Source organism: Poecile atricapillus, chromosome 14, assembly GCF_030490865.1.
Source record: "Poecile atricapillus isolate bPoeAtr1 chromosome 14, bPoeAtr1.hap1, whole genome shotgun sequence".
In the NCBI taxonomy this organism is placed as follows: Eukaryota; Metazoa; Chordata; class Aves; order Passeriformes; family Paridae; genus Poecile; species Poecile atricapillus.
Genome location: NC_081262.1, coordinates 16,298,649 through 16,412,804, shown reverse-complemented (window position 1 = coordinate 16,412,804; position 114,156 = coordinate 16,298,649). Strand labels below are relative to the sequence as shown.

Genomic DNA, 114,156 nt, shown 5'->3' with positions numbered 1-114,156 from the left:
AGGAGTGTTTCCAACATGCTGGGAACGGGCACAGCCGTGGGGAGGGGCTCAGCCAGGCACCCCAAATCCCTGTCCTGGGCTGGGGGGGTCTTCCAGGCATGGCTGGGGGCAGAGGGAAGAAGCAGGGGCTGGGGTTTGGGGAGGGGGCACGGCTGGGCTGCCCGGGCTGGAGGAGCTGCTGGGCTGTGCCAGGGCTGTTCCCCCAGCCCCAGGAGAGTTGAGGTGCTGCTGGTCACCATCAGCCACACGAGCTGGGACAGACGAGGATATTCTGCTGCAAGTTTAGCTAAAGGCAAAGGCAGGAGGAGAAGCCCTTCCCAACACACTCACTCTGTTTCACACGGGCACTTCCTAAACCATCAGAGTTCCTCGATGGAGAAAGGCAGGGATGTGCCAGGCAGCTCTGGGGCTGGAGCAGAGCCTGCCAGAGCACCCAGGACCCCCAAAGCCCCCGGAGCACCTGCAGGGTCCCAGGGGGTCCCGACCCCCTGCCCAGTGCCTCGTTCCCACAGCCCTCACCACTTCCAGAGACCTGAGCTGCTGCTCTTGGCTGCTGGGGAGAGCCTCCCCTCGTTAATGAGCAATTAACCGAGAGGCTGAGCCCCCTCCCTCGCCCCCCGTGTGCACCTTGCAGTGATGCTGCAGTCTCCTCCGTGCCCCACACTGGGGCAGCTCCATCCACTGCCCATCCCCAGCTGCACAGCTGCAGCTTCTGACCAAAACCCTGAAACCTCCCAGCGTTTCCTGCTGCTCCAGGGGACCCCAGCCCCACAGAACCCCCCCATGCCCAGCCCCTGGCTCGTCCCCAGAGTCTCGTGGGCAAAGGAAGCCAAGCCCTCAGGGTTTCTTTAAAATTAAATATTTTATTTTTTCATACATGCAGCAAATTGAATCAAGAGTATATGCCCATCTAAAAGGAGGTCTTCATGAGAACCGTTTGACGACACACAGCAGGTAGTCTAGGATGTAGAAAAGTCATCAAATACTTGCAGGTGAAATCAAATTCACAAACACAAACTGTTCAACAATAAACATTTTATCTTTTTTTTTTATCTTTTTTTTTTTTTTTTTTTTCCCTCCTGGTTTTAATTGCCACTTTGAATGTGATCAGAAATAAACAGCTCAGGTGACACTTCCATGCATGGAGCCAGAGGCGTGTGACCACGCAGCCTCACCTGCTCCTGCCACAGCAGAGAAGCCACAGCAGCACTTGGCAGTGTGAGCAGGTTGAACCCTCCAGGTGCAATCCCAGCCTTTGGGAACATTGGGATCATTGTGTCCTGTGCTGGAATCCCCTGGGGTTACAGCTCTGGGTCTCACAAGCAGCGAAGCACATCGACTGCCCTGTGCCCGCTCATCTTCCATCTGTCTGCATGGGCTGGCCACTGCACAAACTCACACTTATTTATGAAATGGATTAAATCCATCGATAGCTCCTTTGGTGATGGGTCTTGTCAGGAGAGGGCTGCTCTGAGCCCCAGCCAGGGGACACAGGCACAGCAGCAGCTCCCAGCCAGGAACGAGCGGAGTCACACTGGGAGCAGGGCAGGTTCTGCAGCTGCCCCGGACCAGCAGCCCCAGGGGGAACTGTCTGCTCCACCCTGTCCCAGGGGAAACCAGCTGAGAGCCTGAAGCCACTTACCTGTAGGCCTGGGATGTAATCCAGCCAGGATTGTCAGGATGTGCCATCCTGTGCCTGTCCTGTCTCCTCCTCTGCCCTGCCCCGGGGCTCTGGGTCCCCCTCTGCCAGTCCCACTGAATCCAGCTGGGACCGGAGGCTGCCCTGCCCCTGCATCCCCAGCAGCTCCAGGTATGGATCTCTTGGGCTTTCTCCACACATCTGTGGAGCACCAGGGACTGAGGAGCAGGGCTCTCCTGAGGCTCTCAGCTCTGAGCATCCTCCCGAAGCTCTGCCTTCCCCATCCAACAGTGAAGATTAAATCATCAAATGACAGTAAATGGTGACTCAAGCCCTGTCACTCTGCCCTTCCTTGGAGGAGTCCACACAGATCTGAGCATCTGTGCAGGGCCAGGCACATCCCACTGTATGTTCCTCCAGAAGAAACAGGCCATCTGGAAATAAGCCTTGGAATAAGAGTTTGGCAAGCAGCAGAACGGACAGTGTCAGGAACACTCAAAGTATGAGTCCTGAGAAGAGGAGCCGGCATTTGCCGTGGATCTCGGTCCCAAAGCTGCCTCCAAAGCTGCCTGGTGCCACGTCCCTGCTCCCCTGCAGCCCCCTCCAAGGACACCCGGTCTGCTCAGTGTGCTCCATGCACAAGTGTCACCCCAACACAGACACAGAAGTTCCAAACAGAAAAGATGTGACTCCCCCCGCAGCAGCTCCTGCATTGTGCCCACGGCCCCGGGGTGCCCCTGAGCCCCGGAGACCTTCCAGCAGCATCCTGGACAGACCTGGGAGCGCCTTCAGAGCCAAAGATATGGAAATTAAAAACATTCACCACTGAAGTAATACTAATTCTGCAGCAAGGGGTTTGAAGGTCACAGTAACGCACATGCTCTGACATCAGCTGTGGTCTGCAGAGGATGGCGCGATGTCTTCGGGATGTGCCGGGCTCGGGGGAGCCCTCACCAGCCCCCCGAGCCCTGGGCCTCAGCTGGTGCAGAGCCCCTCGTAACCCCCTCCTCCATCTGGCACAATTTGCAGTTTTTCTGGGTTTGGTTTGGGTTCCTCCAGCCCAGGGCAGGACCCAAGGCTCAGCTCTCAGGCTGGCACAGGACAGTGCCCGTGGCCGGGTGCCAGGGACGGGACCCTCACCCTGCCCCCAGCACTGGGACAGCGCCTTCGCTGCTGGCAGCCTTTAGTTCTCAAGGAATCAGTAAAAGAAGAAAATAATTTCCAAAGGTAGAGTTTCATGTTCATAAAAGATCTACAGCCTAGAATTTCCTCTGTAGAATTCCTCATGATGGATAAAATCCCACCCATTTCCCTGGGGCCTGGAGGAATGGCTGCATCCAGCAGAACCAGTGCTGGCTCAGAAAACACACCCTGGTCTGCAAACCAGCCAGACTGGGCTGTGACGGGAGCAGGGTGACAGGGACTGGGGGATGCTCACCTGGGGCTCAGCCTCTCAGCCAGGGCCACCAGCCGGCCACCGAAGGGCAGTGCCTGCCCTTTCCTGCCCTTCTCTGCCTGTTCCTGCCCTTCTCTGCATTTCTCTGCATTTCTCTGACTGCTCCTGCCCTCCTCTGCCTGCTCCTGCCCTTCTCTGCATTTCTCTGCCTGTTCCTGCCCTTCTCTGCATTTCTCTGCCTGCTCCTGCCCTTCTCTGCATTTCTCTGCCTGCTCCTGCCCTTCTCTGCATTTCTCTGCCTGTTCCTGCCCTTCTCTGCATTTCTCTGCCTGCTCCTGCCCTTCTCTGCATTTCTCTGCCCTCCTCTGCCTGCTCCTGCCTTTCTCTGACCTCCTTTGCCTGTTCCTCCCCTTCTCTGCATTTCTCTGCCCTCCTCTGCCCTTCTCTGCCTGCTCCTGCCCATCTCTGCCTGTTCCTGCCCTTCTCTGCCCTTCTCTGCCCTCCTCTGCCTGCTCCTGCCCTTCTCTGCATTTCTCTGCCTGTTCCTGCCCTTCTTTGCATTTCTCTGCCTGTTCCTGCCCTTCTCTGCCTGCTCCTGCCCTCACCTGCCCACCCATCTTCTCCTTCCCGTCCTTGCTCCCTCCTGCCTGTTCCTGCCTGCCCCTGCCTGCCCGCACGCCACGGCTCTGCCTCACAAACAGCTGCTGGAATTGTCTCTTCTCATTCAGGTTTGTTTTTTTAATGATGCAGAAGGTCCTGGATTACTGACTAAAACCCCCAGGAATTTGGTGGAAATCAGGGAAATCAAGATGTCTGTGAAATCCATGGGTTTGGAGCCTGGAAGAGAATAGCAGAGGGTGGAAAGTAGAAAAGTTTCCATTACAAATAGCCCTCAGTGCAGCCCTTTGGTCTTGGGCGTGTTTTCAGTTGGTAAATTGTAAACCAAGAATATAAATGTGTTTTGTTTTGGTAGAATATTAATATCCTTTACAGAGCTGTTACATCTCGACAGTGTCTGTGAAAGATTTATGCGAGTGCTGACAGAGCGTATCAAAACTGCAAACTGTTCCAGATGTTACAAAAAACCCCCACCTCTCACTTAGAAAAAGGTTTGCTGTGATTTACAGGACCTGGCACGGGAGCGGTTTGGAGTGGCGATGCCAGAGCGCGGGGAAGGCGGGTGGTGGGGGATGCTCCGGAGAGCCGGGCTGACCCTACGGACAATGCATTGGAAAAGTGAGGTCTATAAGCAGATTTTTCCACACTGATCAAATATATCCATGTCTTGAACAAAAGGCTCCTCTAAGACAAGCTCACACTCATCGCAAGCTTCAGCACAACGCTTTAAGCGATCGACCATGCTTAGCATTCCACAGCAACGCTTTGGGAGTAGCTGGGTCACTGGGATCTCAGCGTCCCACTGCAAAAATTACAGAGACCGTAGCAATTTGGTATATTTCTGTTTAAAAACTCTATTAGTCACCACCAACTATAGTTCCTAGAAGTATCACTGACCGTAACTGGCACCCCGGACAGCTCCGGCTAGGGAAACCAAGCTAGCGAGTGGCACGGACATGGAGCGGCTCGGAGGAGCGGTCGGTTTGGGAGGGGATGTGTGTCTGCACTGCTAATCCCGGAAGACGAGTGTCCTATGTACAGGGCGACCTGGCGTGGGACAGCGAGGACAGGGCTGCGCCGCGACTACACGTTAATGACAAACTCGGGGTTGGTGTAGGAGAATCCAGCAAACTCGTTCTGGTCCAAGTTCATGATGAAGAGTTTGTCCGTGGGCGTGAGCTCCACCGGCTGCCGGGTGAACTCTTTGTCGAAGTTGGAAGTGTCGCGCTTGTCCTTCTGTTAAACGGAAAGCACAGAGTTAAACTGGGGAAGGAGTGAGGCAGCGAGAGGTGACAGCACCTGAGAGGTGACAGCACCTGAGAGGTGACAGCACCGGGGAGGTGACAGCACTGGGGAGGTGACAGCACTGAGTGGCTGGGGAGCCGTGCTGTCCCCAGGGGAGCCGGGCTGTCCCCAGGGGAGCCAGGCTGTCCCCAGGAGAGTCAGGCTGTCCCCAGGGGAGTCAGGCTGTCCCCAGGAGAGTCAGGCTGTCCCCAGGGGAGTCAGGCTGTCCCCAGGGGAGTCAGGCTGTCCCCAGGAGAGCCAGGCTGTCCCCAGGAGAGTCAGGCTGTCCCCAGGAGAGCCGTGCTGTCCCCAGGAGAGTCAGGCTGTCCCCAGGGGAGCCACGCTGTCCCAGCACTCCACACTCCACGCAGGTTTCCAAGCCACCACCGAGCAGGAGCTCACAGCCCTGTACAAGAGAAGCAGCCCCGTGCCAGCAGCAAGAAGAGAAGAACAGTTTAACACGCCTGAAACACAGGAGCAGGACACAGAGGGACAGGGGAGAGCCGGGGGTGTTGGGAAGGGAAGGGAAGGGAGCATCCCTCCTCTCCTGTTGGCTGTGGGAGAGACACGGAGCAGCCCTCAGCATGCAGAACCCTCACTGCAACCAGAGCTCGGCACTGCACAGGAGGAAGGAGCCTGGAGGAAGCAACATGCCTCGAAATGGCAGCAACAGTCACTACCATGTCAAAATTAGCACAAAATAATCAGCTGTAAGAGCTCTTTCTGCTTTAAGCTTGACTTTTGAATGATGGCGTGATAGGGTGTTAACCAACACTGGTTCATTGATGGAGGATGTGATTTGCTCCAGGGTTCTACAGAGAAAACACACAGCACTTCAAAACCTCAGAGAAGGAAAATTCCACATATGCAACATTTTCTCCTTGCAATTTCTTAAGAAGAACAACTTTGCAGCTACACCCGAGCCAAAAAAGGGAGGGAAAGGACATTAGTGTCAGGATTAGCGCCGGGAACCTGCAATCAGCAGTGCGGAGCCAGCGCTGGGAGTGCGTGGGCTGCTCCTCCAAACCCTGCAGATCAGAGAGCGCCTGGCTCAGGGCTGTCCGGCTGTGGGAGGTGACAGAGCCGTGGCTGGAGGGGTGACAGCACTGAAGGTACAGCACGAGCACCCCAGGTCCTTCATCCACAGCCACGGCAGTGGAGGGACATTGGCAGCCGGGAACTGGCTCTGCTCTGCCTCCTTGCTAAAGCCAACAGGGACAAAACTCTTTTCATGTCCCCACACAGGAGAGACCCCAACTCCCTGCTGAGGTGACCTTCCCCTGCCGTGACACAGGTGGGACCCTGTCACAAATTTAACGCCTCGCAGAAACCTGTATTTGTTTTCCATTTTTCCCAGTGTGGCCCCACCAGGCCAAGTCCTCGCTGTGTTCTGCTGCACCAGGATCTCCAGCTCTGGATTAATCTGCCAGTTTGAACTGAGGAAAGGAACCCTGGGGGTCCTGCAGCTCCTGCACCCCACCCCTCATGGCTGACCTCCCACTGCTGTCCTGGTGAAGGAGATGCTGTGTCCTCCCTGCCAGGTCCCTCTTGGCCCAATGGGACACGGGGGCACCTTCACGCCTCAAGCAGGAGCATGGCCAGGACACAGAGCCAGGGCTTCCTGGAGCACCACACCTCAGCTGGACTGAGCCCTGGGAGATGAGCCAGCAATGCTTCAGGACCCCCGGGGATGCTTGGAGATTCCACTTGCCACAGGAGACATCCCATCAGGATGGCTTTAGCCTCGGGGAGGAAGATCAGGAAAAGCCAAGGATGATGGAGAAGAGACGAGGTGGGAAGAGAAGCAGGTCTGGATGGAAGTCAAGGAGCCGAGAGAGGAAAGGCAGGAGAAGAGCCAGGACGAGGCTGTGCTGCAGGGCCTCGAGCGCACGGCGATGCTCCGGAGGACAGCGGTGTCCACGGCTCCCAGCCCGGCCCTGAGCGCTGAGTCCCTCCGGGGCTCCTCTCTCCAGCACAGAGAAGGAAGGAGATGTGGATTTGGGAGCACGGAGCAGGAGCAGGGGAGGGCAGACAGGGTGAAGGGGTGAACTTGAGGTGCAGAGTTCTGCAGGCAAAGGGTGGAGCAGTCGGGATGTGAGGACGAGCCCACCTCGATGGCAGAGGGTCCCCCAGGGCCGGGGGCCGGGTGGTCCCTGGCAGAGCGGCCGTGGCTGTGCTCGGGGTCTCTCTGAGAAGTGGAGCCAGGCTCCTGGAGGGTTCTGAGCTCACCACATGGCTCCTGAAGGCCACATCCATCCAAACCAACCTGGGCCAGGACAGCACTGTCCTACCAAGCCAGGAGCTTCTGCTGAGCAGGAATGCTGTGGGATGCTGCAAAGAGGAATGACACATCCACATGTGACGGGTGCACCATGGTCCCCAGCCCTCGGGAGTGCTCAGCCTGGGAGCCCTGGAGTGGGAAAACCTCCTGCCACTGCTTCTTGGCAGCAGAAAGCTCTGGGAGAGGCTGTGATGTGCCCAGGAGGGGGCTTGGGGCAGCCCACTCCCCTGCACTGCCCTCTCCAGCAGCCCCCCACTCCCTGGGGCCTTGGCTGGGAGCTGAGCACAGCAAAGTGCAGGCTGCTGGTGGCTTACCTTGAATTCTGCCTGAACTGGTGGCAATTTGGCCTCTGTCAGGATGATGAAGAGTCTGGGAGCAGGCAGGGAACAGCTGCATGGATCTCATGGAGAGAGGGGAGCGCAGGGGACACTCAGGGCTCAAAGTGCCTCCAGCACCAGGAGAATTGACTCTGAGAGGTGTCGAGTATCACGGTGAGGAGCATGGTGAGGAGCATGGTGAGGAACATGGTGAGGATCACGGCGAGGATCACAGTGAGGATCACAGTGAGGATCACATTGAGGATCACAGTGAGGATCACAGTGAGGATCACAGTGAGGATCACATTGAGGATCACAGTGAGGATCACATTGAGGATCTCAGCGAGGATCACAGTGAGGATCACAGTGAGGATCACGGTGAGGATCACATTGAGGATCACAGCGAGGATCACAGCGAGGATCACAACGAGGATCACAGTGAGGATCACAGTGAGGATCACATTGAGGATCACGGTGAGGATCACATTGAGGATCACAGTGAGGATCACAGCGAGGATCACATTGAGGATCACGGTGAGGATCACATTGAGGATCACAGCGAGGATCACAGCGAGGATCACAGTGAGGATCACATTGAGGATCACAGCGAGGATCACATTGAGGATCACGGTGAGGATCACAGTGAGGATCACGGTGAGGATCACAGTGAGGATCACAGTGAGGATCACAGTGAGGATCACATTGAGGATCACGGTGAGGATCACAGCGAGGATCACATTGAGGATCACGGTGAGGATCACAGTGAGGATCACAGTGAGGATCACAGTGAGGATCACAGCGAGGATCACATTGAGGATCACGGTGAGGATCACAGTGAGGATCACGGTGAGGATCACAGTGAGGATCACAGTGAGGATCACAGTGAGGATCACGGTGAGGAGCATGGTGAGGATCACAGTGAGGATCACATTGAGGATCACGGTGAGGATCACAGCGAGGATCACGGTGAGGATCACATTGAGGATCACAGTGAGGATCACAGCGAGGATCATGGTGAGGATCACAGCAAGGATCACAGTGAGGATCACAGTGAGGATCACAGCGAGGATCACGGTGAGGATCACAGCGAGGATCACAGCAGGATGGCGTGGTGGTGGCACGGCGTGGCAGACAGTCGGCGTCCCACTGCCCACAGCTCCAGGTACGGCTGTCCTGAGCAGCATTTCTGCCTGGCCCACAGGGATGGGGTCCTCCCTGAGCATTGCCAAGGAGCCTCCAGCCCATGGCAGAGCTCCAGGGATCAGCTCCCACCGATGTTCGGGACGTCTGGGAAGAACCTTGCAGCATCCAGAGCACAGAGGCTGGCAGAAGTGGAGTCCCAAAGCAGGAGGGAGGCTGACAGGAACCTGTAATCCTTCTTTAGCTGCCCACAGACACTCCTGGGAGAGCGGGCAGGGACAGACAGACGGACAGATGGATGCATGGATGGATGGATGAGTCACCGGCGCTCGCTGCAGTCTCGGGGAGCACGAGGCGATGCCGCAGTGGGCTCTGCTCAAGGAGCTCCCCTCGATCCCTGAGCGGCCACACAAACTCCTTCCCAGCCGTGGCTGCCGCGGGAGGCTGTGGGAAATCACTCCCTCCTGGATTCCCACCTCGGAGTTTGGGGATGAAGGCAGAGGAAGAACGATCCGCGGCTCCAGCATCCCCCAGCAGCCGGGGCAGCTCCCAGCCCCGGCGGCCGGAAGGAGCGGCCTCGCTGCGCTGCAGAAACTCAGCATTGCCAATCACATGCAGCTTTCTGGGGCGTGTTTTCTCACTTTTTATTTTATCATCGGTATCAGAAAAAAATAAATTGGCACATTACAAATCAAGCAGATTGATACAGTGACAGCCCACGAACATCTGCAAGGGTATAAAAGGAAGCAGCGTGATTGTTGTCCTTTCAAGAGGAATTCACCGTTCCTGAAATGTTTCCTTTGATGCCAGAAACAAAACTCGGGCCATTTAAACACCTAGCTGCAATTGTTATGGATAGAAATATGGGTTGAAAGTTTCTCTACACGCTTCCTATCAGAATTCACAATACTGGTCAGAGTTAAGTATCTCCCGTTCGGGTCAATACCATTTTTGACACATTTAAAGCACAGGTAACAAACTCCATCAATGACTTTGGCATTTGAAAAGAAGAAAAAGCTTCGCTAGGGAACGGATGTTGGTGGTGTTCACTAGGGTGACCACGGATTCAAAAGCAGCTCCTCCAGATTTCCCATTTACCACTGGATGTTTGCTTTGATTTTAAAAAAATGCTACTTAGAAACTGCACAATCAGGAGAAGTCTTTGCCAATGGCAGCTCTGCCTTCCTGAATAACTTATCCCACTGCTGGGGACCCGGCCCAAAGGATCTGTGCAGGGAAGGGGAGCTCTGGTGGGGCTGGACACAGCCAGAAAAGAGCCAGAACCAGCATCTTGGCTCTGCAGAGCTTTAGGGAGGACAGAAACTCCCAATGGTTTCATTAAAAACACTGACTTGCCACTAAGGCTAAATATTAAAATTTCCTGATTATATTACAACACTAGGAAAATGAGAGAGCAGGAATTAAAGCACATGATGAAGGGATTTCTCCCGGTTGTCACCGTGTCTCTGTTTTCATTCTGTCACCCACTGAGCTGTTCCCATTTTCTACAAACAGAATGTTACAAACACCCATTTGCAGCAGTTCTTGCACATCACTCCCCTCCAGTGATGCCCCAAATAACAGGAAGACACTTGGAACACGGTCACTCTAGCAGGGAACTAAAGAAGACCCACGGATGAAGTTTTGCAATGGAATGTGTCACCACAACAGCAGCTGGAGCCGGATGACAGATGCAGGGATGAGATCTGCACAGCAACTTAGCTCTTGGCTTGAGGCTTAAAAAACTCAGAGTTAACAAAGGAAAATCCTTCGAATTCTGACTGGTCAATGTTCCCGACGACTTCCTGGTCGGGAGGAGTGAGCACGGGTGGATGGCGAGTGAAAAACCGGTCGAAGTTTTCAGCATTGCGTCCGCACTATGAGAGGGGAGAAAAAACGTGGTGGGTGGGGCAGGAAGCGTGGGATGAGCTGGGAAAAGGTGCAAAAAGCACTTTATGGGTCAGGAGGGCATGGGATGGGATGGGATGGGATGGGATGGGATGGGATGGGATGGGATGGGATGGGATGGGATGGGATGGGATGGGATGGGATGGGATGGGATGGGATGGGATGGGATGGGATGGGATGGGATGGGATGGGATGGCATAGAATGGAATGGCATGGAATGGAATGGAATGGAATGGAATGGAATGGAATGGAATGGAATGGAATGGAATGGAATGGCATGGAATGGCACAGCATGGCATGGAATGGAATAGAACAGCATGTAATGGCACGGCATGGCATGGAATGGAATAGAATGGCATGGAATGGCACAGGATGGCACGGGATGGCACGGAATGGAATGGAATGGAATGGAATGGAATGGCACAACATGGCACAACATGGCACGGAATGACATGGAATGACATGGAATGGCAGGGAATGGCACAGAATGGCAGGGAATGGCATGGAATGGAATGGCATGGCATGGAATGGCATGGAATGGCACAGAATGGCATGGAATGGCGTGGAATGGCACAGCATGGCACAGAATGACATGGCATGGAATGCCATGGAATGGCACGGAATGGCACAGAATGGCATGGAATGGCACAGCATGGCACAGAATGACATGGCACGGAATGGCATGGCATGGCATGGAATGGCACAGCCAGGGACTGGCACAGCCCGGCTATGCCACGGGAAGCAGCAGCAGTGAGATGAGTTGTGGTGGTTCACACCTGGTACCTGCTCCCAGGGCAGTGCCCACCTGGTGTCCCCCCTTCCCCATTCCATCACGTCTGGGCTGCTCAGAGCTCTCCTCCTGCTCGGGGAGAGGAGCCAGCCCTGGCAGTGGCCCAGGCCAGGCTGGACAGGGCTCGGGGGGACAGGGGGAGGTGGCACTGGGTGGGCTTTAAGGTCCCTCCAGCCCAAAGCCCTTCTGTGATTCCACGGTTCTGATTCCCTACAGTGCAGTCAGAGCACCATGGTCTGCAGCCTCACCATCCCCAGCAGTGCCAAGGACTCCATTTCATTCTCTTAGCAATCAAATCCAGGCTCCTGTCGCTGCACACCCTGATTTGCTGGAGTAGCAACAGCAGCAGCTGGGATCAGGTGGATGCCAGGTCACTGCACAGGCACAGAGCAGGCTCCATCCCTGCCTGCCACCCCCGTGTCACATCCCCACGGGGACTCTGCTCCCAGGACTGTCCCTCCTGTCACACACAGCCAGCTCTCCCCAGGCTCTGTCTCCTCCCAGTCCCTCAGGACTCTCTCCCGTGCCCCAGGGAGAGCACTCGCTCCAAGCCCTGCCACAATTTTTCCTGGGCGTTTAACTTTCATTTGTTAAGTAAACAGATTTGCATTTTTAATAAACATCAGACTCAATATAATAAAATATTAATGACAAATGCATGCAGAAGTCAATGTTTCCCAGCTCCTTCCTCTGCTCACACATTTCAGGGCAGACAACATGAATATCCATCAGCCTCTGATGGGCTGTTCCTTTGGCAGCTCTGTCTGTCCTTATAGCGCCAAGTCAGACACTTGCTCTCCTCCAACCTCTAAACAAAGCTCAAGGGGCAATGTTTGAGTCAATCCAAGTCCAGCTCCAGCCCCTCCAGCATTGGTAAGGCCACATCTTTACATTTCTGCTCTGGCTTGGTGAAACTTCTGCTCCCCAGGGCATCCCCTGCCCGTGTCCCTGGGCTCCAGCACCTTCCCCAAGCCATCAAATCAACATCCAAACAGCAATTAACTCCTGCAAATGGGATCTGCCAGCTGCACAGAGCCCAGGAGCCAAAGGCAGGGCCCGAGGAGCCAGGCTGGGCTGGCCAGGGCCACTGGGACAGCACAGACTGGGAGCACTGGGAGAGCCGTGGTGCCCCAGCAGGGCTCACCTGCTGAGCCCAGCAGCTCCCAGCACAGGGCCAGAGCCCCCCAGAGCCCCCCAGAGCCCCCCAGAGCCCCCCAGAGCCCCCCAGAGCCCCTCCAGAGCCCCCAGAGCCCCCCCAGAGCCCCCCAGAGCCCCCCCAGAGCCCCCCAGAGCCCCCAGCCCCACTGTCACTCCCCGTTAGCTCCAGGAAACCTCAGTGCAGCCCACCAGCAGCGTCTGCCAGCTCTGCCCGCCTTTGGCTACAAAGAAATCTGCTGCCTCAGAAAAGAAATAAAAATAAAAAAATCAAACCAGCAACCCCCTCAGAAAGATTGGAAAAATAATCCTGATGAGAGGCTGGCAGTTATTGGAATAGGAAGCACAAATGTATTTTAATATGCACATTGGCAAGCGAGAATTTCTCACTATCACCCAATGAGGTAAGAAAATGTGGATGGAAAATCTGAAAAGTTGCGTCTACCCATGGTATTTCCTGCCCTGCTGTGTGGAATTTATGGACTTTCTGTTTGGATGCAGATAAAATGGATGGGTAAAATCAATACTTTAAAGCTGAAAACTGAGTTTGGAGAAGGCACAGCCCCGAGGCCTGGAGGAGAGGAGTTCCAGGCTGCAGGTTTGGCCCAGCCCTGGAGGATTCTGCTGCTCCAGGCTCCAGAGCTCACTGTGTGCACCAGCACCTTCCTCACAGCTTCCCCAGCTGCAGCTCCTGGTTAGTGGACACAGATGCCACATGAATTTTTACATTTATCTAAAGCCATCTAGTGAAAAATTGTCCTCATTTTAGTCTGATATTAATGTACAGGCATCACTCCATCCTGACTGGAGAAAGGGGGAGGGTGGGAATTTATCTTACATAAATCCCGGTGTGTCCTGTCTAATATTTATAGCCAGCACAGAATGGCTTTTCCTCCTGAGCTGCAGAAATAAACCTGTCAGCTCCAGAGATGGCCTTGTATTTAATCACTCCCCTGCTTGATTTCAAATAGAGACAAAAGGCACAATAAAATATTTTCTATTGATCCCTGGGATGCAATCAAGGGCCATAAGAAACCGAGGATGCTGCTGCCACCCACCCTCATTCCCAGAGCCAAGGGGAGGTGCTGGACACCCTCCATTTCCCAGGGTTTTGTCCCAAACCAGTGGCACAGCCACAATCCCTCACTCCAGGCATCTCCTGGGCAAGTCTGACCTTCCTGGTGCTGCCCTGGGCCAGGGAATTGGCTCCTTGCTCCCTGGGGAGGATCAGGGCTCTTCTGGCAATCGCATTTAGGGGAATTTGGGTCACAGCACGAACTTGGGGCCACGCTGAGGGTCCCTGTGATGGTCAGGGGGGACAGTGGTGCCTTTCTTTGTGTCTGGCATCCAGTCTGGGATGCTCCAGCACATCCCTTTATCCCTGCTGCTGCCAAAGGGAGCATCCCCTGCAAGGGCTCCTGGTGTCGGACCATCCCTCCCCGAGGGAAAAAACCAAATTTCTGCTCCTAACACACTGAAAACAGAGGCTGAATAGTCCGGGAAATCCCAGGGAAAGTCTTTACAGGGCCCTGGGTCTCCCAGAGCAAATCCTGACTGGATTATCAGAGATGTTTGGCCCCAGCACATGCACCTGCCCAATGTCAGCCCCTCAATCCTTAAATCCCATCTAATTAGGAAATTACTTAAGCAAATATTAGAACTCACCCTGCACAGGCTGAACTAAGGCTACAAAAGCCTCTATGCAGGGAACTGGTGTTTATACACATCCAGGTCTGTAAGTGGCATTTCAATATTAATTAACTCCAAGCAGTTAGGGGGAAATTAATTTATGCAATTAAAAATTATTAGATTAAAAGCCATTTTTTTTAACCCCCCATGCTGTTGTGAATAATCCTGGGCTCTGCCGTGTGATTTCAGTGCTTTCAAAATGAGACTTTTCAAATCACTAGGCTTTATGTAAAGTAAAAGAGTAATTAGATACCAAAAACAGTAATTATCTCAACGAGAGACAGGGAGAGCAGGGAAGTGTAAATACACTCCCAGGGTAACTGCAGACCCAGGAAAGGAATTGTTATGCACCAGCCAGAGCAGGGAGCAGCCAAGCAGAGCCCCACGTCAGAGCCACCAAAGACAGCCCAGCCCCTGATCTGTCTTGTTCCTGACTCTGTGATAAAGGTTAATCAAGCACAAAGCAACACAGCAGCTCCTGGGAATTGCACAGCCCGGGCTGCAGCCTCTGTTCACTGCTGGTGGGAAACGAGGGAGGTTTGGGGAGGGATGGGGAGGTTTGGGGAGGGATGGGATTCCCTCCCCAGCACCCCCTGTGCCCCCTCCCCAAGCTGCAGGGAGGCTACAGATGACAGAAATCACTGAGGATTGTTTGGTGTGTGCTGCAGCAGAGACCCCGAGCAAAGGTGGGGACTGGAGGGGCTGAGCCACCAGCCCAAATCAAACCTGAGCTGATGGTTTGAGGATGAGCATTTGGATGGGGCTCTGCTCCCCTTGGCTGGTGTTCCCATGGACTGCAGAAGGGGAAGGTTTGGGACAGGTAGGGGATGACTCCCAGCCCTCATTTGCATCTTATTCCTTATTTTGAAGCTCTGGATACAGACAATTCCTGCAGCCTGACCTTTATAGATGCTAATTATAAAAAAATACACGGAAAACAGGCTTGAAGCAAGGTGAAGAGCCAGGCCAGCACCACTGCAGCAGCACTGGGCCCTGGTGTGGCCACATGAAGGTGACAAACCCTCGGCCACATCTCCCCTCATCACCCCCAAACGCTCTGTGCAGGGTCTGAGCCCCATTCCCATCCCTGCTGCTCACGGCTGACACCAAAGAAACAGCTTTTTCCAGCACTGAGGCACTGCTGGAGAAATATCAGCTATCAGCAGGTACCTGAGTTGTCTTAATCCTCCCTAAATCCCAAGTCAGCTGCTGCTAATCTCCCTGTCCTATCAAACAGGGAATTTTCCGGGCGCTGGGTGAAGCGACAGCCGGCAGTGCCCCTCCCCAGGGCCGGTGTCAGAGGGATTTTTAAAGGAAGGAGACATTTAAAACAGGACAAAATTTGCACACTTTAAAGCAGCAGAGCAGTAAGAAAGTGCTTTTGATGGAATTCAGTTGTTTTTCAGGGTAAAGCACCCAGGGCAGGCAGTGACACTGGGGACCTGCTCAGGAAGAGAGAGGTGGCTGCAGGGGACACAGCAGCAGCAGCTTCGTTGGAAAATGGACACAGAGGTGGGAAATGGCAGAAGGTGTGGATTCAGGAGACAGGGACTTGTGCAGAATAACCCCAGGAAGCCCTGGTGCCCCTTCAGTGAATCCAGGTGTGGATCAGGATCCCTCCACAGCTGCAGCTCCCACTTGTACCTGAGCATCCCTGGCATAAAGGTGGGACCCCACCCCAGACAGCAAACCATGGGGTGCACAAACAGCCCCAAACCCTTCCACACCGCTGCACTTCGATACCAGAGCTACAGCTTTCCCTGTAATGCTGTTCCTACACGGTGCAGGGCCCTGAGATTCCCTTCCCTGCCTGGGAAAGGCAATGCAGCGATGCAGAGCCCAGTGCTGCCCAGCTGTGTCTCCTGCTCCTGTGCAGGGGGCAGAGCAGGCTGGCCCTCGGTGCTGTGGGCTGGGAGCAGCCAAGGACAGCACCCCTGGAGCTCCCTGCAAAGGCACAGGAGTGAAAAACACCTGGCTGAAACCTGCAGCCCCAAACACAGGCACCCACCCCTGTGCTGGTATCACCCACCCCTGTGCTGGTGTCACCCACCCCTGTGCTGGTGTCACCCACCCCTGTGCTGGTGTCACCCACCCCTGTGCTGGTGTCACCCACCCCTGTGCTGGTGTCACCCCCCCCGTGCTGGTGTCACCCACCCCTGTGCTGGTGTCACCCCTGCACTGGTGTCACCCCTGCACTGGTGTCACCCACCCCTGCACTGGTGTCACCCCTGTGCTGGTGTCACCCCTGTGCTGGTGTCACCTCTGTGCTGGTGTCACCTCTGTGCTGGTGTCACCCCTGCACTGGTGTCACCCCTGTGCTGGTGTCACCCCTGTGCTGGTGTCACCGGAAATAAAGTTGGGATTAAAGAAAAGAAAGACCTGTTCAGCTTGAGAGAAAGGGAGGACACACCCAACAAGACAGACAGACCCAGGATGACAAAACAGACAGGCTGCAACACAGAGGGGCCCAGGAGCTGAATGTGTGGAGCTTCCAGCCCTGCAAGCCAGATTTGGGACCAGGAGCACGGACTCCTCCTGTCCCAGCAGAGCTGTGGCACTGCCAGGTCCCAGGGAATGTCACCTTCCATGGGGACAGAGGAGAGGCACCCCCAGGATGAGCTGCACCCACTCAGGGTGGGAGAGACCCCGGAGGCTCCCTGGCAGAGGGGGGACACAGCAGAGGGGCAGGGGGGACACAGCAGAGGGGACACAGCAGTGGGGACACAGCAGAGGGGACACAGCAGAGGGGCACAGGGGGGACACAGCAGAGGGGACACAGCAGAGGGGACACAGCAGTGGGGACACAGCAGTGGGGACACAGCAGTGGGGACACAGCAGAGGGGCACAGGGGGGACACAGCAGAGGGGACACAGCAGAGGGGACACAGCAGTGGGGACACAGCAGTGGGGACACAGCAGAGGGGCACAGGGGGGACACAGCAGTGGGGACACAGCAGTGGGGCAGAGGGGACACAGCAGAGGGGACACAGCAGGGGGGCACAGGGGACACAGCAGAGGGGACACAGCAGAGGGGCACAGAGGGGACACAGCAGAGGGGACACAGCAGTGGGGCACAGGGGACACAGCAGAGGGGACACAGCAGTGGGGCACAGGGGACACAGCAGAGGGGACACAGCAGAGGGGCACAGAGGGGACACAGCAGAGGGGACAGCAGAGGGGACACAGCAGAGGGGACACAGTAGAGGGGACACAGCAGTGGGGACAGCAGAGGGGACACAGCAGAGGGGACACAGTAGAGGGGACACAGCAGTGGGGACACAGCAGAGGGGACACAGCAGAGGGGCACAGGGGGGACACAGCAGAGGGGCACAGAGGGGACACAGCAGGGGGAACACAGCAGAGGGGACACAGCAGAGGGGACACAGCAGAGGGGCAGAGGGGACACAGCAGAGGGGACAGCAGAAGGGACACAACAGAGGGGACACAGCAGAGGGGACACAGCAGAGGGGACACAGCAGAGGAGGGGACACAGCAGTGGGGCACAGAGGGGACACAGCAGTGGGGACACAGCACAGGGGACAGCACAGGGGACACAGCACACTTACAGCCTTTGGCTTGAACGGGGGCTGGATCTCCTTGCGCTCCAGCTTGTCCCAGTCGATGTAGCGGAAGAACGCGTGCTCCTTGATGTCCCGCTCCCCCTCGGGGCCGCAGCCCAGGCGCTTGGCGGGGTGCTTGGTCATCAGCTGGGGACAGCAGGAGGAAACAGTCACGGGGTGTCCCGCTGCTCCCCAAAATGTCCCCTCTGAGGAGTCCCCAGGGAGCTGTTTTTCCCAGCTGGACATCCCAGGACAGCCCCATCAGGGCCCCATCTCCTCCAGACGCCTTTGGGGCTCCACGGGGAGGACACTGAGGAAGAAGCTGGAGTGACTCAGGCCCAGGGAAGGTTGACAATGGTTTATGGGAGCAGACTGTGCAGATGGCAGGTACACGAGCACTGCTGGGATGGACACATCCCCTTTCCCTCTGGGAATGGAGCTGCTTTGCCAAGGAGCAGCCCCGGGGTGCTGGCAGGGCTCCCTCAGCTGCTGCAGGGGAGCTGCCCCGCGCTCCCTTTGCTTGGCACAAACTTCTCATCATCCACAGACTTAACTCTAAAACCCACTGATCCTTTCAGATGGAATCTGCCCTCCAAAACCTTCATCAGCCCTGGAAGCAGAACCTCCTCACCTCCGGAGCTGTGGCAGCACAGACACGAGGTGGATTTCTAATGAGAGAGTCAATTTGGGGGAAAAATAGCACAAAGAGTCCATTAATGTTGTTTATCATCTAAACTTCTCCTCTTCACTGGCTCAAGAAGGGAAAGGGGCCTCAGGAATTACGGGCAGCTGTACAACATTAATATCCTGGGGCCGTGTTCAGAGATCAGATGGAGATTCCAGAGATTGACAAGGAGTTGATAAGGATGGAGAATATGAGCTTTACACCTGCAACAAAAGCACTGCTTTATTAAGAGCAGGGCAGTTCATCCTGGTGCCAGGGCTGTGCAGAGGCTGAGCAAGCCTGACCCCGTGTCCCAGGGAGGGACAGGAGCTGCCAGAGCTGGGGAGCTCAGACACCTCCCAGCCACTGGATCCAGGTCAGCCCCGCCACCCCAATGGCACAAAACAAACTCGCTCAGGAAAGCCGATCTCAAACAGCTGCAATGGGGCACTGGAAGCAAGGAAAACCCTGAGGAAAAAAACAAAACACAAACCTAAAACCCTGAAAACACACCAAAAAAAAACTCTAACAAATGCAAGGTGAGAGCAGAGCCACCAGCTGCTCTGTGAGCAAACAGCTCCACATCCCTGGCCTCCAGCTGTGACAGCATCTGCAGCTGGAAGAGTGATGGAGAGCAGCTCCTGTGAGGCAGCACCTCCCTGGAAAGCCCATCCACAAACAGCGAGGGCCTGGCAGGCTCTGCAGGCTGGGCCAGGGATTTTCCAGCCTCTGCTCAGGGTGAGGATGTGATTGGCATCAGCATCAGCCTTGCAGAGCCCATCCTCCAGCAGGGAGCCAGGCTGGAGCCAAGCTGGAGGGCCAGGGAGGGAGGGGCCAGAGGCCAGCAAAAACAAAAACAAGAATATTTTTCCAACTTGCTTTTGGTTAATAATTGAGTTTCCCTTGGTGTTGCAGCACAGGGCCCTTTATAAAATAAAAACCCAACAAGGAATCCCAGATTCCACCTGGGAAGGTGGCAGAGGTGACGTGTCCTGGCCTCTCGAACATGAAACAGGGCAGCATGGACTGGGGAAATGCCACCCAAAACACCTGTAAATATTTCCAAATACTGCAGAAAACATTCCATGCCTTTCGGAATGGGCAGAGGTTTCTCCAGTTCCCTGCTGGCAGCGCTGGCACAGCCAACACAGCTCCCTGCAGCTCACCAAGACCCACTTCACTGTGTTTTAGGGGAAAACGTAAACAGTTCCCAGCTTACTAAAAAGTTCTGGGATCCCACACAGAGTGGTAATTAAACTTTCCGGTGTGGCAGTTTGGTGGCGGCAAAAAACGTCCTGAGGTTTTGAAAGAACACAGAGGGAACCACCACAGCTACAAAAACCCACGGGAATGATGGAGAGCCAGCCCTCGGTACTGCCCCAGCATCCTCCCATCTCCAGAGCGAGAAGAGCCACGGCAGCAACACCCAGCAGCCGCTGCAGCCGCAGTCCCCGCTCTGATTTACAGCACCCACCTTGTGCCTGATGCAGCAGCAAACACAGCCAGAGCTGAGCCTGGCCCTGCTGCCCCGGGCTCAGGGGGTGCCCGGCAGCCCTGAGTGTCCCCCAGCCCCTGCCTGGCCAGGAGCACCCTGGATTTCCCCTTTACATCCCAAAAAAACGGCAGCAGGAGCATGGAGATGGTGCCAGCCTCTGTGGGAATCCCCCTCCAGCCGCCCGCGCGGTTTCTGAATTAAGGATTTGATTTTCCTGCGTCCTGCTGACTGTGGCAGGGCAGCCACCCCTCCCCATGCCCCATTCCAGGTGGGAGCACCAGCAGCAGCTTTTCCCCACGGGACAAGTGAATATTCCTCTTTAACACCAGCTCAGAATCCTGGCAACGCTGGGAAGAGGCTCTGAAATGCCGCAGTGGGAGCGTTAAGCGCAGGATGTGTCATTTGTAGATAGAAACACTATTTTGAGATAGAGAACATTCAGATATTTTCAATATTAACTATTATAAGCAAACATTTCTTAAATTCCTACACAAACACTTATTTATAGCAGCGTGTGGCACTGGGGGGTGAGATGAGGCTCAGTCCCAAGCACACACAACAACATCAGGACCTCGCCAGCCTTCATCCATCACATCCCAAATTAATTCAGGCCCAGGCCCAGGCCATGGAGAGCCCAGCTTGGGATGCTGGGCAAGGCAGAGCTTCACTGCAAATTAAGAGACAGGATAATGAGAATGCTGCCCTGAGCCCATGGAGACACCACCAGAGCTTCAGGCTGGGGCACCCGAAGGGCAACTCGTCACAGCTAAGTGGAAGGATGAAGGTTTTGTGTCTGATCTTAGGAAAGCTATTTGGGAATCACATCCATTTTCCCTGAGCATCATTTTTCACTTCAGGCAGAGGTTCACAGAGCTGTCCTGTCCTCACCTGCTGGGGCACAGGGTGTCTGGGCAGGAACCCTCCCATCCCACCTCCAGCCAACCCCCAGCTCTCTCCTGACCCCCAGGCCAGCCCCAGCTCCCGGCTGTATTTCTGCTCAGGGTAAGGGCACGGAGAGGATGCAGGTGCTGCTTTCACCTGCCTTTGGTACACACACACACAGCAGTGGTTTCAGGAGGGCACCAGAACCAGAACCCAGCAGTGTCAGACCCTGCTCGTGCTGGGCAGCAGAGGCTGAGCTGGGACCCCCAGGGCTGCAGGCTCCCATCCCCACACCCCCCAGCCCAGCAGAGCACCCAGCCCAGCCCTTACCCCTTTGCAGATCGCCACTGCCTCCTTGGACATGGACTTGGGGTAGGCGACGTTGTGCTCCATGATGGACTGGAAGAGCTCATCCTCATCTTCTCCCTCAAAGGGGGCCTAGAGCAGAGCAGCCACGGCTTCAGGGGCACTCCTGGGTCCCAAAGCTGCCGTGTGCTGCTGTGGGGCCAGCCCCAGGCACGGTGACACCAGCCTTGTCACTGCAGTCCCTGTGCCCCAGTGCCACCCCCAGCTCAGGGCTGTCCACATGGAGGGGCAATCCCAGGGCAGCCTGTGCTCACAGGGAACGTGACCCAGCCTGGAGGAATCCACTAAAACTCCATTACCTGGCCAGCCAGCATCTCGTAGAGCAGGACTCCAAACGCCCACCAGTCCACAGACTTCCCGTAGGGCTGGTAAGCGATGATCTGCAAAGAGCAACAGCAGCATTACCACCCCAGCCCTGTGGCACAGGGCAAAGCCATCCCCAGCTGGAGCTGGAGCTGGAGCTGGGGCTGGGGCTGTTCCCTGGGACACATTTCAGCACGGAATTCCCTCCCCTGAGCCCACCCCGAGTCCCTCCTCTCGCTCTTTACAGCACCCTGGGAAATTCGGCTGTGAGCAGGTCATGCCATGGAGGCCTTGAAAAGGAAAGAGCTCTTGAAAGAAATTCCCTGTCCTGTGCAGCCCCTGCTGCTGGTTCGGGAGGGTCACACCCAGCCCCAGGTGACACAGCCCAGGTGACACAGCTCAGGTGACACAGCCCCTGACACAGCCCCAGTGACACAGCCCCAGTGACACAGCCCCTGACACAGCCCCAGGTGACACAGCCCAGGTGACACAGCCCCTGACACAGCTCAGGTGACACAGCCCAGGTGACACAGCCCAGCAGGTGACACAGCCCAGGTGACACAGCCCCAGGTGACACAGCCCAGCAGGTGACACAGCCCCCAGTGACACAGACCCAGTGACACAGCCCAGGTGACACAGCCCAGCAGGTGACACAGCCCCTGACACAGCCCCAGTGACACAGCCCCAGTGACACAGCCCAGGTGACACAGCCCACAGGTGACACAGCCCCTGACACAGCCCCTGACACAGCCCCAGTGACACAGCCCCAGGTGACACAGCCCCAGGTGACACAGCCCAGGTGACACAGCCCCTGACACAGCCCCAGGTGACACAGCCCAGGTGACACAGCCCCAGTGACACAGCCCCAGGTGACACAGCCCCAGGTGACACAGCCCCAGGTGACACAGCCCAGGTGACACAGCCCAGGTAACACAGCCCCCAGTGACACAGCCCAGGTGACACAGCCCAGCAGGTGACACAGCCCCCAGTGACACAGCCCAGGTGACACAGCCCAGGTAACACAGCCCCTGACACAGCCCCAGGTGACACAGCCCAGGTGACACAGCCCAGCAGGTGACACAGCCCAGGTGACACAGCCCAGGTGACACAGCCCAGCAGGTGACACAGCCCCAGGTGACACAGCCCAGGTGACACAGCCCAGCAGGTGACACAGCCCAGGTGACACAGCCCCAGGTGACACAGCCCCAGGTGACACAGCCCAGCAGGTGACACAGCCCAGGTGACACAGCCCCTGACACAGCCCCCAGTGACACAGCCCCAGGTGACACAGCCCAGGTGACACAGCCCCAGGTGACACAGCCCAGCAGGTGACACAGCCCCCAGTGACACAGACCCAGTGACACAGCCCAGGTGACACAGCCCCTGACACAGCCCCCAGTGACACAGCCCCCAGTGACACAGCCCAGCAGGTGACACAGCCCAGGTGACACAGCCCCAGTGACACAGCCCCAGGTGACACAGCCCAGGTGACACAGCCCCCAGTGACACAGCCCAGGTGACACAGCCCAGGTGACACAGCCCAGGTGACACAGCCCAGGCTTTAATGCCTCTCCTGGGTGCCAAGGTGATTTGCATCCTAATTTCACATTTGCTGCTTTTCTTTTGGAAAAAGAAGAATTACAGCAAGGAGAAGAAAATAAGAGTTGAAGTGAAATCACTTGGGCAAACACACGGGGAACTGGTCATTTGTCCTGCTTTGAAGGAGCATTAATCACCCACAGTGAGAGGCTCTGCACCAGCAGCACCAGTGTTAATCCTGGTGGAATGAGGGATGGCACACATGGATGCAGAAATGGGAAACCTCACTGTAAACACGAGGTGGTTTAGCACACGAGTGCACTGATGTCCTATCAAAGAGAATCTCTCTGAAACATTTACATGAAGAAATATTAACTTCATCTTTGCAAATTCAGCAGAGACAAGAGTTCAGAGTGATACTTTGAAGTGAAGGGAACAGACATTTGAGAATAATTACTCCTCTGAATTTCACAAGTCTGGCACTAAAGCATGCCCATGCATCACCTCATGGAAGTGTCATGTGTGACTCTATCACATCAGGAATAACCAAATGAAAAGTCATTTTTGGGGGATCCAGAGCCATGGATGGGGAGTCTCTCCCCATCAGACACACGTCCCCTCACTGCACACAGTGAGCTGCAGAGATCTAAGGATCTCCACTCCACATGGAAATATTCCCCACTGATAATTCCCTGTTTCTTATGTGCTGGAAGCTTCTATCACACAGTGAGGGGCAGAGCTGAGCTCCTGGGTTTGTCATTTCCAGGAGCAAGGGAACACGTGAGGAGCAGCCTGCAGTGGGTCTGAGCATGCCAAGGACAGAAGAGGCACAGAGCTGGAGCAGGATGGACATGGGAAAAGCCCCCAGACGGGGAAAACACCCTGCAGGGAGAGCAGCACCAGGATCTGCTGCTCTCTGAGGTGGAAGCAGGACACAGCACAACAGGGAGGCACATTCCTGTTCCCTCAGGGGGATGGACAGTGCCCAGGGCATGAACTCTGCAGGCTGCTGGTGAATTGCTGAGTGTCCCTGTTTGGGCTGGAGAGCTGCCCCAAGCAAGGCCATGTGGCAGTGGCCTCAGGGGAGACAAAGAGTTAACATTGTCCCACCCCAAACCCCTTGTGAAGGGTGGCCCAGGTGTTCTGATTGAGTTTGAGTCCCTGGGGGTTCTCCCTTGGTGTGCTTCTGCTGGTCCCTGACCCTGAACTCCACCCTCAAGGGTGGAGACGCTCGGGGGTTCTGTCCCTCAAAAACCCCTGCTGTGCCTCTGTTTGGGGCTCTCTGTTCTGGATCTGACTTTGTTCCCATGCTGAATAAATGGTTTCATGAACGGGAGCCCGTCTCATTGGTGTTTGATGCTGGTCCCCAGAATCCTGCTGCTTCCCTGGCCGAGATCCTGAGGCTGCTGACTGCAACAAGGCCACCCCCGAGAGGGAGCAGCAGGGATCATCAGCCGCCGTCCCCGTCCCTACCTCGGGCGCGATGTAGTCCGGAGTGCCACAGAAGGTCTTGGTGGTCACCCCGTCCCAGATGTTCTCCTTGCACATGCCAAAGTCGGCGATCTTTATGTGCCCCTCGCTGTCCAGCATCACATTGTCCAGCTTCAGGTCCCTGCAGGGCGAGAGCAAACCCGTGACACAGCGCCAGGCTCCGCCTGCGTCTCACACCCACAGCCTCCGTAGGACACAGCTTGGGGAAACGAGCAAAAAGGAGGCAGAGATTTGTCAGGATGGAGTGCTGGTTTTGACTTTTAAGCCACGGGAATGCTGTGCTGGGCACACTGCTTTGAAGTGTGCGATGGAAAACGCTCCTCTGGCAGGAGACGGATTTAATTGATTTTTTTCTTTCGCTCCCGTGAAAATCAAAGCGCACTTAGAGCTCTTGTGATGGAGAAGCACCTACTCAGCACAAGTCCCTGCCTCACCCGTGCTCTGCTCCCCCTGAAACACAAACCAGCTGTGATTCCCTCTGATCCTCACCCCCAGAGTTCCTGTTGGGGGTACCCAACCTTTGCACAAACTGGAGATGGATCCAACCGCTGATCCCTGGATCCGAACCCCAGCCCTGAGCCACCACTCCAGAGCTGGATGCTCCAGCCTCAAGGACACTTTGGCAGCAAACACTGGGTATTTTGGTGCTCTTTATACATTCTTACTGGGTTTAAGGCTGTATTTTCTAATTATCATGTCAGTGCTCAGAACCCTGACAGGCCAAAGGCAGAGGGACACGAGCTGGGATTGGGACTGGGAGGAAGGAAGGAAGCGGAGCCACTGGGGACCAACAGACCTAGAATCTCTCCGTAGCAGCTGATGGCAAAAACCAGCCCTCACGTCAAGTTCGTTCCACTTCTTTCATCTTTAGCATCTCCTGACTCCAGCAGCACTGTTGGCATCTCCCTTTACACAGCACTTAATGGTATCTGACACTCATTAGGATGCTCTGCTCCACCCTGGGCTCTGGGAATTCTCCCAAGCAGGGAAGAGCAGTGAACACTGGTTTCAGAGCTGAACCAGCAGCCTGTGAGCCTGGTCCTGCACATGGCAGTGACCCAGCTAGCTCTGGGTGCTGGAATCAAACTGGGAATGGCAAAGAAGCCCCAGTGGCTGCAGCAGAAGTGACAGAGTGGCACCGCAGAGCTCGGAACAAGGCACTGGCAGCGCTGGCTCCGGTGCCAATGGTGAGAGAGCAGTGCCTGCAGCCAAACTCGGGGCTTGGAGCTGCTCCAGGCTGCCAGGGAGCACTGCTGGTGTGTGGAGAGGAACACATGGAGCAGGGGCAGGAGAGAACCAGAGCTGCCTTCCCATGAGCCGGGGAAAAGCAGGAACCTCCCCCAAAGCAGGGGCTCCTGGCTCCCTTTTGGGACACATCTCGTGCTGGTGGTTGGACTCAGCGATCCCACAGGACTTTTCCAACCTTAAATTTCCTGTCATTCCACCTGTGGGCAGCGCCCAGACCCCATCCAGGGCAGGGCAGGGCAGGGGGGCCGGGCTGGGGGCTCCTGCTGGAGCTCAGGGGGAGCCAGGGAGGGGGACAGGGGCAGGAACACGCTCACCTACCGATAAATGATGCCTTTGCTCTGCAGGAAGAAGAGCCCGATGGCTATTTCTGCTGCGTAGAATCTGAAAGAGGTTTGAAAGGAAGACTGATAATTAAAGGAGATAAATGAAAATCTTCCCAGCTGGGTGGCAGCGAAGGAAACGCGTCAGGCAGATGTGACCAAAGGACACGGCAGAGAAATTCCAGGGAAGGATGAGAGGAGGATGATCCGAGGCAGGCTGCACTCGCAGCAGGCAGTGATGCTGCTGGGGGCTGTCACTTCTGCTTACACAAGTGCAGCAAGAGCTGCCTCCTTCCCCCATGGCTGGCTCAGAACAGGGTCCCTGCTCCCAGAACCAGCAGGTACTGCCCCGCTGCTGCAGCCCAGCAGGCTCTGCTCAGTGTTTGTGGGGTTTATGTGAGCATCTGAAGGCTTTCAGGAACACATCCTGCTCTGTGCTCTGTCCAGCTCTCAAGAACAGGAGCCAAAAGCCCCCGGTTAGCACTTGGGTTGGCCCAAAACCCAACAATCCCTCTCATCCTCTGGGAAAGGGGATAGAGCAGAGGCCTGGTGTCTCCCAGAAAGCCTCCAAACCTCCCTGCCTTGTGCCTTTATTTACCTGAATTTATCTATTCAGTTCAATTACTACAAGTACAATGTACCCCAAGGGTGAGGTGGAGGCACCAACATCAGGCAAAGAGTTCTTCTGCATCTCCCCATTGCTGATTTCTGCCCAGGAGCTGCACAGCAGAGTCTGTGCCTCGAGCTCTGTTCCCAGCCCTGTGACCCAGGTACAGCCCACACCTGCCCAAAGGTGCCAAACCTCTGCACTCACACAGCGTGGGGCTCCTTGAACCTCCCAACCTGCTGGATCTGGTACATCAAGTCCCCACCGTTCACGTACTCCATCACAAAATACAAGCGATCCTGAAGGGAGGAAAAGCAAGGAATTATCAGCAGGATTATCAGAGCAGGGAATCTGCAGGGGTCACAAACACGGTGACAGTCACCAGGCCTGTCCTCCCCATGGGCTGCAGGGGCCACTGCTCACACAGAGCCCCTGAGTTCTAATTCCTTGGGAATGCTCAGGACTGGAGCTCTGCCCCTCTGCTGACAGATCCACTGAGAAGCCAAGCAGAGGAATCCCCAAACCAGAGCTTTTTCACCTCCCAGGAATACATTTGCTGTTCTTGACAGAAGCCATTTTCAGAGCGTTGCTCTGCAGGTCCTCGCTGGCATTTCCCCAGGCACTCCATGGCTTCAGTCAGGGATGCACAGGAGGCAGGAGCAGTTCCCACAGGGACCAAACCCCATCCACGAGCACGGGACCTGGCAGCAGGAGGGATGTGTGACACTGCCACCTCTGCCAGGGCAGCAGTGCTGGGGCTGCACAGGTCTGCAGGGGAGCCCTGGTCAGGCTGCACCCCTCTGCTCACTCCTTCCTGCCTGGCCTGAGGGGTCACTCGTGATGCTCACACGGGGTTAACACAGTCCAGAGGAACCCAGGGAGCTGCTCCAGGGCTGGAGCCCTCTGGAGCCAGGCTGGGAGAGCTGGAGATGTTCACCTGGACAAGAGAAGGCTCCAGGGAGAGCTCAGAGCCCCTTCCAGGGCCTGAAGGGGCTCCAGGAGAGCTGGGGACAAGGGCCTGCAGTGCCATGGGCCCTCAGTGCTTGAGAGCCCAGTGACAGCCCTGGACTGCCCCATCCCACCCAGGAAGGAAGGAAGGAAGGAAGGAAGGAAAGAAGGAAGGAAGGAAGGACACAGAGGCTGGAGCTCTGCAGGAGCTGCAGGTTGGCAGCATTACATAATAAATAAAAAAAATTCCCATTGCTCATTTCCTCCTTAAATAATCCTTGCCCTGCTTTTCAGACAGGAAGGACAGGGAGCCCACGAGAGATGCAGCTGGAGCACTGCCATAAGCAGGGCTGTGGGGAAACTGGGGTCAGCAGCCACAGGGCACTGCCCAGCCTGGCACTGCCCAGCCACGGAACTGGGGTTCAGAACCCATGGGGCACTGCCCAGCCATAGAACCGGGGTCAGAACCCATGGGGCACTGCCCAGCCTGGCACTGCCCAGCCACAGAACTGGATCAGAACCCATGGGGAACTGCCCAGCCATAGAACTGGGGTCAGAACCCATGGGACAGTGCCCAGTCTGGCACAGCCCAGCCACAGAACTGGGGTTCAGCATCCATGGGGCACTGCCCAGCCACAGAACTGGGGTTCAGAACCCATGGGGAACTGCCCAGCCACAGAACCAGGGTCAGAACCCATGGGACAGTGCCCAGCCACAGAACTGGGGTGAGCAGCTGCTCCCCCAGCACAGCCCCCGGCTGTGGGGCAGCCCCAGGGGATCAAGGACAGCAGCACAGGGGCAGCGGGGCTGTGTAAAACACGTGGCACTGATGGGATGGAGCCGGGAATTCGGCTTTTCCCAAGCCTGGGGCTTGGGGAGCGCCCCGTGTGTGAAGGACAGCCCCGGCAGGGCCGGCCAGCCACGTGTGGCAATGTCACCTTGAGAGCCACCGCCCCGGCAGTGCCCGTGACAGAGCCGAGCAGCGCCGGGCTCGGCTGCAGCTGCCTCCTAAATATATCGATCTGCTTCAAGGAGGAAGAATATTAAAAAGACAGGCTCTTGAAACAGCCAGCTGAGCTCTAAATGCAGGAGCTGAGCTGTCCTGGTGGGGTGGGGAAGGGAAGGCTCAGGGGAGCAGGCAGGTGCCCGGGATGAGGGGATAGAGGGATGCAGGGATACAGGGATTCAGGAGTGCAGGGATTCAGGGATAGAGGGATGCAGGGATAGAGGGATGCAGGGATACAGGAATGCAGGGATGCAGGGATAGAGGGATAGAGGGATACAGGGATACAGGGATGCAGGGATGCAGGGATGCAGGGATTCAGGGATGCAGGGATTCAGGGATTCAGGGATTCAGGGATGCAGGGATGCAGGGATACAGGGATGCAGGGATGCAGGGATGCAGGGATAGAGGGATACAGGGATGCAGGGATGCAGGAATGCAGGGATACAGGGATTCAGGGATGAAGGGATAGATGGATGCAGGGATACAGGGATTCAGGGATGCAGGGATACAGGGATGCAGGGATGCAGGGATGCAGGGATGCAGGGATAGAGGGATGCAGGGATGCAGGGATAGAGGGATGCAGGGATACAGGGATTCAGGGATGCAGGGATTCAGGGATGCAGGGATACAGGGATACAGGGATGCAGGGATAGATGGATGCAGGGATGCAGGGATACAGGGTTGCAGGGATGCAGGGATGCAGGGATGAAGGGATAGATGGATGCAGGGATAGAGGGATGCAGGGATGCAGGGATAGAGGGATGCAGTGATGCAGGGATAGAGGGATGCAGGGATACAGGGATGCAGGGATAGAGGGATGCAGGGATACAGGAATGCAGGGATGCAGGGATGGATGGGCACAGAGCACTGGCCGAGCTCCTGCCGCTGCCAAGGACAGCTCTGTCCAAGTCTGGAGCATCCAAACTCGTTGAGCAGCAGCAGCAGCACAGCTCGGAGATGTAAATGCACTGCAGAGCCTGGCATGGCGCTGGTGACACTCCCCCTTCCCTGGGCAGCCAAGGCGACTTCCCCAGGGCTCCTTCCAGTGCCCTTCCAACCAACTGCTCCACCCCTGCCTGGCTGCACACCGGGGCAGAGCCAGGACCACAGCCACACTCCCCATCCACACCTCACTAGAAACTGGGAGATATCCTTCCCTGGCAGGGTGGGCAGGCCCTGGCACAGGGTGCCCAGAGCAGCTGGGGCTGTCCCTGGATCCCTGGAAGTGTCCCAAGCCAGGCTGGATGGGGTTTGGAGCACCTGGCATAGTGGAAGGTGTCCCTGCCCATGGATGATCTTCAAGGTCCCTTCCAACCCAACCCATCCCAGGATTTTTCATGTGTGTTTATTCTGTGGTTTATCACGTCAGTGTGGCTGTGGCTGCCCCAGAGGTCACAGCAAGGGCACAGCTCACCTGGGGACACCCAGGGACCCCCAGCTCACCCCCATCCCAGAGCCCAGGCTCTGACCTGGGGCCTTTCAGGGCACCCCAGATCCCCCCAGCACAGGCACTTCTCACCCTCCAGCCCCAGGCAGGAGCTCTCCCCTTGTTCATCTTCCCTTTTCCATTAAAACGCAGATTTAGGGCTTTTCTCTCTCCCGAAGCCGCTGAGCCAACAGCCCCGGCGGAGAATTGTGCTCTGGACTGTGCTCCCAGAAATCAAAGTGCTTTGTGCCAGCGTTTGATAATACACCCTGCTATACATTTTGATTACATTACAAATACGATTACTATTAAGCTACTATAGGTCTGCCAGCAATAATCCCGCGCTGACTCACTTGAGATGCCAGGGAGATGCTGTGTGAAATAGCTGCTCCTGCCACATCCTGATTGCTGCGCTGCAAAGCCGGGCCGCAGGCTTTAAATACACTCAATGTGTTTGGTAAATGAAATTTCTGGGATAATATTAAAATGTAATCCTCCTGGAAAGCATTGTCGTCGTTCTAAAGGACTCTGCTGATTCCCACTGACGTGTACCTGGACATTCTCATTCACAGGCTGCTCGAGGGCCGGGCAGGGATTGTATTAAAAGTCCCCTGTCCCCCTCTCCACTCCTGACTCACACAAAGCCAATCACACACCCATGGAAAAGTGGATTTCCTGCAGTTTGGATTAGGTTTCTCCCTGTGCTCAGGGCTTTGATGAGAGGAATGAGTCCTGGGAAGAAGTGCAGCACTTTGCTATGGAGCCATAAGGGGTGCAGTGGTGGGCTGGGGGCACCTGGGGGGCTGGGGAATCACCTCCAGCGGCAGCAGCAGCTCCCTGATGAGCACATCTCAGGGTGCAGCTGCTGTGCATTACATTCCATGTCACACTCCCACGTTTGGGTCCTGGAGCCACTTTTGCCAGTGACCTGGAGAAGGTGTGAGGCTGCCAAGGCACAGAGTACACAATTGCTTTGGCAAGTGCAGTGATGTACAGAGAACATAAAATCCTGGAATGGTTTGGGTTGGAAGGGACCTTAAAGCTCATCCAGTGCCAGCCCTGCCATGGCAGGGACACCTCCCACTGTCCCAGGCTGCCCCAGCCCTGTCCAACCCAGCCTTGGATCCCAGCCCAATTTTCCAAAGTGTCAGGGCACCACGGCCCTGGTGGGAGCAGCTGTGGCAGCGGCCTTACCATGGTCTGGAAGCAGGAGTGGAGCTGGGTCAGGAACGGAGGCTTCCCCGAGAGAGCCAGGACGCGCTTTTCCACCATCGTGCACTCCACGTCATCGTCCTGGATCACCACATCCTTCTTCAGGATCTTCACGGCGTAGAGCTCGTCCGTGCCCTTCCTCTCGGCCAGCATCACCTGCACGAGGGACAGGAGGGGTGTGAACCATGGGGATGTGGATCCAGTGAGGGACAGGAGGGTTGTGCAGACCTGGGGATGTGGATTCAGTGAGGGACAGGAGATGTGTGAACCACGGGGATGTGGATCCAGTGAGGGACAGGAGGGTTGTGCAGACCTGGGGATGTGGATTCAGTGAGGGACAGGAGATGTGTGAACCACGGGGATGTGGATCCAGTGAGGGACAGGAGGGGTGTGCAGCCCTGGGGATGTGGATCCACAGAGGGACAGGAGATGTGTGCACCATGGGGATGTGGATCCAGCGAGGGACAGGAGGTGTGTGCAGACCTGGGGATGTGGATCCACTGAGGCAGACCTGGGGATGTGGATCCACTGAGGGACAGGAGGGGTGTGAACCACGGGGATGTGGATCCACTGAGGGACAGGAGATGTGTGCACCACGGGGGATGTGGATCCAGTGAGGGACAGGAGGGGTGTGCACCATGGGGATGTGGATCCAGCGAGGGACAGGAGATGTGTGCACCATGGGGATGTGGATCCAGCGAGGGACAGGAGGTGTGTGCACCATGGGGGATGTGGATCCAGTGAGGCAGACCTGGGGATGTGGATCCAGTGAGGGACAGGAGGTGTGTGCACCATGGGGATGTGGATCCACAGAGGGACAGGAGGGGTGTGAACCATGGGGATGTGGATCCACAGAGGGACAGGAGGGGTGTGAACCATGGGGATGTGGATCCAGTGAGGGACAGGAGATGTGTGCAGCCCTGGGGATGTGGATCCAGTGAGGGACAGGAGATGTGTGCACCATGGGGGATGTGGATCCAGTGAGGGACAGGAGATGTGTGCAGCCCTGGGGATGTGGATCCACAGAGGGACAGGAGGGGTGTGAACCATGGGGATGTGGATCCAGTGAGGGACAGGAGGTGTGTGCAGACCTGGGGATGTGGATCCACTGAGGGACAGGAGGGGTGTGAACCACAGGAGATGTGGATCCAGCGAGGGACAGGAGGGGTGTGCAGACCTGGGGATGTGGATCCAGTGAGGGACAGGAGGTGTGTGCACCACAGGAGATGTGGATCCACTGAGGCAGACCTGGGGATGTGGATCCAGTGAGGGACAGGAGGGGTGTGCACCATGGGGATGTGGATCCACTGAGGCAGACCTGGGGATGTGGATCCACTGAGGGACAGGAGGGGTGTGAACCACGGGGGATGTGGATTCAGTGAGGGACAGGAGATGTGTGCAGCCCTGGGGATGTGGATCCAGTGAGGGACAGGAGATGTGTGCAGCCCTGGGGATGTGGATCCAGTGAGGGACAGGAGATGTGTGAACCATGGGGGATGTGGATCCAGGGAGGGACAGGAGGTGTGTGCAGACCTGGGGATGTGGATCCACTGAGGGACAGGAGATGTGTGCACCACAGGAGATTTGGATCCAGTGAGGGACAGGAGGGGTGTGAACCACAGGAGATGTGGATCCACAGAGGGACAGGAGGTGTGTGCACCATGGGGATGTGGATCCAGTGAGGGACAGGAGATGTGTGAACCATGGGGGATGTGGATCCAGTGAGGGACAGGAGGTGTGTGCAGCCCTGGGGATGTGGATTCACCGTGCCCCGGGCTGGAACAGGCACAGCCCGTTGTCCCCTGAGGAGCTGCAGCTGCCAAACCACAGAAAGCTGCCAGGACTCGTCCCAAAAGCATTTAGGGACTCTAAGGAGTGACACTTCTCCCTCACCACCTCCTCTGGAGGAGCCCACCCGAGGGGTTTGATGATATCTGAGCTCACCCCCCAGCACCCCTCACCCCTGAGTCAGGGGCTGGGCCCTTGGGAGGGTGTCAAGAGGCTGAACACAGAGCCCATCAGATTCCAGGTGGTAAATATTTAAAGTGGAAAAGAGTTAGTCTCTAGTCTCACATGGTTGTCTCTGCCTGCCCCCCTCCCTCCACAGCAGAGAGCAAACCCCAGCACGTGCTGCTTCATCACCCAGCCAAGGCCCCTCTCAGCCAGGAGAATCCATCCAACCTCCCATTTCCAGCCAGTCCCACCCCTTGGCAGGTTTATTTATTGCAGCAAATGGGATTCACGGCTTCTGCTGGTGCAAATCCCTCGGGCTAATCCCATCAGCCCAGCCAGGGTGTCCTGCCCGACCCACCACGCTCCATCAGCCTAAGCTGCTCCTTGGGCTGCCAGCAAATAAACCCACTCTGAAACCTCACTTGGGTTCTGTTTTCCCTCTCGCACTCTCCCATCGCCTCAGACTGGAGTGCTGGGTGGAAATGAATTGCTTTTCATTTGAAGGAGTCGGCAGAAATCCTCCAGTCGCATCAGGAACGGCAGCCCGGGGGTTTGGGAAATGAATTACGGGAAGTCAACATCGATAGGGTGGAACTGAAATGTGCTTCAGGCTGGGGCAGACGGGCACAGACACAGGAACGGCTCTCAGGGTGACTTAGAGACACCAAGGAGAGCAGAATTAACCCTCTCGTGTTCCACAGGCTGCGGGGGCAGCGGGGCAGCCCCAGCCCGGAGGGGTTTAACAGAGGGACGTGTGGCACTTGGGGACAGGGGTGGCACTGGCACTGCTGGGGCTGCACTCAGTGCTCTCACAGGGCTCTTCCAAGCTCAGTGACTCTGATTCCATCCTGTGACACAGCCCGAGGATCAGGATGATGAGGCAGGGGACACAGCTTGAGGTGCCACCCACTTGTTTGGGTGCAGGTACCAGGGACAAGGCACAGGGCAGAGGGGACAGGGGACAGGGCAGAGGGCACAGGGCACAGGGGACAGGGGACAGGGCACAGGGGACAGGGGACAGGGCACAGGGGACAGGGGACAGGGGACAGGGCAGAGGGGACAGGGGACAGGGCACAGGGCAGAGGGGACAGGGGACAGGGGACAGGGCACAGGGCACAGGGGACAGGGCACAGGGCAGAGGGGATAGGGCACAGGGGACAGGGGACAGGGGACAGGGGACAGGGGACAGGGCAGAGGGGACAGGGCACAGGGCAGAGGGGACAGGGCACAGGGCACAGGGGACAGGGCACAGGGGACAGGGCACAGGGGACAGGGGACAGGGCACAGGGGACAGGGCACAGGGCACAGGGGACAGGGCACAGGGGACAGGGCACAGGGGACAGGGCACAGGGGACAGGGGACAGGGGACAGGGGACAGGGGACAGGGCACAGGGCACAGGGCACAGGGCACAGGGCACAGGGGACAGGAACAGGGCACAGGGGACAGGGGACAGGGCACAGGGGACAGGGCAGAGGGGATAGGGCACAGGGGACAGGGGACAGGGGACAGGGCACAGGGCACAGGGGACAGGGCACAGGGCACAGGGGACAGGGCACAGGGCACAGGGCACAGGGCACAGGGCACAGGGCACAGGGGACAGGAACAGGGCACAGGGGACAGGGGACAGGGCACAGGGGACAGGGCAGAGGGGATAGGGCACAGGGCACAGGGCACAGGGCACAGGGGACAGGGCACAGGGCACAGGGCACAGGGCACAGGGCACAGGGGACAGGGCACAGGGCACAGGGCAGAGGGCACAGGGCACAGGGCAGAGGGGACAGGTCAGAGGGGACAGGGCACAGGGCACAGGGAAGAGGGGATAGAGCACAGGGCACAGGGGACAGGGGACAGGGCACAGGGGACAGGGGACGGGGCACAGGGGACAGGGGACAGGGGACAGCCCTTTGTGAGCAGCTCGGGCACATTCCCGGTTCCTGAGGGAGCCTGGCTGTCCTTGACACGCTGCCTGTCAGGATTAGCTGGGACTGGCACTGGGGCTCTGACATTCCCACTCCCATGGCTGGGGTGGGACTGCAGTGGCCACACGCTGGCTCATCCTGGCAAAGCTGAGCCGTGGGTGTGTCAGGGACCTCGGGATGGGATTTATTCACCTGCTGATCCCTGAAGAACACTGGGAACCCCGAGCAGCTCATTGTGGTGGTGGAACCCAGCAAGGCACAGGCACTGGGAGCAGCTGGGGCTGCCCCTGGATCCCTGGCAATGTCCCAGGCCAGGCTGGACAGGGCTTGGAGCAGCCTGGGACAGTGGAAGGGGTCCCTGCCCAGGGCAGGGTGGTACTGGGTGATCTTTAAGGTCTCTTCCAGCCCAAGGCATTCCCTGTTCCTGTGCCAGGGCAGCAGACACAGCTGCCTCACAGTGTCTGCACCTCTGCCCTCCCCTGTGGTTCTGCCCAAACAGAAGTGCTGTGCTTCACTGCCTCCATTTATCACCATTTCACACAAGCTGAGCTGCACAAGGCACCACCACGCACAGGTGCTAAAACCAGAGCTAATTTTACGGTGATAAAAGCAGAAGTGTTTTAGCTGCTCAAAATCGGTGGAAAAGAAGTAGTAACCAGTCCAGGAACGTATTTCGAGGGAAAATTAAACCTGTTACCTGAGAGTAAGAGCATTAAATCCAATATCAGCTATATACAGACCTGCCTTGCCATCCAGCACCCTGTCAGAGGAAAGGTAACTGGAGCAGGGAGCCTCTGAGCCTGGCATCTGCTCCTGCCCCAAAGGGACCGTGCTGAGGATGTGGCTCCCACCCCGCTCTGCAGCGCTTGGCTGGGGTACCCCCATAACTGGGAGAAGTGCTGGGGGCTGTCCCTGGCTGTGAATGGATCATGGAACATCCCCAGTGCCAGCCCTGAGCACGGCTGAGCCAGCCCTGCTCCTTGGCGTGGGAAAGGCAAAAGGACTGTCCAGCTGCTGAGACTCGGCTGGGGGACACTGGGCAATGGCCAGGTGTGAAATGTGTGCCCAGGAGGGAACCAACCTCCTCCTGAGGCACATCAGGGCTGGATTCCCCTCTCCTGAATCCCAGAATCCCGGAATCCTTCAGCTTGGAAAAGACCTCCAAGAGGATTGAGTCCCACCTGTGCCTGATTCCCACCTTGGCACCAGCCCTGTCACCAGCCCTGTCACATCCAGGCCTTCCTCAGACACCCCCAGGGATGGGGATTCCAAACCTCCCTGGGCAGCCCCTTCCCGTGCCTGACCATCCTTTCCAGGAAGGAATTCCTCCAGATGTCTGAAGGAAGAAAGAGCCAAGTGCCCGTGGCACAGCCCAGAGCTCAGGGTGAGGATGGGATGGGACCCAGCCTGGCCCATGTCCTGCTCCCCTGGCACATTTCACACCCAGAGCAGGGCAGAGCAGGGCAGAGCAGGGCAGAGCACAGCCTGAAGGTCATCACAGCCCAGGAGAAATCTCCCACCGTGCTGGAACCAGAGCTGCGGTGGCCAAAGGCTCCGCCCCGCTCAGCAAAACAACACAAACCCCAAAAAGCCTGACAGCTCCAGAGCACGACAGATTGATTAGCCGAAAAAATATGAGCAAGCCACCTAATTTCACTTTCCTCTATTTATAATACAGCAAAGCAAACCCAGGGTGGGCTGTGCCAAGCGCTGCCTCCCTCCGTGGGAGCGTCCCCCTGCCCGTGCCAGCCCCGTGGAGGTGCCACCAGCCACAGCCCCGGGCAGCCCACGGGGACCCCAGAGCACCAGGGGCATCTGTGAACTGGGGCTGAGCACGCCAAGCCAGGAGCACACACCCCCAGGTCCCTCTTTTCCAAGCCAGCTCCACTTCCCACCCCCTGAGCCCGGCTGCCTGGCTCGGGGGATCTCCATCTGCCAGCGCGCTCGCTGGGAAGCAGATTGCATTCTTTTTTAACTTTTTATTGGTGCAGAAAAAAGCTGATATTTAACTTGATTTATTCCTGTAATATAGAGTATTTGTTTGGGAATGCTCCAGCATGAGAGCTGGAGATGCTCTGAAGGCAGAGAGAGCGAGCTTGCCAAACTCCACCGAGGCCAAGGCGTCGGAACCCCTGAGCCTGGACAGCCGAGAGAGCGAAATGCTGAGCTGTGGCGCCGAGCTCCTGGTGCCAAAGGGTTAAAAGAGACAGACAGAGGCTCGCTGGAACAGCGTGCCCGCAGCCCAAGAGCCGCGGCAGGCAGCAGGGGCTGGCAGCAGGGAGGCTGGCACAGGAGCAGGTGCCAGCCCTGGAGAGGGAAGGACACGGTGCCAGCCTGGAAGGATGGCAGCACCATGGGCACAAACAGCTGCTGGGCACACCGGGGGCTGGAGCAGGGCTGTGCCTGCTGCAGGCACCTCTGCCTGGCTGCTCCCCAACATCTGGAACCTCTGGAGCGCACAGGAGGGGGGATGGAGCACCTGGGGGTCCCCGGGGTGCCGGGGCACCAGGGATGCCTGGGGAAGCGCAGGCACACGTGAGGGCGAGGCTGCATCCACCCGGAGGAACCAACGTGCTGTTTTAATTAGCGCTAATTAGCATATTTATAACATTCTGTTCCAGGGAACAGTTTCTGTCACACATTCCCTTACATAAGCCGGAGCCGACTGAGGAGTTTGCTAATGTTTCTCAAATTGAAGGGAAGAAGGCGGCGGGGGACACGGCGCAGCCACGGAGTCTCCAGATGCCAGGCAGAGGCTCTGAAAGGGATGAGGCGCTGGGAGGGAGGGCAGAGGGGACATGGCAGAGTGAGAAATGCTTTCCTGCAGCACAGGGTGCCACGCCGAGCTCGGGGCTGATGCTCTGGGGGCTGGGGAAGCCTCAGACCCTCCCCGTTCCCTGTCTGGCACAAGTGATGCCGTGCAGCTCTGAGCTCTCCACCTCTGGAAACAGAGCTGGGACCTCCCAAAGCTCCAATGCCAGCAGAGGGCTGGGGAAAGAAGGGATGCTCCTGCTGCACCCCTGTGCTCAGGGGAGCATCCCTGTGCACCCTCCTCATCTCTGCTACCTGCCCGAGGAATGAGCCTGCAGGCACAGCAATATTCCCTGCAATTAAGGCAATTCACTGATGAGAGCGGGGCTGGGCCAGCCATCACAGCAGCAAACACTGCACCCACCTCCTGCAGAGCCTTCCCTGCACCGGGATCCCGAATGGAAATCAAGAGAATTGGCAAGACCCCAAGAAGAATGAAGGCTCCAAGTCACATAATTACCAGGAGAATGAAATTCTGTTACTGCTCACGACCGGTCTGGGAAGTTAATTAAAATGTTCCCATATATTTGTAATTATTAGAGAAGAAGAAAACCCCAACCAAATAAAAAAGAGCTTTGAAGACACAGCTCATCCCCTGCTTCCCAAAAGGGTGGATTTTGTGCTGTTCTCCTCAGACACCTCTGGTGTTCCCTGCTGTGACACGGGGGGGCTCCCAGTGACCCGTGGTCAGTGCAGACAGTGCCCAGGGGGTACCTCACCTTCCCAAAGCTTCCTTTTCCCAGCACCATCAGGAAGTTGAAATCCGAAAGCTTCATCCGGTCCCGGCTGCCGTTGTTGTCTAATTTGGAAATGGCATTTCTTGTCTTCTCATCCGCAGCCTTGGAGCCCGTTCCAATCTTGGCTCTCTGCAAAGGCGGAGATGGGGCAGGGAGGAAGAGAAAACATCACTGATGGGGCAGGGGGAACGGGCATTTCAAACCCCAGGGGTGCTCCCAAAACCCCACCTCAGCTGCTCTTCCCCAGCTCAAAAACCACCCCAAAAAAAGGCTTTGGGAGCCTTTTCCATGGGCCTGACGGGGACAGCACCGGGAAAGGCACTGGGGAAGTCACCAGCACATGGCACTGCTCAGCTGCTTCCCAGTTCCCCTCTGCCAGAGCAACTGGGAATCACCTCTGCCCGAGGTCACCCCCTCACGCCACCCTGCACCGTGTCCAGCTCATCCAAAGCACGGGAAAGAGGCTTAAAAAGCTCTTTTGGGGCAAAAACTGGCTCTGTCTCCTACTTCACCAGAAAAGGAGGGGTGACTATAAATGGATTAAGGTGAAATATGGGACTTTGTGTGCAGCTCCCCATCCCTCACTGCCCTATGGCCCCTTCCATTTGGGATATCTGTGATGGTGTCTGACACTGGAGGGAATCACAGACAAAGGCACAAATCCGTGTGGAATCCGTGTGTCTGTCCAGAACAGAACACGCCCCAAAGAGACAGACAGACAGACAGACAGCCCCTCCTGCCCCCCAAAGAGACAGCCAGCCCCTCCTGCCCCCCAAAGAGACAGCCAGCCCCTCCTGCCCCCAGCAGACAGACAGACGGACAGCCCCTCCTGCCCCCAGCAGACGGACAGATGGACAGCCAGCCCCTCCTGTCCCCCAGCAGACAGACGGACAGACGGACAGCCAGCCCTTCCTGTCCCCCAGCAGACAGACAGACAGACGGACAGCCAGCCCCTCCTGCCCCCAGCAGACAGACAGACGGACAGCCAGCCCCTCCTGTCCCTCAGACAGGCAGACAGACGGACAGCCAACCCTTCCTGCCCCCCAGACAGACGGATAGACGGACAGCCAGCCCCTCCTGTCCCCCAGCAGACAGACGGACAGATGGACAGCCCCTCCTGTCCCCCAGCAGACAGACAGATGGACAGCCAGCCCCTCCTGTCCCTCAGACAGACAGACAGACGGATGGACAGACAGCCCCTCCTGTCCCCCAGACAGACAGACAGACAGATGGACAGCCAGCCCCTCCTGCCCCAAGCAGACAGACGGATGGACAGCCAGCCCCTCCTGTCCCTCAGACAGACAGACAGATGGACAGACGGACAGCCAGCCCCTCCTGTCCCCCGGACAGACGGACAGCCAGCCTCTCCTGCCCCCAGCAGACAGACAGACAGACAGCCAGCCCCTCCTGTCCCCCAGCCATCGCAGCCGCTCACTGAGGACCTCCCAAAGGGCCCCATCTTTAATCACCAGAGCCCAGCAGAGCCCCGGTGCCTCCCCCCAGGCCAGGGCTGTGATGTGCTGATCCTGCCCCCATAAAAGCTCTCTCCCGAGTCATTCCCTGTTCATTTCCAGAGATGTGTGGCAGTGTGAGGCCTGTGCCGAGCTCAGCCTAGCATGAAATTCCATTAACCCGATCCCGGCGGTTCAATTTGGCTGCCGCTGGCAGCCCCTCCAGATAGCGCCTCACGGGGAATCTCCAGCCTTTGCTGCTGCTAATTGCTTCTCACAAGGTTCTCCAGGCTGCAGAATTCCCTGCTCAAGGTCACCTGCAGCACCTCCGAGCATCGCAACAGCTCCTGCACTGTGAACCTGAGGAGTGGTCACCAGGATTTCCCCACACCATCGGGGTGACCACGGCTCTGTCCCGCACGTTCCGGGCTCCAGCACCCCCAGTCCTCACCCCCAGTGCCAGCACGAGCCACAGCCCGGCTGGGACGGGATTCCCTGCCCCAGACACTGATCCTGCCATGGGAGGGGTGGGAACACAAGGTGAGGGGACAGCTCTGGCTCCCTGCACTGTGTGCGTCCTGATCTGTACATTCCACATCATCCGACTGCCCACAGCATCCCAACACCACTGCAACACCAGCAAACACAACAAAAGCCTGGTTTAGTTCTTTGTACAGCCAGAAACCACTGGCTGGAGCCAAGCATTGTGTTAGAACTGTCTTTCCCTGGACATTCAGGAAAGTTGTGTATAAATAAGGTAAAAAAGAAGGGAGAACTAAGTCTCCAGTCTCTGCTACAATTACGGAGCTCATGCTGAGAACCATAAGGGCAACTCTCTTATTTCTGTATGGCTCATTGCACGTGAGCCTCCAGATGTACCACACTCATTCCCAGGGCTCTGTGGAGGCTTCAGCTGCACTGAAAAACAGCAAATTCCTGCTAATTCAGCAATGTCTGGATCAATCGTTCAGCACCAACCTCCATGGCTTATTAAGTAGTAAATAGACATTTCTCCTTGGAGCCTCTCTGGGGAGCTGGAGCCCGCTCCACATTCCCTGCACTGCCAGGGGAAGAGCTGGCAGGGAAAGTCCCTCGCCGAGGGCACGGCAGGCAGGCAGAGAGGAAAACCCCTGAGTCCAAGAAAAATCAATTCACCTCAAATTTCTGCCTCAGTTCCTCGTTTCCTTCTTCTCCCTCAGGAGGCACCGGGACATTGAAATACTCGCCCTCCTCCTGGCTGAGCAGCTTGAACCTGGAGGGACAGAGGGGAGAGAGGGGAGAGAGGGGAGAGAGGGGAGAGAGGGGCAGAGAGGGGAGAGAGGGGCAGAGAGGGGAGAGGGGCAGAGAGGGGAGAGAGGGGGACAGAGGGGGACAGAGAGGGGAGAAAGGGGAGAGAGGGGGACAGAGAGGGGCAGAGGGGGACAGAGGGGGACAGAGAGGGACAGAGGGAGACAGAGAGGGGACAGAGAGGGGAGAAAGGGGAGAGAGGGACAGAGAGGGGCAGAGAGGGGCAGAGAGGGACAGAGAAAGGTGGGTCAGAGGCTGCAGGTATGCAGGAGCTCAGCTCTGCTCCAGCACAGCTCTGCCTCTGCTGCACCAGCACCCAGGGGACCCTTCCCCAGCTCAGGAGAGCCCCCAAACCTTCCCCTCAGCGAGCCCCAGACCCTCAGTGGCTGGAGGGACATTTCTGGGTCCCTCGCTGTCCTGGGGACCCCCACAGCACGTGGTGGGCACACAGAGCACCGCTGTGGCTCCCAAACCAATCCCAACCCCAAACCCACAGACAAACCCGTGTTGCTCGGGACAGCCACGGGCACAGGCGTGGGCAAACCCCCTTCACCAGCTGCCCCTTCACCAGCTGCCCCTTCATCAGCTGTCCCTTCACCAGCTGCCCCTTCACCAGCTGCCCCTTCACCAGCTGTCCCTTCACCAGCTGTCCCTTCACCAGCTGCCCCTTCACCAGCTGTCCCTTCACCAGCTGCCCCTTCACCAGCTGCCCCTTCATCAGCTGCCCCTTCATCAGCTGCCCCTTCATCAGCTGTCCCTTCACCAGCTGCCCCTTCATCAGCTGCCCCTTCACCAGCTGTCCCTTCACCAGCTGCCCCTCCATCAGCTGCCCCACGAGGACAGCCCTTGGCAGGTGCCACTGCCAGGCTGGCACCCCTGAGCACAGACAGGAGGCTCCTCCAAAGGAGCAGCAAGGATCAGAAATGATGGAAATGCCACTGAGACCCCAGGAGTTTCACCCTGCTCTGCAGGAGGATGGATCTGGGCTGGCTGTTACCCCAGAGGCTGCTCCAGGAGCAAAGCCCTGTCTGCACAGCACAGCCTCTGCCTTCTTTTCTCCATTAACTGCACTTGTTTAGATATGAAATATGGATCAGAGCTCCTTCTCCTTCAGTTTGCTCCAGCCAGCACTGTGACAAGGAAAATTACTTAGATCTCCACTTAGGTGATTTTTAAAAGGCTGGGAAGCGCTCAGGCTCTGAGTGCAGGAGCTGGCAGTGTGTGGCACACGCACCCTCACAGGTGACTGGGAATTTGGGACAAGGGACAGCTTCCCGCTGTTTTCCAGAGGAGCAGCCCAGTGCCCACCAGGCCACAGTGCCACTGTGCCAGCCTCTGCCCAGCTCAGGGGGGACAGGAGGGGCTGGAGAGCAGCAGGAGCACCCACAGCTCTGCCCAGGAGTGGCACGGTGTGGGCACCCAGCCCAGCTCATCCCTCCTCCTCCTCCTCCTCCTCCTCCTCCCCATTCTCTGCTCTCAGGGAGACGTGTTCATCTTCCACCGTGGGAAAACCAGGCTGGGGTATTCACTCAGCTTAATTACGTGCAGGGCTTGGTTTCCAAAAGACATTTAACATCCCCTTTCAATGCTTACACTCGCCATGGACAGGTAAAAGAGCTCTCAGGCACCGGTGCCTGGGGGAAAAGCAGGGAAATAAAGCACCGTGTGTCCTGCTGGGGGAGATGGAAACAGAGAGACCCATCCGGGGGTGCTGCAGAGCCGCCACGCTCACGGCTCGCTGCTAACGAGCGCTTGTAATTACACACGCTGTGCTTCCCCCACGTCTGAGCCCCCCACAGCCCTCAGGGACAGCTCAGAGGGGACCCCCTGTCGCCCTGAAAACTCAGCTTCTGAGCTTGCTGCCATGGTTTTCTAAGGACTTTCCCAGGACAGTAACTGTAAACATAGATATGTGTACATTCTTTCAGTTCCACATCTTGTGATGGGCATCTCTCATGGCCAGTGCAGTGAGAAAGTGTTATCCTGACCATCCAATCCCTGGCTGTGGGCAGGAGCCTATAAATCCTGGGAGGAAAAATAAACTCTCTCTTCTTTTCACCACACCTTGAGCTGTGTCCGTGTGATCTGTTCATCTTCAGCAGCAACAACCCCCAGCACCCCTGACAGCCCTGCTGTCCCCAGGACCGGGCAGGTGTCTGATCCAAGCTGGACATGCTGCAAGTGCCCGTGCGGTGCCAGCTCCTGCCCAAGCCCCCAGGGGCAGCAGCCCTTGAGGCAGAGCTGCCCTGGGTACCTGGGTGTGCCCCAGGGAGGATCCTGAGCCCCCGAGCCCCCAGCCCAGGGTGATGGAGGAGCTCACACAGGGCGAGCTCTGGGGGGCTGTCACACCCCCAGCCACATCTCACCATCCATCCACTCCCGACTTCTGCAGCTCAGAGATCCCGAAGGACAAGGAGCCCATGAAATCATTCCTGCTGGTCAGATCCCAGTCCCAGATCTCCACAGACAACCTCCTGTCCTTGTCCGCCTCCTTCAGCTGGCTGGAAGAGAGGAAGGGAGGAGAGATGCTTTAATCCTGTTCCCACACCACCGTGTCCCCCCGTGCTCCACTGGGACACGGATCCAGAACAAGGAATGGCCCTCAAGGGCTGCTGAGGTCTCCAATATTTAATTTCCAAGGCACATCAGATTCACACGGAGAGCACGGAGCTCCTGCCCTGACACACTGCTCAGAGCAGGGTCAGGGCAGGGGTTTGAGTGCTTCTGTGTCACTTACAGAACAAAAAGAATCATCGCTCAGTTGGATCAGCTCAAAGCCTCTAAATAATTAAATCAGAGCAAATAAAGTCACATTAATTCTTGGCGGTGAGAAAATTCACTTTACGAATTTAAACATTTTCCTTGTACTTACAATTTAAATGTCTCATTCCACTCAGGATTCAGGGAGCACTTGATAGTTTTGGTCTTCTGTTTGCTTTCGTTTTTGGGGTCAGGGATTAGTTTAAGCTTCACGTAGGGATCTGACAAGCCATTAGGGTCCATAGGAACTAGGTTTTTAGCATCTCTTACTGGGGAAGAGAAAAAGGATTAAATTCAGTATTCCAGCTATAAAAATACCCAACAACTGACAACTTCCCTGTGTGCCAAGAGTAAGTGTGAAAATAGTGATTAAAAGCAGAATTAAACTGGATCTGTGCAGACATGGGCATTACATGAGGAACGACATAATTAACGCTGAGCAAACGCCGCTCTCGTGGATGGGGGAGGCTGCAGGGTCGACTCAGGAGATTATTTTTACTTTCTGACAGGCTGATTTGTTGTTTGCTCTCGGTTTTAAGCAGTCTAAAGCTGATTTGTTTCCTCTTGCCCCTAGGGAAGCAGAATTGCAGATTTGTGGGGGCCTGGGGATGGAGCTCTCCTGGAGGAGCGGGATGGGCGAGGTGATGGCGGTGGGCTGGGGGCAGGAACCCAAGGGCACCACATCCATCAGCCGTGTCCCCTGGGCTGGGGGACACCCACAGGGCACCAGCAGCTGTCCCTGGGCAGCGCTGCCCCGGCTCTGGGGCCAGCAGCTCCTCCGGGAAGCAGGAGCAGAGCGGGAAGAGCAAGCCTGAGGTGACTCAGCTACTTCTAATTGGATTGCAGCTTGGACAAATTAAATACAGCCAGGCTGAGCTGAGTCTCTTCACCCAGATTAAGTCCAAAAGGGTCTGTCTGCCAGGAGAAGGATCTTATCTTCCCCCAGGCGGAGCAGAGATAGCAGAGATGGGAGGTCTGATGGGCCAGGATGGAACCGAGCCATAACCTGGGGAAAATCTGTTTGCGAGGGAGCCCAGAGCAGAGCCCCCTCCCCAGGTGTGCACACAGCCCAGGGAACAGGCACAGAGGGTCCTGCCACGCTGGGAACAGCCTGAAATCCCAGCAGGTCCCACCAGCAGCTCTGTCAGGAGGATCACGGGGGGCTCAGCTTCACCCCCTCATCCCACAATGAGGAGGAGGAGGAGGAGGAGGAGGAGGAGGAGGAGGAGGAGGAGGAGGAGGAGGAGAGAACTCCAGCTGTGTGTGCAGCACCACAGGGTGTCAGAAGACACTTTCAGAGTAAGAAGAGTAAAACCAATTGTGAGTTCCCAGCTCACCAGTAAGGAGTTTCTGGTGAGGTTGGGGATGAGAGAGTTTTGAAAAGCGAATTAATGCCCCAAAATCTGCCACCTATTGCTGCCCTCCCGAAGCACTGCCCAATTCCCAGCTCCACACATTGGAACTCGTAGCCAAAACCCAACTCTGCATTTATAAACGAGCTCATTTATCCAACGTGACAGCCCTGACAGCAGCGTGTGAGACAGGGAGAGGTGTGAGAGGAGCCCAGAGCTGTGCACAGCCCCTGGCTGCTCTGGGGAGGGAATGGCTTCACCCCTGAGCAGGGCACGAGCGGGCTCACCAGGGATGCTGACACAGAACCACCGGCTCTGAGAGGTTTGGGGTGGAAGAGACCCCAGAGCCCACCCAGGGCCGCTGCTCTGGGCTCCCTGGGCCATCTCCTGTCCCCCAGCTCTGGGATGCTCCCGGTGCCCTGCTCAGCCAGGGCCTCTCCACACCCCCGAGCTCCTCCTGCCCCCATCACCCTCCCGGCTCCAGAATGATGGTGGGAAGGTGTTTGCAGTGCCCCAGAGCTCCAGAATGATGATGGGAAGGTGTTTGCAGTGCCCCAGAGCTCCAGAATGATGATGGGAAGGTGTTTGCAGTGCCCTGGCTCTGGAATGATGATGGGAAGGTGTTTGCAGTGCCCAGAGCTCCAGAATGATGATGGGAAGGTGTTTGCAGTGCCCTGGCTCTGGAATGATGATGGGAAGGTGTTTGCAGTGCCCAGAGCTCCAGAATGATGGTGGGAAGGTGTTTGCAGTGCCCAGAGCTCCAGAATGATGATGGGAAGGTGTTTGCAGTGCCCAGAGCTCCAGAATGATGGTGGGAAGGTGTTTGCAGTGCCCTGGCTCTGGAATGATGATGGGAAGGTGTTTGCAGTGCCCTGGCTCTGGAATGATGATGGGAAGGTGTTTGCAGTGCCCAGAGCTCCAGAATGATGGTGGGAAGGTGTTTGCAGTGCCCCAGAGCTCCAGAGTGATGGTGGGAAGGTGTTTGCAGTGCCCCAGAGCTCCAGAATGATGATGGGAAGGTGTTTGCAGTGCCCCAGAGCTCCAGAATGATGATGGGAAGGTGTTTGCAGTGCCCTGGCTCTGGAATGATGGTGAGAAGGTGTTTGCAGTGCCCAGAGCTCCAGAATGATGATGGGAAGGTGTTTGCAGTGCCCTGGCTCCAGAATGATGATGGGAAGGTGTTTGCAGTGCCCAGAGCTCCAGAATGATGGTGGGAAGGTGTTTGCAGAGCCCCAGAGCTCCAGAATGATGGTGGGAAGGTGTTTGCAGTGCCCTGGCTCCAGAATGATGATGGGAAGGTGTTTGCAGTGCCCTGGCTCTGGAATGATGATGGGAAGGTGTTTGCAGTGCCCCAGAGCTCCAGAATGATGGTGAGAAGGTGTTTGCAGTGCCCAGAGCTCCAGAATGATGATGGGAAGGTGTTTGCAGTGCCCAGGGAAGGGGGGACAGCCCAGCACAGAGCGGGCAGGGATGGCAGCAGCAGGGCAGGGGCTGGGATGCTCCTCAGTGCTGAGCTCCCCTCCCTGCCCAGGGCCAGCAGAATCAGCCCAGGAGCCCCACGAGAGCAGCAGGATGAGCCCAGGGCTGTCCCAGGGCCGGTGTCCCCTCACCAGGAGGAGCCCCAGAACGATGTCACACTGCTCCATGTCCCAGCAGCCAGCACAGCATCTCCAGTGAACACCCTCTGCTGTTTATCAGGCCGCCCTTCGCTCCTTTAAGGAACAGGAGAAGTCGTTCCTGGCCCTCGCAGTTAATCAGTTTATGCCCTGAAGCATGAGATTTGATTACCTCATGTTATTATCTCAGCGTGCAGACCTCAAAATTTCATTAATGGGAATAATTTTATCTATTCATTTAAAAAAACCAAAATGCTTCTGCTTGACCTTAAGAAACTTCCTGGCTTTTCAAGCAGAAATCAACAATTAAGTGAAGGAAAAATAAAAAGCCAGAGTGGCACAGCAGCGATACCTCACGGCAGGGGAGATGTGCTCCTCGCCAACATTTCTGGCATTTATTTGACAGTTAAATTTGATGTCAAACAGTTTTATACCCCTCATATCCTGACAGTTTTGTGCATCATTAAGAAGCGGTAACATCATTATGAACAGTGATGAGTAAGAATATTATGATCCCACTTAAAGCAAGTCCTAAATCACTCTGGGTACCAAGTGATGATGCCACTGTGGGCTCAGGCCATGCTCGGGATGAGGGGTTGGCCAGTCCTGGACATCTCTGGAGTGGGGGGCTCGGGGGGCAGTGCCCTCCTCATCCTCCTCCTCCTCACATTTCCCGTGGCACCAGGGCACTGCTCCACTGCCAGGGGAAGGAAATGGCAGGGCCAGGGCAGGCAGAGCTGGGTGAGTGGCATTTGAATAATTCATTCTGAAAAGTTTGCAATAGCTTCTCAATATATATATATATCTATAAATATTTATATATTTATTTTTATATAAATATTATTTTATTATATTATATTATAATATATATTATATCTATAAATATTTATATATATAATATTTAAATATTTATTTATATATAAAAATATATGTTATTTATATATTATATATATAAACATTATATAAAAATATTTTTATATAGTTATATATAATTTTTTATATATTTATATATAAATATAAATATATAGTTATATATAAATATTTTATATATTTATATATAAATATTTTATATAAAAATATGTTTTTATATATTTATATATACATACATTTATATATAAAAATATATATATATAAATCAGTGCTCAGACAGCACCTCTGAATTCCCACAGCAGCTGGGATGGGAAGAGACACGCACAGCTCCCGTGGCACACGGGGGAAGCAGTGCCCGGAGCCAGGGGGACACAGAGCTCATGGTCAGGAGCTCACCGTGGCTCTGGGAGCAGAGCAAGGCCCTTTCCCCAGCTGCCAGGGCTCCGAGGAAAGGCAGGATTAACAGGCTGGATAAACAAACCCCAGCAAGGGATTTCCCAAATCTGCCACACGGGGCTCACTTTGATGTGAAATTTTAAAAAAAGGCCTGAAACAAACGCAGCTCCTGCCCCGCTCTCCAGGCGGCTCCCATGGGCTGTCACATCCTGCCCCTCCTCTCTGAGCAGACAGGACCTGGCCAGACAGGGACAGCACATCCTGCCCCTCCTCTCTGAGCACACAGGACCTGTCCAGACAGGGACAGCACATCCTGCCCCTCCTCTCTGAGCAGACAGGACCTGTCCAGACAGGGACAGCACATCCTGCCCCTCCTCTCTGAGCAGACAGGACCTGGCCAGACAGGGACAGCACATCCTGCCCCTCCTCTCTGAGCACACAGGACCTGGCCAGACAGGGACAGCACATCCTGCCCTCCTCTCTGAGCACACAGGACCTGGCCAGACAGGGACAGCACATCCTGCCCGTCCTCTCTGAGCACACAGGACCTGGCCAGACAGGGACAGCACATCCTGCCCGTCCTCTCTGAGCACACAGGACCTGTCCAGACAGGGACAGCACATCCTGCCCCTCCTCTCTGAGCACACAGGACCTGTCCAGACAGGGAGGTTCTGGAAAGAGGAAAAAGCACCTGCACAGGCTGCCCAGGGAAGCTGCCACAGCCCTGCAAGGCTTCAAGGGCTTGGAGCAGCCTGCTCTCATGGAAGGTGTCCCTGCCCGAGGCCAGGTGGCTTTAAATGACCCATTCCAGGATCCCATGGAGCCGTGAAAAACCTTTCCAAAGCCTGGGTCCCTGCAAGGTCAGAGCTCCGCCCTTCATCCCACCCTCACCACCTCTCCTGGCCCTCGATTCCACAGCTCTGGGATGGCGTTTTGGGGAGGGAGGGCTCCCAGGCTGAGCTGCAGCACTCATCTTCCTCCCTGCAGCACTCATCTTCCTCCCTGCAGCACTCACTCATCTTCCTCCCTGCAGCACTCACTCATCTTCCTCCCTGCAGCACTCATCTTCCTCCCTGCAGCACTCATCTTCCTCCCTGCAGCGCTCACTCATCTTCCTCCCTGCAGCGCTCATCTTCCTCCCTGCAGCACTCATCTTCCTCCCTGCAGCAGCACCCCCAGCAGGAGCAGCCCCATCCCAGCCAGCACTCAGATTAGCACCCTCTCGAGTTAAACCCTTTCATTCATTGATAAGAACATATTTGCACATGCTCGCACAATGGAAAAGGCACAGGGCTCATTAGGGCTGCATCTGCCTGGGCCGGTGATTATTAATTAGCGCGCTTCCAGCTCGTTTATCTCATCAGCAGAATCGCTTTCGGTTTTGGTCACTGTTTTCCCTCGTCAGGCAGACAGAGGAGCTCCTGTCCCGCAGGTGCTGGGCTGGGCTGGGCAGGGAGAACATCCCCGAGGGAGCCCGAGATGGGGCTCAGGGCTCCCTCTGCTCCACACACACGGGAAAAGTCACCCTGGGGGTTCCCCACTGCCCCACACACACCCCCCGACCCCACAGCTCAAACCCTGCTCTTCTTCACCCCTGTCAAAGCCCCTGGACCGTGTCCCCCCAGCCCAGCGCTCCCTGGGCAGGGATGCAGGCGCGGTGGGATGCTCTGACAGAGCCCAGGCGTGCTGGGAAGAGCTGGCTCAGCAGAGGAGCCGTGCACAGAGCCCTCCACACAGCTCCCAGCCTTCCTTCACATCCTCCCAGCCTTCACATCCTCCCAGCCTTCACATCCTCCCAGCCTTCACATCCTCCCACCCCTCCATCTCCCAGGCTCAAATATTCACGGCCCTTAATACGACAGGCTCAGCATAATCTGCAGGGAAAGCTTTGCTCTCAGGGAGGCAGAACTGCCTCGGTGCCCTGGTAATGTGCTGAGATTTCCTGCTTTATTCCGCAGCCTTCTCCTGCTAATAAGACACTTGATCAAAGCCCAGAGCAGGACAGGGAGTGTGGAGGTGCATCTGCTCCTGTCCCACAGCAGCCCTGGGTGTCTGTCTCCTGCACCAGGGCCAGAGACACATCCCACATTCTCAGGATTGGGAAAGAATTCCTGGCTGGGAGGGTGGGCAGGCCCTGGGTCCCTGGCAGTGTCCCAGGCCAGGCTGGACAGGGCTCGGAGCACCTGGGACAGTGAAGGTGTTCCCACCCATGAGCTTCAGAGATAAATTTTAAGGGCCCTTCCAATCCAAACCATCCCAGGACTCAATGACCCTGTGAAAAATCTGTGTTTTTTGTGGGAGGGAAAGACTGGCTTTACAAAGACAAGGAAAAACAATCCGAGTGGGAGAGGAGACCGGCACAGAGCTGAAGAGCATCGGCAAACCCCTGTTGGATCAGCTCGAGAGGAAAATGCAGCCGCAGTTGGCCGTGCCCGTGCTGCCGCCTGCAGGCACCGGCCCTGCCCTGCCTGCGTGCTCCGGCCACGGGAAAGCTCCCGAAATCCCCGGGCAGGGGTTCCCCGGCTGGGGAGACAGCGAGAGGCTCCCCCATCCCCAGCGGACCCCTTTTCCAGGCAGCAGAACCAGAGCCGGGCTCGGGGGCTGCTCCATCCTGGACAGAAATCCGGTGCTGCCCGCGCCGGGAATGCTGCAGGGATGGTGGGAAGGGAATTTCCCCCCTGCAGCCTCTCGGGGACAGCCGGGCGGGTCCTGCAGGGATCTGGGAAGGGAATTTCCCCTCTGCAGCCTCTCAGGGACAGCCGGGCGGGTCCTGCAGGGATGGTGGGAAGGGAATTTCCCCTCTGCAGCCTCTCAGGGACAGCCGGGCGGGTCCTGCAGGGATCTGGGAAGGGAATTTCCCCTCTGCAGCCTCTCAGGGACAGCCGGGCGGGTCCTGCAGGGATCTGGGAAGGGAATTTCCCCCCTGCAGCCTCTCGGGGACAGCCGGGCAGGGATGCTCGGCCCGGGAAGATCCCCTCAGTCCACCCAGGCCACCACTGCCCCTGTCCCCAGGCAGTGCCACATCCACAGGGCTGTGAAATCCCTCCAGGGATGGGGACTCCACCCCTGCCCTGGGCAGCTGTGCCAGGCCTGGACAGTCCTTTCCATGAAGGAATTGTTCCCAATATCCATCCTGAGCCTCCCCTGGCCCAGCCTGAGGCCGTTCCCTCTCCTCCTGTCCCTGTTCCCTGGGAGCAGAGCCCGATCCCCCGGCTGTCCCCTCCTGGCAGGGACTTGTGCAGAGCCAGAAATTCCCCCTGAGCCTCCTTTGCTCCAGCCTGAGCCCCTTCCCAGCTCCCTCAGGAATTCTCCAGCCCCTTCCCAGCTCCCTCAGGAATTCTCCAGCCCTTTCCCAGCTCCCTCAGCCCCTCCTGGTGCTCCAGTCCCTTCCCCAGCCCCGTTCCCTTCCCTGGACTCGCTCCAGCCCCTCGGAGCTGAGAGGGCCCGGAGCTGCCCGGGATTCCAGGTGGAATTCCAGGGCCAGCACAGGGCTGGGCGGCTCCATCTCCCCAGGGCTGGGTGCCCATTGTGCTCTGGGGCCATCTGGGCTCCCCAGTGCCCAGCTCTGCTCTCCCAAAGCACTCCCACAGCTCCACGGCAGAGCTGGAGAGCTCAGCTCGCTTCCCGTCCTTTCTGGAAAAGCCAGCAGCTGACACGCTTTCACCAACACCTCCAGAACGGGCCAGAAATAAAACAGCCTTTCAGAGCCAGCTGAAGGAGTGAAAATCCAGCTGCACAGAACGGGGCTGGGGAGCTCCTCCCTGCCTCTGGAGCGGTGGGAACGCGGCACAGGGAGCCTGCGGTGCCAGCAGGAGGCTGAGATCTGCACCCCGCTGGCATCTGATGGAGGCTGGAGGGAATCACAGGATCCTCAGCGTTGGAAAACACCTCCAAGGTCACTAAATCCAACCTTCGGGAAGGTGCCTGGGAAGCAGGACTTGTGCAAACAGAGTTCTGCCTGGTTCACTGAGGCTCTCCTCTAAGGACAAAGGCAACAAAAAAAGCATTTATAAAGCCCTCCACAACTCTTTTCAATTTTTCAGTAACATTTTCAACAACTCGATATTTTTTCTGGCAGCGCTCCTGGTGGCTCTCCCCGGGGGACGAGCGCCCGTCAGGATGGCGAGGAGCAGCACAGGATCCTACAGAGCCGAGCCCATCGCACAGGAACGAACCCTGGGGATGTCACGGCTGCTCGCAGGACGTGGGAAGAGCCAGCGGGAGAGGCAGCGAGGGCAGCGGGAGGATGGAGAAGGATCCGGTGCTGCCGAGGGTGTCCCAGCCTGGAGTCCTCACCCTGGCAGCGTGGGCACGGAGGGGCACCTCACACCCTGCCTCTGACTCCTCCGGGAATAGCTCGGCGGAGCCTCAGCGCTCCGTGCGGGCAGGAGCTTCCCTCGCAAGCGGCCCCAGCCCGTCCTGCCCCGCACAAACCCGCAGGGACTGCCAGCGCCGTGCCCAGCCCAGCAATCCCCGCTCCCATCCCGCTGGAGCTGCTCCGCCCGCCCCCGGAGCTCTGCTGTCCCCGGGCTTGGCACAGGAGGCTTCACAAGAACGTGACTCAATGTCCTGTGAGCTGCCCGTAGGTCACGGGGGGTGTGTGATCCTCTGGGAACTCAAAATCCAGGTGGCAAAAGCCTCTAGAGATGGGATAATCCTGCTCCCTGCCACAAACCACATTCCTGCAGATGCTGAGATTTCCCATCATTCGAAAAGCGCTTTGGAAAGCGGGTGACAGCAGTGCCACCATTCCCGGAGCCCCGGAGCCCCGGAGCACGGCCAGGCTTTGCCAGAGGGGGAGGCTCCGAGCCCTGTCCTGCCCTGGAGCCCCCGGGAACACCTGTACCTACAACAGTGTACCTGTACACCACACCTGTACCTACAACAGAGTACCTGTACACCACACCTGTACCTACAGCAGTGTACCTGTACACACCTGTACCTACAACAGAGTACCTGTACACACCTGTACCTACAACAGAGTACCTGTACACACCTGTACCTACAGCAGTGTACCTGTACACACCTGTACCTACAACAGAGTACCTGTACACCACACCTGTACCTACAGCAGTGTACCTGTACACCACACCCGTACCTACAACAAACACTGTACCTGTACACACCTGTACCTACAACAAACACTGTACCTGTACACCACACCTGTACCTACAACAGTGTGTACCTGTACACACCTGTACCTACAACAGAGTACCTGTACACACCTGTACCTACAACAAACAGTGTACCTGTACACACCCGTACCTACAACAGTGTACCTGTACACACCTGTACCTACAACAGTGTGTACCTGTACACACCTGTACCTACAACAAACAGTGTACCTGTACACACACCTACCTACAACAAACACTGTACCTGTACACACCTGTACCTACAACAAACAGTGTACCTGTACACACCTGTACCTACAACAAACAGTGTACCTGTACACACCTGTACCTACAACAAACAGTGTACCTGTACACACCTGTACCTACAACAAACAGTGTACCTGTACACACCCGTACCTACAACAGAGTACCTGTACACCACACCTGTACCTACAACAGTGTGTACCTGTACACACCTGTCCTACAACAGTGTACCTGTACACACCTGTACCTACAACAAACACTGTACCTGTACACACACGTACCTACAACAGTGAGCACGTCCTTGTCGATGTCGGCGCGGATGTAGATGCGGCCCCGGCGCTCCGTGTGGTCCGTCCCGCACAGGCTGGGCACGTTCATCACGCAGCGCTTGTGCACGTTCATCATGCAGGCTGTGAGACAGAAAGGGACCCTCAGCACCCCGGCACACCTGGGGACACCCCGGGGACATCCCAGGGACATCCCGGGGACACCCCGAGGACACCCCGGGGACACCTGGGGACACCCCGAGGACACCCCAGGACACCCCGGCACACCTGGGGACACCCCGGGGACATCCCAGGGACATCCCGGGGACACCCCGAGGACACCCCGGCACACCTGGGGACACCCCAGGGACACTCCGGGGACATCCCAGGGACACCCCAGGACACCCGGGGACACACCGGGACACCCTGGGGACACCCCAGCACACCCCGGCACACCTGGGGACACCCCGGGGACACCCCGAGGACACCCCGGGGACACCCCAGCACACACCGGCACACCTGGGGACACCCCAGGGATACCCCGGCACACACCGGGACACCCCGGGGACACCCCGGGGACACCGCTGCCGGGGGGGACAGGGACATCCTGCCCTGCTCTGAAGCCGGGCCGTGGCGAGGGGCTCTGGCATTAACACAGAGCCATTGATCTCCCCGGGCGGCTGCGGGCTCCGCAGAGCCTGGCTCGGGAACCCGCTGGAGCAGCTCCGGGTCCTGCCTGAGGGACCCCAGGGCTCTGGGCCCGCGGGAAACTGCCTGAGTTCTGCTGATCCATTAAAATTATTAAAATTATTAAAATTATCTGTCAGCACCCCAGGGTGCGATGGCGGGGGCTCGGCTGGATCCACCAGGAGCCAAAAAGGGGCATTAAAACTTCCCTGTGTACCTGTATACACACAGACAGGCACAGGGATCCATCTCTGCACGAAGATACGTATATACGTATTTACATTTTAAAGCAGTTCACTTCCCCTTGGCGAGATTCCCAGGGTTCTAAGGAATGTGCTGTTCCCAGACAGCCAAGCCTCCCCATCCCTGAGCAAGGAGCAGCCAAGCTCCTGCTCCCGCCGCCAGCGCCGGCACACGCTGCGTGTCCCAGTCCCCTTAAATAGGAACACACGGGATTAACTTGGAAAATTACCGATTCCATCCTTTCCCTCTGCTTCCACCCCCCGCTTTCTCCTCCCTGCGCAGCAATTCCCCCGCCGGCAGCGCCGGGAGAGGCGGCGGCACCGGGCGGCCACACGGTGTCACTCGGAGCCAGGCTGCGAGCGCAGCTCCCGCCGGCCGGGACACCGGGCACGCACCGCGGGAGGCTGCGAGGACCCTGCAGGGAATAATCCTGCAGCTGCTGCTGCTGCTGCTGCTGCTGCTGCTGCTGCTGCTGCTGCTGCTGCTGCTGCTGCTGCTGCGGGGGTGCTCCTGGAGAGGGACTTGGGGCTGCTGCGGCAGCGGGGGATGTGGGGATGATGTGCAGAGAGATGTGGGGATGATGAGCAGAGAGATGTGGGGATGATGTGCAGAGGGATTTGGGGATGATGTGCAGAGGGATGTGGGGATGATGTACAGGGGGATGTGGGGATGATGTGCAGGGGGATGTGGGGATGATGAGCAGAGAGATGTGGGGATGATGTACAAAGGGATGTGGGGATGATATGTAGAGGGATGTGGGGATGAACAGAGAGATGTGGGGGTGATGTGCAGGGGGATGTGGGGATGATGTGCAGAGGGATTTGGGGGGATGTACAGAGGGATGTGGGGATGATGTGCAGAGGGATTTGGGGGGATGTACAAAGGGATGTGTGGGGATGATGTGCAGAGGGATGTGGGGGTGATGTGCAGAGGGATGTGGGGGGATGCTGCTGCTGCAGAGGGGTGCAGGGAGGTTCCCCCAGCCCAATGCCTTTCCCTCTCCTGCTGCAGCCCCAGGGACTCCCCCCACACACCTCTGGGGCACTCAGAGCCCTGCAGCCCCACACTGCTGGCAAAGGGCACAGGCTCGTGGCTGCAGCCCAGGATCCTGGGGTGCCTGAGCCCCCCACGGGCTGCCCGAGCCCCCCACGGGCTGCCCGAGCCCCCGGAGCTGCAGGCAGAGCCAGCAGAGTCAGTCACTTACTGTCACATTTCATCCCCTGGTGAATGAGCCCGTACAGCAACGACCCGCAGTGGTCACAGAAGGTGGGGCTGGAGTACGTGTGGATTTTAAATTTGTGTTTGCTCCGGGGATCCTGGGAGGAAAATAAAGGACAAAGATTATAAACTTGCAGCAAATGTTGGCAAGGCACCCCTGCTCTTCCCATTCCAAGTGCCAGCTGGCTCCGGAGGTGCTGCTAATGGACTTGAGTCAACTGACACCGACTCGTGGGGACCTTTTCCAGCAGCCACCAGGATCCAGCTTTATTCCTCTTCATCTGTGTTGCCATAACAATGAAAAAGCAATGCACTGGCTTGGCTGGGGATTTACTGTTTTTCGATAACTCAGTCTTAGCATGGAAAACACCAGGTGAAATTGGTAGGTATGAACCAGCAGCAGGGCTGGACACTGCCCAACTTCCACACAGAGCAGGAAAAACCACCCATGATTCCTTCTGTATTAATCCTGCCCAGGAAACATCTCCTGTGCTCTGGTGCCAGCCCTCCCCTCACACTCCCAGGCATTCAAGCTGCTATGGGGATGCTTTAATATTTTGAGCTTTCTTGAAAGCAAGGGCAGATCCTTGGCCAGCAGCAGAGGGTGCAGACCCAGCAGAGCCCAGTTTATCCTTTTGTGCAGGCACTGGGCAAACTCCTGGGCTCCAGCGAGGGTCAGCAGGAGTTAGAGCCAAGCAAACTCAAATAGTGGAATCCCAGAATGGTTTGGGTTGGAATGGACCTTAGAGCCCATCCAGTGCCACCCCTGCCATGGCAGGGACACCTCCCACTGTCCCAGGCTGCTCCAGCCCTGTCCAGCCTGGCCTGGGGCACTGCCAGGGATCCAGGGGCAGCCTCAGCTCTTCTGGGTGTCTGTGCCAGAGAAAACTTCCAGAAGAAACAGCTTCTCAACGGGGAGACACAACCAAGCACTGTGGCTGAGCGAGGGTTTGGCATTTCTTGGCAGGTTCCATGAAAGACAGGACAATTCTGGGAGCTCAGGGGAGCCTGGGGCAGTGGGGCTGGGCAGAGGGAGCTGCTGGGGCTCCACAGCCCCCCGAGCAGCACAGGCAAGGGGGAAGGCACGGAGCAGCTTGATTTCATCTCAGGTTAATTGTTTAAGGGTTAGGGATGAGGCTCAGCTCCCAGCTCCGTCATTTGAGCTGAGCAGCTTTTTAATGGCCTGGAAAGCTGCCCAGGCATTAGCAAAGACACCTTTTCAGGGCACTGTGAGAGGAGTAAATAAATAAAGAGTGGAATCAGAAGCGAGCTATAACATCACCACCAATACATTCCATCCCCCCGAAATTAATTTCCCAGCACTGTTGCATTGGAGCTCCCAGCTGCATTAATCACCAACGTTGTGCTTTACTGCTCAGCACCACAGATAACCCCAATGGCACCCTGGAGGGGAAAACCAACAGAGCCTCCTTTAACTTGCTCTGTGCCGTGCCAGGGATGGGGTACAGGCTTCAGCCAAGGCACTGGAACTGGAAATATCTCACATTTTACCCCAAGGAAATGCTTCCAGGCACAGCTCCCGGCGTGGCTCCAGCTGGCAGAATGGCACGGGAAGGTTGAGGGGATGAGTGGTTGCAATCAGCCTGGGTTCTGGACACCCCAAGCAGCCAGTTCTGTCAGGGACTTCGCTTTCCTCAGACATTTGTAAGACAGCAGAGGAATGAAGCCTGGATTTTAGGCTGGAACAGGAGGTGGGGGGAGTTTCCCCCCACGAAACTCAGGGCAGGCAGCCAAGAGGCAGCCGGGACTCAACCTTGAGATGGTCTGGAAAGTTCCAACCCAAACCGTGCTGTGATCCCGATTCCCTTGCCAGTGTCCTGGGACAGAGGAGGTCTCTGGCTGTGCCCTCCTGCGTCCTGCACACCCTGCAGCGGCCACCCCCAGCTCCCCTGGCAGCGAGGCAGGGCCAGGGGGACACGGGGAGAAGCCATGTGCCAGCGCGTGACAGAGGAGGGATCGCCCCCGAGCGCTCCCTTCCAGAAACAGATATTCCTGTTTAGGCAAGCGGGAGCGTCAGCCATTCATAAAAAACACAAGCTTCATGCAAAGGGAGACAATCCCCACTTCATGCGAAGGATGCTGAATTCCCACCGGAACCCAGAGCTCCAGAAGCTGGAGAAGCAAAATGCCAAAGCAGGCACTGCCCAGAGAGGGGCTTCACCTTCTGCTCCAGAGAGGGGCTTCACCTCCTGCTCCCACCCCTGCCCAGAGAGGCTTCACCTCCTGCTCCCACCCCTGCTCAGAGAGGCTTCACCTCCTGCTCCCACCCCTGCTCCAGAGAGGGGCTTCACCTCCTGCTCCCACCCCTGCTCCAGAGAGGAGCTTCACCTCCTGCTCCCACCCCTGCTCCAGAGAGGCTTCACCTCCTGCTCCCACCCCTGCTCTGGAGAGGCTTCACCTCCTGCTCCCACCCCTGCCCAGAGAGGGGCTTCACCTCCTGCTCCCACCCCTGCCCAGAGAGGCTCCTGTGAAGAGGGGCAGAGCCAAAGGCTGGGAGGGGATGGAGCTGCTGGGCTGGGAGGGGATGGAGCTGCTGGGCTGGGGAGCAGGAGCTGCTGGGCTGGGGAGCAGGAGCTGCTGGGCTGAGAGGGGCTCGTGTCACCTTGCCCAGCGCCTCAGAAAGCGCCAGGAACCGGCAGTTCTGGGGATCGGTTTTGAGCAAGGCTCTCTGTACCAAGAGACTATTTTTGTACCACGGGGACAGGACTGACGAGAACACTGCGTGTGCAGATGCTGAGACTTAAAACAAGAATGGTTAAAAAGAACTTTGCCAAGAAAAGAAAAGGCTCCTCTCCTCCCCCAGCAGCGCTGAGCCAGCCTGAGGAACGGGGCAGGAGCAGCTTTCTCTGGGCTGGAAAATGCCATGAGCAGAGGCAGTGCACGGCCAGGCTCTGTCCTTGCCTTGCCAGCCCCTGCAGCCAGGGCAGAGCAGCAGCTGCTGTGGCTCTGAGCTGCTGCCCTGCAGCCACTGACCCAGCAGAGATGGCAGAACCCACCCAGCTTCTGCTCCGAGTCCAACAACAGCTTCTGCAATATCCCATCCTCACCAATCTGCAATATCCCAATCCTCACCAATCTGCAATATCCCATCCTCACCAATCTGCAATATCCCAATCCTCACCAACTGCAATATCCCATCCTCACCAACTGCAATATCCCATCCCTCACCAATCTGCAATATCCCATCCCTCACCAACTCCACAATATCCCATCCTCACCAACTCTGCAATATCCCATCCTCACCAACTCTGCAATATCCCAATCCTCACCAATCTACAATATCCCATCCCTCACCAACTCCACAATATCCCATCCTCACCAACTCTGCAATATCCCATCCTCACCAACTCCACAATATCCCATCCTCACCAATCTGCAATATCCCATCCCTCACCAATCTGCAATATCCCATCCCTCACCAACTCCACAATATCCCATCCTCACCAACTCTGCAATATCCCATCCTCACCAACTCCACAATATCCCATCCTCACCAATCTGCAATATCCCATCCCTCACCAATCTGCAATATCCCATCCCTCACCAACTCCACAATATCCCATCCTCACCAACTGCAATATCCCATCCTCACCAATCTGCAATATCCCATCCTCACCAATCTGCAATATCCCATCCTCACCAATCTGCAATATCCCATCCTCACCAATCTGCAATATCCCATCCTCACCAACTCTGCAATATCCCATCCTCACCAATCTGCAATATCCCATCCTCACCAATCTGCAATATCCCATCCCTCACTAATCTGCAATATCCCATCCTCACCAATCTGCAATATCCCATCCCTCACCAATCTGCAATATCCCATCCTCACCAATCTGCAATATCCCATCCCTCACCAATCTGCAATATCCCATCCTCACCAACTCTGCAATATCCCATCCCTCACCAACCCTGCAATATCCCATCCTCACCAACTCCACAATATCCCATCCCTCACCAACTCTGCAATATCCCATCCCTCACCAATCTGCAATATCCCACCCTCACCAACTCCACAATATCCCATCCTCACCAATCTGCAATATCCCATCCTCACCAATCTGCAATATCCCATCCCTCACCAATCTGCAATATCCCATCCTCACCAATCTGCAATATCCCATCCTCACCAACTCCACAATATCCCATCCTCACCAACTCCACAATATCCCATCCTCACCAACTCCACAATATCCCATCCTCACCAATCTGCAATATCCCATCCTCACCAATCTGCAATATCCCATCCCTCACCAATCTGCAATATCCCATCCTCACCAACTCTGCAATATCCCATCCCTCACCAACTCCACAATATCCCATCCTCACCAATCTGCAATATCCCATCCTCACCAATCTGCAATATCCCATCCTCACCAACTCTGCAATATCCCATCCTCACCAATCTGCAATATCCCATCCTCACCAATCTGCAATATCCCATCCTCACCAACTCTGCAATATCCCATCCTCACCAATCTGCAATATCCCATCCTCACCAATCTGCAATATCCCATCCTCAGCAATCTGCAATATCCCATCCCTCACCAATCTGCAATATCCCATCCTCACCAACTCCACAATATCCCATCCTCACCAACTGCATCTGAAGTTTCTCCTCTTTACTTGTCTAAATAAGAAAAAAACGTCCCTGATTTCCTTCTGTGGGTGCCCAGAGAAGCTGGGGCTGCCCCAGCCCTGGGGCTGTCCCCAAGGCCAGGCTGCACAGCGCCTGGGACAGTGGAAGGTGTCCCTGCCAGCGGCCTCCCAGAGACTGGAACTCCAAATCTCCTGCAGCAGAGCCTCGGGAAGGGGCAGCCAGACCCACCCCGACAGCCAAGGGTGTTTGAAACCTCTGCACTCACATTTGCTGCATTTGGCAGAACACAGAGCTTCAGGATTAGAGGCTGCTGCTTTCCCCGTCTCATTGCAAAGAGAGCTTTAAATTATCTCTGCTGAAGAAGAATTAGCACAGTTCATGTGAAGAGACCATTTTAAAGTGAATTTCATAGTGATTTAAACAGCATAATAGCAAATACAACACAGCCACAGCTTACTGCCTGCACTCAACAAACCCTGGCAGGGACATAAACTCAAAACATCACATTTGGTTCCCACATTTCCCCTGTGGAAAATCCCCTCGGTGTGCAGGGAACAGCTCACAGCAGACAGAAGTGGTCTGATCCCTTCCAGGGAAAGCAGGGACTGCAGGGGGCTGGCTCAGGGGGGACAGTGTGACAGCTGCAGGTGGCACCCTGGGCAGTTTGTTCCTCTGGGGCCAGGCTGGGAGCTGCTGCCCTGGCTGTGCAGGGCTGGGAGAACACCTGTGCCGAGAAACAGCCCCAGCAAAACCACACCAGGAAGCTCAGGAGCGAGGGTGATGGGTCTGTGTGCCAAAAAGAGGCACAATAAATCACACAGACAGCGCCCAGAGCAGGCTGCACACAGGAAAACAGGTCCTGTCTGGGGCTCCAGCAGGGTGCTGCAGCTGTGACCTTCAGAGTCCCTGCCAGCCCAAACCAGGCTGTGATTCCACGATTCCAGAGCATCCCTTCTGCCACCCTGGCTCCTCCCGCCAGGCCGTGGGGGCACTTTGACATTGCTGCAGCAGCCAGTGACAGCAGAACAGTTTCCCTGTGGGTTCCAGCCCCAGAGAAGCTCCGGGGCACAGGGGCAGAGGGATGGAGGCAGCTCCTGGGGATGGAGCGGGGCAAACACCGCCTGCCCCCCGGCTCCCCGCAGGTCAATCCGGTTTTATTGGCAAAAGATCTCATCTCCCGTCACACACAACTGCAGAGGGATATGGATGACAGTCGTTCCTCTCCGGCTGCTGCTGCCAGCACCAAATAGAACACTCTTTCTCTCCGAGCAGCAGAAAAAAGCCCAGCTCAGCTGCTCTCCCAGAGCGGCGTTTGCATCTCCACATCCCCCAGACGTGTTTGGTAACTCACACGTGCCTTGCGAGTCATTTTTTTGCACCTCCAGGAGTGCAGGGCTCCCACAGCACCTTCCCTGCAGCCTCCAGGTGCTGGCAGAGCACAGAGACCCTGAAGCAGCTCCATCCTGCAGGCACAGGCTGCCAGGACCTCATCCTCCTCCCAGGGGACACAAACCCAGCTCAGCCCTGCCAAGGGCACGGACACAACACCCCCAGCCCCTCCTGCAGCCTCTGAACCCCTGAAACCCCGAGACAGGAGAGAAGAGCAGCTCCATGGCAGGGATGAAGGCTGGCAGGAGGAAGAGCCGGGCTCTGCTGGGGCCGGGCAGGCAGAGACATCTTCATCCCACGGGAATTGTCACCGGCTGCCACCGAGCAGGAGCAGGTGCCCTCGCTCCAGGGGCAGATGGCACAGCACGAGGGCTGGAGAAGTTAATTAGCAGGACAACAGAAAGCAGCAAGTTGCAGGAAGGTTGTGAGGATTTGCCAAAGCGCCGGCCAGGGCAGCCCAGAGGAACGGGAGCTGTGAGGAGGGATCGGGGTCTGTGCCCTGGCTGAGAGGGGAACAGCAAGGAGCCCTTTCCATGGAGAAATCCTTCCTGAAATCCTTCCTGAAATCCTTCCCAAAATCCTTCCTGAAATCCTTCCCAAAACCCTCTCCCCAGGCCACAAACAGGGACAGTTTACACACAAAAATTGAAATGTAGCTACTCTGGCCTGTTACCTTCCCAGAGCAACTCTGATATTTATTAACACATCCTGATTAGATGACCTTTAACAGGATCATGCAAAGAAGGTCATCTTAATGATTATTTTGTCTACAATTTAAATAATTATGCATTCTACTAATAGCTGCAGCTATAATTAGGTTTGCCAACTGGAATACATTTACACAGGCTGACTCTGGGTCCTGGAGACCTCGCTGTGGGTCAGTAACTGGCTGTGGGTCAGTCAGTGGCTGTGGGTCAGTCACACACTGCTCTGGGTCAGTCACACACTGCTGTGGGTCAGTCACAGGCTGTGGGTCAGTCACAGGCTGTGGGTCAGTCACACACTGCTGTGGGTCAGTCACACACTGCTGTGGGTCAGTCACTGGCTGTGGGTCAGTCACACACTGGCTGTGGGTCAGTCACACACTGCTGTGGGTCAGTCACTGCTGTGGGTCAGTCACTGCTGTGGGTCAGTCACACACTGCTGTGGGTCAGTCACACACTGCTGTGGGTCAGTCACACACTGCTGTGGGTCAGTCACTGGCTGTGGGTCAGTCACAGGCTGTGGGTCAGTCACTGGCTGTGGGTCAGTCACACACTGGCTGTGGGTCAGTCACTGGCTGTGGGTCAGTCACACACTGCTGTGGGTCAGTCACACACTGCTGTGGGTCAGTCACACACTGCTGTGGGTCAGTCACTGCTGTGGGTCAGTCACACACTGCTGTGGGTCAGTCACTGGCTGTGGGTCAGTCACACACTGCTGTGGGTCAGTCACACACTGCTGTGGGTCAGTCACTGCTGTGGGTCAGTCACTGCTGTGGGTCAGTCACACACTGCTGTGGGTCAGTCACTGGCTGTGGGTCAGTCACTGGCTGTGGGTCAGTCACACACTGCTGTGGGTCAGTCACTGCTGTGGGTCAGTCACACACTGCTGTGGGTCAGTCACAGTCTGTGGGTCAGTCACACACTGCTGTGGGTCAGTCACACACTGCTGTGGGTCAGTCACACACTGCTGTGGGTCAGTCACAGGCTGTGGGTCAGTCACACACTGCTGTGGGTCAGTCACACACTGCTGTGGGTCAGTCACTGGCTGTGGGTCAGTCACAGGCTGTGGGTCAGTCACTGGCTGTGGGTCAGTCACACACTGCTGTGGGTCAGTCACACACTGCTGTGGGTCAGTCACAGGCTGTGGGTCAGTCACACACTGCTGTGGGTCAGTCACACACTGCTGTGGGTCAGTCACAGGCTGTGGGTCAGTCACACACTGCTGTGGGTCAGTCACACACTGCTGTGGGTCAGTCACTGGCTGTGGGTCAGTCACAGGCTGTGGGTCAGTCACTGGCTGTGGGTCAGTCACACACTGCTGTGGGTCAGTCACTGCTGTGGGTCAGTCACACACTGCTGTGGGTCAGTCACACACTGCTGTGGGTCAGTCACACACTGCTGTGGGTCAGTCACTGGCTGTGGGTCAGTCACAGGCTGTGGGTCAGTCACTGGCTGTGGGTCAGTCACACACTGCTGTGGGTCAGTCACTGGCTGTGGGTCAGTCACTGGCTGTGGGTCAGTCACACACTGCTGTGGGTCAGTCACAGGCTGTGGGTCAGTCACACACTGCTGTGGGTCAGTCACACACTGCTGTGGGTCAGTCACTGGCTGTGGGTCAGTCACACACTGCTGTGGGTCAGTCACTGCCTGTGGGTCAGTCACACACTGCTGTGGGTCAGTCACACACTGCTGTGGGTCAGTCACAGGCTGTGGGTCAGTCACACACTGCTGTGGGTCAGTCACTGGCTGTGGGTCAGTCACACACAGGCTGTGGGTCAGTCACACACTGCTGTGGGTCAGTCACTGGCTGTGGGTCAGTCACAGGCTGTGGGTCAGTCACACACTGCTGTGGGTCAGTCACACACTGCTGTGGGTCAGTCACTGGCTGTGGGTCAGTCACACACTGCTGTGGGTCAGTCACTGGCTGTGGGTCAGTCACTGGCTGTGGGTCAGTCACACACTGGCTGTGGGTCAGTCACTGGCTGTGGGTCAGTCACACACTGGCTGTGGGTCAGTCACACACTGCTGTGGGTCAGTCACACACTGCTGTGGGTCAGTCACAGGCTGTGGGTCAGTCACACACTGGCTGTGGGTCAGTCACACACTGCTGTGGGTCAGTCACTGGCTGTGGGTCAGTCACACACTGGCTGTGGGTCAGTCACACACTGCTGTGGGTCAGTCACAGGCTGTGGGTCAGTCACACACTGCTGTGGGTCAGTCACAGGCTGTGGGTCAGTCACTGGCTGTGGGTCAGTCACACACGGCTGTGGGTCAGTCACTGGCTGTGGGTCAGTCACAGGCTGTGGGTCAGTCACTGGCTGTGGGTCAGTCACACACTGCTGTGGGTCAGTCACACACTGGCTGTGGGTCAGTCACTGGCTGTGGGTCAGAGGCTGCCAGAGGAGAGCCCCAGGCAGGTGGGACCCCATGTGGGACCAAGCCCTGTGGTCCCTGCACACCTGGTGTTTCAGGAGGGAGATGTTTTGGGGTGTCTGTGGTGCCTGCACACCTGGTGTTTCAGTGGAAGGTGTTTTGGGGTGTCTGTGGTGCCTGCACACCTGGTGTTTCAGGAGGGAGATGTTTTGGGGTCTCTGTGGTCCCTGCACACCTGGTGTTTCAGGAGGGAGATGTTTTGGGGTGTCTGTGGTCCCTGCACACCTGGTGTTTCAGGAGGGAGATGTTTTGGGGTGTCTGTGGTCCCTGCACACCTGGTGTTTCAGGAGGGAGATGTTTTGGGGTGTCTGTGGTCCCTGCACACCTGGTGTTTCAGTGGAAGGTGTTTTGGGGTGTCTGTGGTCCCTGCACACCTGGTGTTTCAGGAGGGAGATGTTTTGGGATCTCTGTGGTGCCTGCAGAGCTGGTGTTTCAGGAGGGAGATGTTTTGGGGTCTCTGTGGTGCCTGCAGAGCTGGTGTTTCAGTGGAAGGTGTTTTGGGGTCTCTGTGGTGCCTGCAGAGCTGGTGTTTCAGGAGGGAGATGTTTTGGGGTCTCTGTGGTGCCTGCAGAGCTGGTGTTTCAGTGGAAATTGTTTTGGGGTGTCTGTGGTGCCTGCAGAGCTGGTGTTTCAGGAGGGAGGTGTTTTGGGGTCTCTGTGGTGCCTGCAGACCGTGCAGCACAAACACAGCCCCGTGTCTGCAGCAGCTCCAGCTCCGGCTTCGTTCCCTGCTGCAAGAAGCAATTAATCTTTCATTTTTCCCTGCTTGGAGACGCTGTGGTGTGTAATTAGTCCTCTCTCCCAGATGGAAGCTCCTGCTCGGCAGCCCTGGCAAGGTTAAACACACAGCCACGCTCGAGGAGGTTCAAACACAGCCCCACCAGACAGGAACACCCCAAAGTGGGGGCACTCAGCGGTGACCTGGACATTTCAGAGCTCCCCAGGGATTCTGCTCTGCTCCCCAAGCGTGCAGCACCAAGCTCCAGCCCCTGCAGCACCCCCAGCTCCAGCTGCAGGGCTCTGCCTCAGTAATTACAATTTCCCAGCTGTTAAAATGTCAACAGGCAGACCATGAGCACTGGACAGGTACAAAATGCTCTCCCCAGTTCTGCAGCACTGCAGAGACCAAGGAGAGAAGTTAGAAGATATTTTTAATGCATTTTTCCCCCTGGGCTCCAGGTCTGGGCCGCAGGGAGGAGCAGCTCTGGGGTCCCAGCTGCAGCAGCCCTGCACTGCTCCCTTCCCTCCCCAGCTCAGCAGAACTGCTGCCCCACTGCAGGGATGAGCCCACTGTGCTTTGACACCTGCAATCAAATAAACTCCTTCTTTCCATGGGATTCACTGGAGATTTGTATTCCTGGAGGAGTTACCAGCACCAGCTGCAAAAACACATCCCTGTGACCAGCAGAGCCTGATGGCTCCAGATCTGCCAGCACATCAGCTGCCTCTGGATTCACCTCCAGAGCTGGAACTCCAGCTTTCCATCACTCAGAGCAAAACCTCTGTCCCTGGCTCATCCCTGAAGCCACGAGGCATCACTGTGTGCTGAAGTAGTTCTTCCTCTCCTGATTCAAAGCTCCTTAAGGATTATATGATTATATAATTATAAATATGATATATTATGGATATAATTACGCAGCTGTAACAGCAAGACTGGCAGTGCAGGAGGAAGGAGGCTTGCCCTGCCTGCATCCCCCAGCGACACCCCCGTGTCAGAGGGGCAGGGGACAGACCCGAGGGGCTCTGGTGGCCTTTGCTGAAGAGAAAAAAAAAAGAAAAAGAAAAAAAAACAACAAGGAAAAGAGGACAAAAAAAGCTATAAAAGGGCCATTTTCTCCCTGCCTTAGTCCCAAGGACTGCATTCCATCTTCATTTTCAGAAGTTATGTATTAAAAGGTTAATTAACAGCGCTGGGCAGCTGTTAGCCGCCTGCTGCCTGTGCCAGGCGCCGATGCTCCCCCAGGGACAGCAGGGAGTGACAGGGAATGTGCCCAGGGGCCTCCATACCAGCCCTGCTGGACTGGGCTCTGTTAAACGTGTGACAATTCTATTCAGACCCTTCCCATGCAGAGGCTGCCCAGGAGCACCCGGAGCTGCTGCAGAGAGCAGCTGGGACCTGCCCGAGGGTCCCTCCGTGTCCTGCTGTGCCACAGCTGGGGCAGGGCTGGTGCCAGGGGGGCACAGGGCGCTGTCCCCGCTCAGCTGCAGCTCTGCAGGGCCAGCTGTGCATCCCCTGGCACGGGAGGAGGCTGTGCCCAGCCCTGCCGGCTGCCACACCAGCGAGATGAGAGATTCCAGCCTTTCTGTCCCAGCCTGGCACTGCAGGGTGGGAGCTGTGGATCTGCTCAGCCACCAGCTGCCTCCCCCTGGCACGGTGCTAAAGCCTGCCCAAAACTGCCCAAAACTGCCCAAAACTGCCCAAAACTGCCCAAAGCTGCTCAAAGCTGCCCCAAACTGCCCAAAGCTGCTGCCCAAAACTGCCCAAAGCTGCCTAAAACTGCCCAAAACTGCCCAAAGCTGCCCCAAACTGCCCAAAGCTGACCAAAACTGCCCAAAGCTGCCCAAAACTGCCCAAAGCTGCCCAAAACTGCCCAAAGCTGCCCAAAGTCAGCCAGGCTCCAGCCGGGTCGAGGGACCCCGTGAAAACAAAGGGTGGGTGATGCACCCCACGGTGCCAGGGCACCCTGCAGTGTCTGTGTGCGCTTGAGAACAGCAAGGGAGAGCCAGAGCTGCGGGCACACGGCCAGGGGAGCCCCGCGGTGCCACATCAGGGCACGGAGAGGGGCTGGGGCACCGCCGGCTCTCTGCAGGGACAGAGCTCTGCCACATCCCCAGGGCTCTGCCACATCCCCAGGGCTCTGCCACATCCCCAGGGCTCTGCCACATCCCCAGGGCTCTGTCACATCCCCAGGGCTCTGCCACGTCCCCAGGGCTCTGCCACATCCCCAGGGCTCTGCCACGTCCCCAGGGGGACACGGACACCTGCACTGCCTGCACTGCCAGCTCAGCCCTCAGGGCAGGCATCACCCCCCACCACCATCCCCGCATTTCTCAGCGCCTTCCCGGCTCTCCTCGCCCCGTTTCGAAACTGCCCGGAGAAAAGGCCGAGATGGGAAGGTGAGAGGTACAAACCATCACTCCCCTCTGCTGCAGCTCCATCCCCTCAAGTGAGCTGCTCCGGGCACCGGGACAGGCGCTGGGGACACTCAGACCCCTCTGGTCCCTGCACGATCCTGGTGCGCCGCAGATGGAGGAGGGATGCTCCCGGTACCCAGCCCAGCCTCAGCCTCTCTCCCTCGCTCCAGACAGGCAGCAGCTCCTGCCCACGCCTCCACCGGCAGCCCCTGCGTGTCCCTGGCACAGGAAGCCCTCAGGGGCTCCTGTCCCGTGGGTGACAGCAGTGCCACCCTGCCACCCCCTCCCGGCGCTGGCGGCAGGGCCGGCGGTGCCGCAGCCGCTCCTGCGTTGGCAGTTTCGGCTCAGGAGAGGGAACAGCTCCACCCGGGCTGGAACAAACCTCGCCAACTGCTGATGCCCCCCGAGCCCCATCCCCCGGAGCTCCTCTGCCCCGGCACAGGGCACGGCTCCTCTCGGGAGGGCAGCCCACAGCTCGTCTTGAGCCTCCACCTTCCGCAGCCTGTTACGCCGCCTGCTCCCACCGCTTCTATTTTTAAGGGTGAGAGCTGTGGTGCTCTGTCGTTTCCCCAATTCGAGCTCCTCTCTCCCAGCAGTTCCCCAAATTAGGCAGTTTCCACGGGAAAACACAGAAGCTGCCAGACGGGCCGGCTCCGCTGCCCCCAGGCCAGGGGATCCACCGGGAAATAAAATCCTCGGGAAAAGCAGGGTGGGGACTTGGCCAGCAGGTGCTGGGGTGAATTTCTGACACAAGGGATGGAAGGACATCGGGGCAAGGCTGCGGGCTCAGCCCCAAAGGGAAATCTCTGCCTCCCCACGTGCTCCCTCTGCTCTGCTGAGCACAAGTTATCGGGTGGTTTGAGTGTTTTAAGTACCCCAGAAACCTGCGGGAGTCCCCACAGCTACAGAATCCCAACCCCTGAGGGGATTTAAAAGCCCCGTGGACGTGGCACGTGGGGATGTGGGGTAGAGGAGGCCTTGGCAGTGCTGGGGAATGGTCGGACTTGGTGACTCTTGGAGGCTTTTCCAACCTAAACTCTCCCATAAATGAGCGATGCCTGTGAACCAACACCCCGGGAGTGGCCTGGAAGCTGCAGGAGCATCTCCCGCAGGGGCAGGAGCTGTACTTACATCCGAGGCAGGGCCCTTGTCAGCACCGGGGCACGAGAAGGTGACGAACTCATGGCACCGCTTGTGCACCACAAAGCAGCAAACTGCAAAGAGAACACAGGGACAGCGTCAGGGGCACGGCACCGGCACCACCAGAGCCCAGAGGGAACAAAACCACGTTGGATTCCCCAGCGGCCCCAGCAGGGTTTTACACCAAAGCCGTGGCAGATTTTTAAACCAAACCCGTGGCAGATTTTTAGACCTTATGGAATATCCCCAGCCAGAGCGGGCGTTTTGGTAAAACTCAGCAGAACAAACAAAGTGTTGAGTGAACGTCAGAGGAGGGCTGGGAACACTTCTGTTCCTCTGAGCTCATTGTCACTCGCGGCACACGCTCTGAGGTCACCGCCGGGAATAAAAAGAGGGAGAATCTGGCGTTCGCGGGTATCTGAGCTGAAAAGTGCATGTGGCCAAAAATGGAAGATTGTACCGAAGGGAACAGGTGGGCAATTTTCCTCCCACAGCTCTGCTTTTCTTCAGCATCTCCCCAGCCTCCGTTTGCCAGACCAGAAGACACGCACATCTTCCTCCCCTCACACACGTCAATGCCAGCCTTGCCCTTCTGGGAACGGCACGGGGACATCAATCCCGACATGCCACTGCCCAGGCTTCCCAGCAGAAGTACCAGAGCTAAACCCCCATCCCCTAAACCACCAAACCCCTTCAGCACGTGCCCGCCTGGAGCTGCCAGCACTGTTTCTGCAGTTGGTGCAGCCAAAGCTCTCTATTTCAAGGCTGATTTTTTCCCCAAATGCCAAATAAGCACCTCACCTTCAGTGAGAGACCTTAAAGAATCATTTGTCACTGTAGGTAGCGTCAACTGCTGGCCCAGATTCTCCTCCAAGGCTCTCAGCCCCTCTGGCCCTGCAGCTGGAGATGGCAGCACTGCTGGGGCTCACCAGCTCTGGGGACCAGAGGCACCCCCTCGCAGCCCATGTCCCCTCTGTCACCTCCCGGCTGCCAGGGCTGGCCTGGGCCACCTGCACAGGGGTGCTCAGCTCTGAGCATCCATCCCATGCCCCTCCCAACCCTGAGACCTCAGCCCTGAGGGGCCCGAAGGGAGCCCAGGCAGGAATGGAGCAAAGGGAACAAACCCTGATCCTGAGGGGAGCCTGGGCACCACACTCTGCTCTGCCTCAGGGCTCTCCCACCTACCACATCCTCTCCTGGATTCCCCAAGAGCTGCAGTTACACTGAATAAAAGCCTCGGGAAGATGAGGAGCAGGGACTGAGGTTCGGAGACAGCACAGGAACCAAAGTGAGCTGTGTGAGAACGGAGCAAGTTCCAGTTGCAGCAACATGGAACTTTTCCTGAGGAGCAAGGAAAAGGCAAGAGACACCAGCCATGAACCTCACAATCCCCTTCTTGTTCCTGATACATCCAGCTGTAAATTCATTTTCCTCTTCACATTTTCCATTGTGAACAGAAACAAACCCAGAAGGTTTTAGAGGCAGAACAGCTGCCAAGAGCTCTCTCCTTGCAGGACCTCTCACTTGCATTTCTGAGTCAAACAAACAAACATTTTCTTGAAAGCATTGCTCACCATTTCTGTCATTTGTATATGGGGAGCAGGAGCATTTGGGAAGCAGGAAGGAAGAAATTAGAACTCTATTAGCAGGATTTCTCCTGAAGTGTGTGCACAAACTCAGCAAGCTCGGTGACACCCCGAGCACGGGCGCTGGCTCAGGGCGGGCACTGCTGCCAGAGGCTGGGCTGGGAGATTCCCAGAGGAGCTGGGATCATTCCAGCTCAGCAGAGGGAAGGAGATTGAGCTGAACTCACCTGAAACCAGGCTGAACTTACCACGGAAGGCTTTGGGTGGGAAGGGCCCTTAAAGGCCATCCCTGGCAGTGCCCCAGGCCAGGCTGGACGGGGCTGGGAGCACCTGGGACAGTGGGAGGTGTTCCTGCCATGGCAGGGGTGGCACTGGGTGGGATTTAAGGTCTCTCCCAAGCCAAAGCATTCCAAGATTCTGTAATTCTAACCTATGGCAAGGATAACCCAGTGGGAGATGGGCAAGCAGAACACTTCCCCACACACCCAGGGCAAACCAGAGCTCCCTGCCCCCGGCAGCAGTCGGGGCTCTGCTTCCAGCACTCCCAAGGAAGCTCCACGTGCCTCAGAAGGATCCACTGGAACACTTCCCACGTGCTCAGGTGAGTGCTCCAGCCATGCAAAAGGAAAACAGGGCCAAGGGAATGACTCAGGAGCGGGATCTCATGTCAGTGATCCTGTCTCAGCTCCTGGACGTGACCTGCCCAATGGATGTGAGGAGGTGGCAGAGATCTTCCCACTGCCGTGCCCTCCTGCTGTCATCACACTTCAGCACTTGAAGCCCATGTCTTTGTCAGTTTAGAAACCCCAGCACGAGCAGCAGCTTTCCCAGGTTGCTAATTAGACAGTTAATTTGTAAATCTTATTATTTGGGTAATAAAGTTATCAAATCCCACTGGCTGGCTACAAACATCCCAAGTCATTTGTACACAACAAGACTGAAAGATTAACCTTTCCCATTCCTTACTGCACCGTGCAGGAGCTTTTCCTGGCCCAAAACCAGGGCCAGCTCCGTGACAGGGCTCTGGGGAGACTCCCCTGTCCTGGCAGGAGGGAAGGACACAAACCCCTCTGCATGAGGCAGAGCCCTGAGCCCAGAAACTCTGCACAGTCTCAGGAGATTTTCTGGAATGCACATTTTTCACAGCAGCCCCAGCACAGTGTCTCAGATCTGAAAAGATTTGCACCAAAACATCAGGGCAAGATGGCACTCCTCTGTTCCCTGGGATCCTGACACGGAAAAAAGATCTCCTGGAAGGCTGGGGTTGAAAGCTAAGAAACCACAACAGCAGCAGGGCATTCTCAAACCCTAGGAAACATCTTATTGTGGAGGATGAGGGGAGAGAAAATGCTAGAAAATGTTAACACAGTATTGCTTAAATATATATATACACACATATACACACACACATATATATATATATATATATATATATATTCACACAGAGAAAGGCGTCTTGGCTTAAACCACTGCTCAAAAACCCTCCAGAAAAACCATGAAGCAGTTTCCCTGCTGATTCCCTGCTGATCCCAGAAGCTGCCAATCAGGAAAACCACATCAAAATGTGTTCCAGGAGTTTGAAGAGCACACGTCTGGCTGCAGCTCCAGCAGGGGAAGGGCTGTTCTCAGCACAGCATCCCCCAGCTCCAGCTGCTCCCAGGGATGCAGGACAGGCTGCAGAACTGCAGCTCCGAGCTGCAGCGTGGGGCTGGGAGCAGCTGCATTCCCTGCAAACCCCTGCAGCAGCACAGGCTGCAGATCCCGGCAGCTGCAGATCCTGGGAGCTGCATTCCCTGCGCCCTGCTCCTGCAGGATATTCCCTCCTCTCCTGTTTACAGCGTCTCAACAAGCTCGGGAGCTCTCCCTGCCGTGCCTCACCTCGCTCCTCTCCCCTCACACGCTCGGCTGCTTTGCCCAACATCCAGCCATGCCCAAGGATTTGCTCTCAGAATACAAAATCCCTCCCGGGCCAGGGTTTCTGCCCAGGAAAAGCCCTTTCCCAAAGCTTTCCTCATCCAGGCTACCCTGGGAGCCAGCCCAACACAAGCACAGGTATTCCCGGGAATCTGGAAGGCCAGGAAAGGCTGAAGCCAGCGTTGGCAAACTCCTGAGAGTGCTGAGCCCATACTGGGGAGCACAGAGCCCTGGCATGGCTGGCACAGGGAGGAGCAGGGCACGCTCGGGGTGCCAAACGCTCCCGCACACGAGGTGGGACCGGCCCCATCTCCCCCACGGAACATCCTCAGCTGCAGGAAAGCCTCCAGCCCTCCCCAGAGCCGTGAGAAACGGCTCCTGCAGGAACCAGCCCTGCCTTCCACTCCATCTCCATTTGCTGCTCTAATTTCATTGCATGAACTCCTTGTCCCAATGTTCTCAAGAAGGGAATAATCCATTTTGCCGAGTCCTTCGCGAAATGAATAATTCAGGGATGTCACCTCTGGAGCTTCCTGAGTCCACCCCTTCCCAGAACACACATTCCCACCACAGGGAAGCCTTTGTTCCCCTCCGTCAGGACAGGGAGAGGTCTGGAAGCACCAGGAACAGTCTTGGATACAGCATGTCAAGAAAGGGAGACAGATGGAGGGTTAACAGAGACAGAAGAAGGTTCAAGCAAGATTCATCTAAAAATCAAAGCCAGGGAGGAGTTCAGCCATCCCCAGGGAGCTGAGGGAGCTGAGCTTTGGCAGATGGCTCCAATATCAGGGAAGCTCAAAGATTATTTCAAGCATATCTCAGTGTGGAGCTGCTCCCTCCCAACCTGTGGATATTCTCATTTGGATAACGTCTCCACTTCCCAACCAACAACAGCTTTAGGAAACAGCTTGGAATTCAGATTAGCAAAACTGAAGGAAACAAAATAACACCAAAAGAAGTTAAAAAAGAAAAAGAAAAAGCCTTTTAAAGGGAGCTTTGTGTTGCTCCACCTACGCTGGGCAAACCCCCGGGGTCAGAGGCACCGGCCTGGCCCTGCTGAGGGACCCAAACGTGCCCCAGCCAGAGCTGCCCATGACTTTCCATTCCATGCTGGAAAATCACACTCACGACATCAAACAGAGGCAGTAAAACATGGTAATCATAAAATAAGGGGAAAGAAGGGCTCCAGGAGGGGAAGTCCTGAATTTCTGACAGCGCTTTACAGCTTTTAATCACTCAGAGCACACAGAGAGAGAGAAGCTGAGCTAAAATTTGCGCTCTTTGGATTTAATCCCCAGCTTTGCTTAAAAGCTTTCTGGGGTTCTTACAGCACAACAATCTTCAGCTCCTCAGACTTCAGCGGTTTTCCCCCTGTCAGCTCCAGAGGGACAGAGTGAGAACAGCTGTGAGCCACAGGGATTTCTGGACAGCACCAGGAACAGCTCCAGGGATGGGGATGGGCTCCTTGGCTGGGGGACCAGGGCAGGGACACCAGGGCTGCCCTCCCTGCCCAGCTCTGGGTCTGCTCCAGCACGGAATGAGAAACCTCTGTGCCCTGGAAAACACCAGAACCCTGCTGACCTCCCTGCTGGGAACACGGCCCCAGCACTGCCATTTTGCTCCCAGGGAATGGCACCACCCGAGCTGCAGCAGAGTTCTGCTGTCAGAGCTGGGTACAAGCGGCACCTGCAGCTTCTTGGGTCAGCAAAACTCCTGTGAACCCAGACCCCAGCAGAGCTGTGAACCCAGCACCAGCACCTCTGTGAGCCCAGATCCCAGCAGAGCTGTGAGCCCAGACCCCAGCAGAGCTGTGAGCCCAGATCCCAGCAGAGCTGTGAGCCCAGATCCCAGCAGAGCTGTGAACCCAGATCCCAGCAGAGCTGTGAACCCAGATCCCAGCAGAGCTGTGAACCCAGATCCCAGCAGATCTGTGAACCCAGATCCCAGCACCTCTGTGAGCCCAGCACCAGCAGATCTGTGAGCCCAGATCCCAGCAGAGCTGTGAGCCCAGCACCAGCAGCAGAACCAGCACCAGCAGCTCTGTGAACCCAGATCCCAGCAACAGAACCAGCCCCATCAGTGCTGTGAACCCAACCCCAGCAGCTCTGTGAACCCAGCAGCAGAACCAGCAGCTCTGTGAACCCAGCAGCAGAACCAGCAGCTCTGTGAACCCAGCAGCAGCAGCAGCAGCAGAAGTGGCCCCAGCAGCTCTGTGAACCCAGATCCCAGCAACAGAACCAGCCCCACCAGTGCTGTGAACCCAACCCCAGCAGCTCTGTGAGCCCAGCAGCAGCAGCAGAACCAGCACCAGCAGCTCTGTGAGCCCAGCACCAGCAGCAGAACCAGCACCAGCAGCAGAACCAGCACCAGCAGCAGAACCAGCACCAGCAGTGCTGTGAACCCAACCCCAGCAGCTCTGTGAGCCCAGCAGCAGCAGCTCTGTGAACCCAGCAGCAGCAGCAGCTCTGTGAACCCAGCAGCAGCACCAGCAGCAGAGATGTGAACCCAGCACCAGCAGCAGCAGCAGAAGCGGCCCCAGCAGCTGGGGAGGAGGGACAGGGAGGCTGCTCTGCCTGTGCTGCTGAAAGGGACATCTTTACCATTCCTCTTTTTTCATTGAAAGGGGTTGAGTATTTTCAGCCCAGCCACGTGCTTTTAGGAGGACTTCATGAACAAAACACCCAAAACCGCCTGCAGTTTTCCATGAAATACCATAATGAATTGACAACATCCTCTGCATGACAATGAATGTGCTGGAGCCGGGCGGGATGAGGAGCATCAATCATCGCCGGCAGTGGAAGAGGAGTGGGTGGGGATGGGGACGGTGACAGCAGCAGAGCTGGGATCAGGAGAGCCCTTCCTTGTGGCACGGCTGTGCCAGAGCCCCAGCGAGAGCCCCACGGCCACAGGGGCAGCTCCGGGCAGCAGCACATGCAGCCGGCCCAGGAGCCTGTGCCACATCTGGATATGGCAGAGGCTGTGCTCCTCCACCCAGGGCACGGCACAAATCCAGCTCCTGCTTCCCCTCCAAATTCCTTGGGTCAAAAAAGCTGCTTGGGAGCAGCGGGCGGAGCATCCCGACCTCCAGAGCCACCTGGGGGAACAGCCCTTGCCCTGCCCTGTGCCCAGCCCCACCACAAAACGAGCTCTGGAGAGAGCTCCAGCAGCTCCTGGAGAACTCCAGAGCCGCTCTTTGCAGTGTGGGGTGGCCCCAGGGCACACAGGAACCAGCACTCGCCCACTCCCCAAATCCTGCTGCCCCCAGGACACCTCCAGGGCTGGCAGGGAGGCTCCAGGGCAGGAGAGGGGAGCGGGCACTGTCTCCCTGCAGGAACCTCTGTCCCTGCCCAGAGCCCGGAACGGCTCCCCCGGCCCTTGGTTACAGCCTGCTCACTCACCTCAACAACAGCTCCTTCTGCAAGCTGGGATTGGGTTATTTCCACTTTAACAATCCCTTCTAACCTGTTCATTAAGGGCCCTGCGATCCGGGTGGGGTGGCTGTCCTGCAGGGGACAGCCCCACCCTGGGGCCACCACGGTGGCAGCGAGCAGGGACACCGATGGCTTGGGGGCCACAGGCAGTGGAGGAGGAACAGCTGGAGGTGCTGGCCAAGGTCAGGCAGAGGAGAAACTTCTGAGTGCAGAATTGATGGCCAGACTTGGTTTGTACCTCGGGCAAACGGGGACAGGAGGCTCTGCAGCCCCTCTGAGCCTTTGCACGGGGCTGGGGTCTGGGTCCCTGGGGACACCCCTGCCACCTGCAGCCAGCTCCATCACAAACACCCCCACAGCCTGGGGAGCAGCCCCAGCCCCACAAAGACACCCTCAGCATCTCCACCAGCGAGAGATGAAAAATAACTGCTCTGTGATTAATCAAAGCCCCGAGGGAGCAGATTAAACGGTCTTGGCAATTAGTTCTGGATTCCTTCCGAAGGCGCTGGAAGCCAGTGGAAAGCTGCTGCAGTCCCTGAGGATGAGCACCGAGTCCTCCTAAAACCCTGCACCAGTTACACAACTCGCTGTGGTGATGTGTTAAATTACAGATGGTCTCAATTAAAAGTGCAGAGATGGAAAGGAGGCTCGGAAAAAAAAAAAAAAAAAAAAAAAGAACCAGAAATCCTCCACACGAGAAGAAAGAGAAGATCATTAAAAACTTGGCAGCCTACTTTGACTCTGGTGACCTGGTAATTTAATATTGTAATTGAAACTCTGGGTCAGACTCTTGAGAGGAGGGAGAAATATGGAAAGGTATCCCGGCAGGATCAGTGCTGCCCAGAGGAGAGGTCAGGCATTAGGAGAGGGCAGTCCCAGCACAGATAACCCACCACCAGCCCAGCTTTGGCTCTTGCAGCTCCAAGCCCCAGAAGATGCCTGCTTGCCTGCTTTGAGGCCATTCCTTTTTGTCACAGCACATTAATCCTGTTCAAGGCAGATAAAAACCCAAAGTGCTAATAATGTAACTCAGTTAAAGCTGGATTTTGTAGCTTATCTCCAAGACAGAGAGGGGAACTTCATTTTCTTCCTTGCATCCCCCACTTCCCCTTAATTTTGAATATTCTGAGCGCTGTCCTGTTTCCAAAGGCAGAGCCCGAGTGGCTGTGCCCAGGGAGCACTGCCTGCACCTCCAAACAGGCGAGGAGGAGGAGGAGGAGGAGGAGGGACATCGGGCTGGTGAGGAGCCTTTTGGCACTCAAAGGGTCCCAATTCCAGCTGTGCCTGCAGCTGGTCCCAGCACTGGTGTCACAAGCCCTGGTGGTGGCCAGAGCCAGAGGGGACACAGCCTGGGGACAGGGACACCCTGCAGGGTGAGGGGATTAAGGAGCCCTTCCAAAGGGCTTTTCCAGAGCCCTCATCTTCCCTCCAGGGCTGTGAGCCAAGAGTCCAACACCAGCCCCACAAACGTGAACAATTTCAGCTCCTTGAATGAGGCACCATCAGGAGCAGAGCTCAGAGCTCCTGTGCAGCAAGGGCTGGCAGGAATTTGTACCCTGCTAAAGAGCACGGGCTGTAATCCTGCTCCCCTCTGCATTTCTAAAAAAACCACAACGCTGCACGGTCCCTTTGCTTTCCAGGAAGTGCAGAAAACAAAAATAATCATGAATACAACAGAAACATATTTTTTTGTGTCCGATATGAAGAGTAATGACTTCCCTGCTGCTGCCTCAGGCTTATTTTGAGCTGGCAGCGTCCTGGGAGGGCTTGTTCTCCATCCACCCAGCAATGTTCCAAGGGTTTCTTGAGCACCCAGGAACGAGAACAGCCCCATTTAACTACAAGTGAAGGCATCAATTAGCCAGGGCCCCGGTAAGGTGGAGCTGCCTGCAGAGGATTTCTTTGGTGTTGTGATTGTGCTGTTGTGTTGCACAGCCCTGGATTTCCAACACCAGCCCCTGCCCGTGTCCCCTGTGCAGCCACACTGCTGGCACAGCACCTCCCTGGTGACAGGGACAGGACAGGTGACCTCCCAGGCACAGGAACCCCTGGCATGAACCTGAACCAGAAGGTTTGAAAGACCCCTCCCAACCCCAGTTTGCCCTGGGAGCACTTTAGGCACAGGCACAAAGAGCTCCTGCCATAACACAGCTCCTGTCCCCGCCACAGAGCGCTCAGACAGCCTCAGACACTCTTCTGTCCTGCTCTGGCCTCTCTCCTGTTGGGCTTGGCTCGTTATTTCAAGCCTTTGCTCCTGCTGCAGGGCACAGCTCAGCACCCCAGCTCTGACCCAGGACACGGCTTTTCATTCCCAGGCCCCCTGTAAGAGCAGGGTGTCCCCAGAACTCTGCAGCTGAGGGGCTTCCGAGGGGCCACAGGGGCTGGAGCCTGCACCCCCAGCTCTCCCAGTTCCCCCAGCTCTCCCAGTTCCCCCAGCTCTCCCAGCACCCCCAGCACCTCCAGCTCTCCCAGTTCCCCCAGCTCTCCCAGCACCCCCAGCACCTCCAGCTCCCCCAGTTCCCCCAGTTCCCCCAGCACCCCCAGCACCTCCAGCTCTCCCAGTTCCCCCAGCACCCCCAGTTCCCCCAGCACCTCCAGTTCCTCCAGCTCCCACAGCACCCCCAGCACCCCCAGCTCTCCCAGTTCCCCCCAGTTCCCCCAGTTCCCCCAGCACCCCCAGCACCTCCAGCTCTCCCAGTTCCCCCAGCACCCCCAGTTCCCCCAGCACCTCCAGTTCCTCCAGCTCCCACAGCACCCCCAGCACCCCCAGCTCTCCCAGTTCCCCCCAGTTCCCCCAGTTCCCCCAGCACCCCCAGCACCCCCAGCACCTCCAGTTCCTCCAGCACCTCCAGCTCTCCCAGTTCCCCCAGCACCCCCAGTTCCCCCCAGCACCCCCAGTTCCCCCCAGCACCCCCAGTTCCCCCAGCTCCCCCCAGCTCCCCCAGCTCTGCTCGCCCAGCCCTGGCAGCGTTGCCACAGCAGCTCCATCTGCTCGGGCAGTGCTGACTCACAGTGCCCACGCTCCAGCCCGGCCCCCCACGCTCTGCACCCTCCCACAGCACCCAGCCTGGGGGGCTGAGCACCCAGCAGCCGCCCTGCGAGCCACGGGCTCAGCCAGGAGCTGTTCCATGGGCATTAAGGTTCTTCTAAAATAGAGGAGAAATAAAATCAAGCGTTATTTGGTCCTCGCTGTCTGTGCTTTAAGGAGATCCCCACTGCCACAGTGGGAGGATCAAACACCCCAGGCTGCCGCAGGCAGGGGAGGGATGTTCTCCATCACCAGTTCTCACCAAAGCACCTCCCCAAAAAGCCACCAGCAGCTCTCACCCCCCAGCACAGAGTCTCCAAACAAACAGCCATCAGGCAGCACCAGGAGCCAGGGAAGCAGCAGCAGCCCAGAGGAAGGGGATGGAACACTGGAGAGCCCCTTCCCAGCAGCAGCCCCTCTGTGGGGCAGGGTATCAGCAAACACAAGAGCAGAGCCACGGCCAGCGGCTCCAGTGGCACAGGAGGTGCTGTCACAGCCTGCCACAGGAGGTTTGTCTGGCAGTCTGGAGCCAGGCTCTGCCCCAGGCACACACCGGGTCCGGGGCTGAGCAAGGCACAGAGCACTGCCCTGATCCCATGGGCAGCCAGGCCACAGACCCTGATGGGAAACTGCTCAGGGCATGCTCGTCGGGAATGTATTATTCCTGTTTCACAATCCTGTTCACAACAGCAGCCAGGTCGGGCACAGATTTGTCCTGGTGATGCAGCTGGCAGGATCCAGCCCTGAGCAGCATCCCCAGTGCATCCCTGAATCCTTCCAGGATCCAGCCCTGAGCAGGATCCAGCCCTGAGCATCATCCCAGTGCATCCCTGAATCCCAGGATCCAGCCCTGAGCAGGATCCAGCCCTGAGCATCATCCCAGTGCATCCCTGAATCCCAGGATCCAGCCCTGAGCAGCATCCCAGTGCATCCCTGAATCCCAGGATCCAGCCCTGAGCAGAATCCCAGGATCCAGCCCTGAGCAGCATCCCAGTGCATCCCTGAATCACCCCAGGATCCAGCCCTGAGCATCATCCCAGTGCATTCCTGAATCCCAGGATCCAGCCCTGAGCATCATCCCAGTGAATCCCTGAATCCTCCCAGGATCCAGCCCTGAGCAGGATCCAGCCCTGAGCATCATCCCAGTGCATCCCTGAATCTGAGCAGGATCCAGCCCTGAGCAGGATCCCAGGATCCAGCCCTGAGCAGCATCCCAGGATCCAGCCCTGAGCAGGATCCAGCCCTGAGCAGGATCCAGCCATGAGCAGCACTCCCAGCACATCTCCTGCACCCCGGGGTCCCTCTGCCAGCACCATCCCAGAGCCATCACCCAGCAGGGCACGCTGTGGACAGCCCCCAGCTCCCTGAGCAGCCACCAGCTCCTCTTTACGTAACAAAGTGGATGTTAAGAGGGAAGGACACGGCGGGTGAGGCTGGCAGGGCACGGCTCTGCCGAAGGCTCCCGAGCTGCAGCTGACACAGGACATGCCAGGGACGGGCCAGCAGCCCCAGCACAGCTCTCAGGGACAATTTGCTATTTTGGGAACACTTTTCCTGTGCCAGGTGCTCTGTGAACCCCATCACCCAGCACTGAGCCTCCAGCACTTGTGCTGAAGTGTCAGGGAAAAGGAGCAAGGGGAGGGACCCCAGACACCCTCAGGACCCCCTTCCCAGGCAGCCTCCAACCAGCTCTGCATCCCTCAGGCAAAATCCCCCCAGAAGCAGCACAACGGGAAATGTTTCACACGCTCGCCTAATTTCCCCATAAAAATGGGAAATGAGACCATGCCAGCCCTCGCTGAAGTCACAGCCTCTCCCCACTGCTCCTTCCTCTCCCTCCTCCTGCAGTGCTCCAGTCCCAGTTTGTGTTGTGAAGAAACTCCCACGGGATTTGTCCTGGGACAGCCGATCCCTCAGAAAGCCTCGGAGCGCTGCCTCCCACCACAAGACAAGACGAAGGCTGGTGAGGAGAGCAGGCAAAAACACACCACAAAAAAATCTCAATGATTTGGAGAACTTCCAATCGAGGAAAAAACATTTATCAAGCACGGGCCTTTTCGCACGAGAACAAACAGCAGCGCTGAGGATCAAGGGCAGCCTGGGCAGAGCCAAAGCCCAAGGAGAGGATGGATGGATGGATGATGGATGGATGATGGATGGATGATGGATGGATGGATGGATGATGGATGGATGGATGGATGATGGATGGATGATGGATGGATGGATGATGGATGGATGATGGATGATGGATGATGGATGGATGATGGATGATGGATGGATGATGGATGATGGATGATGGATGGATGGATGATGGATCGATGATGGATGGATGGATGGATGGATGGATGGATGGATGGATGGATGGATGGATGATGGATGGATGATGGATGGATGATGGATGGATGGATGGATGATGGATGGATGGATGATGGATGGATGATGGATGATGGATGGATGATGGATGATGGATGATGGATGGATGATGGATGATGGATAGATGGATGGATGGATGATGGATGGATGATGGATGATGGATGGATGGATGGATGGATGGATGGATGGATGGATGGATGATGGATGGATGATGGATGGATGATGGATGATGGATGGATGGATGGATGATGGATGGAGGGATGGATGGATGGATGGATGGATGGATGGATGGATGGATGATGGATGGATGGATGGATGATGGATGGATGGATGATGGATGGATGGATGGATGATGGATGGATGGATGGATGGATGGATGGATGGATGGATGGATGATGGATGGATGGATGGATGATGGATGGATGGATGGATGGATGGATGATGGATGGATGGATGATGGATGATGGATGATGGATGGATGGATGATGGATGGATGATGGATGGATGATGGATGGATGATGGATGATGGATGGATGGATGGATGATGGATGGATGGATGGATGGATGGATGGATGATGGATGGATGATGGATGGATGATGGATGATGGATGGATGATGGATGGATGGATGATGGATGGATGATGGATGGATGATGGATGATGGATGGATGGATGATGGATGGAGGATGGATGATGGATGATGGATGGATGATGGATGATGGATGGATGGATGGATGGATGATGGATGATGGATGGATGGATGATGGATGGTGGATGGATGGATGGATGGATGGATGATGGATGGATGGATGGATGATGGATGGATGATGGATGATGGATGGATGGATGATGGATGGATGATGGATGATGGATGATGGATGGATGGATGGATGGATGATGGATGATGGATGGATGGATGGATGGATGGATGATGGATGATGGATGGATGATGGATGGATGGATGGATGGATGGATGGATGGATGGATGATGGATGATGGATGGATGGATGATGGATGGTGGATGGATGGATGGATGGATGGATGATGGATGGATGGATGGATGATGGATGGATGATGGATGATGGATGGATGGATGATGGATGGATGATGGATGATGGATGATGGATGGATGGATGGATGGATGATGGATGATGGATGGATGGATGGATGGATGGATGATGGATGATGGATGGATGATGGATGGATGGATGGATGGATGGATGGATGGATGGATGGATGGATGGATGGATGATGGATGGATGATGGATGATGGATGGATGGATGGATGATGGATGGAGGGATGGATGGATGGATGGATGGATGGATGGATGGATGGATGGATGGATGGATGGATGATGGATGATGGATGGATGATGGATGGATGATGGATGGATGATGGATGATGGATGGATGATGGATGGATGGATGATGGATGGATGATGGATGGATGATGGATGATGGATGGATGATGGATGGATGGATGATGGATGGATGATGGATGGATGATGGATGATGGATGGATGGATGGATGGATGGATGGATGGATGGATGCCTGAGCTCAGGGCAGCAGGAGCTCTCAGGGGCACTCAGCAGCACCCAGCAGCCTCCCAGACAGCCTCACCCCCCCGGACACTGCTCTGCCCAGCTCTGGCATAAATCAGGCACGGACAGAGCAGGGCACGGAGCTGCAATCCCCCCCAGTTTTGTTCCAGCATAAACCCATCCCCTCCCTGCTGTCAGAGCTCCCCAGAATACAGCCCCTGCACGGGGAATGGCTGATGGAGCACTCCAGGCATGGCTGGAGCATCCATAACCTGCTCTCCAGCAGCGTTCAGCCCCGCTCAGCCCTAAGCTGGTGGGAGGGAGGGAGGGAGCTGCCAAGATGGGAAACGCTGCCCGTTCCTGTGCAGGAAACAGCAGCTCCAGCAAAGGCAGGGCAGGAGCACACGGTGCTGGGGCCACCCTGGGGGTGCTCATTCCCCCCTCCTGATGGGGGTTTGGCTCTCCTTGGCTCGGCTGATGCTCATCCTGCCGGGGAGGCAGACCCCTGGCACCGGGCTCACCCTGCCAGCCCGGCCTGGAGGGAGCTCCCGGGGCTGTGGCACCTTGCTGGGCACGGAGAAGGAGGGAGGGAAGGAGGGAGGGAGGGAGGGAGGGAGGGAGGGAGGGAGGGAGGGAGGGAGGGAGGGAGGGAGGGAGGGAGGGAGGGAGGGAGGGAGGGAGGGAAGGAGGGAGGGAAGGAAGGAGAGAGGGAAGGAGGGAGGGAGGGAAGGAGGGAGGGAAGGAGGGAGGGAAGGAGGGAGGGAAGGAGGGAGGGAAGGAAGGAGGGAGGGAGGGAGGGAGGGAGGGAGGGAGGGAGGGAGGGAGGGAGGGAGGGAGGGAGGGAGGGAGGGAGGGAGGGAGGGAGGGAGGGAGGGAAGGAGGGAAGGAGGGAAGGAGGGAAGGAGGGAAGGAGGGAAGGAGGGAAGGAGGGAAGGAGGGAGGGAAGGAGGGAGGGAAGGAGGGAGGGAAGGAGGGAGGGAAGGAGGGAGGGAAGGAGGGAGGGAAGGAGGGAGGGAGGGAAGGAGGATGCTGGCTGCTCTCCTGGGCCCCAGCCAGGAGAAGAATGCTCACTTCCCGGGAGAGGTTTGCCAGCAGCACCAAGAGCAGCAAAACCTCCCAGCGCTGACCCTCGCAGGCCGGGCACTCCCACGCTCCAGGGAGGGGAGGGGATTCCACGGGGTCTGCTTGGTTCTGCTGCCTGGAAAACAGCCCCTCACTTGCTGCCAGGCTGCAGCGCTGGCTGCTCCTGCAGCAGCATCTCTGCCTTCAAGACATTCAAAGGGCTGCAGCTGGCAAGACGCTCGTGTACTTGGCACCGTGTTTGATGCTCCACGGATAAGATATTAAAATAACATTTCCAACACGCAGATTTACTGTGTCTGCTCCCTCCTCGCTCCAGCCAGAGCTGTTTAGAGCAGGGTTTTATTGATGCTGCCAGACAGGCAGCGCAGAGCTGGAGGAGTCACCTTGCTACGGGAGGAGTGGGCAGCTCTGTCCCGGGGATCTGTCTGTCCCTGCCCCCAGGGCAGCTCTGGGATTCAGCAGCGTGGGATGAGCTCAGAAACCTGCTCAAGGTGATGGCCATGGAGAGCTGGGACAGAGGAGCAGCAGCCCTCAGCCAAGGTCAGCAGAGAAGTGAAATCAGACACTACCTGCAGGATCACATTAAGGGAAGTGTTTTCAAACACATTGCTGGGGAGGAGGAAGTCAAACCTGCTCCATGTTTTACCTAACGTTAAAAGAAATCATCATTTAGGTGAATTTTATTTTAACAAAGTGGCTGAAGCGTTTTCCTTCTGCTGTCCTAAAAACTCCCTCAACCCCGGGACCGAGTTTGCCGTTCGTGGGGAACAGTCCTGTGCAATCACACACCACTGGGCTCAGCGAGAACGTTATCTGGGCTGGCAGCTGCAGGAGGAGAGGACGAGAGGAAAGAGAGGAGCTGTTTTATTTACATGGAGCTCTGCAAAGAGCTCTCCTGGCTCACTGTGCCCGTCCACGTCCCTGCTGGCCAGTACGACTTTATTAATGTTTACGATATGCCCTACTTTCTAACGCGGCTCTGGCCTGCTGAAAGAATCCATTTGCATTTTTAATGAAATTTGGATAAGCAATTTAGCAGCTCCCCAGCTCGCCGGGCTCTGGAACCCTCACCAAAGGCCAGGGACCGCAGCCCCCGGAGCTCCCGCCAGCCCTGGTGTCACCCAGAGCCAGGAGGGGACATTTCACCCCAATTCTGTGCTGGCACAGCTGGCACAGCTGGCACAGCACCCGCCCCAGCCAGCGCCCAGAGGCAGCTCTGCAGCCAGTCTGCTTTAATAAAGTGATAAAGGGGAAAGCTCCTTCATAAGAGACTAAAGTGGGACAATAAAAACCTGTGAGCTCGGCCGAAATGTCTCCCAGCTGTTCTGCAGCACTTTGGAGGAACAAAACGGGGCAGATGTCAGGAACAGTGAGTTGTGCTGAGCTGTGTGCCCCCAGCCATGTGAGCAGCTCTCACCAGCCTCTTCCCGTGTCCCCTCTGCTGAGCAGAGGAGAAGGGAGGAACCTCTGTGCTGAGGAGCTGCCAGCAGAGCAGGACCAGAAGGAACAGAAGCTCCTGCTAACTCCTTGCAAGTTGCAGCTCCAGCTCTCACATGAGCTGTGTGCCCAGTTTTTCCATGCCACCCGTTTGATTTTTGGAATAAAAACCTGATCTTCAGCAGAAGAGACGCTCACCCTTTACCTGTGACACACCACAGGGCCAGGCCACCTCACCAGGGCAGGAAAATCAGCTGCAGCCACTGCATCAATCAAATCAAAAATTCCACCCCAGTTCCAGCAGTTTTCCCAGCTGGAGTTTCCCCTTTGTTTTGGAAGGGATCTCGGTGCAGGATCCCCACAGCAGCAGCCGTGTGAGGCTCCTCAGCCCGCTCGGTGTCCAGCAGCTCCTGCAGAGCGCAGGGAATGCAGCAGAGCTGGCCCCAGTGCAGCCCTGCCCAGCAGCCTCCCTGCAGGAGGAACAACCTTCCCAGGAGACCAAAGGCTGCCTGGTCCTGCTGGGGCTGAAGCCAACAGCCCAACATCCCACTGAGGGGACGCTGTCCCTCCACGCCGCCTCCAAAGCTCCGGCAAAGCCACTCAAAAGCTCTGGCCAACACCAACCTGTGCCTGCTGGAAGAGCCTGGGGTGACAAAACCCCTAAAAGAGGTGCCAGTTCAACCAGATCTCATTCCAGCGCTGTCCACAGGGCCTGTCCCTCGCACCTGAGCCCCACTGACCGTCCCCAGGGTCCCCCCAGCTGCCGCCTCCTGCCCTTCGCTCGCAGCCGCATCCCAGCCCCATCCCCAGCCCAGATTGGCAGCTGCTCGGGGGCGGTTTTCCATCTCCGAGCGCACGGCACCCGCTCCTCAGCACATGATCGAGTAATAAATATTTGGAAAGATCTGTTATTTTTGCATAAACAGTCACAACACATTGGCGAGGCTGGGGAAGGAGCCGGCTCCTCGCTGCCGAGCCCCGGCTCCGCTCCCGCCGGGGCGCTCCGAGGGATGCGCGGCTCGCTCCTCCCGGGCTGCGGAGCCTCCCGGTGCCCCACCCGCATCTCCTCAGCCTCTCTGAGCCCCACCAAAGCTCTGCAGGAGCGCAGCTCCATCACCTCTCCCAGTTCCCTTCCCGTAAAATCAGGGAATGGCTGAGGCTGGAAGGGATTTCTGGAGGTTGTCGTGTCCAGTCCCTCTGCTCAGCCAGGGCCACCTGCCCAGGAGCGTGCCCAGCTGCCTCTGGAGTATCTGGGAGAAGGGAGACTGCACACCCTGTGTGGGCAGCCTGTCCCAGCCCTCCCCTTGCCATGGGGCTGCTGCAGCACAGAAACCTCAGGCTCCTCTTCCCCTGCATGTCCTGGCTGCTCCCATCCCCACCACCACCAGCCTGGAAAATCTGCCAAAGGCTCCCGAGCCCCCACGCAGCTCTGAGCTGGAATCAGTTCGGTTCCTCTGTAATCACTGCCTGCACCACAGGCAGCTTATCCTGAGAATTGTGGAGACTGGAGCTAAGGGAGGGGAAGCAGGTTCAGCCCAGGACTCAAACCCACCCTGAGGGAAGCTCTTCTCTGCCCTTCAGACTCTGGAACATCAAACACCCCCCAAAAGTTCATGTTTTATACCCTGCAAGGATGTTAATTCACAGCAAAATGGTTCTCAAATATATTACATTTATATAATTACATATTTACATGGCTGGATCTCCTCCTGAACTGCACGTTCTCCTGCCTCACATCATCCTTCCTCCTTCAGCAGCTCCAGGACCTTCCTCCCCTCCCCTCCCACCCTCACCAGGCACCGCTGCTGGGCCGTGGCCCAGTGACACCCACCTGCGTCAGCTCTCTTCCAACCTGGGCACCATTAATAACAATTACCTGGTAATTCTCTTTCATTATCATATTATTTTGGACGGCAAAGGCTGACCCCAGCATATTCAGCTCGTTAATGGAATTACAGCTCCTTCCGCAGCCCCGGGCAGGGAGCGAGAGCTGCAGCCCTGGATGCTGGAGCTGCCCTGTCCCTACCTGTGAGCTGCTGGAACTCCTCTGTCCCCTCTCCATGAGCTGCCCTGTCCCCTCTCCATGAGCTGCCCTGTCCCTCCCTGTGAGCTGCTGGAACTGCCCTGTCCCCTCTCCATGAGCTGCCCTGTCCCTACCTGTGAGCTGCTGGAGCTGCTCTGTCCCCTCTCCATGAGCTGCCCTGTCTCCTCCCTGTGAGCTGCCCTGTCTCCTCTCCATGAGCTGCCCTGTCCCCTCTCCATGAGCTGCCCTGTCCCCTCTCCATGAGCTGCCCTGTCCCCTCCCTGGGAGCTTTCCTGTCCCCTCTCCATGAGCTGCCCTGTCCCCTCTCCATGAGCTGCCCTGTCTCCTCCCTGTGAGCTGCCCTGTCTCCTCTCCATGAGCTGCCCTGTCCCTCCCTGTGAGCTGCTGGAGCTCCCCTGTCCCCTCTCCATGAGCTGCAGGACAAGGACACTGCTCCAGGGCTTTTTCTTTGCTCGGGGAGCCGCTTTTCCCCTTCCCCAGCTCGCTCTGGGTTCCCACCCTGCCCAGCCCTGCCCGGCTCCCTCGGGGGAGCATCGCTGTGGATCCCAGCTCAGGCTGCAGCCGTGCAGAGCTGCAGGCTCCCCCCCACCCAGGGGTGATCAGGGCATGGCTGAAGCAGGGCTGGGGTGCCAGCCCAGCCTTTTCCTCTGCAGGGTGTTTGCAGACCCACAGCCCCAGCTCCTGACTGCTGTCCCAGCTCCTGGGGACCGTTCACATCTCACTTCAGAGCAGCTCCTTGCTGTGCAGTTCTAACTCAACACAAACGCTTTTTGCTGCTCTTTTCTGTGCTGCAGCTTCCCAAAGGAGCAGGAGCGAGCTCTGGGGCCCTGGGGAGCGCAGGGGGCTCGGGAAGGGCTGGAGCTGTGGCCCCACACCTCGCTCCCATCCCCACCCAAACAAGCCACTTCCATGGGGGTTCAGAATGCAGGAAAGGGTTTGCAGAAGCAAGAGAGGGTGAGCAAGCTCCCAGAAGCAGACACAGAATCAGAACTTCTCCTGGTGTTGTTTGGATTCTGCAGTGCCCCTTCAAGAGGGCCAAGCTCACCAAGATAAATTTCAGCTGGGCTAATGTGGCTGCAGAACAATTCCTGTGGAGCTGCTTGCCCCAAGTCCAGGGTTTGGCCTACATAAGATCCCATCAGCACGCTGCTGACGTCCCTTCAGTGAGGAAGGAACATTCTGGATGGTGTTTGTTAGAAAAAACCAAATGTAACGAAATAGCAGGAGCGCTGAGCATCTCCTCCATCCTGCAAATTACAGGCTGGTTAAGGCCTCCCCTTCTGTACCTGCCACTGGTGCACCTGACAAAGACAGCAGCCTCTGCACTGGCAATTTTATAGAAAAATATCCCAAATATAAATTGATGCAATATTAGAAGGCAAAATACTCTCTATGGCAACCTGAAAGGTTTTAATTATCCCCGCAGGTGGCAGAAGGAGCAGCCCCACACACACCGAGCTGGCAAAGTGGGCTTTTGAGTGGGTATTGAGGGGAAAATCTCATTCAACCCCTGGAGAGTTCAGGCAGCTCCTTCATTAGGGAAAGATCCCTGAACTCCCTGCACCACCCCAAAAACTATTGTATTTGTGACTTCAAATCCATCTGAGTGTGTTAACTAGCAGGGAGCAGGGGGAAGGAATGAAAGGAGGTTTCCAGCTCCAGCACGCCCGTTCCCGTAGCAACAGCAGCCCCGCGCTGGCGCGCTGGGATGGGAATGCCGTGGGATGGGGATGCTGTGCACAGCCTGCCACAGCCCCGGGCACCGGGAACCCCCTGGCACCGGCACTGCCAGCCTGGGGCACGCGGGCCAGCAGAAATCACCAAATCCCACAACGGTTTGGGTTAGGAGAGAGCTCAAAGCTCATCCAGAGCCACCCCTGCCATGGCAGGGACACCTCCCACTGTCCCAGGCTGCTCCCAGCCCTGTCCAGCCTGGCCTGGGACACTCCAGGGATCCAGGGACAGCCCCAGCTGCTCTGGGCACCTGTGCCAGGGCCTGCCCACCCTGCCAGGGAAGGAATCCTTCCCAGTATCTCCCCTCGTTCCATCACTGCCTGTCCATGCAGAAGTCTCCAACATGAAGCACATCCTGGTGGTGCAGGAATTGCAGTGCCCAAACCAGCTGCTTTGTAAAGATGTGCTCTGATGGCTCAGAACAGAAGGGCCAGTGGCATCTGCAGGGAGCTGAAGGTGTTTAATCACCACTGAAACAGAAATTGCCTCCAGGGAAAAAGCATCCAGGTGGGCACACACGAATTGGGAGTTACTGCTGTAGGAACATTTCCTCTGGAAATCATCAGCTCTCCAGTGGATTGCTGACCAGCTGGTAAGACAGCGCTTAGACATCATTATTTCTACAAATACAACAACCAGAAAAACAAAAAAAAAACAAACCAGCAATCAATCTTCAGCAGAATCAGCCTGAAGAGATTTCAGGAGAAATTTGCTGAGTAATTCTGGAGCAGAAAGAACTCCTTTCAATTATTCCCTGGCAGGGTGGGCAGGACAGGGTGCCCAGAGGAGCTGGGGCTGTCCCTGGATCCCTGGAAGGGCCCAAGACCAGGCTGGACGGGGCTTGGAGCAGCCTGGGACAGTGGGAGGGGTCCCTGCCATGGCAGGGGTGGCACTGGAGGGGCTTTAAGGTCCCTTCTCACCCAAACCATCCCATGAGTTGCTAGCTTTCCTCCCCCCAGTGCTCCTGCTCCTTGCAAACGCTTTCCACACAACTGTGGATGGAACTTGTGGAGAAAGATCCAAAGTTTTTGTCACTGGGGACATCTGACTGCAAAGAGACAGGAACACAGTTCTGCTGAGCTCTGCTCCTGGGGAGAACAACACCTCAGCATCCTCCTTCAGCTGCCTCCAGGGCCACTGGAACCTGGCTGTGAGGGACCAGCGTTAGCCGATCCCAGCCTCCTACGGAATCAGGGAATCCTGGCCAGCCCAGCCACGGGCAGGGGAGCAGCAGCAGAACTCCAGAGCTGCAGGCAGGTGAGTGCTGCTGGTTTGGCGAGCACTGAGTGCTGAGGGCCAGCCCTGGCTCACCTTCACCAGCCCTGGCATCTGATAAACCTCAGCAGCAGCAGGGCCTGCCTGGCTTCACACACAGCTCGGTCCCAGGAAACCCCTGAGCCTCCATCTCCATGAAATCCAGGAACCCTCCTGGCTTCACACACAGCTCGGTCCCAGGAAACCCCTGAGCCTCCATCTCCATGAAATCCAGGAACCCTCCTCAAAGCCCGGCCTCGGGGCTGGTGCTTTACACAATCCCAGACCATGCTGAGCAGATCAGGGGAGCTCCTCCTGCACTCCCCCACACTTTCCATCAGAAAAAACCTCCTACAAATTTTATTATCAGCTTCTAGTAACAAGTCTGGAGCAATGGAATTCTTTAGGCAAAGGCTGGGGATTGAGCCCTGCTCCCACACCTTCCCGCGGCTCCGCAGCGCCCATGGGAACCGTCCCAGGAGCTCTCGCCCCCGCTCAGGAGGTTTCACCACAGCCCTTGCATCCTCCACGGTATCGAGAGGCAGATGGATCATTGTCACATCAAGGGGAAGACGGACCGAGTCAAAACAGAGCAGGATTCCTTTGAGAGGGCCCCGCTGCGGGGAGGGTGCCGGTGCAGCTGCTGGGGATGACAGAACCAGGCGGCGTCCCCAGGGACGCAGCTCAAGACAGCTCCTCGCTCGCTCGAGTACAGAAGTGGGAGAGCAATTAGGAGGAACAGCAATGAGCTGCTCCCCCTTCCAGCCTTCCCACTCACAGCCTCCCCCCAGGGAGCCGCAGTGCCGGGGCCAGCCCCCCGCCATGGCCGGCGAGGCAGAGCCCCCAGCCAGCCCCGCTCCGGAGGGCTCCGTCCTTGGGCATCACCATTTGCCAAAGGCCTCCTGAGGGTGCAGAGGCAGCGTGGATGTGACCCCCGGCTCCTGCCCCAAGCCCTCCTTGGAGTGAGGATGAGCAGGACCCTGCCCAGGGCTCGCCACAGGCGCTCAAGCCCCGCCAGGCACAGAACAAACGAGTTGAGGCTGAGCGGTGAGAGCCCCCTGTGCCTATTTCTGGCTTTGGGGAAGTGATACCACAGCAAACGCTCCGGGGCACACACGGGGACTTCTCGGGGCTCTGCTCCTGGCACTGCTGGGCTACTGGCCCTTCCTGCTCTCCCACGGGCCCACGCCTGAGCCCGCAGCCCTCGCTCAGCACAGCCCTGCGGGAAAACACGGGGAAAGCTGAGGATGATGTGGCTGCATGTCCTGCACGTCCCAGCCAGTTCCCTTGCTGGTTCTCCGAGTGCAGCCTGACCTCAGACTTCCTTTGGCTTCCCCCAAACCAAGCCCCCAGCACAGCCTGCCCCACAGCCAGGCACTGCCACCTTCCCTCCCTGGCATTCCTGCTCCTCTGCCTTGACATGAAGCCGTGTGCTGGAGCTCCCAGAGAGCTGGAAGTGAGTCAGCACAGCAAGGACAGCCCAAGAATGAAACTGATTATTACCAGCACTCATTCAAGCGGCGTGTTCCACCAAACCCAGGACCCCAGACAGAGCCAGTTGCAGCAGTGGGATGCAGGACACAACCCCAGTGCTCTGACTCCCGTCTCCTGCAGCAGATTGCACAAGGAATGAGTCCCTTCATCGCTCAGAAGTGAGGGGCTGTGTTCCTCACCAGGCACAGGTGGGCTTTGAGGGGCTTTCCTGCAGCCTGGTGACTGCAGAGGTCACGCTGCAGCTGGGGAGCAGCTGAAGCCATGCCCAGCCCACCAAGGGGTGATGGACATGTTGGTGACATGCTGGTGACTGGGGCAGAGAGTGAAACCAGTGACAGAAACGAGCTGGGACAGCTCCAGGCCGTGCAGGAGGAACAGCTCAGGCAAAGCCTTCCCTGCCCTTACCCTGCACTGATCCTCCCCTTCTCCTTTTCAGGGTGAGACTGGAACTCCCTGACCAAGACCAAAAGACCCCAAGGTCAAGCAGGGATCTGAGCCCTCAGCATTCCACAGATCCAAAAGCAATCCCTTAACCAGGTCTGAGCAACCCCCAGGGACCGGGCAGGACCTGAACACTTCCCTGGAGTTATGGAAATGCTGTGCCAAGAGATTCTGGAACATCCATTTGCAGGGTGGCAGCCACAGGGAAGCTGGAGGAGGAGGGGAGGTGTTGGTGTCAGGGCATCCCATGGGCACAGGAGGAGCGTGGCTGCCTTGGCCCTCCTCCAGCAGACAAATCCAACAGGGACAGCCCTCACCACAAACACAGAATCCCTGGGCTTGGAGAAGCCCTCAGAGCCACCTCAGACCCCAAACCCGCCTGCTCTGGAGCTCGGGAGCGTGGCAGAGCAAAAGCATTTTAACCACTGACTTACATGACTTAACAAGCATTTAGCTAAACCCTCTGTGCTGCTGAGAGCACGTCCTTCGTGCAGCCGAGGTGGAAAACGAGCCTGAAAGGAAATCCAGTGTGTGCAGTGGGCAGGGAGGGCAGCAGAGCCAGGCTGGGGGCAGCCCTGGGTGGGCAGAGGTGCCCCCCGAGACCAGGGACAGACACCCACAGGGGGAGAGAAGCCTCTCTACACTTCTGGAGCACTTTATGGCATTAAAACTCAGGGATGCTGAGCGCTTTATCCCCCACCACCCTCCCAGCCAAGCAAGACAAAGCAGATCCGAGCCCCTCTCGTGGATTTATTATTTAATATCAGCGTCTATCCAGAGCTTCCCCGTGCTAACAAACCCTGACAGCAGATAAGTAACCATCCAGCCACGAGCCCAGCAAGAATCACACCAGACAATTAAACAGCCCTGCCAAAAATAGCCTACCTGACCTGCTACCACTCCTGACTATCAATCCAGCCCTCCCTGCAGAGGAGCTGCTACCGTTGAGTCAAACCTCAAAATACTCCCTCAAAATAGAGCCAAGCCAGTGCCGTGTCTGTAAGCAATCCTCCCCTTCCTCAATTTAGACTGCTCAGAAACCCTCACAGAGAGAAAAATCACAATGTGTCAGGCAGAGCAGAGGCAGATCCTGGCGGCAAACACGGCAGCGCTGGGGGGAGGCTGCGAGGCCGGGCTGCGGGGAGCTGGGGTGGCACAGTGACAGCCATGGGGACACCACAGCGCCAGCTCCGCCTGCTCACGGCGAGGGCTGCGGAGAAATTCAGAGCCTGGAGCCTCCAGAGGTCCCTGGCTGGTGTTTTCCATGCTGTGCAGTGCAGGGAATGCTGTGCAGCACAGACAGGCTCCCTGTGCAGGGAACTGGGGCTCTGCCTGCGCCCCGTGGTGCTTCCAGAGCCCCCTCTGCCTCCTCCACATCTCCCTGGGCTTTGCTGGTTCCCAGCGCCCTTACAGAGCCCTGGCCCACCCCGAGGAGCCTGGAAAGCTTTCCAGACTCACAACAAGGAGCTCACCCTCAGCTGCTGGGCTCCAGGAGGGCTCTGAGCCTGCTGTGACCCCGCAGGGTGTGGGCTCACCCCAAAGCCTGCAGTGCCACCCCACAGCTGCCCCGAGGACACGGGAGCAGGTGAGTCTGAACCTCGGGGGCTCCCGGCTCCAGAATCACACCAGGGTCTTGTTCAAAAGGACCTGCAGGACCATCCCATGCCATGGCAGGGACACCTTCCTCCTTCCCTGCTGCCCAGAGCTCCATCCAGCCTGGCCTTGGGCTGCCAGAAGGGCCCTGCAGTGCTCGGGAAGGCAGCACAGGCTCACAGGCGGCTGGCAGCATTCCTGGGGGAAGGCAGGGCACTCCGTGACAGCGAGCTAAACCACGCAGGAGACGTTTCTGTCTGGGTATGGTGACACCAGGGAGGCTGGATGTCACCTCCCCCAGACACGCAGCCGAGTTACCCCATGCCCTGACGGAGCAGGCTTCCCCATCAGTCATGTAGATGCAAATAAACTCTAAAAAATGACCCTTTCTCACACATTGCACAAAGACCTGAAATGCACCCTTTGATTCTTCATTTAAGCCTTTTTAAAAGCTGTCTAATTTTCATTCCTCTGCCAGTGAGAGTCCCCCACAGGAAGTTACTGCACAGTTTCTGCATTACAGCCCTGCTTACAAAACCTGGCTCTCGCACAGAGAGCTCCAGGGTGTGCCCCAGGAAGGCACTGAGGCCACCAGGAGTGTCCTGCCAGGCTGTGCCTCCTCCTGCCCGGTTCCCCAGGGCTTGTGGGGACACCAGAGCTGGTTCCCAAAGGACAGCCAGGGGTTCTGCATGAGATGAGCAGCATCCTCCCTGGGGAGCAGAAATGATCCTGTCCATCCTCCCTGGGGAGCAGAAATGATCCTGTCCATCCTTCCTGGGGAGCTGAATGATCCTGTCCATCCTCCCCGGGGGGCAGAAATGATCCTGTCCACCCTCCCCAGGGAGCAGAAATGATCCTGTCCATCCTCCCTGGGGAGCAGAAATGATCCTGTCCATCCTTCCCAGGGAGCAGAAATGATCCTGTCCATACTTCCCAGGGAGCAGAAATGATCCTGTCCACCCTCCCTGGGGAGCAGAAATGATCCTGTCCATCCTTCCCAGGGAGCAGAAATGATCCTGTCCATCCTTCCCAGGGAGCAGAAATGATCCTGTCCATCCTTCCCAGGGAGCAGAAATGATCCTGTCCATCCTTCCCAAGGAGCAGAAATGATCCTGTCCATCCTCCCTGGGGAACAGAAATGATCCTGTCCATCCTTCCAGGGGAGCAGAAATTATCCTGTCCACCCTCCCCAGGGAGCAGAATGATCCTGTCCATCCTCCCCAGGGAGCAGAAATGATCCTGTCCATCCTTCCCGAGGCACTGGTGGGCTGTTCCTGCCTGAGCTCTGCTCCTCAGGAGGGATCAAGCAGGGAACAGCCCCCAGCATCGCCAAGGAGCTCCAGCTGGGCCGTGCAGAGGCCGAAGGCTCCTGCCACAACTCTCCATCACTGAGTACAAACGGGGATTTTTGTGTCTGACTCCATCAGATCCACCAGCAGATCCAAGGGCTGCCCTGCTCACTCATCTTCCCCTGCCACGGGAGGAAGGGGCTGCTGGCTGCACACCCCAACAGCCTCAGCAGCAGAGGAAAAGGAGATTTTTGTGCAGGATATCACAAAGCTCCGCTTTTCCGAGCTATTTCAGCACAGGTTTGTTCCGTCTGCCTGGGTACCAGCAGCGCTCCTGGACCAGCAGCACCAGTGCTCCCAGCACACGGGACACCCTGAGCCCCCAGGGGATGCTGAGTGAGCCCCAGGGGATGCTGAGTGAGCCCCCAGGGGATGCTGAGTGAACCCCAGGGGATGCTGAGTGAACCCCAGGGGATGCTGAGTGAGCCCCAGGTGATGCTGAGTGAGCCCCAGGGATGCTGAGTGAGCCCCAGGGATGCTGAGTGAGCCCCAGGGGATGCTGAGCCAGTCCCAAGGGATGCTGAGCCCCCAGGGGATGCTGAGTGAGCCCCAGGGGATGCTGAGTGAGCCCCCAGGGGATGCTGAGTGAGCCCCCAGGGGATGCTGAGTGAGCCCCCAGGTGATGCTGAGCCAGTCCCAAGGGATGCTGAGCCCCAAGCCCTCGCAATTAAGCCGCTCGTTTCAGTGTAATGGCTTGGCAGGACCTGGACAACAAATAAAACCTGAGCAGGACAAGACCTGAATGTGCAATAGCTCGATCAAAGGAACAGCTGTCCTGACAGGCAGCCACCTCCCACGGCCACTGCAGAGCAATTAGAGGAGCCCGACAGTCCCCGCAGCGGAGGAAGATGAGATACGAGCTCGTTATTAGAGATCCATCGGCCCCAGCTCGTTACAGGGAGAGGACATCAAAGCCAAAGGCCAGTGAAGTGGGGCTGGAACGTGAGCAGCAGCATCCACAGGCACCTCTGCTGTGAGAACACCAGCTGATCCCACGGCTCCAGCGTTCCCAGCACTTCCACACTCCACGGTCACACACCTGCCCCAGGAGCCACACCCACAACAAAGTGCTTGACCCCAGCTCTCCTGCAAGTTCAGTGTTAGCCTTGTACTAAATGGATGGGTGGCAACAGCTCCCCAGAACCCGTGGGAAGTTCCACCAGCAGGATTTGATGGTGCTGAACATGCCCATCCCAACACAGGTGGGGCCCAGCCACCGGCACCTCCGGTCTGGCTCCAGCCCACCAGCATTTCTGTTTCCTAAATCGTCATTCCTAAAGCCAAAAGCTTTAGCACCCCGTGCAAGTCAGCAGGGAGCTGACAGCTATTATTTTAGGAGTCTCCATATGGACCCAGTGCAGCATCTTGCTGCTCTAATTTAGGGCACAGGCTGCCAGGGAGGGGATGCTGCTTCCACCCCCGGGGGATGTTGGACTCGGAGCACCTTCCAGTCCCTAGAGGGGTTCCAGGAGAGCTGGGGCTGCCCTGGATCCCTGGCAGTGCCCAAGGCCAGCTTGGACAGGGTTTGGAGCAGCCTGGGACAGTGGAAGGTGTCCCAGCCATGGCAGGGCTGGGGCTGGATGGGATTTCAGGTCCTTTCCCACCCAGGCAGCAGCAGCAGCACCCAGCTGGTCCCACAGAGCTGCCCCCAGTGCCCAGCACAGGGCAGGGAGGGCAGCCCTGGCTGGGAGCCCTTTGCTTCCCCTTTCAGAAGGCACCAGATGGGCCAACGCCGCTCTGAACCCTCTGTAAGTGCTGACACAACGCTGCTCCCTCACATGACTTTCCTCTTGCTTTTTAAAGAAGTTTCCTTGTTTCACTCTGACACAGTGGAAGTAAATTTCCAGCACAGGCGGGAGTGATAAGGGAAGAACTTGCTGCAGAGCCTGAGGCACCTAATCCAGGAATAAGATAAGTGACCAGGCCCCACAGCAAGGAAGGGGCCCCCCTGTCCTGGGGGATGCAGGGCAGCCCCTCCACCCCCAGCAGGAAAGGTTTGCTGCCTCCAAACCCCACAGAGCAGGAAGAGGTCCAGGAAAGGGCAAGATAACTCAAATTTATGGAGTTGGTTGTGTACAGAGAATGGAGAAGGCTGCAGACCCCAGCAGGGGCAGGACAGAGGATGGGGGACACAAAAAACCCACAAAGTCCTGGCTGGAGGGAGGATTGGCTGTTGTGCCTCCTCCAGGACCATCACACAATGGTGCTGCCTCCGAGCACAACGAGCCCTGCCAGGAGCAGCGAGAGCCAAGCAGAGCAGGGCCATGGGGAGCCTCACTCACACAGAGCCCCAGCCCTGGCAGGGGGATCATGATGTGGGCTGGGGGATGGTGATGTGGGCTGGGGGTGATGATGTGGGCTGGGGGTGATGATGTGGGCAGGGGGTGATGATGTGGGCAGGGGGATCATGATGTGGGCAGGGGGATCATGATGTGGGCAGGGGGATCATGATGTGGGCTGGGGGTGATGATGTGGGCAGGGGGTGATGATGTGGGCTGGGGGTGATGATGTGGGCTGGGGGTGATGATGTGGGCAGGGGGTGATGATGTGGGCAGGGGGTGATGATGTGGGCAGGGGGATCATGATGTGGGCAGGGGGTGATGATGTGGGCAGGGGGATCATGATGTGGGCAGGGGGATGGTGATGATGTGGGCAGGGGGATCATGATGTGGGCAGGGGGTGATGATGTGGGCAGGGGGATCATGGTGTGGGCAGAGGGTTGTCGCCCTGAAAACTCAGCTTCTGAGCTTGCTGCCATGGTTTTCTAAGGACTTTCCCAGGACAGTAACTGTAAACATAGATATGTGTACATTCTTTCTGTTCCACGTCTTGTGATGGGCATCTCTCATGGCCAGTGCAGTGAGAAAGTGTTATCCTGACCATCCAATCCCTGGCTGTGGTCAAAAACCTGTAAATCCTGGGGGGAAAAATAAACTCTGCTCTTCTTTTCACCACACCTTGACCTGTGTCCGTGTGATCTGTTCATCTTCAGCGGCAACAGGGGGTGATGATGATGTGAGCTGGGGGTGATGATGTGGGCTGGGGGTGATGATGTGGGCAGGGGGATCATGATGTGGGCAGGGGGATGGTGATGATGTGGGCAGGGGGATCATGATATGGGCAGGGGGTGATGATGTGGGCTGGGGATGATGATGTGGGCTGGGGATGATGATGTGGGCTGGGGGTGATGATGTGGGCTGGGGGTGATGATGTGGGCAGGGGGATCATGATGTGGGCAGGGGGTGATGATGTGGGCTGGGGGTGATGATGATGTGGGCAGGGGGATCATGATGTGGGCTGGGGGTGATGATGTGGGCTGGGGATGATGATGTGGGCTGGGGATGATGATGTGGGCTGGGGATGGTGATGTGGGCTGGGGGATCATGATGTGGGCAGGGGGTTGTCGCCCTGAAAACTCAGCTTCTGAGCTTGCTGCCATGGTTTTCTAAGGACTTTCCCAGGACAGTAACTGTAAACATAGATATGTGTACATTCTTTCTGTTCCATGTCTTGTGATGGGCATCTCTCATGGCCAGTGCAGTGAGAAAGTGTTATCCTGACCATCCAATCCCTGGCTGTGGTCAAAAACCTGTAAATCCTGGGGGGAAAAATAAACTTTCTCTTTCTTTCACCACACCTCGACCTGTGTCCGTGTGATCTGTTCATCTTCAGCGGCAACAGGGGGTGATGATGATGTGGGCTGGGGGGTGATGATGTGGGCTGGGGGATCATGATGTGGGCAGGGGGATCATGATGTGGGCAGGGGGATCATGATGATGTGGGCTGGGGATGATGATGTGGGCTGTAGCACAGGGTGCTGTTCCCTTGGGTGGCCCTGGAGCAGAGCACCCACAGCACCAGCAGGCACCCACTGGAGCCTGAATTCCTTCACACAAATCCCAGCCTTGTAATTTCTGCAATTAAAAAGGGAGTTCTTCTACTGCGAGTTAAAATAGAAGTTTTTGTCACAAATTACCGGCTTTCACTCCCCTCATACCTGAGCTTAAACTGAAACTTAAATGGAAATTTACAGGAGAATGAGAAAGTGAGTCAGCCTGCCCTTCCCAACTGGCATTTATTTCCATCCTCTCGGACTCAGTTAATAGTAACAGCAGAGAAATTAAGTTTATTCCAAATTTACAAAGCCCAGAAGAGGGGAGGTGGTTTTGGAGGGAACTCCACAGCGTTGGGGCCATGGGCAGCTCCGGGATTTGTCGCTGTGCTGAGGCTCCTGGCCCTGCAGGGGATTCAGGGATCCTGGCTGCTCCGTGGGGGCTGTCCCCAGTGCTGCTGTGTGTTGTGTCACCCACGTTATCCCGCTTCCCCCACCCACACCACCCTGGGGAAACAGCTGAAATGTCCTTAAAGATAAATCAGCCTCTTCCCTCGTAACCTGCTGGGCCAAACTGCAGCCAGGTGGGAGCAGAGGGACTTCACCTCCCAGAGCCTGGCACAGAGGCCAAAGCAGCTGGGAATTGCCAGCTCTCCTTTGGGACAGGATCCGCAGCCATCCACAGCAAAGCTGAAGGTGAAAGCCAAGAGATGCTCCCACGATGAGGGGCAGGAGCTGCTCCCGAGGAGAGCCAGCCCAGGTGGCACCAGGACAGCCTGGGAGTGTCCTGCCACATCTCAGCACAAACCCTGGGGACAGAGCCCCCAACAAACCCTGGGGACAGAGCCCCAAACAAACCCTGGGGACAGAGCCCCAAACAAACCCTGGGGACAGAGCCCCAAACAAACCCTGGGGACAGAGCCCCAAACAAACCCTGGGGACAGAGCCCCAAACAAACCCTGGGGACAGAGCCCCCAACAAACCCTGGGGACAGAGCCCCAAACAAACCCTGGGGACAGAGCCCTGAACAAACCCTGGGGACAGAGCCCCCAACAAACCCTGGGGACAGAGCCCCCAACAAACCCTGGGGACAGAGCCCTGAACAAACCCTGGGGACAGAGCCCCAGGGACAGAGCCCTGAACAAACCCTGGGGACAGAGCCCTGAACAAACCCTGGGGACAGAGCCCCAGGGACAGAGCCCTGAACAAACCCTGGGGACAGAGCCCCCAACAAACCCTGGGGACAGAGCCCTGAACAAACTCTGGGGACAGAGCCCTGAACAAACCCTGGGGACAGAGCCCCAAACAAACCCTGGGGACAGAGCCCCCAACACCCAGCCTGTGACACTCGTGGGCAGCACAGGCTGAGTCTGGAGCAGGAGTCAGCCCAAGAGCGAGGGGTTTGCTCTCACTTTGCACTTGTGCAAGCTGACAGCACAGGAGAAACCAAAAAAAGTGTCCAAAACACATTTCAGAGTGTTCAGAACACCTTTTGAAGCACCTTATCCTCCAGCAGCAGCAGAGATGAGGTTCAGGAGATGCACTGCAAAGCTTCCTACCCTACTACACTGGGTCTCCTGGGTATTCAGGTCAGCACAGGGGCTGCTGGCAGAGCAGAAAAATCCTTTTAGGTACATAATAAGGGAGAATCGAATTCTGCTCCAAGGTGGAAAGACAAAAGCCATTTGTCATGCAGCATTTGCTGACAGGACATGTCCACAGTCCAGCCCTCGCCTCGCTCCCCGCAGAGCCGAGTGCTGCAAACAAAGGAGTTCACACCCAAAGGCTTTGGGACCAAGACACATTCACCCAGCTGCAGAGAGGGAAGGAATCTGAGCTACAGCTTGAAGTTATTTTAGAAAAATTCTCTACAAGGGTTCAGCACCTGACCAAAATGCAAATCACTATCATGGCTTCCTGAGCAAATGAGCTATTGCTGCATTTTTTCCAGTCCGGCAGCATCTTGCTCTGAAGATCTAATAGCAGCCCTACTGAGCAGCAGCTAATTAAAGCCTTTCCTCCTGCCAAAACCCCAGATTCAGTCTCTAAATGACCCAGTAAGTGAGACTTTTTCCACCTCAGAAGCCCTGGGAGACACCAGATCGGCAGCTCTGCCCTTGTCACCGCTGAGGCTGTGCCCTCCCTGCAGAGGCACCAAGGACTGATCCCTGCTCCTGTCCCTGCTGCTCCTCACCAGGGGATGGACACACAGCTGCAGACCCACAGCCCTCCTCTCCAGAGAGCTCCGGCCCTGAGGCTCCTCTCCATCAAAGACAAATTTGGAAATTAATGGACTGAGCTATTGGAGACGGTCCTTAGAGGCATGATTGCACAAATGTGAATTAGTCCAGTTTCAGAGGCATTCCTGGGGCAGAAATCTGCCCTGCCAGGCTGGGGAGGGGACACACAGGTCCTGCTCAGCCTTCCTGCCCTCTTGGCAGCTCTGCCATCCTCAGAAGCTCCTGGCAATTACAGATGTTGCATGAAAGGGCACTTGGCTGCGATCAGAGCCCACAAAAGCAAATTATTCCATCCAGCTCTTCAGAAACAAGTGAACGTGGAGATGTTGATCCCTTCCCTGCCAAGGCTGGCTGCCCAGGAGCCCGTACAGAACCTGGGGCAGACACCAGAAACAAAACCAGAAACAAAACCTCTGCCACAGCCCATCTCCAGCACGGGCACAGCCTGGCATGGTGTGGCACGGTGTGGCACAGCCTGGCACAGCCTGGCACGGTGTGGCACAGCCTGGCACGGTGTGGCACAGCCTGGCACAGCCTGGCATGGCCTGGCACGGTCTGGCACGGTGTGGCACAGCCTGGCACAGCTGGACAGCGCCTCTGTGCCAGGCAGCAGGGACACAGCTGTGCCCCTCCTGTCCCTCAGCTTCGCTGGGCTAAGGCCAGGCTGGGGAGCACGGGCTGGGATTGATTCCTCCTGAGCCAAGCCCAAGCCAGGCTGCTGAGGTGGGAGGCAGAGAGGAGACCCAACCCCAAACTGCTCAGTTTGGGGATAGACAAGAGCCCCCTCAGGCCTGGCCTCAGCCCCAGCCTCGGGCTCCATCCCTGGGCTCCATCCTCAGCCCAGCCCCGGTTCCATCCCCAGCCCAGCCCTGGTTCCATCCTCAGCCCAGCCCTGGTTCCATCCTCAGCCCAGCCCTGGTTCCATCCTCATCCTCAGCCCTGGTTCCATCCCCAGCCCAGCCCTGGTTCCATCCTCATCCTCAGCCCTGGTTCCATCCCCAGCCCAGCTCTGGTTCCATCCTCAGCCCAGCCCCGGTTCCATCCTCAGCCCAGCTGTGCTTCCATCCTCATCCTCAGCCCTGGTTCCATCCCCAGCCCATCCCCAGTTCCATCCTCATCCCCATCCCTGGTTCCATCCCCAGCCCAGCCCTGGTTCCATCCTCATCCCCAGCCCTGGTTCCATCCTCATCCCCAGCCCTGGTTCCATCCTCATCCCCAGCCCTGGTTCCATCCTCATCCCCAGCCCTGGTTCCATCCTCATCCCCAGCCCTGGTTCCATCCTCATCCCCAGCCCTGGTTCCATCCTCATCCTCAGCCCTGGTTCCATCTCCAGCCCATCCCCGGTTCCATCCTCATCCCCATCCCCATCCCGGGCCGGTCCCACCAGAGGCAGGAGCTGCACCTGCTCTGAGCAGCAGCCCTGAGCTGGGGCTCCAGAGCAGAGACACAGCAAATAATGACTTTGCAGTGCGTCAGGAGCTAATCCACTCAGTGATGCAAATGGGATTCATGGGCCACTTCCCCCTCACTCGGCTCCTCAGTGATATTATAAAACAATCCTGACTTCATCGCGATGTGATGTCACCGCGGCTGCAGGAAGCCACTCAGGGGAGCCAGGACGACTTTCACTCCTCTTCACCACCTCACTTTCTCATTCTTCTGCTATAATTGGAAATCATGAAAATGCATTTGTTCATGTGCTCCGAGTGCCAGCTATTCAATGTGCTTGTGCTCTCCGTTCAGACCATCCGAATAAAGGTATTTAACTGCTCCCCCCAAGGTGAAGCTATTCCTGTTGCATCCTTTCACATGGCAACAAAAGATAGGGAGGAATCCACCAGCAGGATCAGCTGGAACACACTGGCAACACAGCATGAGGAAGAGGAAGAACAGCTGAAGGCTGAGATTTAGACATCTGAATCTTTTTTAGCTTCCCTGCTGCTGACTAAATATCAAATGTAGGAAGATGAGAGCAGAACTACAAGAGACTGAAGATTTTAAACATAGAATCAGAGAATCCTGGAATGGTTTGGATTGGTAGGGGCCCTAAAGCCCATCTTGTTCCAATCCTTGCCACGGGCAGGGACAGTGGACTGCCAGGGATCCAGGGCCTGCCCACCTTTACAGGGAACAATTCCATCCCAATCTCCCATCTGACCCTGTCCAAGTCCCTCTCCTGGAGCCCCTTTAGGCCCTGGAAGGGACTCTGAGCTCTCTCCTCTGCCAGCCTGGCTCTGTGGCAGGGGGCTCCAGCCCTGGGCTCTCCCCACAGCTCCACATCCCCAAAGCCAGCCCTGAGTGACAGCACAGGCACCCGAGCACACGGCTCCTGCTCCAGAGCAGCCTCTCCCTGCACAGACACCAGCCATCCCCATCCTCACAACCACACCCCAAAAAATCACCAGCTCGTCTCCTGCTCAGAGCTGGAAAGCTTCCCTTGTTCCGAAGACTGAGCTGGGGAGGGAGCTCCCTCCCGAAGAGGAAAGCTCACAGACTGGTGGAAAAACCCAGATTTAAGTAGATGCAAAAAAGCCAATTTTCAGGGAGCTGTGCCATAACGAGCCTCAAGTTTGCAAATCCAGTAACTTCCATGTACTGGAGCTTATTAATATTGGATTTTTTGGCAGGCGCTGCCTTGTCCAGCTCGGATTAGCAGCAAGTATATTCTGCTTGTCAGATTTAAACAAGATGTATAAATCTGGCACAAAAGCAAGACCAAATATGGAAGCAAATTATTTAAATTGACAAGATGTAGCTCACAGGCATTAAGCACTCGGCAGTCGGTGCCCATCAGCTGGGGCAGGAAGGCTCCTGCTCTGGGCCACACGAGTTAAATCCTGAAAGCAAGAGGCTAACGAGGTTACCCACCCCAAACGCTCCCTGATTCCAGGATCAGCCTGGATTGGAATCTATTCCTTCTTTCCACATGATGGGAAAGAGCAGCAGGGCTGTAAACAGCTGAGGGAGTCAGCCCAAAAATCCCTGAAAAGCAAAGAGCTCGAGCAGAGCCCGAGGCCAGCGCTGGGCACGGAGCCGGGGAAGGGAGAGGGAGAGGGAGAGGGAGAGGGAGAGGGAGAGGGAGAGGGAGAGGGAGAGGGAGAGGGAGAGGGAGAGGGAGAGGGAGAGGGAGAGGGAGAGGGAGAGGGAGAGGGAGAGGGAGAGGAGGGAGAGGGAAGGGAAGGGAAGGTTCTGGCTCGCAGGAGGGGACACGGAGCAGGGCTGGGGGCTGTGCCGGGGCCATCCCCTGCTGCAGAGCAGGATGTGGCCGGGACAGCGCCCAGCAGAGCCCGGCAGCTGCCAGGGAGGAGCAGCGGGAGCACAGCTCCATCTGCCCCGCGATGCTGCGGGAGCAGAGCTGTCACGGCTCATGAAAGGCATTTCCCTGCACAGGAGCCGGCCTCAGCTGTCACAAACACGGCCAGAGCTCCAGGGGGGGAGGGCTCAGCGAGCTCCCCACCCATGAACAGGAGTCATCCTCAGCGGCAGAGGAGCGAGTGGTGCTGGCAAGTCATCAATGACAGAGTTCAGGTGCCTCCTCACACGGAGAACATTTGATTTGTTTCCTTTTTCCGACCGAGGCCAGTCTAAAACCAGGATGGATCGATCCCTCGGAGCCTGCATCAAATCCACGAGCCCAGGAGTGGCCCTGGAGAGCCAAACAAGCCAAACAAGCCACCTGCACACAGGAGGGAGCTGCTTGGCCACAGCTCCAGCCCAGCCTTGGCCACCCTCTCCAGAGGGGACACACGTTTGGGGTGCTGAGAGAAGGATGTCCCCCAGGACACAGCTCCATCCCCCACGGGCACCCCGGGAGCTGCAGTCCCTCACCACAGCCAAGGACATTCCCTTCCCTTCCCTTCCCTTCCCTTCCCTTCCCTTCCCTTCCCTTCCCTTCCCTTCCCTTCCCTTCCCTTCCCTTCCCTTCCCCTTCCCCTTCCCCTTCCCCTTCCCTTCCCTCTCGGCTCCTTGGTGGGACACAGAGGAGGGAGCAGAGCATTCCCCGGGTGAGGGAATCCCATCAGGATCCCGATCCCCTGGGTGAATCCAGCCCCTGCAGGGCTCTGGGTGCAGGCTGTGGTTTGGAACCGTGCCCTCCCTTCCCGGGATGAGCTACAGCCAGCACAGCCACTTCTGGGCATTGCTTCTGCTTAACACAGAACTTGGCTGCTGCCAACCACCACCGGAGCTTTCTTCCTGTCTCCCCCGTCCCCTCTGTGGCTCTGGTGGAAAAACTGACTTCCTGCAGCTGGCTCCTGCAGGACAGGGCCAGCCAGGGTCGCGTCTCTGCTGGGGCAGCAGCGCCCGGCACCAGCCCTGATGGGGCTGAAGAGCTCCGGAGGGATTTTCACCTTCACCCCCTGGGTCACTGTCTGCAAAACTCAGGCAGGTTCTGTGTCAGTTTACATCCCTGATGTCCATGTCACCTCCCTGCCTCCAGGGACTGCTGGCCATGGCACAGAGGCCACCAGCACCAGCCCAGACCAGCAAGGGAGGGCTGGAGGGGTGGGCTGAGAGCTGGGGAACAGCAGCCCACAGCTGTCCTTTCCCTGAAGAAAGGGAAACCCAAGGGACAGCCCTTGTCTCTGTCACCCTCGTGCCCAGATGCCCCAGCCCCACCTCTCTGTTCAGGTACCAGGGCTGAGGGCACGGTGCCAGCCCAGGGAGCCCTTGCAGGGTCCCACTCCACGGAGCACAGGACCTGTGGTTTCTCCTAAATCTCAAAGTATGGGACAAAACCATTCCAGGGGATGCTCAACTCCTTGGCCAGGCTTCATTTCCTGCAGCATCATCTGGCAGGTCTGGAGGGGCTCCCTGTGCTCTGTCCCTGCCCTCAGCAGCTCTGGGGACACCATCCCCCAGGGCTCTGGGGACACCATCCCCCAGGGCTGTGGGGCAGCACACGGGGCTGGCACCCCAGGGCAGCATCCAGGAGCCCCCACAAGGGCTCCTGACTTTGTTTTATTGCCTTTTCCTAAGAGCTCGTTTTGGACAGTCTGCAGCCCTCAGAGAGCACAAGGAACACGCTGCCCAAGCACCTGTGGGTACTGTTCCCCCACCAGGAGCTCCTTACTCACCCTTTGCTGAGCTACAGACTCGCAGGACAATGACTCATGAGGCCACTCTGGTGGGCTGAACCTCACCAGCACCCCCAGCACACTCTGTGCTGCCCTGAGCTGGACCACAGGCACACAGAGACCACCAGCCCAGGGCCCTGGGCAGCACCAACCCTCTCACAGCTGCAGGAAAAGCCACCCAAACACTTCTCCTGGGCATGATCCCACCCCAGCCACCACTGCAAACATCCACACAGCTCAGGGGAAAGCACTCCAACCTTCCCCTTCTGTCCACACCCCTCATAACTGATACAGGCAGTCCTGCCCTCGCTGAATTAGGGCACAGCCAGACGTTAATTTCTGTCCCTGTGATCGTGCCACTTATCCACTGATGGATCCACGGGGCCTGGATGGCACTGAGGAGCCTCTCCAGCGTTTTCAGCTATTTGCCTGTTGAGCTGCAGGAGGAGGAGGAGGAGCTGTGCTGGCTGGGAAGGCGGGAGGGCAGCAGCCCACAGCAAGGGCTTGCGCAACTCCCCTCCCTCCAGTTCCTCCAGAAACCCCAGCAGAATTCACACCAAGTTTTGGGAGCAGATTCAAGCCCACCTCCTGTTCACAGCAGACACCAAACCCTCAAGGTCTCGCTCCGTTTCACAGCATCTTCTGCTGGTGCCAAGGCAGGTGAGTGCCCACCCACAGCTCGCTGGCAGTGAAGGATGCCCGTCACACCCTGCCAGGGACCCGTGTGCCGCAGGAATCTGGAGGATCACATGCGTGTGAGCGAGCAGGCGTGCAGAAATGCCTGCACTGTTTGCTGAGAAGTCTCCTTAGAGACAGCCCAGGCATTAAATTCCCCAGGAGGACTCAGTAGCTGGAGAATAATCGCGGCAGAGGCTCAGGACTGGGGTGGTTTAACCTCTGCAGTGGTGTCAGAGCCAGCAGGCAGATGTGCTGCAAACCCTCCTCAAGGCCACCCCGAGGCACCCAAATGCCCACGGGCCAGCTCCAAACCTCCCAGGCAGCATCCTGAGGCTGGCACCAGGCAGCAACGGATGCCCGGGAAGGAAACAGACCACCTCATCATCCGGGCCCGAGAGCATTTTAGGATGACAGCTAGCTCCGGAGATAAGAGAGAAAAATCCACCCTTCAGCTGCAGGGGGGAGGGAAAGAAAAACCACTTCCACTGCGAGACTGGGGGCTGGACCGAGCTGTGCCTGCCCAGCCCTGGCTCTGCCACAGGGGCTGCACGGCCCAGCTGCCTCCAGAACATCTTCCTCCAGAGCCCCTCTCCCTCCAGAGCCCCTCTCCCTCCAGAACATCTTCCTCCAGAGCCCCTCTCCTTCCAGAGCCCCTCTCGCTCCAGAACACCTCTCTCCAGAGCCCCTCTCCCTCCAGAACATCTTCCTCCAGAGCCCCTCTCCTTCCAGAACATCTTTCTCCAGAGCCCCTCTCCTTCCAGAGCCCCTCTCCTTCCAGAGCCCCTCTCCTTCCAGAGCCCCTCTCCTTCCAGAGCCCCTCTCCTTCCAGAGCCCCTCTCCTTCCAGAGCCCCTCTCCTTCCAGAGCCCCTCTCCTTCCAGAGCCCCTCTCCCTCCCCAGCCCCTCTCCCCCCCGCAGGTATCAGGCAGAGCAGGGCAGCACAAGCCAGACCAGCCCAGGTGCTGGAAGGGCAGGAGCTGCTGATGTCCACAGGTTCCCGTGTCCTCTGTGCCCTGCAGCACCGCCCTGCACCCAGAGCTGCGTGCAGAAAACCCTCCGAAATCATGTTTCCAATTTCTGCGGCATTATATAATTAGCATCATTTGTGTTGCAAAAGTAATTGCAGTAACATTTTTAATTAGTCTATTTGAACACTAACATTGCTCCAGTGTGCATAATATGTTGACACGAAATTACTGGGTTTGAGGCAACTCCGAATGATTGGAGTTTGTTTTGCTTTTGTTTCTTACTTGTTTAACACAGTCAATAAGAGCCGGCGCTGAACGGGGCCGAGCTCAGCCCGCAGAGGGGCTCGAGCTGCAGGGGAAAGCAAAGTGTGATGGGTTTCACTTCCGTCTGGGGAGAGGAAGGGTGGCTTGTGGAGGCACTGAACGAGACAGAAATACTTGCTTGAGAGGTAAGGCCTGGCTGACATTTTCCAGCTGCTCAGTTCTGCTCTCAGATGTTGTCTCGTGAACACACAAAACAGAAGGAGAGCGCTGGCCTTGGAGGACAGGGAGAGGAAAACCTGGAGGGAGGAATTCTGTGTGGTATAAAGTTTGGAAGGAGATCTAATCTGAAGGGTTTCTTTGCTTACTGAGTCATAAGCAGGCACAAGAAGAAAACATTTTCCCCAGAAAAGTTACTGCATCCAAGCACCCATTACCAAATGGTGCTTTTTTTTTTTTCTCTTTTCTCTTCGAGAAGAATCAAGATTCTCCTTTCCAAGATCTTTTCTACATTGTACACAGGAAAGCAGTGACAGATGCAGGTTATTTTTTGCTCTCGAGTGTGAATCGTGTTCCACTGCTCCTCACCTCTGCCCGGGTCCCCAGGGTGAGAGCCCAGCCCAGCCCCAGCGACCCCGGGCTGAGCAAAACCAGCTCCTGGGACACATCCTGACCCTCAAAGGGACCCAGAGCTGCCTGGACTGCAGGAGAAACAGCCCCGAGGATGCCAAGGCGGGGGAAACAGCAGGAAACAGCAAGCTGCCAGTTCCCAAGCACATTCCCAGAAGGCGACCGAGAACTTCGCTCCCAAAAGCTTTCAAACCCATTCCCTTTCCTTTCCCATCCTACGGCACTTCCTACGTCAGGAGAACCGAGACTTGGCCACTTGTTCCTTCCGCAGACACCGAGGGGCTGCTCCCTCCTCCCCTCCCCAGACATTCCTGCCTGGATGAACCCCCAGACCCCACAAGAAGGGGAGAACACGGACTCTCCTCTCTCTGTCTCTGTCCCTTCCAGCCAGAGCAGGGCCAGAAATCCCCTCTGTACCCCTGAGAGGCGGCCAGGAGGCATCGAGCCCGTCTCAGGAAAGCTCTCATCCCCCTGGCAGCTCCGGGCACATCCTTCAGCTTCCAACAGCCACGAGATACTGATTTGTTTTTGTTGCCCTGCCAGGAGCAGCCCTGGAGCCCAGAGCTCCGCTGCCCACAGCCCGGACACTTTCTGGCTCACACAGCCACGTTGGCCCAGGAAGTCTTGAGATGCGCACAAGGATAAGGAGGAGATTGTGTGCCAGGATAAGAAACACATTAGCAGGCAATTAAGTGGCATTTGTGGTACCATTAGTATTTAAAGCTACAAAGAGTCAGTTTCTGCTAACTTCCTGCCAAAAGTCACAAGTAATGAGCTAATTAACAATCTAATTATTTCAAATGCCCTAGAAAGAAATCAGGGCGCAGGTGAACCTACTTAAAGCGATCACAGCAGTAGGAACAGCTGAGAGCACACAAGTCTGTGCCCCAGCTGGATTTCCAGCCATCCCACAGCACAACGGGACGAAACACTCGGGGAAGTTGTTAAAGTTGAATTAAAAGTTGATTTTTTTTCCTGTGTTCACTAGAGGGAGAGGTAGACCCTCACTCCAGAGCTTCCTGCCAGCCCTGGGATTTTCTTCCTCCGTGTCAATATTTGCCAAGTTGAACAGCAGCTGCAGCACAGCCTGCGGGTTACAAACCCGAAGCTGGAGGTGTCTGCAGAGCCCAGCCCGGCTCCCCTGGCACAGCTGAGCAGGGCAATGCCAGCCCTGGCACCCTCAGCTCTGCCTCCCAGCAGGCCGAGCCCGGGGCAGCCGTGATGCCAGAGCGGATGGCAGTGGGAGAGAGCCCTGAGCTCACCTGCCAGGCTGGGAACACCCTGCAGGGAGGCACGGCGTGTCCCCAGGCCTCAGCTGCCTTCACCTGGGCACCCCAGCACCCCACGGCTCTGGGGAAACCCACGGCTCACTGATTTCAGGAAGGTAAAGACGGGGCTGGTCTGCAGAGCTGGATCCGCAGAATTCCCCGTTGCACAGGGAATATTCCCTGCGGCACACTGACGCCTGTAACACCACAGTGAGCTGGAAAGGGCTTCCTTAAGGCAGAAAGGGATGTCACAGCCCGGTCACACAGCCTCGGGGTGTCACTGAGCACAGGGGGCTCCTGGCAGTGCCGCTGCTGTCCCTGCAGCTCAGCGCTCCCAGCCCACCTGCCGCCCTAACTCTGCCTGAACACAGCCAAGGATAAACCCTGGAGCAAGAGCGCAGTTACAGCTTTGGATAACAGCTCCTGCCAGCCAGGAGAGGCTTGGAAAGGCGCCAGTTACCCGACACTGGATGCTGTAGGTAGAACGAGCAGGGCTCTGGAAGGAACGCAGGCAAACCCTGCCGGGCCAGTGCGTGGTCCCCACCTGCTCCACCGCACGCTCCGGGTTTCATGGACATTGTGTTTGCACAAACACACCCTCACTGTAAGGAAAACCAGGGAATTCACAGCCAGGCAAGCCTGGGAAAACCCAAAACAGAGATCCGAGGGGCACAGAATTCCTCTCGGTAACGCGAGTGAGCTGCCCATGTGTGAAACCTCAGGTACCAGGGGAAGCTGTGACCTTGAGAAACAGCCCTAGGACACGTTTTAGTCTCCATATCCACTTTCCTCTGACTGTCAACACCTGTCCAGGCCTCCAGGCAGGGGTTTGGGAGGTGGCACGGAGATGTTTTGGCATTTTAAGGTTACACGCGTGTGGCAAGCGTTAAGCATGAGTAACAGCATTTAAATTGGACCAGCCTCACACTGCTCGTACAGGCAGCTGCAGGGATGCTCCTGAGAGCTCCCGAGGCACAGCCCCCCTACAGGAGCCCCAGCCCCACCCCAGCACCTCGCACCGAGTGTGCCACTCCAAACCCCAAGGACAGCTGTGAAGAGAAGCCTTTTAGAGCTCTAAAGCGGGTTTGTTTTCATGCCAAGTACCTCAGCTTGGGAGTCAGCCACCCACCAAAATAAAACTCAGTCCCAAATATTCACAAAAGCAGAATTTCACTGCCTGCAGCTGCGAGCAGCAGCCCCGTCTGAACCCCACACAGGTGGGACCCACAGGACAGGGCGAGCTGCGAGCAGGAGCAGCCCCCAGCTGGGCTGGCTACAACAGCAACCACAGAACGCCTGGGTAATTCAGCAGAATTTCCCGAGGGGACATCCCAGATCCCTGAAGAGCCCCTCCAGAATCCCGGCATTACCAGAACAAAGAAATATGGTCATAGTAACCCGGCTACTGCAACATGTTTTCTTATAAAGCCTCATTTTTTTCCCCAGCAACACAACTAAGCCATTCAAGTGCTCGCCGGCTGCGCAGTTCCAGCCGCGGAGCAGCCCTCGCCCAGCCCGTTCGCCAGCCAGACACATGTTTTGGTGTTAAGTCTATTAAAAACAAACTCCCCTCGGCCTTTTTCGGGGGATTTAGCTGAAGTCCTGGGCGCTTATCTCTGCTAACGAGACCCGACCGGCTTAAAGGCAGCGACTAGTTGCTGGGTTGGTTTAAAAAATGACTAAGCTGCTTCCCGGGGCGGCGGGGATGCTCGGCCCGGGGCGGCGGGGATGCTCGGGCCGGGGATGCTCGGGCCGGAGATGCTCGGGCCGGAGATGCTCGGGCCGGAGATGTTGCCCGCAGGGAGATGCGGGGCCGGTCCCGGGGGCGGACACGGAGCCCCTCGGCCCGCCCGGCAGCGCGACACTCACCTTGACACTGGAAGCCCTGCTTGCCGAAGCCCCTGCGGAGAGAGAGGCGGAGTGAGACACCGGCCCCGCAACGACCCTGCCCGGAGCCGCCGGCCGGAGGGGAGCGGGCACCGGGGGAGCGCGGTGGGATGCGGGGGATGAGGGGAGCCGGGACGGGAGGAGAGGGGGGCCCGGAGCACGGCGAGCATGAGCCCCAGCGAGCTCATCAAGGAGGGATGTCCCGCCGAGCCGGCGTCCCGGAGCGGCTGCGGCGCTCCGGGGGAAGGCTCACCAGATGAAGTCGGTGCAGTGGCTGCAGAAGGTGGGCTGCTTGAAGAACCGCGCCGTGAACTTGTGGTTCTTCACCTCGTGCACGTTCTTCTGCCGCAGGGCGCCCTTGCGGGCGAAGCGCACCGGGCCCTCCTCGCCCTCGGGGGCCGGCGCTGCCGCGGGCGGCTCGGCCATGCTGCGCGGGGGCTGCGGGCCCGGCCCGGCCCGCTCCGCTGCTCCGCCGGGGCTGCCGCTGCTCCGGCCGCGCTCGGGGCCGCTGCCCGCAGCTGGCGGGAGGCTCCGACACCGCCCGCCGCCGGGCCACGCCCCTCATTTACATTCGGCACGCCCCGCCCTCATCTGCATCGCCGGCCACGCCCCCCGCGCCTCGCGGCGCTGCGAGCCACGCCCCCCGCGCCTCGCTGCGGCCACGCCCCCATATTTGCATAATGATTTGCATGGGGCCCGGCACGGCCCTTCATTTGCATAGAGCATCTGCATCCCGCGGGAATGCGCGGGGAAACCGGGAACGGACAGGGATGGACACCGGGAATGGACAGGGATGGACACCGGGAATGGACAGGGATGGACACCGGGAACAGACAGGGATGGACACTGGGTACAGACAGGGATGGACACTGGGAATGGACAGGGATGGGCACCGAGAATGGACAGGGATGGACACTGGGAATGGACAGGGATGGACACTGGGTACAGACAGGGATGGACACTGGGAATGGACAGGGATGGGCACCGAGAATGGACAGGGATGGACACTGGGTACAGACAGGGATGGACACTGGGAATGGACAGGGATGGACACCGGGAATGGACAGGGATGGACACTGGGAATGGACAGGGATGGACACCGGGAACAGACAGGGATGGACACTGGGTACAGACAGGGATGGACACCGGGAATGGACAGGGATGGACACTGGGTACAGACAGGAATGGACACCAGGAATGGACAGGGATGGACACTGGGTACAGACAGGGATGGACACTGGGTACAGACAGGGATGGACACTGGGAATGGACAGGGATGGACACCGGGAACGGACAGGGATGGACACTGGGTACAGACAGGGATGGACACCTGGAATGGACAGGGATGGACACTGGGAATGGA

At 57.1% G+C, this 114,156-nt stretch overlaps 1 protein-coding gene across 2 annotated transcripts; it reads right to left on the bottom strand.

Annotated features, from left to right (window-relative positions):
- Positions 1 to 4,047: 4,047 nt before the first annotated feature.
- Positions 4,048 to 113,321, bottom strand: PRKCB (protein kinase C beta). 2 transcript variants are annotated; one of them, XM_058849599.1, is made up of 17 exons: positions 113,047 to 113,321; positions 112,776 to 112,807; positions 69,645 to 69,727; positions 56,215 to 56,326; positions 54,096 to 54,224; positions 44,315 to 44,471; positions 43,809 to 43,943; positions 41,311 to 41,407; positions 38,687 to 38,833; positions 31,266 to 31,439; positions 26,899 to 26,990; positions 26,083 to 26,145; positions 24,499 to 24,637; positions 21,483 to 21,563; positions 21,148 to 21,255; positions 17,783 to 17,923; positions 4,048 to 4,889 (listed from the first exon to the last, which is right to left on the bottom strand). In XM_058849599.1, exons 1-17 carry the CDS (start codon positions 113,217 to 113,219, stop codon positions 4,737 to 4,739), a joined length of 2,016 nt encoding a protein of 671 aa, XP_058705582.1. In that variant the 5' UTR covers positions 113,220 to 113,321; the 3' UTR covers positions 4,048 to 4,736. The 2 variants fall into 2 exon arrangements, with proteins under 2 accessions (XP_058705582.1, XP_058705581.1); XM_058849598.1 differs by lacking the exon at positions 4,048 to 4,889 and adding an exon at positions 8,806 to 10,552.
- Positions 113,322 to 114,156: the final 835 nt, after the last annotated feature.

What these genes read in the sequence shown, in the direction of transcription:
- PRKCB (XM_058849598.1), bottom strand. Translation starts at nt 113,219, where the DNA reads ATGGCCGAGCCGCCCGCGGCAGCGCCGGCCCCCGAGGGCGAGGAGGGC. An exon ending in ACAAGGGCCCTGCCTCGGAT is followed by an intron (nt 56,327 to 69,644) that starts GTAAGTACAGCT and finishes TTTTCCTCCCAG; the next exon opens with GATCCCCGGAGCAAACACAA. An exon ending in CGGACTACATCGCGCCCGAG is followed by an intron (nt 21,564 to 24,498) that starts GTAGGGACGGGG and finishes TGCTCTTTGCAG; the next exon opens with ATCATCGCTTACCAGCCCTA.